The sequence below is a fragment of the Tenrec ecaudatus genome, chromosome 11 (assembly GCF_050624435.1).
Source record: "Tenrec ecaudatus isolate mTenEca1 chromosome 11, mTenEca1.hap1, whole genome shotgun sequence".
NCBI lineage: Eukaryota > Metazoa > Chordata > Mammalia > Afrosoricida > Tenrecidae > Tenrec > Tenrec ecaudatus.
This window is the reverse complement of record NC_134540.1, coordinates 76,700,242-76,844,420: the sequence shown is the minus strand read 5'-3', so window position 1 is coordinate 76,844,420 and position 144,179 is coordinate 76,700,242. Positions and strand designations below refer to the sequence as shown.

Here is a 144,179-nt window from a genome sequence, read left to right as displayed (position 1 = left end):
GAGGCTCACAAAAGGAAAAGACAAGGCTAAAATACTGATTTGGAATATAAGTCTCTAGAACCATTAAAATTATGATATTTGAGTTATATAAAATTTAAATGCTTGTAGCTTGTGTTGTACCCTTTTTTAGACACCATTGTTCCCAACTTGACAAATCCTGATGTTTTTATTCCTAGTGCAAATCTCCACAAAGCGTATGATCTGTCTCTTTCGATGATTCTTTCGTGTGTTCTTTAGATTGGCCATGATGCTGTTCTTTGTTCTTGCAGGACAGAAACAAAGCCCACAGATTATAGTCCTCATGATTTCACTGAGCTGCTTAGCATCCTCCATGTGCGCAAATGAAATTGAACCAGGCCATCCACTTTGGTCACTTTCAGTCCTAACTACCGATGCCTTTGACCACATTTGGAAAAGAGCAAATCTGCATTACACAAAGTCCTGTTCACGTTTTACAGGAAAACTCTCCTCCTTGGCTCTCCAATAAATTATCCTGGATTAAAAAAAATAGTGACGTGGTGTGTGAACTAGTATTATCCACTAGATAGCGATTAAGGAATATAAAGAAATGTCTTCATAAGGACAAGCGTCAGCAATTATTCCTCAGCAAGTGATCAAGCTCAATGGACACCCTTAATCTCTAGTCAGCCTGCCCGTCTGGTTTCACGTCAGTGGGTCTTCCCAGCAGCACAAATGATGCTCTCTTTGGAGAAACAAATGAACGGATGGATCTGCATCCAATAACAGGAAAGAATGGGATAAATCCAGAATACTGGATTCCTGTAGAACATCCATGTCTTCAGTACATCAAAGAATACAGAGTGTGCTTGGGGTATAGCTCTAGATTAGGCAATAGTTCATAAAGCAATATAAACAAAGCTAGTACAATGGCTGTTGAGAACAATGATGAACTTTGAGTAGTGACTATGTAATAGATGGGTGATTTTACATTAAAGATATTCAAGGGGGTGACTTGGTCACGTAGGAAAATCATGATGCATTGCAATGATTTGTCATTTTGTCAGCTTGCTACTTTAGGCTGGTTTGGTAAATGGGAAGGAAAAGGGAAGCAAAAGGGAATAGAGATACCAGAAGGTGGTGAAATGCTAACAGTGGGTGAATCTAGTTAAGGAAAAAGGTGTTTATTATACTATTTCAATTTTTCTATGTGCTTAAATATTGATAAGATTAGAAGTCAATAAATCAAGAAAGAATGACTATAGACCAAGTTAATAAAGCAAAGAACTCTATAGAACTAATACATATTATGTTGACTTATCATCAAATGTTATATGTATTAACTGGTTATTTTTAAAAGCAGACTTTCTTCAGTTACATTGTATCCTGTCTGGTCATTTTTTACTTAAGTCTTGGGTAGACTCACTCTGGAAATATCTACATGGACCAGTTCATTTGAGAACCAATTAGGGATTGTTTTTGTATCACTTTATCCTATTCAAATCAAAGTAGGCGATTCTTAATCTTGTATCTTTTAAAATATAGACCTTTCTTCTCACACAGATTTGCAAAATTGGTCTTCAGAAATTTGTCAAACAAGGGAACATTTCCTCACAGAAGGGTCACAAAGAAGGGTTGAGTCAACCAGGGCATAGTAAAAGCACCAATGAAACACACACTATTCTTCTGCTTCCTTGTGGCTTCCTCATCCCCCAATCTCATGACCCCAGTGATACCCCTCACTTCAGACTAGACTGGAGCATGTTCACAGGTATAGATAAGAGTTCATGACACACGCAATCCAAGAGCAAGAATGGGAATAGCGATAGCAGAAGGATAGTGAAAAGGGAAAAGAGGGGAGGGAAGGGGGAACTGATCATAATGATGAACACACAACTTCACACCCCCCTCCAAGGGGAAGAGCAACAGAAACCATGGGGGGAGGGCGACAGCTGTTGGTGTGAGATATGAAAATAATAATAATTTATAATCTATCAAGGAGTCATGGGGGGGGTGGGGAGAAGAGGAGCCGACAGCTGATACAAAGAGATCAATAGAAAGTAATTGTCTAGAAAAGAATGATGGCTTTGTTGTTTCTCAGTTAGATGGCCCCTTGTTTATCTTCCAGCCTATGGGACCCCAGATTCTACATATTTTGACAACTGGGCACCATCAGCTTTCTTCACCGCATTTGCCTATGCACCTTCTTTGTCTTCAGCGTTTGTGTCCAGGTAGGCTGGTGTGCTTCTTCCTCGTGGGCTTTGTTGTTTCTTAGCTAGATGGCCACCTGATTGTCTTCAATCCTTTAGACCCCAGATGCTATATCATTTGATAGCCAGGCACCATCAGCTTTCTTCACCACTTTTGCTTATACATCCACTTTGTCCTCAGCGATCCAGTCAGGACAGGCCGGTGTGCTTCTTCCATGTGGGTTTTGTTGTCTCTCAGCTAGATGGCTGCTTGTTTATCTTCAGGTCTTTAAGACTTCAGGTGCTATATCTTTAGGTAGCTGGGCACTATCAACTTTCTTCACCACATTTGCTTGTGCACCCATTGTCTTCAGCGACTTCAGAGAACTCCTCAAGAAGAAGGACCAAGTTGGAGGGCTTGCTTTACCCGACTTTAGCACCTACTACACACACACAGTGGTCAAAAGAGCATGCTACTGGTATAACGATAGTTTTCCAGACCAATGGAAAAGGATTGAAAACCCAGAAATAAAATCATCAGCATACAGACAACTGATCTTTGATAAGGGGCCCAAAAATAACAAATGGGAAGCAGATGCCCCCTTCAATTCATGGTACTGGAAAAAATGGATATGTAGCTGCAGAAAAATGAAGCAAGAATAAACTCAAGAATAAAATGAAGCAGAAGAATAAACTCAAGGTGGATCACAGACCTTGAGGTAAAACCCCAAACTATTAGGGCCATCAATGAGGGAATTGGGACAAACCTGAGAACCTTGGCACAAGGATTACATAGGCTATCAGAAATCGGAAAGGACAACACAGAGGAGGCACAAATTGACCAATGGGACATACTAAAAATAAAACACTTATGTACATCGGAAGAATTCACCAAGGGAGTAATAAGAGAGACTACAGAATGGGAAAACATCTTTAGCAATTATACATTAGACAACGGCCTGATTACTAAAATCTACAATACACTGCTAAGCTGCAACAAGAGAAAAACCAATTGTCCACTCAGGAGGTGGGCAAAGGACCTGAGCAGGAGTTTCTCAAGGGCAGAAATTCAAATGGCGAATAAATATATGAGAAAATGTTTCAGATCTCTAGCGATAAGAGAAATGATATATGAATTTTAATACGCGTTGTAAGAGTCCCAATAAAATCACCTTAAATTTTTTTTCAAATACTTCCTACAGAAGTTCATTTAGCACAATGTTTTTTTCTGTCTATTTACTATTAATCCCTAGCTGTCTTTTTCAAATTTTTGAATCAATATCTTTGATTCAGTTATCCTTGTATTAGCTGAGCTATATGATCATGGCTGTGTTTGCCTTATCTTATCAATTATTGAGCAAACAGCATGGTCGGTGCCACAGTTGCACAGTCTGCTGCTAAGCACAAGACTGATGGTTCGAATTCCCCCAGCAGCTCCATGGTCAGGAGACTGGGCCTGACTCTGATAGAAACCACAGCTCAGCAAACCCTGCGGTGCACTTCTCCTCTGCTACGCAGCGTCATTAGTATTGCATCATCTACTCAAATGCACCCAGTACAACATTGCTTATTTGATAGTCAATGCCCCTCAACAAGTACACAAATCAAGTACTGAGCTAATCCCTCTGTGTCACTAATAACGTGACCATCAAGGCCATTTTGATTTTGACAGGGTGCCTGTAGGTGAGTGTCAGTGAGCCTGCCACAGCACCCAGAAGATGAATCAGATCAATATTGAGCCATACTTAAAAGTTATAGGGAAATAATTAATATCTAAAATACAGAAGCACGTTTGTTTAAAGCATTCCTCTGGGAATTAATTTCTAACAATTTCACCTGCTTTCTGATAAAGCTCCAAAAACTAACTATCATCTGCCCTTCTAGCATTATCTCCCCTTTTCCTCCTTACACAAAATGCTTTCCCTGCAGATCCACATGCTTTTGCCTAAATGTCTGACATTTACCATCCTCGGTACTCTGCTCACACCAATTTCTCCTCTTCAAATGCTGGTCTGCTGGTCTCCTTGTCCCCTGCAACAATTCCTCGTCCTGTGTAGAAGACACATTCTCTGTGAACTTGCCTGTTCTTTGAAACACACTGTTCAATTTACCACCTCAATATTTCTTCCTGCTCATCTAGCTCTGTTTTATTTATTTGTTACTGTTTTCTTTTGAATAATCATCCATTCTGCTTTGTTTTCAGAAGTGTGATTTTCCCAGCATGCCTTCATCTGTCCTAACCCTGCATAACACATTTTCCATCATGGTGGCCTATGAAATATTTGCATTGGAAAGTATAAAAATAGTTATTCTCTCATTTATCCTCTTCCAACATAAATTAAAACTTAAACACAAAACACTAATCCAGGCTTCCAAGAAGTTCCAACAGGAGAGCTAGTTAATCATATTGAGAAACCTTGAAGTTAGTTCACATTTGTTTGAGTGGCCTCTAAGCTGAGGTTCATGACTTTCTGGGAGTTCACTTCAATGCCTGGAAACCAACTACTCTGAAGGACTGCCTTTTCTCTTGAGACTGCCATCATATGAGCACTCTGGTCCCCCTGGCTTTCCCACCTCCTCTCTCAGGATTACATCTCTAAATAGAATCTGCATTGCCATCTGGAAGGTTGAGTTCCACATTGACTGAGGTTGACTGAGGTTGAGTTCCAGATTGATCAGGTTGACTGAGCAGAGCGGCAGTCTCCTCCTCTAAGAAATCAGCTAGGACCTAGGAGATAAGCTCTGACTTCGCACTAGTACATTGTCTACGCCGGGCCGCGAGACTGGTTTATTTGGGTTGGAGAGCCTGCTGAGATTTTGCTTTTCCACTCCAGATATATGGAACCAGAACCCACATTTTGACAAGGTCTTCAGATGATTCTTATTAGGGCCTAGGTGATTAAAATGTAGACTATGGTTTCCTATATCTGGGATGGATGGAAATGCAAATTCTTAACAAGGGAGTCAAACCAGGAGGAAGTGGTTCGAAGCCCTGGCCTGGGAGCTGTGAAAGCAGACAAGTTGTAATCAGATAAATGCAAATTCTTAACAAGGGAGTCAAACCAGGAGGAAGTGGTTCGAAGCCCTGGCCTGGGAGCTGTGAAAGCAGACAAGTTGTAATCAGATATGCAAGAGATTTATTCGGGAGAAAGCCACCCAAACACATGAAAGGAGACCTCAGGGCCCTAACAGAGTTCTCAGATCGCAGTGCAAGTGTGACCCAGTTGAAGGAGGGGAAAGTTAGGGAGGAGGGGAAAGCGATAGAGAGGAAGACAAAAAGGTGGGGGTGGGAGGGGTGGGAAGAGGATGAGAGGATGGATTTAGACTGAAGTGCATTTCCATTACATTTAGTTAGGGAGATGGTAAGTCCTTGAGCCAACATTGCCCATTGGAGAAGTCTGCCAACTTTGGGTGGTGGACCTGTTTTTCGGTACTTTTGCCATTCCCACTTGGTGGGGAGCCGCTGATGGGAAGTGGACTATCATGCAATGGTGGATTGAGAGGGCAGATACTAGGCAAGTTCTCCCTGCAGCAGGTGATCCGAGTGGTGCCTTCTCAGGGAAGACATAACAGATGCCAGGTGTCCACCTTGAGGCTCAGCCTGAGGGGGTCCACCTGGAAAGTCGCCATCCTGAACCTCCACAGTGTAAACACCGCTCCTTAACGTGACCCAGGAAGACCAATACCCAGCTCATTCGCTACTGAGAACAGTGCCACGCCCTGCGGGATTCAGCTGCTTTGATCAGAGATATAGAGAATTCCCTGGAGTTTTCCACACTGTCCTACTGCTTGGTGATTTACGAAACGAAACAAAACATCTTACTTTGATGCAGTATAGTTCATAGCATTGTAAGGCCAAGGACCATGGTAATTCCAGATAAGGAGGGAACATTTCTCCTCTGTTGGTTGGTTGTTCTTTAGTCGAGCAAACATCTCTCAGAGGAGTCCACGCAGGAGTCCACTGAATTCCTGCTTCTCACGTACCTTTCAATGAAAAGGCACCTCAGGATCCCCAACCTGAAGTGACAAGGTGTGGTGGAAGAGGACTCCGGGAAGACCTGCAGGATCAGGTCTTCACATAATCATGAGTTTTAATCTTTTGACTTTATTTCAAACAGACAAGTTTGAAAATGTTTCCAAGAATGGAATCGCAGGTTTGACAACTGTATTAAGTGTAAGGGAGAGTACTTTGAAGGGGATATGGTTGTTTTGTTAAAAAAAAAATAAACCCATAGCTTTGAAAAACAAATTCCATTTTGGGGGCAGAGTTTGGTGTCTTCGGGATTCTGCAGCACAAACGGATAATGTATCTGAAATACTTCTGTGCCAAAGTAAGAATGTTCGTCTTTACACAACCCTTTCTCTTGTATGGCAGAACCCCGGCCCTGTATACCATCGGATTTTGACGCAAAAATTGTGCATCGGAGTTCAAAGAAAACACCGGAATCTGACCTGACGTGTGTGATTTTTGTAAACAAAAGCAGTTCGTGTTTCGGTCACCCTGTGTTAGTTGGCGTTGTTCAAACTTTTGGCGCTGGGTTCCAGGCATTTTGCTATAATTTCCATAGTTTCTGTGCCCTTTCGTAGCATTTTCAGATAAAAACATGGGTCCTAAGAAAGAGTTTTTTTTGCAAATAATCATCATGATAAGGAAATGGTTCACCGTGTTATTGATATTGTTGATGATCATTTAGTAAACCCTTTTAGAAAACAGTTAAGGAAAGGCCAACAGAAGACCACATTAGACAGATTTTTTTTTTAGAGAAAGCTAGCCAGGCCCTGCAAAAAAAGGCAAGGAAGGGGGAAAACTCCTGAAAAGCAGCTACCAGTTGATTTTAGGGAAGGGGATACAATGACTCTCTCTCCATACCTCCTCTCCACATCCTGTGTCCGCAGATAAAGATCCTCATCAATCTCAAGACTGATGTAGTTGGTAAAAAAAAATTAATGTTGATTACATTATGTAACTTTGAACTTCCTTACTTTAGAATATTTGTGTAAAAGGCAAGGTTAGGGTAAAAACTTGGTGGTGAGACCAGATTAATCCATTTTCAGTTATTTCTTATGGGAAAAATTGATTTGGCATTGAACTGCATCACATCCTGACGCTCCTTCTAAAATGAATTAGCGTCAAGGTTCAGGGTTCTTCTGTATTAAAAACAACAACAACAACAAAATGCTAACAAACAAACAAACGGCACCTATTAATACTGACTTGACTTTTGTGTGACATGAATTACAATCAAGCGTATTAAACCATGGGAGGAAGACATGGTAAGTGTGCCGAGGATGGGTGCACTTCTTAGCATGTAGTAAGGCTGTGTTTGAGTGTATCCATTGTCACATGATCTTTCAGTGCCATAATGCTCTTTTCTTGCAATTTTATATACAAGTGTAACCAAGCAAAGGAAGAAGTTTCCACATCCCCTTGTACTCTAAGGTGTACTTAAGAGGATGTGAGTCATGTGGGTAGGGGGGTGATATTCCTCGGCTTTAATGAGAAGAAGGGAAAAACAGAACAAAACAATAAAACACTATTATGATGTCATTTCTGATGACTTGCAGCCCTACAGAGTGGGATTTGAGCCACCAACCGTGTGTGGCATCAGACAAGGTTGTGGCTAGCAATCAGACGCTTACTTCTCAGGCTACGAACAGCCACGTTGGCAGTTCAAACCGACCAGCTACTCCTCAGGAGAAGGATGAAGCATTTTGCTCTCATAGAGATTCACAGCTTCGGACCAATTCTCAAAGGACCAATTATGCTTTGTCCTATAGGATGGTTACAAGTTGGCATAGATTTTATGTCAGTTTATTTGTTTTTCATTTGTTTTATAATAACCAGAGGAGAGTAAATAGTGACTCTGCTTTTACCACTTCCTTCTCCAACCCTGTCCCACTCAACAAGGTTACAAGTTTTAATGATATCCAAGAAACAAAGTTTACTAGCTTCCTAAATAATGAATTCTAAAAGATATAATTAAAATATATCCTTGCACACTAGAAATAATGTTTGCTTGATATCACAGAATTTTCTACCATGTTCACGATTCAGTTAACAAGACAGTAACAATAAATATGAAGAGGCTTAAAAAAAAGTTTGTGGAAAAGTGTCACTTTCTTCTCATTCCATTTTTCCACATTCTCTTTGAAGCACCCTTGTGTGTTTACACGCAAAACAATTAAAGATCTGTATATGTGGGACTCAGATATTTGTACTGAAAATTCCTGCTATTAAAATTTGATTAAAAAAAGAGGTTCTCCCCTCTTTCAAAACCAGCTTCAAAAAATTCTTGATAGGATCAGCTCATTAATTCTTGGCTTCTCTAATACCACATTTGAAGTCACATGTTACAAATCAGTTTCAGTTGAAATATTAAAATCAGATTATAAGAGAAACGCTTTGTAAATATTTGCTTCCAAATGAGTTTAAGAATAAATATATATTCAGTAATTCATCCATATTTAGCAGATATTAATAAGACAAAGCATAACTTTAAATTCATTCATCATTTACAGCAGAGGAGGAAATAGAGAAAACTGGGCCTGATTAGCTTATTTATTCTTATGTTTGATAATACCTTATTAAAATTTGAACTTTACAATTGATATGATCAATTAAATGTCTGAAGAAATATTTATTCTGTCAATGAAACTTTAGTTAATAGAACTTTAATTTGAAATATTCTGCATTTTCTTCCTCTCCGTAAGGAGAATGGGAACGAGGGTCCGTGGAAAGCTTTGTCGGAATGTAAAATGAGCATGAAATTGTGAATTTTCTGTCTCAGTCTGTGCCGACACTAGAGGTCAGCAACTTTACAGAAATGATATGCCACTTCTTTTACTCACAATCATTTATGGTTTTTCTGAAAAAACAGGACCACAGAATTGTAAGGCAGAGAAAGAGCTCGCTGATGAACTAGTGTATTAGAGACAAAGCCATTGAAGTCTAGTGAGATCCTTGGGCTTGACCAGTCTCACAGTGAAACTATGGCTTGACTATGCTCAGTACACTCTGTGCTGATCCAGAACATTTGGATTGGTCGCTAGGATTCAGATAAAGGATGTGCCTCTTCTGGATCAGTTATATTGCAGGGGACAGGGGATGGAGATAGGAGAAGCGGGACATTTGGAAAATCTATGGCTTCCAAAGAGGAGACAGGTTTGAAAGCTAAGAAATGTGCAGACAGCTTAGGCGTGCCGTTGTCAACAGTGTAACTGCTTCTTCTTTCTCGCCTTCCTTTCTATGAGGCCCAGTTCTCTCACAAACCAGTGAAAGAAAGTTGTTCTAATGTCTAACTAGCTAACAATAGCCAGTGGGCGTCCCTGCAGACTGAAAGTTTGGAGTTTCAAATCTATTTGGATATACCTCTGAAGAGGCCTGGTGACCTACTTCCAGAGAAACCAGCCGTTGAAAACCAACGGTACGTAGTTCACACAGCAACTAGTACTGTGTTACTAGGTTCAGGACACTTAAAACCTATCAGGATCCACCTTGGCTGAAGGACCAGCCCTTATCAGTCCCATTCCACCCTCTGTGTGATAGGATTCTTTCTGATTATAGCCTGAGGCTCCCACTCCTTGACGCTGAAGCATATCAGAAATTTCCATCCGCGGGAGGATTTGTGGGGAAGCGACAGAACATTTGGGCTTTGGGAGGCCAGACAGCAGTTTTGAATGCTCTATCCAAAGGTCTGTGACCTCTGGCAAGTCACCTCTAAACCGAAACTCACTGCCATCACGTCACTTCAGAATTACAGTGACCCAATAGCACAGAGTAGAACTGCCCCAGCGGGTTTCAGAAATCTGCTCGATGAGGAACTAGAAAGCCGTTCGCCTGAGCAAGAGCTGATGGTTTGGGCCCTACTGACTGTGTAGTTCACACCTCAGCCCCCCACCTTATGGTCCCAGTTTTCTCATCTCTAAATTGGGAATGATAGTAATACTGGTCTCAACATTTTTTTATGTGGATCCAATAAAATGTGTGCATATATAGGAAGGTCTCTGAGTGATGCAAATGTTCGACCAGCTTGACTTGGGCACTGCACAAGAAGTTGGAAGGCCAGTGCCCTTCGGGGCACCCTAGATGAGAGGTCTGGGCAGAGTACTTCCACAAAAAGGAGCCATGGAGAGCCCTGTGGCACACGCTTTCACTCTGACACACGGAGAGTCACGATTAGGCAGAATTGACTCACTGGCAGCTGGTTGGATTTGGGATGGGCTCGGAGGGTACTGCATAAGGTCACGGAGAAACCCGAATTGGGTGGTAATGGCATTTTCCCAAGGCCTTGTGGAAACCCCTTAGTTTCTATCAGGAGTTGTCTGTAAGTCAGAGAAACTGAAAACAAGCTCTTATTTGTAAGGGGAGACCTCTCACTTTGCTAGTTAAGCTGGGGACTGCTAACCTCAAGGCCAGTGGTTCTAATGTACCAACTGCTTGGGGGAGAGGGATGCGGCAGTCTGCTTCCCTGAGAACTCAACAGAGCAGTCGTGCCTATCAGTCTTGTCCATCTCTGTGTGATAGGCCTCCTTCTCATCGAGGCCTTCAGCAAAGCATGGAGGCTCCCTCTGTCCAATGCTACACATTAGTGTTGACTACAGGAGAACTAGTTGTGGGAATTGATGCCATGGCAGCGAGTTTGGGGTTATTAGGGGTTTTTGTTTTGTTCTTTTTGGGGGGGTGGAGGTTGACTTATTTTTAAAAAGATAGGAGTAAGTTAAAGGAAATATGTGTCATAGAACTGGGGAGTCCAGAAGCTATAAGGCCTGCCCTTACCACAACTACCCGTCGGAAACACAGTCTCATGCCTGCTAAGTGCAAGAACAAATAGTTTCGGTACCAGATAAAGTGCTGACATTTCCTCTGGTCCGCCCTTCTTACTGCAGCCCCCATGCCCTCAATCAATTATGAGAGGAAGAGATGGAAAGTATTGATCAGTCTAGATCTGTGTTTGGCACATGGTAAAGGCTCAGTACATACCATCCTGCCTACTTATCATGAGATGTATTCATCTCTCTGGGAGGTGTTATTTCCTCTGGTTGTAATGATGTAGTCATAGAGGTTCCCAGAAGTTAACACATTTGCCTGAGGATTCAGATGGTGGATTCCTCCTGATGCCCCTCAATCCTCTCATCCATACCCCACACCCCCTCCCGGCCGACACACCCACCCAGCCCTGGCTTTGGACTGCCCCTGATGCAGAAGAGAGGGGTATAAAGAGCAGCTCTCTGTGTCGAGTGCCAGTGTCGCAGGAGAAATTGAAATCAGCTAATCCTTGAAATCATGTGGGGTGGGCAGGATAACAAATAACTGTTCATAATTTGTTTTAGAATGGAAATAGCCATTTTATTCAAATGATTAGGCTGTCTACCAGATATCAACCAAGCCAGTTTCACCATTTTCTTGTTGATAAAACTGATTCAATTCCAGTGTTTTCAATACTTTGTGGGGATGACCTTAGCACAGTAATTTTGAGGAAAGAATAACCTCCAAAATTACTCCAGCTCAAGTGTGTAAAATTATGTCACTTATTTTCATAAGGAAATGCTCCATATTAGCCTTAGGGTGCATCCAAGGCCTCCTACCACACCGGACTCAGCAGACATATGATCTTAAGGAGACAAAGATGGCATTTTTTCTCAAGTGGGAGCGACTCGGGTAGCAAGCTTCCTTCCTTCCCCACTCTCTTCTCTTAACACGGTACCTTTTAAAATTACAGAAGAAAAACCTTTATTTATATCTGTCTCCTAAAGAGGCCAAGTAGAAAACCAATGGAAGTGAATATGTGGAGCAAACTAAATACTTTAATGCCCAAATTAAATATTTGGTGGTGATGATACTTAAAAGAAAATAATTGAACATGATCATAAATAAATAAATAAATTTAAATGAGGTACCATAAATAAAAAATACTTCTCAAATTAGAAAGCAGATGAACTACACGCCATCCATAATGATCCATGCGTAACCCATATTTCTCATGCATAAAAATGGACTACAACCCTTTTTGCAGAGTCATGTATTAGACCACAAAGAGATGTCCATGTTAAAATGAGAGTTGATGTGTTTTTTCTTCTGCCCAAGAATGTACATGATTGCCAACCTGTGGCAAATTTGCATCAATTAGCCAAAGGAGAGAGCATTATCAGAATAAGATCCTTGAGATACATTTTGTATGTCATAACGTGATGAACATTTATTCCTTCCAAGTTTCAACATCTCCTGTACTTAAATAACACTGCCATTTTCACTTTCTCAAACAGAGAGGAAATTGTGTTTCTATAAAAACAAATTTTCTTTGCCTTTATATTGTTATACTGACATTAATACCAATTATTAGGAATCTAAGTGACACTGCCACATGGGCTTTTTAAATTCATAGAATTACCTAGCATATTGCTTATCTTAAGGAGCCCTGCTGGCACTATCAAGTAAGCATTGGATTAGTAAATACATGGTTGGTAGCTCAAACCCACCAGTCAATGCAAGGGGGAGCGACAAGGCAAGTTACTCCTGTAAGTCAAATGAAGAAAGAGGTGTGCCCAAGGAAGAGGTCAGCCAGTCAGGGTGCATACAGTAGAGCACCGATGAAACATACAAATTTCCTCCAGTTCTTTAATGCTTCCTCCCCTCCACTATCATGACCCCAATTCTACCTTACAAATCCAGCTAGAAAAGCGCATGTACACTGGTACAGATAAGAGCTGGAAACACAGGGAACCCAGGACAGATAAAACCCTCAGGACCAATAATGAGAGTAGAGATACCAGGAGGTGAAGGGGAAGGTGGGAGGAGACAGGCAGAACTGATCACAATGATCTACAAATAACCCCCTCCCTGGGGGATGGACAACAGAAAAATGGGTGAAGGGAGACATCGGCCACTGTAAGATATGAAAAATGATAATAATTTATAAATTGTCAAGGGTTCATGAAGGAGGAAAGGTGGGGAAGGGGAAGATGAGCTGATACCAAAGAGAAAGAAATGTTTTGAAACTAATGATGGCAACAAATGGACAAAGGTGCTTGACATAATGGATGGAGGGATTGTGATAAGAGCTGTACAAGCACCCAATAAAATGATTTTTAACAAAAAGGCGTGGCCAGGTTGTATCTTTTCTCCATATTTACTCAATCTTTACACTAATAAAATAACCAGAGAAGCTGCATTATACAAAGAAGAACCCAGCATCCAACCTGGTGGAAGGCTGATTAACAATCTTGGATACACAGATGACACAGCCTTGCTTGCTGAATGTGAGAAGGACTTGAAGCACTTGCTGATGAAGATCAAGGGTTGTAGCCTTCACGGTGGATTACAGCTCAATGTAACGGAAAAAAATATCCTTACAACTGGACCAGCAGGTGACATCATGCTGAATAAACAAAAGATTGAAGTTGCCAAGGATTTTGTCTTGCTTGGATCCACAATCAATGCTCATGGAAACAGTAGTCAAGCGATCAAATGATGCACGGCATTTGGGTATATCTGCGGATCAAGACCTTTTTAAAGTGTTGAAAACTAAGGATGTTACTTTGCAGACGAAGTTGAGCCTGCTCTCAGACATGGCGTTTTCAATGGTCTCATATGCATTTGAAAGTTGCGTATTGTGAAAGGAAAACCAGAGGAGAATTTGTGGATTTGAATTATGACATTGGAAATGAATATTGAAAGTCCCATAGATTGCTAAAAGAGCCATTTTTTATTAATCTAGGAAGTATAGCCAAAATGTTTTTTAGAAACAAAGATGTCAATACTCTGTCTTCTGTATTTTAGACACGTGATTGGGTAAGACTAGTCCTGAGACATCATGTTTGATAAAATAAGGAACAGAGAAAGAGGGGAAGACCCCTGACAAGATAGATTGATACAGCGGCTATGAAGATAGGCTCACAAATGACCCCATTGTGAAAATAGTACAGGACTGGGCGGTGTTCTGTTCTATTGCTATGAGCTGGAACCGATTCAACTACACTTAACTATAGCAACAGAACAGTTTAGATCCCCGGAAACCCTATATAGCATTGTGATTAGTCAGAATCCACTAGATGGTATTGAATGGTTACAGAACCATTTCATAAATTACTCTCATACATGAAGAATTAATCAGAATTAACACTTCATGATTTAATCAGCCTTCCCTCAATTACCTCTATACCACATAGGAAGAAAGAAGACTTAAAAAACTTGTATGCATAGGAATATGTAGGTGTTTTTCCTAGGATTTAGCAATATTTTTGGTACTTCCAAGTTACATCATTAAAGACAACCTAAATTATGACAGATACTATGCATCATTTCCCATTGCATGATTTTCTCCTCCCAGTATAATTGCATTGGTAGATACAAGATTGCTTAGTGTGAACATGAGATTTCCCGAATTTTATAGCTCAGCACCTACATTCTCATGATGAGATGGAAAATACAGTATCATGAGACACTTTCTGGGAAACTTCTTCAAGAGTCCTCCCTTTGCTACCTCTTCTTCATCTTTCCCTCCATCTTATTGCCTGGAACTATGGAGACAAGGGGCACACCATGTGGTGGCTGTAAAGATTCTAGTTCCCTGAGGACATTCTGGAGCTAAGCTGTTAAGACTTGTCCTGAGTGTGAAAAATAATATGTAATTTGATTTTTTCACAATTTTTGAAGCTTTCCTTTTACTTGCAGCCAAATATATCCTAAACAATACACCAACTTCACACCGGTAGAGTGAAGTGAAGCCACCATGCAATTATCAAATGTCTTGAAGAATGATTGAATGCATGCTTTAAAGTGGCAAGAAATGTTACAGTGTGTGTTTGTGTTTAATATAAGCATTTATAAGATAGGTGTGTGTTTTCTTAGATCAGCATAGTGTTAAAATGATATTTTTTAATGTTATTATTTTAATGAAGCTTACATTTCTCCTATTTGCCTTAGGGTAAAATACCCCCTAACATTTACATTGGTCCTGCTTAATGCATTTCATCACTTCACTGGCTTCTTAGGTATTTTGAATGACAATGATTGAGCCATTCTAATCCAAAACCTTTCTCTCACAGATAAAGAAAAGGAGACCTCAAAATGTTAAGTGTCTACACTCAAGGTGAGATCATGGCAAACGGAGTATAATGTATGTGTCTACCAACTTCCAGTTTAGGCAACTTTCCATTGTTCAAGCACAAATAACCCTATATGAATTACCTTGGGATAGATTGTCCACTGGGTGGACTAGTTGACCCTGCATCTTTGCAGTTCCCCTATCATCCTAGCCCTCTCCTACCATAGCTCTCCAGCAAGTGGGTCAGGGACAAAGAGCCTCATCCTGCAGATGAGTTCAAGTCTAATAGCTGAAGGCATCTCTGTGCTCTTCTGCTTAAGTCTTCCCTTGATATGCAGGGACCTGGAGAGGCTGCATGTCTATCTTTTGGCAGTTCCTATCAGCACTCATTTTTTTATCACATAGATGGAGGGAGCAGTGTATTACTTCTCAACTCGGCGTCATCTCCTATCACATTAATGTGATGTCCTTTTCGTCTGTGAGAGCACCATGACAAAAAGAGAGGTGTTAGAGCATGACAGCACCTGTCAGGGGCTTGCACATTTTTATTTGAAATATTGGATTAAACCAGTTTCATGTGACATTAGTGGTGGCAACGTGTCCCTGTGGAGTAAGTTCATTTATTTGCACTATGTAAATGAAAGTGGCGGGTTCAGGCTATCATTATAGAAAACGTCCCCTCAGAACATTTATGGAATCAAAAATAAAAAAAGAAAAGAAAATCTGCCATTGACAGGAGCTTAGAGACCATTAACTACCATGCTACGGCATTTCTATATTGAAGGACTTGCTAGCTCCTAATCTTAAATGTTGAGTCTATCAGCCACCTTTTCTATAGCGTTTGCTAAACTTTTCCATCCAGTATGTGAAAAGAGATGGTACTCTGCTTATGCTTACATGTGGCATAAAACTAGCATGGCCTATGCTATGATCGAACTACAATTGTATTTGGTTTGTCCCCTTGCCTAGATTCTTTGAAATTAAGAAAACAAAACAAAACAAAACAAAAAACAACAACACTGAAATCCCATTGCCATTGAGTCAATCCTGATTGATAGTGACTCTAGAGGACAGAGTCAAACTTCCGTAAGGGATGTCCTCGGATGTCATATTTATGGAATCATACTGCCACATCTCTGTTCTACAGAGTAACTTGCAGGTTTGAACCCTTGACCTTTCAATAAGCAGCCAAATGCTTGATCATTGTAACAGCAGAGTTTCTTGGTTCTGTGAAGGAGAACAGAGTACTGTGCACTCTTCTTTTGTACTACAATCTCTGGTGTAATGCAATGCTTTATACACACCAAGAGCCTGTGCTTACTGACTGATTAACCTAATGCAATTACATTCATCTAATGCCCCCCAGCACCCCTTAATAAATAGGTGAACACATCAATTTAAATAGCTACTCAGTGGGGGCAAATGATTTAGTCATATTCTTTAAGGCACACACTTCTTTAAAAAAATGTTTTAAGGGTGATGTTTTGTTTTTTGTAGTTTTTTAAAATTCTAGCAGAGAATGATCTCACTTGTTATTTAGAAGGACAGGCTCATGCACACAAATTAAAAATTCATATTTAAGGAGAAATCTTTAAATTTTAAAATGTGGCTTTAGAAATATGGAGTTATCCATCTGAAATTTGAAGATCCAAATTTCCAATTACATAAACATTACTGGGTGCCTGAACACAAAATATTTACTTCTTTACATCCCAAGTGTTCTTTAAAGAGGCAGTGAAATTTTAGGGAGAACCTGCTGTTTTGTGTAACCGACTATTTAGAGAGTGATGCTATTAATCGGTATGATGGTAGTGATGAACATGAGGCAACATTAACCTTAGGAAAATTCAGAGGCCTGCGTTAAAATCAACATGGTATTAGCGCTGCCATGTTGGATCAGCCTCCTTGTTATCTGGCTTGCATTTCCCTATTGTGAGCTATGGACTTTTTAGAAAGAGGAATTATGAAGTCTACCCTTTGCTCTGTGGCTTAATCAACTCAAAATGAGCAGAAAATAAAATCTTACAGCAGGAAATGACCTAACCAAGAAAGAGAACCCTGTAGTCTCTGAAGTTCCCTCCTCCTCCTTCCAAATGACTACCTACCCCTTCCCCCATTACAGATGACATGTTCTTAACTGCCATGGTAGTCACGCCCTTGGATTTCTTACTTGTGCCACATAAGTATGCATGCACATACACAAACACGCTGTCTTGGTTTGGTCAATTTAGGAAACTTCTTTGGCATGTTATGTTTTAAGGTTCTTCTTATGTTTTTGCCTCAACTATAAATTTATTCACCTACAGTGCTGCAAATTATGCCACTTCTCAATCTATCGACTTATTCTCTTGATGATGGCTATTTGTTTGCTTACTTCCTGTTAGTGATGATAATAATAATCAATAAATAAACCATTCTTATATATGGAGGGAGTCCACACACACACACAAAAACAACAACAACAAAGAACTCATCGGAAAAAAGCTTCACTGGATGGAGCTTTGGTAATACACATTCTTTGCTCTAGGTGAGCATCAAGCAACTCACTCTGAGTTAGTGCACACAGTGACGTCACCTGGAAAGGTTCTCTCTGGCCACAGTGAATTTTTTAATAAAAGCAGTTTTGCCTTGTTATGAAATTCTTTAGAAGTCTACACCTATGTTCTTTAAGAATGACCTATAATTTTCCTTCCCAATCATGTCCATATTGAATTTTAATATCAAGATTATACTGGCTTCTTCAAACTAGTTCTGTGATATTCCTCCCATTTTTCTCTGTTTCTTGACATAGCTAGTAAACACTTGATGACATTTATTGTTTAGGCACCTGAACCTGGAATGTTTTGGTAGGAAGGTTTATAATAATGACTCATTTTTAAAGTTATAGAACTATTGTGGTTTATATTTTTGTTTTAATCACTGTGGTAATGCGTACTTCTATACAAATTTGACTGTTTCATAAAAATGTACTGACATGAATTTATTTATGATATTATGATGTGTATATACTCTTTTGGGACTGGATAATTACCTATTTATTTAACTGTCACTAGGATTCTATTTCATGGCTGGATATTTTTCTTTTTAATCATCTTATTGGGGCTCATACAACTCTTATCATAATCCACACATACATCAATTCTGTAAAACACACTTATACATTTGTTGCCCTCATCATTCTAAAAACACTTGCTTTCTGATTGGGCTCCTAGAATTAGCTCCTCATTTTTCTTTCTTTTTATCCCCTCCCCCCTCCCCACTGCCTGCTCCCTTATGAACCCTTGACAATTTATAAATTATTATTTTATCGTATCTTACATTGCCGACGGCACCCTTCTTCACCCACTCGTCTGTTGTCCATCCCCCCAGGGAGGAGGTTATGTGTAGATCCTTGTGATCTGTTGCCCCACCCTCTTTTTTAGTCTTTCCACAGAGGATTTATTTGCCCGACAGAAATTTCTAAAAAGATCAATCAACTCATTGTGGTAGTTATATAGTCTGCTGTCAGGGTTTGTTAGTGTGCTATTGTCCTACACATTTCTTTTTTATCTTATTTTTTTAATTAGGGGCTCACAACTCTTATCACAGTCCATACATACATCAACTGTGTAAAGCACATTTGTACATTTAATGTCCTCACTGCCGCTGAGTCCCTTTTGACTCTAGTGACCCAGTAGACAGGATAGAGCTGCTCCGATGGGATGCCAAGTCTCTTTACGGGAAAAGAAAACCTCACCACTCTGTTGAGTGAGTGGCTGGTGCTTTCAACCGCAGACCTTGTGGTTAGTAGCCCAACGTATAATTCCTGCACCATAACTATAGGTAGGATAAACAAAATGTTAATGACCTCACTGCCACGCAGTCATTGCTACTAGGAGCTGTGATTGTTTCCAGGAGTAGAAAGCCCAGTCTTTTCCCCCTCAGAGCTGCTGGTGGTGTTGAACTGCTGACCATGAGGATCACAGGCCAATGGGTAACCACTACACCACCTGGACTCCTCAAACTTGGGTAGCTCTCAATCACCTCTATCTCCTGGCATTCCTACCTTAGTGAAATTCCTCTCCTAGCAAATTTAGTGGCTTTGTTTGTTTGCTTGTTTCTTTGTTTTCAACTGAATGCTAATAAAGCAATAAAAAAGAAGTGTAAAGAAATGTAATTTCTCAGATGTGTCAACAGAAAGACTATCGTACCCATTGTGGCTCCTTTTTCTTAATCTCTGTGTTCTCTTGTGCCTTTCCCTCTTCTGCCCCCTGCTCTTTCTTTCTCTTATTGATCTCAGCAGCCAATCATATCATTAGGAAATCCAGGAAGTCTGTGCAGAGATCCTCAATGAGAAGCACGAAGTAAGACCAGTTAGCAACTTCCTATGTGCCCTGGAAAGGGGATTCTCCAAGCCCAGTGGAACCTTATGGTGATTTCAACCTCAATAAGTACCTTGACTGCAGACAATTGTTAGAGAGGACCCAAAATCTACCTAGACTCAGGTGAATAATCTTGAAATTACACACACACACACACACACACACACACACACACACACGAACACACCTTCAAGTCTTGCCAAAACTGCAACTCTGGTCCTATTTTGAGGGCTGCCTTATGAAAGAGTCTGAGGCAGAGATAATACTCAAGTAACCTCAGTCAAGATTCTCGACTCACACAAGCTGTGACATAATAAATATTTGGGATTTTCAGTCACTAAACTTCAGGATAGTTTGTAACAGAGTAATCTAGTACACCCAGCCTAGACTAACTATATCAATACTCTGTACTATGGAATATATATATATATATATATATACACACACACACACACAAATGTTGACTGTGTGCTCAAAAAGCACATACACATTCTTCACATTTTGATTGATGTTTGAAACTATAATAAAAAACCTACCCATTATCTTTTCAAGTGTTGCTTCTGTCCTATTCCTTCTTTCTTTTCTCTAGGGATTCTAATTAAACATATTCTAATTTTGGCCTTTCCTTGATGAAACCTAGATGATTTTTTGTATCTCATCATTTAATGCAATACTTTTCTATTTTGCTGTCTAATTTGTTCTTAAACCCATCCACTAAATTTTAAATGTCAATTAGTTTCAGAATTTCCATGTCACTGATCATTACAATATATCTCAAACCCATGATAATATATTTTTTTCAAATGTTCTCTATTCAACCCATCTTATATATGCATGTCTTAATAAAAAATGTTGCGGTCTCGACACTGTGACTGCAAAGTGGCCTTTAGAAATAAGAGTTTGCTCCTTCCAGGTATCTGAGGGCACTAAGAAGAAGAACCTAGTGATCACTGAGCTGAGTCCAAGCCATGAGCACTCCCTCTGTGTCAGAACAGCACTGTGTTCCAAAGGGTTTCCAATGACTGTTTTCTCAGAAATAGGTTAGTAGGAATTTCTTTCAAGACAGCTCTGGGTGGACTTCAATCTCCAAGATTTATACTTAGCGCCCAACCACACTAGCCATTGCATTATTCAGGGACTGTCTTTGAGACACTAGCATTCTGGGAATTAATCCAATGTCAGTAATGGAGGGGCAGTATTTACAAAGGAATGTATCCTCATCTGTAGCCTGCAGGGACCCAACACAAAGCCAAGGTGTTTTCTAAACTACCCATTTTTATAGCATGTCCTAGACACCAACCTTTGTTTTATCCCCCAAGCAAAACTTGGCTTCTCGCCTTTTCAGACTCTCTCTGATGAATCAGCATTTGTTCTTTGAATAAAAAATGGCCAGTAGCCAATGTTAATTTTTCAAACTCTCTTATTTTCTTAATCTATATCCCTGAGATATTCACTATCTTTCTGGAAACCTCGTACCTCCAGAAATATCTTATTTCCAGCATTTCCACTTCTTTATAATGGGAAGTCCTTTGCATGGCATGTCATCTTGAAAATTGAAGGTCAAAGTCTACTTTCATCACCAGCATAGTCCTTATAATTACACTTGGACAACTGCCTCATTGTATTGTGCTGTCATCAAGTGAAATTAGTTTATGTAAGCATATTCTGTACATTGGAAGATCCCATAATATATATACTATGATTAATAATTACAGGCATAATATAAATAAAGTATACTAACATTTGGGAGATTGCGAGTACATTATTGTGTCCTGAAGACAGGGTAAACTGTCAACAGATGCTTGTTAAAAATTGCTTGCATGAAGTATCATTTTATACAATGAGAAAATATAAAATCATATTGATACTATACATGTGCTTTAAATTAAGTTTTTGAAACAAAAAAACTATTGTATCAAGATCTTTGGCTATAGGAAAAAAATAACAACTCTGAATTAGTGAGCAAGAGGGGTATTTTACAGGAAGGATTATGGGAAATTCACCAAATTGAAGGAGCAAAACAACATTAGCCATGAAGTATGCCGGAAACACGGCAGAGTTGCCATCTCAGCAGCAAGGACACTGGACTGTGTTTTTGGAAGATGCGCATTAGCCGACCCAGCTCCAACCACTTCATGCTCCCTTGTGACTTGCCTCAAGAGTCAAATGCTCTAAATTGAGAGCATTTAGTTACCTTGGCTATATCTTAATGGAAAAAGAGCTGGTTGAAAAATCAGGATTCGGGCTCTGTGGTTTAACTAGCCAGGCGTGGGTAGGCAAGTTAGTTCACCTCTCTGGGCTTCAAATGACTTCTCTGTAACTTTTGACCCATTTTGGTATGTGTCCTATTTGCTGTGTCTTAGATGCCATTGAGCAGATTGTAACTCATATTCACATTGTAGACAGAGCATAACTTCCCTAGAGAGGTTTCTGCACTGAAAACAGTACAGGAGTCAACTCTCAGGTCTTTTCTCTCTCCTCTTGTGCATGGATTCAGATTGGCAACCTTTTGTATTTCCTTAAAGCATGTGTTTGCCAGTGTTAAATCTTGGAGCTAGAAATAATATGAATGTTTCAACACGCAAAATACATTGCAAAGAGGTCATTGAATATAAAGTTGTTAACAAGTAACTGAAATAGAAGGTGTCCTGAAAGTATGACAGAGCTAGTCACTGCAGGAAACAGCTACAACCATTAGGACTGAGGCAAGAAGAAGAGACTCGAATTGGTAAACCTTAAATGTTTGGATAAGGGACCCCAAGAAGATTCCCCTCAGACCTCTGAGAAGAGCGAGTCGCTCCAGTGGTATCAGTGTTTCCGAGCTCTGAGGAGTTCTTTGGGGCTAGTGTCCAGATGTCTGAAGACAAGGTACTGTAGGCTAATGTTGGTACCTCGGAGACAGGGCATAAGGAAACTGGTCCTGAAAACTAGACCCTGCTGCTTATCTGGAAAGGAATGGTCACTATCAGGGTGAGGAAGCATTGCTGGGGTGATTCTTACAGGAATCACAATGCCAGGGAGGAGCTAGTCCTCTACCACACCATTGGCAGAGTTGCAAACCAGCCAGTAAAACAGAAATGTACTTTGCAAGGTTCAGACAAGATGAGCTTATAGCTGAGAGACAACAACCTCGGTGATTAGCACATTGTGTTACCTGATATCATTTCTACCTACCTACCTACCTACCTATATAGGTCCCTGTGTAGCACAGATGGTCTTTGCTTAATGACAAACCTAAAGGCTAACAATTGGTACTGAGTAAGAAAGGTCTGGTGATAGGCTTCTGTAAATAATACACCCAAGAAAATGCTATGCAGCCATTCTACTCTGGAACACATGGGGTAACCGTTAGTTGGAACTGAATTCACAGCAAGATTATATGATTAGAAAGATAAATGAACACACGATTTGTATTTATGTATTCGGTGCTCAAGCAAGCAGCAGTCAAGAAAGCTAACAATGTATTGCATTTGGCAAATGTACAGCCCCAAACCTCTTTGAAGTATTGAAGATCAAGAAGGTCAAGTTGAGTACTATGATACACCTGGCCCAAGGCATAGTATTTCTAATTGCTTCTTATACATGTGAATGTTGGACAATGAGTAAGGAAGAAAAGAAAACAATGGATGTGTTTGAATTATGAATTATGATTTAAAGCACCTTGGACTGCAGGAAGAACAAACAAATTGATCTTGGAAGAAGTCCAAACTATTCCTTAGAATCAAGGATGGCGACGCTTTGTCTCACCTACTTTGGACATGTTGTCAAGATTGACGAGTCCCTGAAAAATGAAATCATAATAAAGTAGAAGGTCAGAGCAAAGAGAAAAAGCGAGCGATCTGAATTAACACAGTGACTACGATAATGGTGCAAACGTAACGGAATGGTGAGCAGAGGGCAGTGTACTGTGTCCTTCCTGTGTACGTCAGGTTCTCTGAGCCGGAGCTGACTCAGTGACACCCAACAAGGACAGGAGCCTTGGATCTGTCATGGTAAAGTCCGGGACCCATGCAATACATGAAAAACACGGACTTATGTAACACACACACACACACACACACATAAAGGGGATCCAAAACTTTGTAAAAAATGGAAATAAAAATAAAAATAAGATAAAAATAAGAGAGATAAACTTTACTTCAACCAAAGCTCCATAAAACTCAAGAAACCTTTACAAGTGATGACACTAGTCTCTCAGTCCATCCTGAAAGAACTGGAAGTCTGAAGGACCTGGGAATTTAACCAAGTCAATACAACCTTTTTACATTATTAACTGAAGAAAAACAAATATAGGTGGAGGTTAAAGTTTTTGTTTGTTTGTTTTTTGCGGGGGAGTGTTTTTAGATTTTGAAGTAAAGAAGTCAAATTTGGCTTATCCAATAGATATTAATGATTTTCCATCTGTCATGAAATTGCTTTTGCTTTATAAGACTGGGATATTTTTATGATTGTGAAGGATCATCTGATGAAGCTTTACAGAGCATATTTTAGTAAAGCTTTGGCTAACTTTCTCAAACTACTTAAAATAAGCAAATTTTAATGTTCACTGGCACTTCGGGAAGTCAAAAAACAAAATTTATTGAGGATCCTAAAAATGGCATACATCAGATAAATGCAAATTATAACAACCATGATATACACTCTAACACCCTAGATATCCCAAATCAGAAAAGCAGAGAGCAACAACTGTTGGAGGGGATGTAGCGAGATAGGAACTCTCCTCCACTGCTGGTGGTCAGGAAGATATGTATAGCCCCTTTGGGAAGTGACCTGGCAGTATTTAAAGCAAATGGAAATTGAGCTACCTTAGGACCCAGTTATCCTTTTACTGGGCATATACCAAGAAGAGGTAAGAAATAAACCAAGACCAATCATCTGTGCTCCAATGTTTATTGTGGCACAATCCATGATCGCAAAGAATTGGAAACAACCTAAATTTCCATTGATAGATAAAAGAGTGAATTAGGAAAGTCTGGCATATGCACACAATGGAGTACTACACATCACTGAAAAACACTGATGATCACATGAAGCACATCCTTTCATGGCAAGAGTTGGAGGAAATTATGTTAAGCAAAGTCAGCCAATCACAAAGGGACAAGTACAACATGAGTCCCCTGAGGTAAGAATAATCAGCACAGTAGGTATAGAAGAAAAGACAATTATCTCACACTATACAGGGAATGTATCTCGTCTGCACACCCCACAGTGGGGGTGAACCAAGAAGGGAACAGAAGCAATGGGAGCAAAGCCAAGCCACAAAGGCCCTAAGGAGCCCCCCAAATAAACTTCAGGCTAGCAGGGGTAGTCTCTGGCTACCCCCAGGACCAGGGGGATATAGTCGTAAAGGTCAGTGGACAGACCTCACATTATGTAGGCTTTTTTTTTCCTTTTATGATAGCTCTTATTATCTTTTTTTCCATTTCTATTTTTATTGCCTTTTGTCTGTTATTGTTTGCTTGACTATTATATAAGATGGGCATGGGAAGCAAGTACGAGGAGATAGCAATGGGACAGATGGTTCCTGAGGGACTTGAGGGGAGAAGGAGGTGGGGGGAGGGAGTAGTGAGCAAACAATGCCTTAAACAGTGGAACTAAATAAATCAACAATGAGGACCTAGAGACCCTGGGGGTGTTGGAGCAAAAGCAATCTACCTGAGAGGAATTACTAAAAGGTGGAAGAAGGGTGAGCATGATAGTGGGTCAGGAGGAAGGTAAAAGGAAACAGAGGAAACATCTAGGAAGCTAAGCTATGGATAGAGGTATAAACATAGGTGTGTACTTAAGTAAATACATTAATTCATAATAATGGAGGTATTGGCCTATGCACATATATTTATATGGAAATACTCTGAGGGAGTAGATAGACTTCAGGCCTCTGCTCATGCTATCCCTCAATGCAAGAACATTTTATTCTAACAATCTGGAATTCTGTGACGCTCACCCTCCCAGCACAATCACTGAAGACAAAATGGGTGCATATGCAAATGTGGTGAAGAAAGCAGATGGTGCTCAGCTATTAAAATATATAGTGTCTGAGGTATTAAAGGCTTGAAGTTAAACAAGCCGCCATCTAGCTGAGAAGCAACAAGCCCACATGGAAGAAGCACAGCAGCCTGTACTATCATGAGGTGTTGGCGGATTGTGTAACAGACATTAGAAGAGCCAAAATGAACAAATAAACAAACTTAAAAAAACATATTGTTGAGAATGAGGAGGTTTTGGAGCAGAAACCAAAAACTCATTTGTAGACAATGGGACATACCCTCACAGATGGGTCACAGGGAAGGGATGAGTCAACCAGGGCGCAGTATAGCACTGATGAAACACACAATATTCCTCTGGTTCCTTGAGGCTTCCTTACCCCCCACTATCATGACCCCCATCCTGCGTCTCACGATGGGCTAGGCCAGAGGATGTGCACCCGAACAGATAAGAGATAAAAACTCACAACGCATGGAATCCAGGAACAGGAATGGGAGTAATGATACCGGGAGGGCAGGGGGAAGGTGGGGAGAGAAAGGGAGGAAAAGGGAAGCAATCTCAATGATCGACACATAACCACCCCCCACAAACACCCTCAGGGGATGAACAACTGAAACTATGGGGGAAGGGAGACAGCTGTTGGCGTAAGATATGGAAATAATAATTATTTATAATTTATCAAGAGGTCACAAGGGAGTGGGAGGCAGGAGGGAGGGAGAAAAGAGAAGCTGATACCAAGGGCTCAATAGAAGGTAAATGTTTAGAAAACTATGATGGCAACATATGTATAAATGTGCTTGCTGCAATTGATATGTGGATTGTTATAAGAGCTGTAAGAGCCCCCAATAAAATGATCTTTTAATTAAAAGAGAAAATGCTGGCATAGCTTTTATTTTGCCAACCACTTCCACTCTGAGTTGCAATGCTTGGACTGTGCTTTGTCTTTAAGGTGATGCTGCTAAAGTGGTGTCCGATGACCTACGACGAATGTCTGAAGACACGCATCAGGATCTGGATCCCAGTTGGAAAACGTTTCCATTGAAAGATTTCCTCTTGTTGGCAGCTGGTCTGAGGGCAACCATTTTGATATCCTCCATGGAGAGAATTTGCTCCACCTGAATTCTTCTGTGGTTGTCGGAATTGAGTAGATTAGCTCTCTGCAATGTCTAACAGCAGCATCTGTTTCTGTTGTTCATTTTGGTCCTGAAAAGATGAAGGTTTTCCTCAAAATGGAGCTGGATGGTCTGAAGCGGTGGCTTCTTCGTCTGCACTGCCTCGTCCCTTCTGCAATGCATGACTCCTTTGCAAACTGCTGATGGCATAAGCGCACTGCCCCCAGACGCATTCCTTAAACACCCACAGTGTCATCATGCAGCCATCGAAGCTTCATCATGAATTGGTTATTCTTGATTCAATTTTAGAAGACATATTGCTCTGAATCCATTATAAACAAATTTATATGTTATATATGAATATATATATAATTGTCAGACTGGTTTGAATTGTTGAACTTGCTTTTTATTTAAGTGATGGTCAAGTACTCCACTAATGGGTTACTGAAAATTATATTTGTTACTTATTCTTAACTTTTTATTCTTAAGTAGGTGAGAATTTATATATCAGATCATCATTTCTGCATTCAGCATTTAGCTTACCAAACCCCCTAGTAGCTTGCCCAGACTCTCTCCTTTTTCCCCATCCCCATCTTGTAGATTGCTATCTTAAGTTCACGGCTATCTATCCTCCTGACTATTACTTCCCCTTCCCACCCTTTCTCTCCCACTCCTGGCAACTGTCAACGTCTGTGTCTTTTGCTATGAAAACCTTGATCGTTATTTTATAAAATGGCCGCAAACAATATTTATTCCTTTGTGATTGACTAACTTCACTACTTCACTCTGCACAGTATCCTGCAGATCTACCCATGTCATGAGGCGTTTCCCAGTTTCATCACGATTCATTCACAAAGCGTGTGAGTCCATTGCATCTGTACATATCAATGTTTACTTGCCCTTTCTCCCACTGATGGGCATCTAGCTTGTTTCTATCTCCTTGCTAATGTGAACGATGTAGCAATGGACATGCATGTGCAACCATCTGCTCATGCTGCACTCTCTATTTCTTGAGGGCCTGTAACCAAGTAGAGGGGTTGCTGGGTCACATGGTATTTCTGTACCCAATTGTTGGAGGAAGCACCAGGCATCTTTCCTCCATGGCTGGACTCTTGCACTGTCCCACCAGCAGGGGAGGAGGGTTCTCATCTCTCCATCCTCTCTGCAGCATCTGTTCTTTTCTGTGACCTTGACTCAGTGCTAGGGTGAGCTGGTATTTACGTATTATTTTGATTTGTATTTCTTGAATAGCTAGTGATCAAGGTGGCTCTGAATTGTTATGTCTTGACTTTCTTAGTATATCAAATTAGATCCTGTTCAGACATATATCATAACAAGTTAGTATGAATGTATTTTGATGCAAGAGAATTTTGAAACCCACGCATAATGTTTTTAATAATACGCATTTTCCAAGAACATTTGAAGTGCACATGCACACACACAACACACACACACACACACACACAGAGAGAGAGAGAGAGAGAGAGAGAGAGAGAGAGAGAGAGAGAGAGAGAGAGAGAGAGAGAGAGAGAGAGAGATAGTTGGGTAATATCCAACCGATATTAGTCCGTGCTTCCAAAACCCCAGAAGAAGCAACAGCAGAGTTCTAGGGAATATTCCTGCCTGGCTGCCCCTCCTCCTTCCCTTTCTCCCAGCCTCATTCTTGCACTCAGCAGCTCTTTCACTTCTGCGACAACTGAGGATCAACGTTGGTTTCTCCAGTCCTGCCAGGGGGGCTGACGGTGCCTGCCTAGTTCGCTGGACTCCAGGTGGTGGTGCGAGGAAGCACAAGCAGACTTGTACCTGCAGCCTTACTCTCCCAGGAGCACTCACAGAGTCCTCAAAGTCACCTGTTCACATGTACCAACGCCCTCTCCCTCGAACCCTATGCACCCACACATGCTCAAACCCCATCTACACACCTGGAATGGCTGGCCTTCTGTATCCAATGGATACCCCGGTCAGGCTGTATCCTCAGGACTCCCCTGCAGTTTGAATACAATAGGCTTTACAGGAATTCAACTACAGATGTACAGGAATGCCCTGGATATAATATTGGGTTTGCACAATGTTCAATAATGCCCCATTTCACAGTGTGCCTCATGGACATTCAGTGACATATGCCTGCATATATGTTACACACACTTTAGATGCATGTATGTGGAGTGTTTACTCACATCAGCAGGAATCCCAGAAACACACTAATTTGAAAAGAGGTGATTCTCAACAGAAGGTTGGGAGAAGAATTGGTCGAAACTAAACCAAAATAACAATTATTTGAATTGTAACCTACCAACAGTAGGCTCATTCAGGTCATACAGAGGCGCAAAGAAAGGGCTAACATTTATGAGCAATTATGAACAACTAGCATTTATGAGATTCCAAATGTTTACTATAGGACATCTCATCTGTGAATCCCTTCAAATAAAATCCATCTGCAAGGAGGTTATTTTATCTATGTACGTGAACAGATGAAAAACCTGAGGTTCATAGTGATTTATAACTTGCTCCGGATTCCAGTTAGTAAATGACAAGGACGGAACTTAATCTCATGGGTCTAACTTCTAAGCTCCACCTTCTACTGCCTTCTACTTACTGACCTTTCATTAGGGTGCTGGTAGAGAGAGAGGAGAAACCCCGTTAACATTTCGCATGCAAAGAGCACGGTAATGATGACTTTCACGGCTAGAGTGTGCACTAATAACTTCCTAGAATCGCCAACCTTAAAATCCATTCATTTAAAAGCTTTATAATATATTGCCTATGGATTTGGCTGAGTTTCTGATAAACTTATATTTCTGCTTGTTCTGACAGATGGCATCTCTACTAAGAGACACAGTCATCACCTTGGATTTGGGTCACAAAGAGTCTGTACTCACGCTACTCCAGGATTGGTTTACACACTGGGCTGGGCTGGTAGTCCTTACGAGCTCCGTGGAAGAAAAGTTCAGAGATTGTGAGGAAACATTCAGGAACTTCACAATAGGCAACACTGACAAGATACCAAGTGTGTAACTGGAGGGCTCTTCTCTCGGAGCAGCTTTCCCTTGACTTGGATGTTGCTGAGCTCCAGCACTGCGCCACATATGAGCCACTGCCGGGCCCTCAGAGCCACTGAGGCAGCACTCGGGAGGATATGGACCCAGGACCTGTTGGGAATTTTAAAGGTATATCTTTCACAGGAAATCATTTATTATTTTTATCATTTTATTGGGGGCTCTTACAACTCTTATCACATTCTTTACATCCATCCATTGTGTCAAGCCCATTTGTACATAGGTTGCCATCAACATTTTACAAACATTTTCTTTCTACTTGAGCCCTTGGAATCAGCTCCTCTTCTTTTTTGAGAAGCAAGATCTCTATGCTGCTACTCTCCTTTCCTGTGCTACCCTGGTTTGGTGCACGTGCTTTCCTTTTCTGGCTGAAATCACCTGACTCCTATCGCCTGGTGCGTTGCTGAACCTTAGACCCAGACCACGCCTGCTGCTGAGTCTACAGATATCCCTGCACAAGGCACCAACTTCCGTGACTGCCCTCCTATGGAGTATCGACATGAAGGTTAGATTTCCCCATAACTAACAAGAAACAAAGACAACACATCTCAGAAGTGTATGCAAGATAATATATCCTAGGAAAAACATCTTCCTCCAACCCTGATGCCACGTGCCTCTTGAAATCTAGCTTCCTTGATGATTTGCTCGGCATATAGAATGAACAAGTATGGTGAGACGGTACAACCCTGAGATACCATTCCTGATTTTAAATGATGCAATAGACCTTTGTTCTGTGCAAACAACTGACTCTTAATCCATGTATGAGCTCTGGATGAGCACAATAAAATGTTCTGAAATTTCCGTTCTTCTCAGGTTTATCCATAGTTTATTATGATCCACAAAGTCTAATGCCTTTGCATAGTCAATGAAACCCAAGTAAACATCTGTTTGATATTCTCTGCCTTGAGCCCAAATCCATCTGACATCAGCAATGATGTCCCTTGTTCTACATCCTCTTCTGAATCCAACCTGAACTTCTGAAAGTTCCCTGTCAATGTGCTGTTACAACCATTGATGGATGAATTAAATTAAACTTTTCTTCTGCGTGATATCAATGACATCGTTCAATAGTTTGAACATTCTGTTAGGTCACCTTTCTTTGGGATGGGCACAAATATGGATCTCTTCCCAACAGTTATCCAGGTAACTGCCTTCCATATTTCCTGGCATAGATGAGGGAGTGTTTCCAGTGTTTCCTCTGCTTTCTAAAGCATACATCAGTTGCTGGAGCCTTGCTTTGGCTAATTCATTCTGTGAAGCTTTAATGTCTTCCTTCAACACCATTGGCTCTTCCTCGTATGCTACCATCTGAAATGATGAACTGCCGACTAGCTATTTCTGATACAATGACTCCATGTAATCTTTCCATCTTCTCCTTCATCATTCATTATTTAGCCTATAAAATCTCTCAAAATTGTAATTTGAGGCTTGGGTTTTTTCTTGAGTTCTTCCAGTTTCAGATATGCTGAGCATGTTCTTACCTTTTGATTTTCTAATTCTAGACCCTTGTGTATTTCATTATAATACTTGGCTTTGTTTTCTTGAGGTGTTTGAAGTCAGTTGCCTTTGCTACTATATGATTAAAAGCAAGTTTTAGAGTCTCTTCTGATATCCACTTTGCTCAGAATTGGAAGAAGGTTTGTTAACCACCTGCAGTATACAGATGACACAACCGTGCTTGCTAAAAGTGAGCAAGAATTAAAGCACTTGCTGTTGAACATCAAGGATTGTAGCCTTTATTATGGATTACAACTCAGTGTAAAGAAAACCCAAATCCTCACAACTGGATCAATAGGTAACATTATGATAAATGGAGAAGAGTTTGAAGTCAAAGAATTTGTCTTACTTGGACATACTACCAAGGCTCCTGGAAGCAGCAGCTGAGAGATCAAAAGACTTACTGCTTTTGGTAAATCTGCTCCAGAAGACTTTTTTAGAGTACTGAAGAGCAAGGATGGTTCCTTGAGGACTATGGTGCCCCTGACCCAAGCCATGGTGTTTTCCATTGCATCACATGCTTGTGAAAGTTGGACGTTGAATAAGGAAGACTGTAGACCAATCAATGCATTTGAATTGCATTGCTGGAGAAGGCTATAAAAAGTGCCATGGACTGCTAAAAGCACAAAGTGATCTGTATTGGAAGAAGTCAGGGCAGTGTGCTCCTTAGAAGCAAAGATGGCGAGACTTCATCTTATATACCTTGGACACATTTTCAGGAGACCAGTCTCTGGAGAAGGACATCATGTCTGGAAAAGTGGAGGGGTGGCAAAAAGAGAAAAAGGTCCTCAAAGAGATGGATTGACACCCTTGTGGCATCAGTGGGCTCAGGCCTAGGAGCAATTGTGAGGATGGCACAGGAATGTGCAGTGTTCCGCTCTGTTGTGCACAGGGTCACTATGGGCCAGAGCTGACTCAATGGCACCTGACAACAATAGGACACGTGTTAATAAATTGAAGATGAAAGACTAAACAGAGCTGGTAGATAACTGCTTTTGCCTTTATCTATGTCCGCCCCATTCACTGAACAACAGACAGTGGGGAATTAAAAGCTATGTTTGTTACAAAGTCATAACCAGCCAGCAGCGAAGTACTGCCCTCACTCATGTCCGCTTGTCCTTCTTCCTTGTTTCATGATCTTCCTGCACTCTAGCTATCTCAAGACTAGAATCACCAACAAAGTCTACACAACCAATCAAGGAAAACCATTCTTGCTTCCAACTCTGTTCCTATAGAACCTTGGCCACGATATAGGCTACACTGTGCTACGTGAAATCACGAGATGCTGCTCTAATGCTTTTGGCCAGCAGTTCTCAAAGCGCCGCCCTTCTCCATAAAGCTGTTGCAAAATTGTTGGAAAACCCAATGAAAAGATGTGTAATACAACAATCAAATAAACAGAAATGGTTCTACGTGCGGTGAATCCTAACTGGGGTGCGTTCTTCAGAAGCCAGGGGACTCACAAGGAGACATTGAAAACCCAATGCTGACACAGATGGGATCTCCATGGGTTGGAAATGACTCTATGCCAACTGTTTTGGAGTTTTGTTGGTGTTTTTCTGTTGTGCACTTTATTTATCTTCCCTCTCATTGCATCTTTCCTGGTTGTGCCCTTCAGGATAGCAATCTAAAATAATTATCTCGTTTCCTATAAAACATACCAAAACTCATTTTTGAACTTTTGCAACACATCTGGAAATACCTTAAACTCCCCTGGGCTGGCAACACTTTCCAAAGTTTAGAACAGTTCATTGTTCTGATCAGCCACCCTGGCTTCACGTGAAAGTGAAGCATAACTCTTCTTGGGCCCCAGACCAAGAAACCTACTTTAGCTCATCCAAGGGTGGGCCCAGGATAGTGTCTGCTTCGGAAGCTCTCTTGGTAGTTTAATGTGTAGCAAGGGTTGGAAAACTCTTGGCGTCTAGCTCCGGACAATAGTGCTTTCTTTCTCTGGGATCCCATAACCCCTTGAGCAAGCACACTCGTTCAGACATGGCTACCTTCTAAAGGCAATTATAAAGGGGAGCCACAACGACTTGCACCTCACAACAATGCAAAGGAGCGCTAGCAAAATCGTAGTCTGCAGGTTGAAGCTGAAGGACAAATGAAAGACCAAGGATGCTTACTCTCAAACTGTGTTTGACAGAGGTCAAGGCCTTCAGTGGTTTCTTTACAATGGTTCCTATGAGATTTTCCTCGACTGCCTTTTCCCTCTTCCAAGCTGCAGTGAGAGCAAACTTGGTCTTCACTAATGCCTATCCCAAGGTTACGGCCCTGGGTCATCCGGCGGAGGTGGCAGTGTTTGAACATGTGCACAGAATAGGAAATGTCCCACCGCACACCTGGGCCCACGGCATCGTCAGAGTCCAGAGGGACTTCCCAGGGTGGGGACGAAGAAATCGAAAATGCAAGCACCTTTGAGTCAGTACCCCAGGTTCTGCACCCCAGTGTTCAATCTTATCTTTTGGGTGCCTTGTGCTGAAATTTTACATTTCCTTCTTTCCTTTTATCCCTTTAGTGAAAATCCCATTATCTCTAGCAGCTGTGCTGCGTCGAGAAAAGACATGGATTTTGTGTAACAACCAAAGGCTCTGACACTTGTTTTTGCAGGTAGCCTCAGGCAAGACCGTGTGCTCTCACTTCCTTCATTTATAATATAAAGGCAATGTCTTGTGGAAAGAGGGACAAGAAACCTCCGATTGAAAAGATGAAATCTCTACGGAACAAAAGGAACATTATAATTATATAATTTTAGAACACACCCCCTCCTCCCCTCCTGCAACAACAAAAAAAAGCAAATTCATCAGTCAGGAGTCAATTCCAACTCATCTCCTGGTGGCACCTTCATTAAAGTATATGACTGCTAACTGAAAGGTTTGGAGACAGAGACAGAGAGAGAGAGAGAGAGAGAGAGAGAGAGAGAGAGAGAGAGAGAGAGAGAGAGAGAGAGAGAGAGAAGAGACAGGTGTCAGTCTCCTTCCATAAAGATTTCCATCCTTGGAAGACCTATGGCACAGCTCTACTCTGCCACATGTGCTCAGTATGAGTATGTTTTTTCAAACCCAGCCTGCACAAATACACACGCACACACAAATAGTACATACGTGCCACTTAAATATTGTTTTAAATGTATCATTTTAGCTCAATTCATAAAGATAGAGAAAACCAGGAAGATGGTAGAAACTGCTTCTGTAAGCCTTGAAATTGATTTCCGAAGCCTCAGAGCTCACTACAAAATAACTTCACAGTTTAATTAGGATGGCTCCAGTCCAGCATCTATATTTAGGAAAAGCTGGAAATTACAGTGTAGAAATGTGACTCATCCAGCAAGAGGCTACACTGGGGGTGGGGGTGGGGTGAATACATGGACAAAACATGATAGCTCTCTTCAGCTAATCATAAAAATTCTCAACTTTCTTTCGTTGGCCATAAACTGAAAAATCTCTAGGGATTTTATCTGTTCAATTGAGGAATTTGTTTTACAAAAATTCTCTGGGTAAAAACTTTTAAATCTGCCTTCCCACATATTATCCAAATTCTTCTTAATACCTATAAGTTGCACTTAAGTGCAGATACATTTGGCATTTAGCAGATACCATATCAAAATCTCATTAAAATTCTGGATGTATGTAAACATATTTTTTACGATTAATATTTTGGCTCCCTGTTTTTTAAAGCAGTTGGCACAGTGCTCATGGCACAATATCATTAATTTCTTAAATATTCCTGTTTCCTTCTCATCATTGGTGTATCATCAAATAAATAAATTTAAACCCAAAATGTCACAGAAAGAGCCATATGATTGATTTTTTTTAATCTTCAGCAAATGTATGTTGTACAAGCTCTATTGGCTTAATATACAGTACATTATTAGAGAAGCATGTGATTATTTATGAACACAATTATAGTTTTTGGATGTCAAACAGGGGTGTTTTTCTTCTTCCTCTTCCCTCCCCCACTTTTATTTGCAGTGACCTGGGTCTGGGTTTAAATATGCTTGTCAGTAATTTCCCTAAAAGCAGTTCAAATGCTCTAAATAATATGCTCAAAATTGTTAAGAAAATACATTGCTGAGGGAGGCTGACCTCATCAGCGAAGATGCTCTAATGCACAATGGTTATAAAAGCCAGCCAGACTCAGAGAGAAATTATAATTGCTAGAGTAAAGTCTGAGATTCATTCAAATTAAAGTTACTTGCTTTGGCTGAAGGTTTAATTTTAAATTACGAGGAAGGAAATACTCCAGGTAAAACAGTCCTTATCCAATTTTAACTCACAAATACATCGCAGATATCCAACTTAGAGCCCACAGATGGCACTAGTCACATTTACTCAGCTACTTTCTTTTAGCCCCCACGCCCTCTCCATCCTTCTTATGTGAGACCCTTCTTTTAATAATTCACATTTTAAAATGGCCTGAAATCCACTAAATTCCAACGTTGTGGAGTCAGCCTAGTTGAGTTCCTTTGCCCATGTTTGTTCATCGTCACATCAGGTAGTGTAGTGGTTACGCTTTGGGCAGTTCACAGCCACCAGGTGCTCTATGAGAGGAGATGAGACATTCTCCTGTAAAGAGTTACAGTCTCGTGAAAGCCATGGGGGCAATTCTAGCCTGTCCTATATAAGTTGGTGTAGACTCAATGGCAATGAGATTGGTTTGGGTTTGGGTTTAGGGATGTATAACAAGCATTTTAGGGATTCCTGTTCACTTTCTACAGATGGATAAACCGAGGTTAAACATGATTCAGTAAGTGGCCAATGGAGTCAACATAGAACCCACTTCCAAATCGGCATTGTTATTCTCCCTGCTGTGCCTGTCACTGATCTAAGTCTCTGATGAAGCCATTTTGGACAGATGTAGTTGACTGATCCAAAAGCTGCCTGTTCTTTGGATAAAAATATTAGCCTTTCCTGGTTCCCAGAAACCAACTTAACAGCTAAAGGGGAAATGAAGAGAGTTACTCGCTAGTTTTTAAGCACACTGCAATAACGCCCCATACCTGTTAGGACAGATACTCTGTGGGCCTATTGGTCTGTCTGGACAAATCCACTCTAACAAGCTTTTGTCTCCAGGACCCCAAAGCAGGTCTGGTACTACCACTGGACTTACTGTAGGACATCATACAATTGGTGCTTCAGGGATAAACGATTAGATTCTCTCCCAACCTCTTGTGCTTCAGCAATGAAAGAAGAATCAGAAAACACAGATGGATACAACCATATATTTATTCCTTTCTAATACACAATTCTACGTGTATTCCTCAGGTGTCTGCGTGACCATCTTGGAAAGCAGTTCTTTCGGAGTATAGTGCCCTTCTTCCTGCTCACCATTTTGAACTCGCTTTTGGACCTTCAATCTAGAGAAAGATCTAGAAGTAATAAGGAATGGTTAAGGTATTTCCTTTAAGGCATCTATCTCAGGCAAGGCTTCACCTACAGACCATGACATCACTTCCCCATACAGTTTAGCTAATCTCAGGGAGAGGGGACAATGTTTTTTTTAACTGATAATAGAAAAATTGCTTCAGATGGTAGGGGTGGTATTGTTGACTGAAGTGATTCAATAGACTCTTGGGGTTCAGTGTTCCTATTTTCCCAATTATCTGACCATACATCCTCATCCCAAGTTTCAGAGTCTCATTTATGCCTTCAGTTTACCATCAGACCCTATTTTAAATTGGAAATTCAGTTGGTTTTGTAATTCAGCATTCTTCTAATAAGAGTCTGGGCTTGGTTTACAGCAAATCAGCTTTGTGGCTTTAAGAATCAAGACTTGCCTTCTTGACACATGTGGAAATGTTGAGGCTGTTCTATGGCACGTGACCTATGTCTCCCAAGACCTGCGCTCATTTCTTTCCTTTACCACTTTTTCTATTTTAAGTAGTACAAACCAGTCAGCTTCCCTATACTTCTCATCCTGCTGAAATTATTGAAAAATGTCAACACATGATTTCACAAATCCTTACATCTCACCTATACATCATCTACTAGGGGTGATATTTGGGGTATGAACATTGCTAGCACATGCCGTGGGTTAATAGCACCCTCTATACCCACAGTGGTAGACTTATTCATACAAACAGAAGCAGAATCAGTGGAGGGAATTTTATAAGTACCATGAAGACTCATCTGACTTGAGAACAAATTCAGAAAACTCATCTTTTTTTTTTCTCTAAAGCCACTCTAGGTACCAAGTGTGTTTGAATGGTTCTCTATAGAAACAAAACCAGTGGGGGGTTCATACAGCTATAGTAGTTCAAAGTGTGTTTGTTTTTTTTTTTTTGCCAGATGTTAAGCCTAAGGCTTTCCCCAACTCTCCTAACTTCTGGGGCCGGTGGACAAAGAAGCAGGGAGATGAAGTAGAAGATCAGGCCTGGTGGATGCAAAGGCAGACAGGCTCTGATGGCAGCATAGCAGGTCACGGGCTTAGTCCCAGGAATTGGATAGCCATGAGCGAGATGCAGAATCGAGACCAACAGGAAGCAAAGACATTTTCCACAGCACCTACATGTATAGGAGTAAGGAATTTCCTCCAATTGAACACCATCCTAATCTTCTTTCAACTTGTTGGCTGCTCACAGCAAATACCACCATGCAGTTGAGCACACTGTGCAAGGTTATGTCGTGGGGGTTTAGTAGGCCGGAACATCCAGACCAACAGGAATCTTGGCTGAGCCAAATTGACAGAGAACCTAACTATCATTGTTACTATTAAAAAAATAAATAAGTCCATCAGTGGATAAATAGATAAACAACAATGATGCATTCATACAATAGAATACGATGCAAAGTTAAAGAATAAAAAAGAATTTGAAAAGCACCTCATAACCTAGAGGAAACTGAAGGACATTTTTCTGAATGATGAATAAATTCATCACACTTTTCTATCAACTCACCTACTGTCATAAGCATCCTGCATGTCTTATTTCTTACTTGAATCCAAATAGAAAAGCCTCCGCTTCAAACCAAGAAGCCTTCTCATAGTTTTCAATCAATTCATTGGGAAGAGAGTCGATGATTTCTTAAGAAAGAATGCACACAAGTTGGTCACTTGTTTGACCAAAAATATTGGCAATCTTTGTTACTACCACCATGCTCTGTGTCAAAATGCATCAATTGGGATGGGTGGGGGAGGGGATTGCCAGTGGACAAGATGAGTGACTGGCTTGCATGTGTAGGCATGTATTTTGCATGTATAGGCATGTGTGGGGACTTGAAGATCCTGAGAAAAGGTAAATAATTCATGGTCAAGAAGCATCACAATCAATTGCTATGTTAAGGTTGATCCAAGCAAAGAAAGGTTTGGCCTAACAGTGCTACCAGGTAGTTTTAAGTAGTTTTCCCCTGAAAGTTGGAAAGGAATTTATTTGGGGAAAAAAAATTCCTTTGAGGTTTTTTTTGCTAAATGCTGAGGTTATCAGCCTTTATACATTTGTATGCTAAATGACACACCAAAAACCAAACTCGCTGCCATTGAGTTAATTTTGATTCCTAGCAACTTTACAAAACAAAAGATAACTGCCACTGGGAGTTTCCAAGCCTGTAGGTCTATTTGGGAGTAGAAAGCTTTGTCTTTCTCCCCAAGTGGTAGGTGGTTTTGAACTGCTAACCTTGAAGTGAGCAGTCCAAAGCATACCCACTATGCCAACAGAGCTCCTCACTTGAAAGCTTCAATCTATAATGTTCAGAATATGAGAATCTTCCGGACAAAAACAAAAACAAACCCTTGTTTTCTTCCACACATTAAAGGTAGAAAGTGGAAAAGAAAGTAGGAAAGGAGGGGAGGTGACACAACTTTAAAACAGATAGACACCTGGAATGCAAACACTGTGGATATATTACACGGATTCTGATTCAAACAAGCCAACTGCTCTCCTAGCCCCCCTCCTGTACCGCTCAAACCAATACTGGCAAATATCCGTGACTACAGATGCATGTCCATCTAGATAGAGGAAAACATTGTGTGTCTGCTCTTTAATATAATAAAGAAAAGCTTCTAGACTATAATCACTTGTAGTTTTATTATTATTTATTTGTTTGGGGTGTTTCTTTTAGCCCTACAAATTGAGCTAGATAGTAATAACGTCACCCACTGCCATTGAGTCTTTTCTGACACCCAGTAATCCTGTAGGGCATGGTGGAACCACCCCGGTGGGCTTCGGGGATTGTAATTCTTTCTTCTTCGGAGACTCTGGCTGTTTCAAAGAACTAATGTTGTGATTAGCACCATGTTACCACTACACTGCCAGAATCTCCGGAGATATTAACAGAGGAGCAATAAACATTATTGACAGAAAAGTGTCAACCAAATATGCTACTAACTTACTTCCTGAAAATAACCACAAGATTTATATAATTAAAACAAAACAAATAAAAAACTCACTGCCACTGAGTCATTCTGATTCATATCCATTCTAGTAGTAATTATTCTTTTATACAATTACTACCTGGAAAAAACTGAACAGGTAATCAATGAATCACAGTAAGGAGAGCGACCATTCTATACTGATTAAGTCTCACAAGAACTGGGTGATATTTGACAAGCTATCTTCTCTGAGCCCCATTTTCTGTCTCTGTTAAATGGCGGTAATAAGAATACCGACCTCACAGGGTCGTTGGAGAGCTGAGTGAGACAATACGCTGAACATACGCACTTAAAAAAAGTGCGTCCAAGGACCCAGGGCAGAGTTTGGAAGGATGAAACAGAAACAGTACAAAGCATCTCTTTTGACTTCTCTACCGGGACTGTTCTTGGGATGTTACTTCTCAAAGCCATCCTTCCTCTGCTCTTAACTCCTCAGTACTCAACCTGAAAAACAAACAAACAAACAAACAAAGTCCCCAAACCTTGAGCTAAGTCAACCCAATGACAGCCAAAACCTCAGTTCTATTTCCTATAAATGCCCATCATTCCCAGGAGCTGAAATCCCAATCCATCGATTGACCCTCCCAGAAAAAGAAACATAAGTTAGCCAATCACGATTCAATTGATGAGTTAAAAAATGGCTCCTTAACCCCAAATAAGGAAAGAAAATGCTGGTTAGTCAACCCCCAAAGTTCCCAATGTGTCTTCCTTGTTCTTGTGTGTCTTCTTCTACTACCCTGGGAAACTCCTGCCTGGCTTTTAGAACAGATACGCCCAAGATGATAAATGCAAAATCAGCTCATGAGCTCATAGAGACATTTACTACTGGGAAGATTTTCTTTGTCATGGTACCCTTCCACGCCCATGGTCACCCTTTGCCCTGGCAGGCCAGGGCCAGAATCTCAGCCTGAGATGTCCGCAGAGAGCAAGAGGAGCCACACGGCACACAGCCACAAAGAAGAAAACAGGTTTGGCCCAAGGCATTGGCCGCCTGCAGCCTGGAGGGGCCCCCTCCTCTCCTAGGTAAGCAAAGGGGGGTTCCCGCCTGGAGGGAATCAGCTATCTACAAGCTCCGGGAATCTGTATGGAAATGCACCGATAATGCACCCGCCATTCTTTTCCAAAGTCGTATTTTTGTTTTTACACTTCATTCAGCAATAGAAATATCTGAAGCAATGTGACCTCCGCTGACCACTAGGTCGCCATAACGGTTCCTGGTAATAAAACACTACCCATTAATCACCTTGACAGGAGCAATTACAAAGCAGACATTCTGCAAAAGAATGTCCCATGCTACGTCTGAACTAATGAGGGGATGGATAATTGGAAGCATTTTTGGGAAAACAAATATTATATCCCCCATTCTCTTTCATTATAAATATAAGCAGGATTTCATGTCCTTTATTCATTAAATAAATATTTATAATGTCTGCCACGATCGGAGAAAACACCCAAAGAATGGGCATGCAGGAAGAAGAAGAGAGAAGGTGAGCAAGAGTAAGAGACACATTCAAGACCTGGCCTCCACGTCCAATTGGCTTGGGAAAACTACAATCATTAAGTAAAACTACAAACGTCAATGGCAACAAAAGCCTAAACATGATAAGCAAGTGTTCAGTGAATGATTGACACCCCCGGTGGTCTAGGAACTTGGTGAAAGAAGACCCCACTGACATGTCAGAAAGGAGCTTCCACATGGCAACCTTGAAACACGTGAGTCACAGTGAGGAGAGGCTATCGCACGTGGAAAAGATGAGGCTCGGTATGAGAGCTTTCTGGCTGTAGAAACAAAATTAAAGCAAAAAAGATGGCAGAAAATCGCATGCATTAGGTAGAATGAGACCATCCTATGAATGAACTAAGTCCTCAGAAATGTCAAAGACTAAGCTCTATCGTTTCCTAACAACAGAGGCTGACTTTGAAGAGGGTGAATACAATGGAGGGTTCAGAGAGAGGCAGATTACTGGGAGGTAGCATGTTTCTTATGTTGGGGTAGACACCCACAGTTTGGGAGGTGCAGAAAGCAGGGTCTGCCTCACGGTCTCGGGGTCTCAGTTGCAAGAGTTATCACATACATTGTTGTGACTCTGTTTCCACGACGCCTGGTTCCAAGTCATTCTCATCAGTTTTGATACTCTCTGGGAACAGCGTCTGTCTCCAGGTTGGATTAGAAGTCTGAACTCTGGGTCCACATCTATGACCAAGTGGTAGTGCCGGTGGCACTTATTGGTATGATGAATTTTGGAGAAAAGGAAATGGTTGTAATCTTAGTGATTACCAAGCAGCAGGAATTGTAAATACCTTCCCCATGCCAGACATAAGGGCTGATTAGAGTCGCCATTCTCCCTGCCCTGTGGAATCTGGAACCTAGTGGTGCAGTGTGACTATGAAACGGAGGCGTCAGCCTGCAGGAAACGTGAAGTAATGAAGATGTGCGGAAGGTCGGAGTGAAGTGGAAATAGTATGAGTCAGAGTTGAGTCAGTAGCAATGACTGTGCATGCTGTTGTTGTTAAGGACCATTCTTAGTGAACTATAGTGTGCTTCGAAGACTACACTGAGGGTCAGAGATGTACATGACGGACGTGCCAGCAAACTCTGGAGCACAGTGGAAAGCGATGCCACCAGGGTTTGCTCCTTCGAAATTCTCATGCCATAGATCTGAGGTGGTAGTTGGTAGATGCCATTGAATCTTTCCTGGTGCATGGCGACCTCAAGCACAATGGGATAAAATACTGCCTGGTGTGATGCTCTCCCTAAAAGATATGGCTGTGAGCATCCTGGGGTTTGCATTGGCTTATTTGTGTTTCCCTGACTGATGTTTTTTCAAATGGATTGTCATGCCTTTCTTCTTAAGTCATCTTGATGAAGACATTGTGCCGAGAATGTTGACAAGGGCTGTGTAAATGTACTTACATACATATCTATAGAGCATGTTTCTTAAAATGAAAAAATCCCTCCAAATTCCTTATGTCTTAAAACCTAAATAGTGGTCTCAGTGGCTTTAAAAAACAAAGAGTAAAATGAATGAATGAATAAATAAATAAATAAATAAATAAATAAATAAATAAATAAAAAGAGGAGGGAAAGTAATATTGAAATACACTTGGAGCCTAGGATAACAAACAAGTTCACCCCAAACAAGCAAATGAAAATGCGTCGCGCCTCATAGCAATGAATAGGCCTTCCCCGGCAGATGATGCTAGCCGTGCCCGAGGTGTATTGGCCAAGAATTAAATCCAAGATGATCCTCCAGAAAGAGAGACTTTCTTCTCCCATGGAGCCACCAGTGACCCAGATCTGGGATCACATAGAAATCGTTTGTGGTAAACCCCCCATGATGCTCAGGTCGGCTACCAAGACACTAGACTAGGAACCCTGCCTATGGGCTATATGGAGACCGCAGAGAGAGGAAGAATACACATTTTAAAATAAATTTGCCAGTTTAGGCCTCTGTTCAGATTTGGAATGTAGTAAAAAAGAAGAAGTCAAAGTAATCTTCTCAATTCAGGGCTCAGGGAAAAGCAGGTCCTGCACCATTGGACTTGGTCATGGGGATCTAAGGAGCAAGTAAGAGAATATTGCTGCAAAATCATAGGGACCTTGATTAGACAAAAATATCAAAATGTGATGTGATTGCATCTCAACGTAGCCTCTGTCCTCTACACTGCTGAAGAGGGTGTTGCAAGCTCTTCAACCCTCCACTGTGTGATTCTGTGTTCTTCAGTGTACATCCACGAATTACTCAAATCATAACTCTTTCAGATATTCTCTGAGTTCAAGGAGCAAAAAAAGAAGTCTGTACGGGCAATGATCTGGGCTTACAGCAGATTGGGAAGTCTGCCAACAAAAATGTCCACAGGATGGTCTTTATGACTGGGGCACAGTAAATTATTCCTCGTCTCCCGTCATATGACTTGCGCATTTGGCAAGTGGGGTGTAAGGCATCCTACCGTGAGGACAGGTCAGTTTTTCCATCCCTCTAAGTAGTAAATGATCCATCTCAGAAACAGGGGATCTCACAAACATCAAGAAAGAATATCCAGGGCAGAGTAAGTCCTTCGGACCTTTGAAATTCCTGCACTTAACCTGTCACTCCAGGTGACAGAGGGCTGGGAACCATCGATGTGACAGAGAATCAGCAACAACAGAGGCAGTAATGACAGAGGCAACAGCCAAGAGCAGGAGACTGAGCAGAGCTATGGACTCCCTGGCCCACAGAGTGACTAAAACGGACTGCCTTTGGGCAAGAGGGCTACTGGCAGAGTGGGGCGCCTGCAGGCACCTAATTCTGAACAGCTAGGTTCGCCCACACATGGGGCTAGGCTGACCACCTTTGAATTGAGGCTCATAGTGAAGTTGTGTGCTCTCTGGGCAGTTGTCAGCATCACTAAAAGAACTTTGTAAGGCTTGCCAGAGCAGGGTAGACGATAAGGGAGCACATGGCTGAGAGGCTAAGGACCAGAGAAAGGCCTGCCTGCAGGCATCGCAGAAGAGAGGTGCTCCAGATGAGAACCCCAGAGTGTTTCTGACTTCGAATTGTAACCAGTTAACTTCCCTAATAAATGACACCACGGCCACTAGCCTTTTGTATGAGTGTTGTTGGACCATTGCAATGAAGTATTGTGTCCAGCAGAGAAGTGGGGGCACCTTGGGTGGAAATGCTTGTGTCCAGATTGCTCAAAGAGGAAGAAGGTGGAGGCAGGGTGGACATTGACTTCACAGGGATTGGCCAATAGCTGAGACTGATGGTGGAGATTCTGCCCCATGCCATCTTTACCTGCTCTTCTTTGAAGAAGGAATAGGTGTACTTTTACGAGGAGATGGGGGTGGGGTAGGGGGGCCTTCCTTAGGGCAACTTTCCTGGCCTATGGTCACTAGGGAAGTTTTCAGTTTTCTCCCAACTTCTTCCTAAGAATCCTCCATGCTTGCCCTTGGTCCTTTGAGAAGATCTCTTAATCATCCTTTAGAAACGCCCCAGTAGTGACCATAAGACGACCACTCTGTCTTGACTTCAACTGTCCACGGAGATCTCCTTAGCAAACTCTATTTGTATTAGACTTCTTGTGGGAAAGCACAGTACTAAGACGCATGCCTTTATATTACTGAGAGAATGTGTCCGCAGCCCCTGACTGAGAGCAGAGACATGTCCAAATATATATATGTGATTTTACATTTGAATCTCAGTAGAATATATGAATGGAGAATGTCAGTAGCACCAGGGAATACAATCCTTCTAGAAGCTATATTTTACATGTAGGTAGTATTATATGAAAAGAATATACTCAAAATGATATTAGAGTCTTATGGCTGGAGTGAAATCTAACAGTCAATGACGCAACCTAGATTCAGATTTAACTAAGCATACTAGGTACAATCATGAACATTATATTATTTAACCTTCACCATTACCTGGTCATGGAACTGAGCCTCGGCACTCTAGATTATGCCAATTATCCAAAGTAACAGACCCAGAAGGATGGGAAAGCCGACTTTTGAGATCTGAAGGCCAGGCTTTTGCCCATGGGGTCAAGTTGTCTCCCTTGAGTATAAAGCAAAGTGACACAAAACACTTGTCTATGCAACCAGCAAATTGAACAAACTTTGTTATTGCTATCTTAAAGCACAAATAACTATCTTTTTCACGCCAATAGAGAGAGCAAGTCCGATTCTTGTTTATTTCACACATAAGTAATTCCAGGCAAAATCAAAGGTACAAAGACAACAGTCGTGACACATCAGAGCCAGAGGAAAGAGTTTGAACATACATGGATGGCGTTGCTACATAGTCTCTGTGCGGGATTGGTTCAAGGTTACTTATTTTGAGACTCACAGGGAGCATACAGTTTCTTTTCTTCCCACTATTTGAATAATTCCACAGTGACACCTGCTGGTCAAAAGAAGCGCCGGGCCTTCGACTCTACCCTTCACTGCCCCCAGCTCCGCTGGGCTATGGAAAGAGGTGTGGAAAATCTATGGCAATCGGGCCAGAAAGATCCTCCCGCTGTCCTTCCAGAATGTGCTTGCCCTTGTACCACGGAGATCTGATCTCTGCCGGGGGATGATGAATTTACAGGCCCTGGCTTCCAGTCCAAGGCTGGGCTAGAGTTCCAGCGAAGCTTTCAGAGCAGCAAAGTCTGGAAGAGGCGGTCGGATAAAGAGAGTGGGGGTTGGGGGCGTGGGCAATCCTAATGCTTTTCTACTTTGTTTCTTTCTGTCCCCTCTCCATTTTCTGTCTTTGCTGATACAGTTATTAGTTGTCTCTGCAACATCATTCTCCACATCACTGTTGGTTTCCTGGCGTCTCTCTGTGATCTTGTGCTTAATAATAAAGCTCAATTAGGGAAGAAGAAAAAAGTCTGGTGGCATAACTGAAAAGAAGACTTCCGCAGAAAGTGCCAAAATGTTTTAGAAATCAACGGCAGATAACAGAGTCGTTGCCTGTTTCACTAGGCAGGAGAGTAATTTATGTAATGTATTTTTAACTGTGAGATGTGATCGGGAAACCACTTAAATATAATGTGAATTGAAGATTTGTCAGTTAGGCAGTTCATGCAGTGGCAGATGTAGAAAAAAATTAAATCATGGGATTATCAATAGAAGATTGAGTTCTGACTTCTTCTGTCGCTAGGAATTTTCTACTTTCTGGAAATACTTTGTGTTCTGTGAAAGGCTATGAAGGGACACACTGACTTCCACAAGATATTTTATAACTTAGTAAGCCTTCTTCATTTTTGTTTTTCTCCTTCAATACTTTATTTCAGCCTCTTGGGGAGATGAGCTGACAGTAACTCACTGCTCCTTGTAACCCCTGCATTTGAGGATGATGTATTTACCCAAAAAGGACCTGTACCTTGGCGCGGGCCTTATTTTCGGTGAAGGGTTCTTTGGAGTGCAGTGAATTTACTGCTCAGCAAGTTTTGATAATAATCCACCAAAGGATGCCGCAAGATCAAATAGTCCTGACCTTCCTTTAGAATATGTGCTGTAAGTATTGAGGCTGCAGCAGGAAGACACCGCATCCATAAGCCATGGAGACTTTAGACGGAAGCTCTTACTTTTCCCGCAAAGTTACCAAAGGTTATGAACTGGCTCCCATCCCCGCACCCAGTTACCTCACATTCACCCTAATTCCAGTCTCCTGCTCTCCTTCCAATGCTCTCCAAGGGCCTTCAGAGAGTTCCTGCGTTTTCCATGGAAAGCTTTCTTTATAGATGACATGAGCCCTCTAGTGGCAGTTCAAAAAGTTACAGCCTCTACTTGGCGAGTACGCTGGCACCGCAGAACTAATTATCACCATCGATCCAGGTAAATCATATTCCCTATTACTGCTTCTTCCCTAGTGTTATCTTCCCTAGTATCCTCTGGCGTTCTTCTTCTGTTTAATATAACTGGGGGTACTGTGGAAGAAGCTCTCAGCACCTCATTGCAAGGCCAGCGGTTCAAACACCAGAAGCTCCATGGAAGACGGATGAGACTGTCTGCCCTGTGAAGATATACAGACTCAGAAACCCTCCCGGGTCTATGTGAGTCGGAATGGACTGGATGACACGCATCCGCTTTGTTTGTTCACGCAACCCATTCCCCACGGGTTCAGAGACTCAAGGTGGGCATTTGCCCAACGAGTGTGTGTCTGGTGTGCTGCTGCATTCACTTGCTGATGGTAATAAAAGGCACTTCTTTCTGAGCCGAGAGATACCATACATAAGGTTCTTCGGGGCAGAAGACTGGTTTCACCGTTTGGCCTGGTCCTGGCGCTACATTACATCTGAGTCTCACGGAGTCAATGTTGACCCAACGAATCAGAACCTCTGCCATGTCAGTCATGTCTCCAACCTAGATTTTAATTTTTCTACTACTCCAACAAAACTGAAAATGGACATTTAAAATTTATAAACGCATACTGGGAAGTGCTGTCCATAAAAATACCCTCACAAGGGGTAGGAGAGAAGAATTCGGAACTTGATGCTGTCTCCAAGATGCACTTCGGCAGCTGCAAATTGCTCTCCTTCGATTTCAAGCATTTGAATCACTAGGAAAACCAAGTGTCTTTGAAACAGCTGTGGGATCCTCTTTGGAATCCGACATGCTCTGCAGAGGGCATGTAATTCATACCAATCATTGATGCTTAAAGGAGTCCCAGGCAGTGGGGCGGGGGGCACTGGCTAACCCGGGGGTACCCTCAGCTGCTAACCAAAAGAGCACCAGTTCGAATTCCCAGTCTTTCAGGAGAAAGCTGTGAGTCTGCTTTTGTAAAGATTTGAAGAAGGGTTTCTCTGTTTCACGGTTTCTCTGGTAGTCGGAATCAACGCCCTAGCAGCATTGGGTAGGTGTGGGTTCAACCCTGGCGGGGTGGTAGTTTGAAAGCCAGGAGCCCCATCATCATAAACCCCCTAGGGACAGCTTCTGTAAAGACTATTGTTTGGTGTTAGGGGCCGGGGCTGGGACAGGTCCCACCCATACATAGCAACCTTATGCGCAACAGAATGAAACACTGCCCCGCCTACCTGACAGCTGCTGCCAGGCTGAAGCTCATGGTTGCAGCCACGGTGCCAGTCCCTCTCGTTGAAGGCCTTCCTCTTCTATGCTCCCCTCCCTCCAAGTTAGCAAGCATGGTGTCCTCCTCCAGGGGCTGTAAAGACTGCAGCCCGGGAAATCTCGTGGAGCTCAGTTCTACTCTGGGAGACACAAGATCCCCACAAGTTGGCATCGACTGGCAGGCAACAAGTATCAGGTATCGAAGCCATGGGGTCTCTAGGCAGTGTAAGGGTTAAACCTCACGGCTTTGCGACCCGTGTGGTCACCATGAGTTAGGGTTGATGGCAACTGATGTGGGCGGTGCACCCCAAGAGAAACAAATACATAATCACAAAGCTGCGAGGCCACCGAAGCACTCATGGTTAAATGAAAGAGTAAAACAAACAGATTAAAATCAATTGTGAACTGATGTGTCAGCAACAATAAAAACAACAAGCACAATGACGATTAATGACTCGATTATATATGAGGTTTTCCTAATAACGAAAGGCTGTTTTTCACACGGATAAAAGATGGGACCTGGTTCAGACTACGCTGGTGAAGATGGCATCCCTTAGTCATCGTGGACTTCTCACATCCACCCCTGTCTCAAATTCATTCTCTCCTCACTCTTGTTGGCCATTGACTTGGTGGCGTAGCTGTCTTAGGCTCAAATCTCCTATCATCATTCCCATAGCCGAGACCCTTCCACTCTTCCCACAGAGAGTCTTTTCAACTGTCTTCCTAACCCTGTACCCGATTCGGTGCCCTAAGAAAGCTCGGTGACTCCCTGGTGCCCCTGTAACAGCTTCCAAAGAGTTTGCAGGATTGTGATTGCTCAGGATGTTGACAAACAGCAAGAGGTTGTATGCCTGGGAAAGGAAAACGCGCACTGTGAATGATCAAGGGAGGAAGAGGAGCCAGATAATGTTTGAAGAGCCTTCCTTGGCACCTGCAGCCCCGTCGTCTGGGTGGCCTTAGCATTGTGTGCGCACTGCCCACGTTGTGTAACACTGATCTCATTATGAGCTTTACACTCTGGGAGAATATGAGCCTCTTGGGAGGAGTAGCTATTTCTAATCATGTTTTTAGTCCACGACACCAGGCAATGAAACTAAAAATAACTGACAAACAAACAAAAAATAGCCCCACAGCTATCTTGAGCCAAACAAGTTAAACCAAAAGTCATGAACTGAGTTCCTATCTTTTCTGGGTTGAACTATAAGCTCTGAAAATGGTAAATTGCAGACATACAAAACAATGTTATTTATGGAGGCAGCGTTGCATAATTAGGTCGGTGGTGTAAAAATGAATACGATTTCATGAGTTTATAAGTGGTCATTCAAAACTATTGGTTACTATTTGAGTCAGTTTATTGTGCCAACCAGGCCCATAAGCACATGTGGGATTAATTGAAGGGGGGAGGGATAAATGTCCAGGTGAGCCTCGCCTTTGGAGTTCTGAGGTCTCCTGTTTTGTGATGGTCACAGCAGGGTGAAGCTGCCTTAGCAGTTCCCTGCTTCAGCTTACAAGACTGACTTCCTACAAGACATCCCCAAGGAGAAGCCACATGGACCTACCCCGATGCAGCCCTGGGTGCTGGAGCAGCTGTATGTAGACCCTTGCCAGCACTGAGATGTTTACACATTCACTGACTCAGCTTTCCTCTTGCAGTCGGCGTCGTTGTGTCTGTTTTGTGAGATGGAGGAGGACTTTGTGGACTGGTGTTGGACATATGGGGTAATGGATTAATGTTGGACTTGTGGGCTTGGGCAGCATTGGGTTGGGATGTTTTCATGGTGTGCACTTAACCATCATGTAAAACTCTCTCTTATAATGAGTTGCTGTGGATTTTTTTCTCCAAAGTACCCAGACTAATACATTATTTATCATGAGTACTGAATTTGAGTTGCCTCATGTGCATGTGTAAATTGGACGATGAATAAGGAAGAACACAGGAGAACTGACCCATTTGGGTTACAATGTCAGCAAAGAATACGGAATGGACACTGGACTGCCAGAAGAGACACACTTGTCTTGGAAGCGTTGTGGCAAGAATGCTCTAAAAAAGCAAGGATGTTAAGCTTTTGTCCCACTCACCTTGGACAGGGTATCAGGAGAGACAGGTTCCAGGAAAAGCAGAGAGCCAAGGAAACATAGAAAGGCCTTCAATCAGACAGGTTAACACCATGACCGCTATATTGGGCTGAGTCCTGACAGTCATCATGCGGCCCAGGCAAGACTGGGCAGTCCTTTGTTCTGTCATACATTGGATCCATATGAGTGGTACGTGATGTGAGGACACCACACCACCCGAGTGCGGTTCCTTTCAATGTAAAGGGCATTGAGTTCATGAAGGAGTCATGGGTATACAGTGTTTCAGCTAAATGCTTTGTTGCTCAGGGTAAAAGGTGGTAAAAATCCTCTGAGAGCTGATAGATGGAAGCAATGATGTGGAAGTCAACTATGCTTTGGAAACCCCATGGTACAGTCCTTCTCTGTCCTGGGGGGTCGCTATGAGAGTCAGACTCTGCCTCATGGCAAGAGGCTGGGTATTTGGCTGTAGTCCCTGGTTGCAGTTCCACTAGGTATTTCTTTCTGCTGAAATATCAGAACTGGAAATAGTATGCTTAATACCTTTAATTTAATCTTTTATGATGAAAGTTGAGTTAAGATCCAAGGCTTCTATTTCTGCTTCTATTTTTATCAGGCACAGATCAGGGATAAGACCAGAAAAGGCGCTGACACTGGACAGGGCCAACAGATACAAAATCCAGCAAGTAGAACAACCCTTAGTACTCGGTTTAGTACTTGGCTTTTGATCAAGGGCCTTTTGACTTCACACCGGGATCCACAAATAACATAGCCACGCCTACATCAGAAACTCACAGAAGCTTCTTCTGCCTCCCTAAACAAGCAGTAACCTGTCATTGGTGATCTCAAGAGATCACGTGGGCTTAGCCAGAAGCAAGTTCACTTGAGGCACAGGCTACAGCCCAACAGTCCCTATTCTGCTAGTGGATTGAGTCAGTCAGAATCTCACCAAACTGCTCACTGGCAACTCTCTGTGTCTCTTTCACTCCAGCGTCCACCGTTACTCTATCACTGCATGTCACTAGTGGGCACTGGAGGTCCATCTCAGGGGGTATCCCAATCACTCCGGCATGTGACAGAGCCCCCTCACAGCTTTGCTACCAACAGAAATGCTTTGAGACCTGCCCTGGTCTTTGCCTGCCTTAGCTCTGACGTCAATGTTCAGAGCGCTCATATTTTGAAGAACGGAACCCCTCTAACCATTCCAAATCATTTGATGTGATAGCTGTAGACTTCAGTCCACACGTTATTAGCTGCTATCAAGTCGATTCCAAACTCGATGACCCTGTGCACAGACGTAAGCTGCTCGGGAGGGTTTGGAAAGACTGACCTTTCCAAAGAAGATCGTCCGGACTTCTTCCCGGGCAGCTCTGGGCTCTAACCACCAGCCTCTAGGCAATGCTTCCTAATTCAAGTGAAAAACAAGCCTCTTTCTTTTTCCTTATTTTTCTTAATGAGCAACTTTATAATCCCAGACAGTTTAGGAATTACATTTCATTGAAAAAAAAATCCACCAACTTCACCTTCTTGTGCCTTTCATTTGTTTTTAAAACTGAATTGGGTTGGAACTAATGTTCTAAGAATTCTCTAGTACATATGAAAAAAAAATTAGAAACACCACAGGGTATCACAGAACTGGAAATGGAAACTACCTAAGCAGGCAATTAACATGGGAGGGAGGTCCCATCATCACAGAGAGGGCTCATCTGCGACTGGTGCTCACGCACAGGGCAGGCCACGTATTTCAACTAGATAGCACGGCGATAAGTTTATGCGCTGCATTCGAGAGGCCTTCTGTGTCTAATCCTAGCATTCAATCAAACTCATTGAAAAGAAAGCTCTGGACAGGAGACGTTTGGAATAACCATCGCACGTCACACACGCCAGGTCTTCTCCAGCATAAAGCCGGTCGACCACCTGTCTGCCTTGCACGGAATGCCCCTCTCGACAGAATGCACAGCTGAAAAGTCTTGAGATCAGAGGTGGAGAGGACAGAGCTGGAGGGAGAAGACTCAGTTCTTGTTCTACATCTTTTGTCAAAAGAGTTGTCGGATATCCGGGGAGTCGTTTAAGAATCAATGTTGTCCTCTGTCAAATGACGGGGAGAAGGAGCTGTGACAAGAACAGGGCCTGTTTCCAATTTGAAAAAAACGCCACTGAACACTCTGCTTGGTGTTGCTATGTATGGGACTTGGAGCAAGTTCAGTGGCTGCTCCAAACTCCCACTGACCGATGCGTGTTCTTTGCGTAGTTACACGAGGCTCTCCGATGACAAGGGCCCCATGCTTAGTTTAAGGCTCTGCAGTCCCTGTCTTGAAATTCTTGACACTTTTAGATCCTCTGTTTCCATTTCGCTCTGAGCCCTGAAAACATGAGCCGGCCTGGCTCTAGAAGCTCTCCGAAACTCCTTCGGCCTCCCTGGTGCGGCAACTTCCAGAACTCGGGCCTCTCTGGCTGGCATAGGGGGAGCGGCCGCGTGGCAGTGCAAAGATTACATACAACAGAACACCAAGGGTCAGCCTCACCTCGTGGGAATTGGGTGAGAATCAAATGTCATCATTGTTCAAAGAACGCAGTCTAGAATCTGGCGCTTGCTACGGACACCAAATAAAATTTAGCCACGGTTATTGTCATTTCAACTTCTTGCCAGCTTAAGAGTCTGATGCTGCAGGTCGTCAGTGTAGATGTCTGTGGCATAAAATTAGCATTTGCCAAGCATTTGTGCTATCCTGGCCTCTGGTGGTGCGTTGGCAGCGATGTCATCATTTTTGCCACTGCATTTACAATTTCCATAGCACGTTCACTGAATTTGGGTTTTTCTCTGAGGTGTTCCAATTATCAAGCCCTCTCTTCCATTGCTTTGTGTGCAGCTGATTACTATTATTATCCTTAATTCCCAAAGGATGGAACATGCACAATATGCCTCCGTCTATGGGTTGTTATGTGTGCATAAATACACCTGAGGTGAAACAGGTGAGGTACAATTTCCATCTTGGTATGGAATTAGAAATAGACTTCAGTCATATTTTATTCATGGAATAGCAGCCACAGAGTGGTAAAACCAAAGTGATTAACGAACACTGCTTGACTTTCATAACAGCAGTGTAGAAAAGACAGAATTTGGACTGAATTCATATTGGACAGTATGGGACTTTTCAGGACCTTGACCAGAGCTCTCTGGATGGCATGAATTGCGTGGCAAAGTAGTTCCGGAGTAAGGATCAGACAACTTTGATCCTAAAACTGCTTCTGCACTGTCTCAGTGTATGGCTATGGTGCATCTTTGCATCTCCCCAGGTCTCAGTTGTGTGTGTTTTAACTCTGTGAAGAGAGGCTAGCACTCGGCTTTTCTCATCTCCTTCCTTAGTCTTCTGGTTCCGATTCACAGCACCACGTGTGTCTGAGCAGAGCTGTGCTTTATAGGGTTTTCAGTGGCTGGTTTTTGCAAAGGAGAGTGCCAGGCATCTCTTCTCCATGAACTTAAACCTCCTGTCATCTTGTTAGTAGCTGAGCATGTTCACTCAGGGACTCCTTGTCCCCAGGGTGGGGGAAAGATTGGTGGGAATGGGTAGGTATTCAGATATCCTGTTTCTCTTCTTCCATTCCCCCATCTCTCTCTCTCTCTCTCTCTCTCTCTCTCTCTCTCTCTCTCTCTCTCTCTCTCTCTCGTTTCCGCATTCTCTTGAGCCTCAGTGATCCTGTATTAGTGGGTCCTAGTTCATCTGAAAAGAAAGCAGGATAAATGTGGCACCCACAGATAAAAACAGGAAACTCCTATGATGGTCACTCAGTTAGTATTCTTTCCTTTGAAACACCAGTGACGCCGCAGGACAAAGATGAGGCTTTCGGATTCTCTAAAGATTACAGCTTCACACCCCTATGTAAGGTCCATCGGTGTTGGACTCATCTTGCAAACAGTGCATGGGATTGCACATGAATGTCGCCAATGGAGAGCGTCAGGGTTAGAGGTAAGATCATGGAAAAGTAAATCCAGGGCCTGACTCGTTGAGATCTGTATGCAGCCATGCTATTACCAAGGGTGTGTTCATATCTGTGTGCATCTGAATACTCACAAACTCCAGAGCCAGAAAGTTAAAAATGTAAGCACAATAATGTAGATTATAGTTGATTCAAAGAGCTGATTATACACGTCTGCTGTCTAACTTTAATAACCACCAAACTAATAGATAACAAAGGTTAGCTAGATTTCTTTGTAACCCTCAATATGGATGGCAACTCAATGTGAAGAAAACAAAAATCTTCTCAACTGGACAGAGAGATAACATCATTTTCAATGGAGAAAAGATTGACATTTTTAAGGATTCACCTTGCTTTCAAGCATTACTCAATGTGCATGGAAGCAGCAGTAAAGAAACCAGGTGACCCAGGGCACTGGGTAAACCTGCCGGATAAGAGTTTTTTAAAGTGTCGAAGGGCCAGGATGTCACATTAAGGACAATGTTAGCAACCCAGTCCTTAAAGTGAGCTTGCCCTAAACCATGGCTTTTTCCATCGTCTCATAAGCATGTGGAAGTTGGCCATCGAATAGGGGTAATTGCTGCATTTGACTTATGCTGCTGACAAAGGACATTGAAAATCCCAAGCACCGCCTGAAGAAGAAACACATCTGTCTCGGGAGCCTGACAGCCTAAATGGGACGGTGCGATTTCATCTCACAGTCTTTGGAGAGACTGGTCCCTGGGAAAGGGAAATGCGGGGTCAAAGAGGCAGACCCTCCAGGAGACGCATTGACCCTGCAATGGACTGCAACAAAAGGCTCCCTCCTAACAGCCACTGTGAGAGTGGCGCGGGACCAGGCAGTGCTTCATTCTGCTTCCCAACGGGGTGCTGGAAGTGGGCGCTGACTCAACAGCACCTAGAAAACAACAATAGACATGTCTTGGCTGACTCAAACCCCACGGACAGACATGTAACCTTGTGTAAGGCACAGACAGCACACAGCCCTATAATCAAGGGGTTGAGGGGAACAGTCATTTGTGAGATAAGTCAGTGGGGTGTGCCTTCTGATAAGATGTACTTTAGACACATCCTCTCTGGTACGCCTTCCCTAAGTCCATGGCTGCGATCTATGAAAATATCAAAGGTTTTACAAAGAACTTGACCTGCAGGCTTCAGAAAGACAAGGGCAGGCTGAGCAGTCATAAGCTGAAGGAGACTGCAAGGGCAGGACACCTACGTACATGCAATGGGGAAACCCTAGCGTCCACCGATCTCATCCTCAAGCAGAGAAAGGATGGGCATGGCATTACCAGAAAGGCCAGTCGAATCTAAAGAAAGGCTCTATATTAGTGAGTGATATCGTCCCAAGGTTCATCCCTTGGTTTTCAAAGTTGTATTGTAAGCTCATGAGATGCTCATAAAGCATGGGGTGCGGGATGAGGGTGGGGGGTGGGGTGGAAGGACGGCTCTCTGTTCTATCTTGGCAACTTCTCTGTAATTATAAATTTATTCAACAATAAAAAGTTAAATTGTAAGCACTATGCTTGATCTGAGAGTGTCTCATGTTTCGTTCTATTGTGCCTAAGGTCACTCATAATGGGTTGGAGCTGGCTAGACAGCCCCTAACAACTCCAGAGGCATAGACAATTCTTCTGAGGATGAGTTTGAACCAGCCTTGGACACTGTGGGAGTGGTGGTCATGCAGAACTGGTGGATCTGAAGAAAGATGAAGAGATATACAAACAACCAGACACCAAGACCTAAAGTTAACATCATTGTTCTTTATCAAAGTATCTCCATGCCGTTCATACTTTTATGCCAGACTGTGACTGAGTGACTGGCAATCCATGTGAGAAGCACCTGACAGCCGTCCTGTTATACTTAGCCCACCCCCTCCACCCTTCTACCTTCCTGAAAGAGCGAGTGCTTCTGTGAAATCGTGGCATGTTCCAATTTTGTGTGTGTGCAACCGCTGCAAAGCCACCGCTCTTTTCTTTTTGCATTGTTCGCGCGAAGTATGCCGTTAGGAGCTCGGAATAATAAAGACTGCTGTCATAATTAAGCTCCGGGATGTATTTCAAAGACTCACAGACATTAGAGATGAAAAAGACCCAGCAGGTCATCCAAACCCGTCTCCCTGCCAGTGCAGGATGGCTGTGTGCAATTTGCCAGATCTGTTATCAGGCTATAAAAATTCTAAACTATTCAAAAAATTACCACATTGTATAAATTATGATAAAAAGTTTACCTTATTCCTAGGCAATTCTTGAGGGTAAGGGAAAAAAAAGAAAAAGAAAAAGTAAGTCATTGAATAGCTTTCTAAAAACAATTACTGTCCTATTTAGAATATATTTTCCAAGGTGAAAATGTGGTTATTTTCTACTCAATATGACAGCCAAGGCTTATTGTTATGCAAGCGTTGCTTCCCTGCATCTGATAATTTAAAAGTTACCACTGACCCCAGCTGTCCCTCAAATGATATTATCAATGCGGCTGGCAATAGTTCCAACTTCTTCTGGCTTATATTGAAGTGTGGGACTTGAACACATTTGTATAGGATTCTTCCTTTGGCTCAGATTTCCTAGGCCCAGTAAATGTGTGTGTGTGTGTGTGTGTGTGTTCTTTGAGAGTGAAGGCTATAACCAAACTATGGAAAGGCCTTCAGCAACTGAGAGGTGAGTAACTGTATCCTGCAGAGTTGGATGAGCCCCTTTCCAATCAGAAATGTGAAATGGCAGCGCTGTACCAACTGCTAAGAAACCTGGGTGGAAAATGGCAGCACCAGCTACATCAACACCACAGGGAATGTTTCCACAGACAGAAAATGGGTGAGGACAGATGAAAATCACTGAGATCTAAGAGTTGATTCATAGCCCGGAAATATATCTCTGGAATATGTGCTATTATGTGCAAAAGTGGAAATTTGGCAGAGTGAAGAACAGAGGCAAATAAAGTCCAGTGGAATATGAGGCCACTGTGTCCATCCAGAGAAGGAGCCCTGGTGCTATCGTGGTCATGCTCCAGACTGTGATGCGCATGTACATTGCCCTTCTTTAGAAGCACTGGATTGAGTCCACCATGTTTGTATGAAGTCATGATAGAAACCCACATTAAGAAGCATATCACAACAATCCCAAATCCTGTATCTGACATCCTTCATTAGTTTTCTTTTAAAGTGTTTTCCTGAAACATGTGTGCATGCAGGGCCCTACATGTAAATGGTTTGTATTCAAAAATGCCCTTTGTCAGTTGGATAAAACTTAGATTGTATTTTTCCAACGTCCCAGTGTTATACAAAATAATTGAGTGCCCCCTTAGTGCTACCACTGAAGCTCCTCCCCCGGGCTACACTCACCCCCAAAAGTTCTTCTGTCATCTCTCTTAAATGCCGAACTAGGAATCCCACCCTCCGCGTTGTTTTAATAAAGTGCTGAAGGTGAGTAACCTCAGGAGACATTTCTGTACTTAGATCTGAAGCATATAGATATGACCAAAGTCACTGCAGTTAATTAAAACTCATAGCAACCTTATGGAAGAGCGAGCACACCTGTACTTTTGTGCTTATAAACCTTTGGAAGAGAAGACACTTCCATCTTTCTGCAGGACAAGGCAGCTGGTGAGTTTGAATCTCTGGCCTTGCAGTTGGCGACCCAGCACTCCATCCACATCAACCCTGGAGGTCCTGGAGACAACAGTAACCCCCCAACCCAAACCCACTGCTCAGGAGCTTCTGCTGACTCAGAGTGACTCTGTGGAGGGACTCCAAGACCATACGCTTTCACAGATTCAGATGTTGTCAGTGTTAGGTGCTTGTTAGGTGTTGCTAGGCAGGGTTGAGTGAGTTCCAACCCATAATGAACCTATGCACACAAGACTTATGCACTACCCCAACCCTGCGCCATCCTCATCATTGACCTGTGCCTCAGCCCATTGTTTGCAGACACTGTGTCCATCCATCTCATGGAGGGTCCACCTCTTCTTCACTGCTCCTCTACCTACCTAACATGATGTCCTTGTTTTGGGACAAGCCTCTGCTGACAACATGACCAAAGTATGCAACATAACGTCCCCCATCCTTACTTCTAAGGAGCGCTCTGGCTGTATTTCTTCCAAGACAGATGTGTTTGTCCTTTAGCAGTCCCTGGTACTGTCAGCCTTCTTCTCTGGCACCACAATTTAAGTGACTCCTTTCTTCTCCGGTCTTCCTTATTCAAGCAGACTGCCTCATCCTTCCCGCTCCAAAGGCTGCTGGGTTTGAACCACCACCCTCGTGGTAAACAGTCTCAAGCTTTCCCAGCAACACCACCACAATTGCAGCTTTAAGAGGAGTTCAAGGTCTTGGGGGAGTCAATTGTTCCGATGGTGACTATTGATGCATCTTTATGACTTGTCCCTGTGTTTCTCTTTAATAGCATTTGATATTCCTCCAATTCAGATGCTGGGAGGGCAGAGGGAAGTAAGAAAAGAGAAAGAAAAAGGGAAGGAAGAGTGGAAGAGACTCCACTGCAGGCAACTCATCGTCTGCCTTGGGTTAGGCGTCCTGTTGGCATAGTGGGTGAAATGTCCAGATACAAATCTCTAACTATGAGAGCAGAGGCCTTGTTGTTCTTCTAGGGCAGTGGTTTTCAACCCGTGGGTCGCGACCCCTTTGGGGGGTTGAACGACTCTTTCACAGGGGTTGCCTCAGACCCAGCAGAAAACACATATTTCCAAGGATCTTCGGAACTGATACATGCCCCTCTGTCTGTCTCCAGGTGGGTCGCACACATGCAGACATGCCCACATACGAGTACCTGGTGTGGAGACTGTTACCCAGGCTACACCATGCTTCAAGACAAAATTTCACTTATTTGTAATTAGAAATAAATATTTCCCGATATACAATTACACAGTTTTTTTGTGATTAATCGCTATGCTTTAATTATGTTCAATTTGTAACAATGGAAATACATCCTCCATATCAGGTATTCATATTATGACTCATAACAGTAGCACAATGGCAGTTATGAAGCAGCAATGGGAATGATGTCATGGTTGGGGGTCACCACCACCAGAAGAACTGTGTGAAAGGGCCGTGGCATGAGGAAGGTGGAGAGCACAGCTCTACAGAGTCGCTATCCAGCAGAAAAAGGTGGCCTTCTGCTCCCATAAATATTTACAGGCTTGGAAACCCAAAGGAGCGGTTCTGCCCAGCAGGGTGGGCTAGGAGTCCTGTCTGATTCCATTGCAGTGGTTGGTTCATTGGCCATGAGTCATCAATCGTTGATAAGTCTGAGAGCAGCCTTCTTGAATTAAGGGGTTCCACCCTGGTTATATGACCAGCTGTAGACCTGCTTCCCAGAGAGTGTAAGTGAAGCCCACTTTGTGACACTACTCGTACATTTCATTACATAGTATTGCATAAAAGTGATCTAGGTAAATAACAAGATATTAATCCCATCATGTTCGGTGTACATGAAGAAATTAGAAATATCGGACTGCAGACACCAGCTACTCTACTGACCTTCACCTTGCATATAATTTCCACATCCTAGGAATTAAAGACATAACTTGCTTATCAGTGTATCTTAAGAGAGAATGACAAAGGGAGAATATTTGCTAAATTCTGCTGTGCTCCAACTCTTCTTAAAAAACAACTTTTCCTTTCCTAAATGACTATGAAGAGGGCACAACACATTTGCATTTACAGATAGTGACATGTTGCTCTGCCTCTCCTTTATCCCAGGCAATCAGGTCTCTGGCAATTTATGGCTAAAAATGGAGCATTAGAATCTTTTCAGATGTCACCCCTCATTTTTCACTCCCTGAATTCTCCAGAATCATCCATATAAGGAATGCTCCGGGACAAAACATGGCATTAGCTTGACCCATTCACCTCATCCTGTCATTAGTATGGCCAACTTGACATTGAGGACCTGCTGTGGAGGCACCATCAAGAAGGGGCCACAGTAAAAATGAGTGGAAGAATATCCCCCCACATTCTCCTGCCCCCCCAAAAAAACATAAAGGGGGAAGCAACTTGCCCTTGAAGTTAATTTCAGCTCATAATGACTCCATGTTTGACAGAGTTAAACTCTGCTCCACAGGATTTTATTTGGTTGATTTTTCAAAAAGAAAAAGTCCAAGCCTTTCTTCCAAGGAGTCTTGGGCTGCATTTGAACAGACAACCTTTAGGTGAGCAGATAAACCTTAGTTGTTTATACACGCTAGCAGAGTTATGCTCTAGGCCGCTATCTGAATGGTCAGCAGTTCAAAACTACCAGCAGCGCCATGGGCTTTCTACTCCCATAATCAGTCACAGCCTCTGAAAAGCAGAGTGGGTCACTGTGAGTCAGCATTAACTCTGTGGCAGTGAAATACAGAAACTGTGAACAGACCACCGAGTCACTATCCTCAAGGTCCACAGTACAAACCAAGCTGCCACTTAGAGAAAGATGAAGCTGCGTGTTCCCACAGGGACTTGCAGTCTCAGAAATCCCGTAGGACCACTATGAGGCAGAGACATCTCCGCGGCACTGAGCTTGGTTTGGGATTTGGTTGAACTATAGGGAATGTTGGATGGCACAAATGGCCAAGGATTCAACTATTAACTGAAAATAAATAAATAAATAGCCAGGCCTGGTGACCTGTTCCAGAAGACCACAGTTCTCTGCAATGTGATGGGGCTGATTTGAGTCAGAATCCATGCGAAGCACCTGATTTGTTGTTGCTGTTGAACTTCTGTTTTTTTTAATTGTGTGTGTTTGTGTGTGTGTGTGATCATTTACAGGGTCGAAACTAGATTTCCCTTCTCTGATTAATATCTGTACAGTCAAACCTCCTATTCGAGCTATATTTTAAAAAGTTATTTCTTTAAATTTTAAAACCCCAAGTGACTGTTATTGAGCATATGTCATAGCTGAATCGTTTGGAAGCTATTCTGATTTTCTGCAATCTTCAGGAACACCCCAGCCTTGCTCATGATAAGGACTGTTAGCCTTAAATCCAACACTCAACCATACTTCCAAATCCTAAATCCAAACCAAACTCATGGCCTTTGATAAGGCAGGGGCAAACTTGTTTCTTTCTTAACAAATGATCTTCCAAGATCAATGTTGGTTAGAAAAGAAGGTGAGAAGGGGAACAAAGGAAAAGAAGCAAGGCTTCCAGAGAAGAAACTCCATCCAGCTGGAAGGCCTTGACAATGGAGACTGTTGAAGTCATTCACAAATGCTGCCTTTGCCCCTGAAAGGTCGTTTAAGTACATTTAGCTCATGTGTTCTCTGTGGCTCATAAGCATTTAAGCCCATGAAGAAGCGGGGGAGGGGGGGTTAGCTAATGCATGTGATAACACTGTACATCAGATGGGCAACTCAACTCAAAAATCCCTCATGCAAAAAGGAAACAAAAACGGTGCATAGAGATCATGCTTCCCCATCTAATTCCAGAGCAAAGAACCTGAAGTGGATTTCTGGTGAAGTCAGTTGTATACCAGTTGGAACATGGGCGCCTAGCACCGCCACTCAGCAATATGATCTGTGTTTAAATAGCTGCCAAACAACCATGTGGTGGCTGGCAGCACGCTGCGTGTTGCAATGAGAACGATCTGTTTCCAAATAAAGCCACATAACAAGAGGGCAAGGGAGGCTGATGTGAAGAACCATTTTTCACTATCTCTCTGTGTGTACACACACACACACACACACAAACACATACATATAGATACAGTGAGAGATGAGGTTCCCATTTTCAAGGGCTCTAAATCAATTTCGATTTAAAAAAAAAATGTTGGCCAACCATAGTTGGAAACAGACCCCTGTTCTTTTTAACATGGATTTCTTTTTGGTGTTCTGTTTTCAGCGGTCCTTTTCCTCCACAGAGGAGCACCCTCCTCTCGTCTCTCCAGTGAGGCTGACATAGCCATCCAGTGGACGGAAAGCTCTTTGGCATATGGTGGCTTCGTTGTTGTTTGTACTAGCTGTCACGTCGGCTCTGACACATGATGGCTAGCAAATCCTCAAAAAAACAGTTGACAGAATCACAAATCATGTCTTGACTTTCTTTCCACAGAACTCGTACAGAGCACCTTTTAGTTTTCTAGTACGATTTCTACTCATCCACAATGATCTAACTTACAATAATTTTGGGGTTTTGTATCAAAGATGCACTATAATTTTTTATATCCTAAGTTGACAAATCTTAGTTCTGCAGGATCCTATCAGCTACCTATCAAATGATCCTTTCAGTTACTTATCAGAAGGAGGCTCTGTGGTGGTGGTGTTATAGGTGACTTGTATTTACTTGTGTGCTATTTGCATTTTACAAATTGGATAATTAATCTGTGTTAATTTTGTTTAAAACAAGAGTAGAAAATTAAAAATTTTCTTTAGCATCGTTTTCTTCTGTCCTAATTTTTCTATGATTAGATAGCAACAGCCTTTACCAATAAACAAAATAGAAAAGTCTAAACCCATTGCCCTTGAGTTTAGTTCTGATTCATAGTAACTCAATAGAATGAAGTAGAGCGTACCCGTGGGGTCCAAAGCTTTAATCTTTATAGAAACAGAATGGCACATCCCCCATGCCCACCCCCTGATAGAACAGCTGCTAGATCTGAATTGTAACCTTTTGGTTAGCATCTGAGTGTTTCATCACTGTGCCATGAGGGTTATCGGCAGAACATTTTAGAGACTAGGTATTTTCACACCGTCTTGATAAATCCACTGTCATCAACTTGATCTTGACTCAAAACATCACTATAGGACACAGTAGAACTGCCCTGAGGGTTCCTGAGGCCTTCAATCTTTCCTGGGGCAGAATACCTCATCTTTCTGCAGCAAAACAGCTGGTGGTTTCAAACTGCTGACCTTGCAATTAGCTGATCAATTCATGACCCCAGGCTCCAAAAGCTTGGTAGGTCATAAAATGTTAGACTTTGCAGTTTATCACTCTATGAATAAAACAACAGCATTATGAAACTAATCAGATTGATTTAGAATATCTTGTTGTCAATGAACACCTCTTACAGATTGGAAATACTAGAAATATTAAACTTCATTGAAGAGATTGTCAATTAATCAAAAACTACATTATTTGCAAGTAAAAGATGTAGCCCCTCTCCCGAGATGAGGATTTTCATCGACAGTACTAGTAATCAATTATATGTAGAGTGGTAAAGATATGCTTTATCTTCCTAATTATGAGTAAACTCCTTTCATTTCACTACTAATGAGAGATAAAATTTTCATGAGATCCACATTAACCAGTTTTCAAAAGGTTATCTTTTTCATTGTTTTTTATCTTTCTTTCATAAATTAAATTTTTATTTTACAGTAATTCTCTGGATTCTAAAATGGATAAGCTTACATAAAAAATCAAAACCTATGTCCAAGGTTCTGGTTTAGTATCACTCTAAGTCTTGATTATCAGGCAACATGATTCTTCTACATAGAAATATAATTAATGCTCTCAGAAATAAGTAAAAATTCCCTTCTTAAATACTTATCAAGAGAAGCAAGTGAGAGAGTATTTACACTTCACTAGCAAGATGGAAACTTCCAGTCAGTAACATACTGACTTACTAAGGTAGCTTTCATTTTCCATTGCTATTGAAAATGTAAGACCTCTCCTTAACTGAGGAATTCTGGCAGTAGAGAGGGTTTCCAGTTGGTTGTGACCTGAAAGGTCAGCAGGTCGAAACCCCAGAAGCTCCCTGGGAGAAAGATGAGACTTGCTATTCCCTTAAAGGCTTACAGTCCTGGAAACCCACATGGACAGTTCAACTTTGACCTATGGGGGCCATTATGAGTCAGAATTAGCTTGATGGCAATGAGTTATATCCTTCAATTTGACTGATTCCCTTGCACCTTATCTATAAGCTTAGCTGATTAACAAGCAAGAGTATTCCTTGATCTGGGTAAGGCGATCCACCAAACTTTCTGTAACCCCAGCATCTAATACTAGAACATTGTTGTTATTAGACACTGTCCAACCAGTTTGGCTCCCAATGACCCTGGGTAGAACAGAAACAAACGCCGCCCAGCCCTGTGCCATTCTCACACATTGTCTTACATTTGAGCTCATTGTTGCAGTCACAGTGTCAATCCATCTTATCTCATCATGGACCTTCCTCTTTTTCGCCGCCCCTGTACTTTACCAAGCATGATGTCCTTCCTCCGGAACTGGTGCTTCAGACAATGTGTCCACAGCACCTGAGATGAAGTCTCACCATCCTTACTTCTAAGGAGTATTCTGTCTAGACTTCTTCCAAGACAATTTTTGGGGTTGTTTTGGCAAATATTCTTCAACAACACAACAATTTAAATGCCTTACATTTTCTTTGGTCTTCTTAATTCAATATCCAACTTCACATGCATATGAGGCAATTAAAAATATGGCTTCAGTCAGGGGTTAGTTCTCAAAGTAATACCCTTGCTTTTTCAACACTTTAAAGAGGTCTTGTGCAGCAGATTTACCTAATGCAGTATGTTGTTTGATCTCTTGCCTGCTGCTTCCATGAGCATTGATTGTGTATCCAAGCAAGAAAAAAAATCCTTCATGACGTCAAGCTTTCCTCCATTTATCATGTTCTTACCTTTTGAGCCACTTGTGAAAATGTTGGCTTCTTTACATTGAGTTGTAATCCCTATTGAAGGTGGTAATCATTGATCTTCATCAGTAAGTACTTTAATTCTTCCTCACCTCCAACAAAAAAGGTTGTTCATAAGCCTTCCTCCAATCCCGATGGCACGTTTCTCCTCATATGAGAAGACTAAAAATATTGTGGAAAAATACCATTTTCTTTCTATTCCATTTTCCATGATCTTTTTTGAAGCCCCCTCATAAATATATGTGTAATTTGTACATATATACTAACATATATAAAATAAGTATATATGTGCATACGTGTTTATATACAGTTTTATTCAAATACATGCAAACACACACAGGGAACTCCAGCTTCCCACTTGAAATCTCTCTTGAGAGTTACGTACACCAATTACATTTTTATGTTCTTTTGGGAGTGGAGTCAGGGAGAGGGGGGCAGATTTATGTCAAAATTCCCTTTTCACTAATCTCTATATCAACAAATATTGTTTTAAATATCACTCATTTTAAGCTGTGTGGACTAAGTACCTGGGTGGGTAGAAGGTTTTCCATGCTAATACTGTGGGTTGGCTTTTCTTTTAACAGTAGCAATTCTCTTTTAGAATTATTGGGAAAAGAGTTGCTGGAAAAAAAGAAATTGTCACAAAATAGGAGGGCTGTCCTACACTCTCAGTGAATTATGTCACAATCGCTCCTAGGCTCGCGGTAGAACAAGGATGTTAACAGTTTTGCTGCATGACACGTACTTTCACTCAGGTGTCCTTTTCCCTAAATCACCTTCATGATCCTCCTTGTTAATGCAGGATGCCCATCACCTCAACCACATGTATTCAATAAAGACAATTAGACTGCCCTCGTCACTTGTGTGAACCAGAAAAACTGTCCTTACTCAAATAACTCAAGATCATTCTAATGTATGTATGTAAATATACATATATACACATGTATATAAACATATACATATGTATATACATGCATACATATGCATATACAACACAAACACACATGAAAATACCAAAAACAAGTGATATCAAATCTATTCTGACTCATAACCACTCTATGTATGATTTCTGAGATTATGAAACAGAGAGTTCCATATTTCTCTTGCATAGCAGCTGGGGGGGGGTGGCGTTTGAACCACTGAACTTGTGTTTAGTAGTTCAACACTTAACTGACAGTTATTTTTAAGATCATATTTTAGAAAATTAGATACAATTTACTAATGGCTCTGTATATTCAGAAGAGTATTGCTGCACAAAGCTTAGCCTACTAACTACCCGTCTGGTTTTTCACTGTGAGAGCTAGATCCTAGTCTGGGGAAATAACCAATCAAAAGCTTGAGCAGGCCTTGATTTGTTCCAACACTTCCCACCTTTACAGTGTGGTCCAGACTGATGCTAAGTATTCCTCTGATAAGAGTTCCTAACACTTGCCTAGGTAAGAGAGTTTAAAATCTCTATGCTCTAACTAAATATTGTACTTTCTTTTCTCCTTCCTGTTAACCAGATGAAATTTTTCTTTGCCTACATCATTTGTATTATAATACACGAGGAAGCTTCAAAAAGCTCACAGGAAAAGTATCAAAGCCCCTGCATATAAGATGTTCAATAGCTCCCACTGACCTCTGTTTTTTAAGTATTTAAGATCATATCATCAAAAATTTATGCCGGGATTTTTCCATAAGCAATCATCACTGAGGAAATGTCCCCCTACATTAAACAACAACAAAATGTTTTCTGTACTCTTTCTCTCTCTCTGCTTGTTTTAAAATATTCAAGTCCCACTCCTGGTGGGGTCTCACTAACATCAGATCAAACACATCCTCTTCTTTACGTGTGTCTTTCCCCCACAGAACTATTTAGACTCAAACTCCGAGACAGAGTCAAACCATCTGCAGATCGATATCTTAACTTCTTTAACTAAGTGTCTAATTCCTCTGAAGCATCTCTGTGTGGGTGATTCGGTTACCACCATAGAGGTCTAAGTAAAATAGATATGTGTTGGTCTGATGGTTTTTAATACAGTCAAACATTTAAAATGTCTCAGGTAAACCAAACTGTATCACTTTTCTACAGAGGAAAATTATATTTTAAATATTTGTTTAAAATATATTGATTTCCACCACTTAGCACTTTACTTTTTTGTACCTGAAGTGGTAAATGGTGGAAATCAACACATTTTAATTGATAGAATCTAATATCAAGACAACTCTATCATATACCTTTACAAGTAGATTTGATCTTCAAATTCAGTACATATAGTTCATCAATTAATGTTAGCAGCGACTAGTAAAAATGCAACGATACTGTTTTATCCTTTTTTTAATGTTCTACTTCAACTCCAAATTGAACACTTTCATTCAACCCTCTCTGTGTCTCTCCCAGTCCATCTTTAATCAGCTAAGCGAATAAGATGACAGGGCCAGGCATGAGTCACTGCCTGCTTTAGGCAATCATTTTGAAAGTGTCATTAAAAGGGTCTCTTGTTTACTAAAGCTTGCAACTCAAAATCAACACTCAAAATTTAAGATTTTAGCGCTTTGCTCGGAGACTGCTAAAGAGTAATCAATTCACTGAAGAAGAAATAAAAGGAAACATACTATCTCAAATTACATAAAAGGTGATCACAACAATAGACAGTAGACCTCTGCTATTCTGAAGCATGTTTTATTGATTGATATAGCAAGTACGACTCACCTTCACTCCTTGTGAGGATTACAAGTCAGTAGATCCAGAGATGAGTTTGAAAGTCATATGACGGAGGCATTGTAACTAAAATACATCCCAAGTGTGGATCTGTGTAAAAGTGCCATACCCATCTGAGATTCAGCCAACTGCCTTTTGATGGATAAGTATGGTAGATGGATAACTATGTAGCTGCTTAAGTATTTTAGAAAGTGAGGATAACCATCTGAAATTTATGAATATTCAAATCTTTACTAAAAGCAGCTTGTATGTGAAATTTAAATGACATAGAGCACACCAGAAAAAGGCTCCTTTCCAAAGTTCTACAAAAAGAATCGTATTTACTGATGACACGAGCTAATCAAAGACATGTAGCGTCATCTGGAAAACTTAATGGCATGCCATAACTTCAGATCACAGTCGATATGCATAACAGAACCCATAATTATTTTTTCTAATCATCAAGCCAAAAGCAAAGAAGTAAATGAAGCGATATGAAAATGAAACAGAAAAGACAAAGGAAAATCCCACAGAAAACATTTACTATATAATTGAAATGGCTTACGAAACCAGCTAAACCCTTGAAGCCTTTTTGGTGTGTGTGTGTGTGTGTGTGTGTGTGAGTGTGCGCGCGCGCACGCGCGTGCTTTGTTTTACAGGCACATCCTATCACTAAAATATATTCAGGATTCTGGAGATACCACAAACATTTGCTATTTCTCCAGCACCTCCTCCGATTTAAAAAATGCTTAGTTACAAAATACAAGAGTTACAGCAAAGGCTCGGGCAATCTCTGCATCCTGGAAACAACTGGACTGGAAGCAACAGTAACTCATCCCACAGCATCTTCTAGGTGGTCACACTTTGCCTCTAAGCCATGCCCTGTGTATTTGCAACAGCTGTGGAATGGAATGCCGTACATGGAACAAGCTTGGAGGCCATTTCCCACTTCCTTCCACAACACAAACGCCTAGATGGAGGTTTCCAAAATGTAAATACTGCCTCGGCTTCTCAGATGGATTTGATTTCCAGTAAAATGAGTGCCAAAATTATAACTTTGATATGCAAAATGTCTACACTAGTTAGTAATAATCACTTTCCCTCACACACACACAAAATGCTTTCCCTCTCTGATGAGGTTAAAGGACACAGCAAATCGGTAAATGTTTGTCTACCTATTGCAATGGTGAAGAATTGAGGGATCATCATTAAGAGGATCAAATGATCAGAGACACTGAAACCCATGAAATCGTGGAAAAGGCTATGGAACTCCTCATATGGAAGTATTTGGAAAGTGTAGAGCTCATAGATATGAAAAGCACATTTCATCAATAAATTTTCACAGGCTGTGTCTTAGCAATATATCCTTTATACACAAATTTTAAAATAACAAATAGAATGCTATACTCAGCTAATGTGATTGGTTTTTTTATATCTTTAAATCATATTATACATACATATATATCATATATATAAATTCATCCATTGCCAATGCCTAAAAATCTAAACTATATTGTAGATAATGTCATTGTATAGATTTTTTACTTATAAATATAGTTTAAGGCTCATGTACACATGCACAATAATTAAGTGAATATTAGTATTCAAAACACTGCTGATAGAAAAGAAAAATCATAAAAGAGCATATTCTTTCTGAGCTTCATCTGTTGTGGCCCATGTTAACTGACGAATTTTCACAGCAGTCTATTTCTCAACATTAAATTTATTTGCTCACAGAATTCAGTCAACGTGGCTGTAGATGTGTATGGTGTGGAGAAGAAATGAATTAAATCACACTGACAACATTTGCTTTCCATTCTTAATTATTCCCCAAAGATGTTTTTATCAATACACAGAGTAGCAGAAGTAAATTCAATGAAGGTAGCTATGCACACAATCAAAGTTTTCCCTCATGTGATTGTATTACACTAATTATCTGGCCCTGACAACCTCTAATTTCAGGGAGGTCCCTGTTACTTGCTTCTTAAAAAAATCTAAATCTTTGATGGCACTTATGCATAATGGAAACCTACTGGTAGCTGGAGAGACTCTAGGGTCTTCTTCTTGAAATCATAAATAAAATGATGAGTTCAAGTAGCAACCCCCAAATTGTAGCAATGTACTCTATCCTGGGATCAGGAAACACACACACACACACACACACACACACACACACACACGAAGAAGGAAGAAAACGCATGTTCTGTTTTAAACTTTCTCAAGAAAATGCTGTTGGCGATGATCCTTTGATTAGTGGTGAGTGTGAATATGGTGACCAACAACAAGAAATAGCAACCCGGCTAGCAACGAGAAAAATATCCCAGCTGGGGCCAAAAAAAAAGACCAGCCATACAGAACGGAAGGGGTAAACTCCAAGCAGTTCTTCAGCTTCATGTTTGTGTAGCTTTCCATGTCTGCCACAGCCTGGACCCAGATGACATAGAGAACCACAACCAGGGAGAACAGGATGCCTGGAAAGGACGGAACAAAGAACCTTTAGCCTTTCAGAAGATTTAGTTTCCCAAGAAGTCTCCAATAGACCAATAATGTGCTTCGTACTACACATCTGCAATGTGATTCCAGTTGAATCAGCTCTGTGGCGACAAGCCCCTTATTGTGTGTCTCATATGCACATTCTAATTTATCTTTAAATGGCAAAGGGAGGGCTAGAACAACTCGACAACTTACCATATGCTGAGTCTCTAAGTGGCACAACCATCGTGCTCCACTACAAATATAAAAGTCAGCAGATCGAACTCAAGCAGCCCCGTTACAGAAGAAAACTCCGGGGATATGCTTCTATTAAAATGGCCGCCAAGAAAACCCAAGGAGGAGTTGTGCTCTCTAACACACTGTGCTTCCAGTTACTGGAACTGCCTTGACTTCAGTTGCTTATTTTCGATTTACTATGTACCAAGGAATCTATGATCCCAGTCACTGGGAAGCTTACATTCCAATACCATTTGGTTTGGGGAGCGAAGTATGCTTGGTCTATGATGAATCCCTAAATATTATTTCTTTAATAGGTAAAATAACTCAATGAAATAGTACGCTATTTTTCCTATATTATTCTACTATATAATTATATAGCAAAGCTAGCGGGCTGTGGGCATAATGATTTATGCGTCAGGCTGCTAACTGGAAGGACAGTAGTTCGAAAGCACCAGTTGCTCTGTAGGGGAAAGATGAGGCTGTCGACTGTTAGGAAGAAAAATGCTCAGGGACAATTCTACCGTTCCCTAAAGGGTCGCTGTGAGTCAGAATTGACTCCCTGGCAGTGAGTTTGAATTCTGGTTTGATTGTCAATGATAAAAAAGATTTGGAGGAATATAAAGCCCCAGATTTCAGATCGATAAACCTATTAAACCATAAACCAAACAAGAAAATGTTTAATCACTAACTATGAGACAATGTTACGAAGTATCAGCATTTTCATGTGGCTAGAACCCGCCAACTCAAACACACTTCTGAAAGTATAAAAATTGGAGAAGGCATTACAATGTTGGACCCTTGACTCTAAAAAAAACAATATGGTAAACGACAGATGACTAGAATGCTGACATTTGAGAATACCATTCATGTCTATGTTTCCATTGGACTCCCGCTGACATCAGCAGGGGAGTACCGAGTGGCAGCAAGCTGAAAGCAGCACATTCCCCAGTTGTCAGGCTTCCACCACAAACCGCACAACTCGCGAGCTTCGCCGGTACCCCTCAGTCAAATCCACTTGAGGTCACTTACGATTTGTCTAGAAGTTCAATTTACGCATGCCCAAGATCTATTATACCATTTTAATTAATGAGCTCAATTGTTGAGTCTAAACAGCTCCATCCTCTAATGGCCAACCTGTCTGGAAGGTAAACATGTTGCTGTAAGTTGGGGTATGAATGCAACATATTGGTAGAAGAAAAGAGTTTTCCAAAGCCTTGTAATCAATCATGCTTCTTGAGTTAATTGTGCTCCTACAGCATGTGAGATAACCTCTATTTCCAGCCATCAATTTCACACAAAAAAATTTTCAGATTAAATACGAAAGGAGAAGGGATCATAAATATGTCTAGGCATGTCAATATCAGAACGTGAGACTTCTCATAACCAAGAAACACGCTACAGAACAAGGAAGACTCTTTGAAAAAGTATTCTTCCTTCTTCCCTAGCGTGTATCATGATTATGAGAAATGTTAAGCGTTTCACTAATAAGAAACATCCTTCCCTCTGTGGTCTGTAATGTAAATGCAAATACCGGAGCTCAGATTAGAGACATGTCACCACTGAACAACTACTATATCATGGAGAAATAGTAAAGCCATAGCCGCAGAGCAAACTCTTAACAAAACCATACCTCAGATTTTGACAACAATATGGCAATGCCATGTGTTGTCTAGCAACGCTGTGCATTTCAATACATGTTTTTCAGCAAATATGTAGACAACGTTGCTTGTTAATGTAGAGGGTTGGCTTATTCATTTACATAAAACCGTTTGCCTTTCTGAAAGCACCTTGCAAACCTTTGTTCTTATTTGTTGATATGATTTTTATCTGCCTTGAAACATGCAAATCTCTTTTGCTTTCAAATGGTGTTATGAAAAAAGAAAATTGCCTTTGGGAAAATCCAATAGCTTTCCACACTTTTTTCCCCCAGAAGTTGCAAAACCCACTACTGAATTTAGATAACTTCTAAAAATGTAGCATAGATACAAGTGATATTATGTAAAAATTAAGTAAATATAAGCAATATTTCAAAACAAACAATATTTAAAAATAAAACATTTGATTATAAGTTAATTCTTCACAATTGCTATTATTATACTCTGAATGCAGTGAAAAATAGTTATTTCTATCACTACAATTCTTAATTGTTCACTAATTGAAGACACAGTCCATTAAATATCTATTAGATCAGTTTATGATTATATCTCACCCATAGGGTAAAATAGCCAGTGCTCCCCTATCCATTAAATTGCCTGTGTTTTATGTGTGTGTGTGTTTGTGTGTAGAATAAGATAAAATAAAATACAACGAATAGGGTTTATATTCAGACCATACATTGTGGCCGTGTGTATTTCGAATGTGCTATGATTCCCAGATGTTCATTTGCAAAGGCCTAATTTTATAATTTACTATTTAAAACAAAACTACACATTGTTTCATTCTCTTGCACATGTGGTTGCTATGAGTCAGAATCAACTTGATGGTACCTAACAACAATAACAGCATTCAATCCATTTCCATATAGCAGTAGGTTATGGTCTGGTCTATATAAAGTCAGTGTCCAGAGTCATTATGTACAGAAAACGGAGTTGTCAATTTTAACCCAAGTTAAGTTTCTCTAACATCTGCTGCTTACGTCCCCAACAATAAGTCTAGCAAAAGAATGCCACTGAAATTCTAACAAAGCCATGTTAGTTTCATTACAAAAAAAGACTGTGAAGAAGACTCTAGACATTGATATACTAATGAAGATTACTGAGTTATGTAATAACGGAGAGAAAACTTGCAAAAGAAGAAGTGTCTCATTCAATCATAAGGACAAGCATTAAGGACAAGTATAAGATGTTAAAGAAGTGGCTGGTGAACAAAGAAGAGCCAAGTGTCTACCCATGAGACGGAGAAGCTGGTGATGGTTTGGTGGGATCCAATCCAAAAGGGATTCCTGTAAGTTTACGAATGAGTCAAATGAAAGCGCACAGCCTTTTTGAAACCTCAAGGAAAGGCAAGCTGAAGACCACCACTAGTACTTTTGTACCAGACAGGGTGTTTTCCCGAGTTTCAAATGCGTCCTTGACTTGTGTAAGATGAGTGTGACTCGAGAGACGTCGATCTTGGAGCTGCTGTAAAACTCCAAAGATGAAGTGGACGTGGTGATGCTGAATGAAGAATGTCCACTAGAAAGAAGATTAAGGAGCCACACAGCCAACTCTCACTAAATTTCTGACCACAGCTGTCATCACCATTCCCAGTTTCTCCAAAACCTTCCACAAATGTATTCATTATAGCAATGGACAACTTGCCCACACCATTCTTCTTCACTGTCACAATATAGTGTTTGACTTCTGTAGTTTTTAATTCTAAGTCTATATATACTGTTTCCAAGTCTACAAAGACCAATCAAGATTGAGTGATAATAAGAGGAAGTAGTATGAAAACTAAAACTAAAAAAAATTAAGTGTTTATCTTACAAATTTACATCAGAACAGACTTGGGGTGGGCAATGAACTGGAGATGCATGAATAGAATATTATATTGTTCATTGTTACAATCAACTGTTTTGTCTTTAAATGACCCCCAGAGTAGATACAAGGAAAAAAAAGTTGAAGAAAGAGTCAAACAGTGTGGCATTTAAACCCACATCATTGTGCCTCTTAATATCTAAACCCATATCTCAACACCAGAGAATACCAGAAATATGTTTACTTTTGTTTTATTGAACATACAAAGGCATTTGACTGTGTCAATCATCACAAGTATTAGACAATATTGCAAAGAAGGGGGACTCCAGAGCACTTAATTGTGCTCATTTGGAACCTGTAAATCAACCAAATCAAGGGGATGTGTGTGTGTGTAAAATTAGGAAAGGTGTACATGAGAACTGTATCATTTCACCAGACGTCGGAAATTTGCATGTTGAGAAAATGGGTAATGTGAAGAATGTGACATCAGAATTAGAAGAAAAGTCATTAATAAACTATGATATGCAAAACACACAACTTTGCTTGCTGAAAGCAAAGAGGGACTTTAAATGCTTACTGGATGAACACCAAAGACTTCAGTGTGCATTGCACCTCAATGTAAAGGAAACAAAATCCTCACAATGGACTGATAAACAACCTTAGAATCAATGGAAAAAGGATTGACTTTATTACAGATTGTATTTTACTTGTATTTTGTACTTTACAATCAATGTCCATCAAAGCAGCAGTCAATAAATCAAATGACATATTATATTGGAAAAATCTGCAAGCTATAGAGCAAAATCGTCACTTTGAGTACTAAAGTGTGTGTGGGAATTATATAATCTGTTGTCAATTTGAAAGGATTAAGAATGTAGGGGTGGAGTTTAGCCTGTTAATCAGATCGCAACTTGATGACCTCATTTGGAGGCACTAAGGAGATAAATAGCTCACTGGAGTCAGAAGACAGACTGACTCCATGTGAGACATCCCTGTGGAGAAGAAACATGGAGAGAGGCTGATGGATCCAGAGCTCTGAATCTGGAGAAGCCACGTGGAGACCCCTGCCAGCTCTAAGATGCTTACAAGCCACTGGATCCACAAGACTTCCTACCCACTCACCCCTGATCTTCCTGCATTCAGCATCATTGCAAGTGTTTGGTGAGTCTGAAGAGGACTTTATAGATTGGCGTCGGACATACGGACTTGATCTGGACTGGGTTGGGATGCTTTCTTAATGTACAATTACTCTATATCAAGATCTTCCTTAGACACATATGAGTATCTAGGAATTTGTTTCTCTAGTCAACCCAGACTAACACACCGTGCCTGATCCAAGTCATGTTATTTTCAATAGCCTACTGGGCATATGAAAGAAAGAACTTAAGAAGAACAGATGCCTTTGAATGACGATATCTGTACAGATTATTGAAAATGTTCGAGGAATATCGGACTGCCAAGAGAATAAACCCGTCTTGGGAGCAGTGTAGTCAGAATGTCCCTTAGAAGTGGTCGTAGTGAGAATTTCTCTCTCAAACTTTGGGCATATTATCAAGAGGGACCATCCTTGGACAAGGACATCCGGCTTTGTAATGTGGAGGCTTGGGAAAAGCAGAAGAGCCTCAGTGGCCAGTGCAGTGGCCACCACAATGGGCTCAAATACAGAAAAAAAATGTGAGGATTGTGCAAGGTCGTTGCACACAGGTCTCTATGTGTCAAAACCAACTTGAGAGCATCTAACAAGATCAACAGCATTGCCTATCCTGACTACCTAGAAATGAAGTGATTAAATTATTGGGATTGCCAGGGGAAACATGGGGGAGAGAAGAAGAAAGTGGAGCGGTTGCTTTAGGCCCAGTGCTGCTTTAACAGAATCACCACAAGTGGATGGAGTTCACAAGCAGAAATTATTGTCTCACTGTCTAGGAGGCTAGAAGACCAAAGGTAGGACGCCAACCCCCAGGCAAAGGCTTGCTCTCTCTGCAGGCTCTGGATAACAGTCCTTGGACCCTTTCAGCATCTGTGAGTCCAATGTTCCTTGGAGATCACCATGTGTCTTACCATCAATCTTCCCTGAGTCTATACATTTCTGAATGCAGGGACCCCCTATGCTTTCTCTGTTTGCTTCCCTTTCCTTTGATCTCTTGTATGGTCAGAAAGTGGGACTCAGGCGTGGAAAAGACCTTACTAAGTGTGAGCACTTGAGTCTTCAGTAAGGTGGGGATTAGGGTGGGATACTCATCATGTGACCGGACTTAGGCTGTGACTTGCAAGACTCTGAATCAAGGGTCAATCCACCCTAGTCCCATTTCATTAACATATAAAGATTAAATTTACATCACTGCGCAAGATGGGGAAAACGTACACCAGCTCACAAAAGAGGGGAAATCATGCAATTCTAAGAATCATGGTCTAACGAAGCTGACACATATTTGGGGGAAACACAATGTCTTCCTAGTTTCTTCCTAGAACTAGGACAGCTCTAGAGAGAAACGAAGCACCACGGCATTGCTAGAGGAAGAAACTGAGACATGATGTCGCTGCTTGGAAGCTGTGCTGACAACTATCCTAGGAGACTGGTAATAAAGGCACCCGCTCACCACCACCACCCCCCACACACACATACAAAACTCACTGCCATCCATCATTCCTGACTCCTAGCAACCTGTCAAGCAAATGAAAAAAGAGCACATGAGTCTGTGGAAAAATGAAAGTATAGTCTGGCAGGATTGATCAAGGAGATTTTAGAATCTGGTACGTTCCCCACACTTAATGGATATTCCCTTTTTATGAACATCACCTTAGCCTACCACCTGGCATCAATTGTGTAATAGGCAAAATATGCACTCCCCACCCCCTAAAAGTCCACATTTTAACCTCTGGAACCTCATAGGATTATGTGTAACCATGACAGGAGGGACTTTACAGATCAATTAAAATAATTTGATTGTCTTATAGAATCTATGTCAGCCTAATCTTATCATCTGAAGTTATGAATGCAGAGAATGTTCTCAGGAAACAGTTAGAGAGATGTGGAAGAAGGAAAAGTAGGAGAGATTTGAAGACCGAGAGAAACTTAATTCAACATCACTGGGTGTAGAGGAGTTTGGGGAGACCAAGCACACAGAAAGCATCAGGAGTGAGTGCAGGCATCCTCTATGAAGAAGGGTAGCTATGAAGTGGTGGGCTATCTAGGAAATGGGCATCTCAGTCTTACAAATGCAAAGAAATTTAGCTTGGCAAAACACAGAAATGATTTCAGAAAATGTCTCCGAGAAGGAATGTAGCACCAGCAATGCCTTGGTTGTTGAGAGGCTTGAGAAAGCGATCGAATTTCTCATGGACTTCTCACCTACAGAACCATGAAGACAATCAACTTTGTGCGACTTTAAGCCATTAACACACATTTGTATTCATGTGCCATGGCAGCAATGGAAAACGGAAACACTGGAGTTTAAATATTGGTGGTTGTTATGGATTGAATTGTGCTACCCTAAATGTTCTCAATGTTTGGAAGTCATAACCCCTGTACTTATAAATCAGTCCTTGCTTGTAAATATGAGCTTTCTTTTGCTATATTAAGACATAGTAGAGGAAGCCCAAATCTAATCATTTCTGAGTTGCATCATATTAATGAAACAAAACAGATGCAGATACATACACAGGGGAAAGACATTTGCTACGGGAAGACATGTGAAAACAGAGGCACACCAAAGACTCACCAGGAAACCCCAGAAACCAGGAAAGTGGCCTACAGCAGGATCAACAGGGTCCCGAACCTACTTTGGATTTGTAGCCCCCAAAATCTGTGAGAAAATTCATTTCTGTACTTTAAAGTCCCCTACTTTGTGACATTTCTATTTCATTGACACTGGGTCACCCTGGTGGTCTATTGGTTACACTCCTGAAAACTTCAGGGGCAATTCTACTTTCTACAGGTTCACGGTGAATCAGCATTTACTCGATGGAAGTGAGTTTTTATGAGGTAGCTAAGAATGAAGTTGTCATTTTCCTGGGATCTATAATCAAAGCTCATGTAAGCAGCTGTCAAGAAATCAAATCACCTATTGCACTGGGCAAATCTGCTGCACAAGGACCCTTTAAAATGTCAAAGAGCAACGAGCTCATAATCAAAGATGTTGCTATGACACTTAAAGTCCCTGATCCAAGCCGTGGTATTTTTAATTCCCTCACATACATGTGACAGTTGGACAATGAGTAAGGAGAACTGCAGAAGAATGGAAGGCTTTGCATTATTTTGTGGAGAATATTGCAAGCACCATGCATTGCCCAGAGGAACAGCACATTTTTCCTGAAAGGACAGCCAGAATGCTCCTTAGAAGAAAAGCTATCAAGACTTCATCTCGTGTACTTTGGCCATGTGATCATGAAGAACCCCATCCCTGGGAAAAGCCATCAGTCATCATAATGTAGAGGATCAGCAAGCAAACGAGGAAGACTCCTGATGAAATGGTCGGCACAGTGCCTGCAACAATGCACTCAAACATAACAAAAATTTTAAGAATGACACGAGCCTGGGCAGGGTTTCCCACTGTGCAAACAGGCTCACTCTGAGTTTGAAATTTACCTAATGGCACCTGACAATAACATGGTAGTTAAGGGCTCACATGCTAACCCAAAGGTCAAAGGTTTGGAATACACTACTGATGCCATGGGATATAGATGTGGTATAGATGTGGTAATCTGCACCCCAAAAGATTACGACTTGTGGAAACCCTCTAGGGCAATACTATGAGATAAAATCAAAAGTAGTGGGTTGTATGGTTTAGGGAACTAAAACAGTAGTTTCTGTTTAAGCTACATATTTTGTTTGGTATATTTCATTTCAATGACATATCATTTTATCTCCTGATAGTGCATCAAGATCTTCAATATTCCCCAGTGAGTTGGGTGGGAGTAAATGAAAGCGACAGATAAATCCTTGCCACCGGAAATAAGTTGTTCTTTCATAGCACGGGGTCAGTCTTCAGATCCCTTTGCATCCAACCGGCTTCAGAGTCCGACCCCTCCTTTCACATGGGAAAATCCACATCAACTCGGGACACAATGGAAGAGAAACTCTTAGTTTTCTGGGCCAAACTTCAGTTGCAAAGTCAAAGCAGATTAAAGTTGCTAAACATAGAAAAACTACACCTACAGTACCATGAACCTACGTATCAGTATCCCGCTTATGACTCAATGCTTAGTGTCCTATTTTTCCTTTTCTTTAATTATTATTCAATATTCTCTTCTAGTGCTGCCCAAGCTCAGATATGGAAACAGAAAAGTTCAGGTTGAACTCCGTCATGGAGAGAGCAATTTCATGGACTCACATGACAGTAGAGCCCGTGATCAGTTAGAGATGTATCGGGGAGGGTAAAGCAGAGGTATGTTGTCCAGCCATGCCTCCACACCACAAGCTGTTGTCCAATGTCAAACTTGAAGGCTCTGTGTCTTCTCTTACGCCCAAGCAGTCTCTCTAAGGCCAATACTGACCATTGGCCACTTTGTGTGTTTCAGAGTAGATTTATGCTCCGAAGAGTTTTCATGTCTATAATCTTTTGGAAGCAGGCAGACAGCCAGTTCTTTTTACAAGGTGCCTGTCAGGAGACTTGAACAAACAATTTCTCAGTTAACAGCTGAATGTGTTGCTTATTTTCACTACCCAGCGACTCCTATTAAATCACAAGTTGATCACAATAGATTTCTTTCACCCAATGATTAAGTGGTCATTAAAATATTCAGATAGGGTGATATATTGTGGGATTCCCTGTTACTTTAAATAACAGGGAATATGCAAGATTACATACTTCTTGGTGGGAATATGCAAGATTACAAAGCTGAATCGAAAGATGAAAACATGCAGAAAATACAGAAGGAAGGAAGAAATAGAAATGAAGCCTACATTGGAACTACGCCATGTGTTTATCGCTCAATAGTATATTTTCATGAAACAGCATCTTTCCCCCAACTTCCTCTTGGGATTCTTATATTTTCATGTGATAACATAATTTAGGTATGATAACCATTGGGGTACAAAGGGCTTATTAGGCTTTAAAATTTTATTACCCTCTTAAGCTAGAGAGCAGATGATGGCAGAAGTATTCTGAACTTAAAATTTAAGAGATAATTACTTTCCCCACAATAGTGCTAAATTGTAAAAGCAGACAAGCACTTACATTTCTGTGTTTCTGGCTTTGAATATTTCCCACCTTTATTTTCAGGAATGAGAATGCGTTATTTTATTAAGAGGATTGTCTTCATGAGCAAGAATATCAACTTCTGCTGATTGAAAGCTACCCCATTACTGAAGAGACATTTAGGGAGAGCAGCTGATCTCACCTGCCACATAGGAGCAAATCAAGAGGGGAACGCACCAGACCAGTGATGGGAGGGAAGCCACTAAGTCTCTGAGGAATCTGGATGGTAGACATCTGACTCGACCCCAGGGCAGCCCTTGGCACTCCATTTGGTTGGTAGTTCTTCATGGGAGGGGGGGGCAGAGTTTAACTGGTGATGAGACACTAGAACACTCCATCCCTGACTGCAGGACTAGCAAAGAGGACGTTTAGGATGCTTGCTTTTCAGACACAAAGAATGAAGACTCAACGGGGGTATGTACTGTTAGGTTAAGCATGACCCTGGGTATGTCGCCCTGAGAGAAATGAGGACCAGGCTGGTGGTTTATAACATTTCCTTCTCTCTGTTTAGCATCTGCACTAGGGCACGGTTTCTGTTAGACTGGTGACACTCTGTACATTCTGTGTGTGTGTGTGTGTTTATATAAGACAGGCAGGATAGACAATCTTATGAAGACAACAGCTGGACTGACAGACGATCCGTGGGGGCATGGGAAGGGAGAAGGTTGGAGGAGGTGAGCAGAGAGCCCATACTGACAGGTGCAGGGGAATAGTAAGGGTTCTAAAACTGATGGCAAGAACTGGGTCGCTTTTCTGGGCATATTTGTGCCATTCAATTGTATCTGGGGAGAATTATAGAGAGGTGAATGGTAATAAACATGATAGTGGGCAGGAGGAAATAGAGGAAAGAAGAAAAAAAAATATATATATATAAGTGAACCCCCCCCCAAAAAAACCCTGAATTTTTTCAAGCTATATATTTAATTTTTTTTTTACAAAACAACTTTATCACATTCAAATTCAAATTACTCTCCACCACACTTAATTCATTTGTCAAAATCTGCCATTCCATTCTTGGAAACATTTTTCAAACTCATCTGTATGGGTGAGAGCATGTTTTTCTTCACCTCTTCTATGTCATTTAACTGCTGTCCTTTCATGTCCCTTGTGCTAGTCCGGGTAGACTAGGGAAATAAATCCATAGAAACACATATGTGTATGTTTTTGATACCGCTTTTTTTTTTGCTTTGTGAAAACGATAAAATTTCAGATAATAAAATATCAGTGTTGAATTAAAAAAAAGACTAGTGCTTATGCAGAGACATTGAAAGAGTGTATAAGCAAGAGTTTTATATAAAGGGTCATTGTACATTAAGAAAGCATCCTACCCCAGCCCTGTCCAAGCCCATAAGTCCAATATTAGTCCACATGTCTGGCACCAATCTATAAATTCTTTTCAGACTCAAGAAAAGCATGCAATGATGCCGAATGCAGGAAGATGGTGGGCCCAGTGTGGGTAGAGGTATCTCAGCACTGGCAGGGTTCTTCACATGGTTCCCTCAGCTCAGAGACTCTGACTGCCACTAACCTGTCTCCCTGGGGTCTTCACGTGGTTCTTCCAGCTCAGGGCAGTAGTATAGTTCCATGTGTCTTGTTAACTGCAATGTCTCTCAAGGAGTGAGCAGAGAGAGTCTTCTGACTCTGGGAGGAATACAGGAGTTCCCAGAATCCTCGGGAGAAGGCCATGCCCACACAGAGGCCTCATTGGCTATGACTTGATTGACAGGCTAGACTCCACCCCTTCACTCTTAATCTTCAAATTGACAAACGATTATATAACTACACCACTTATGAATTATAATTGCCTGATTTCATCTTTCAGATTTCAAAATATCCTTTGTTGCTATTTTCAAATACATTAGTCACTTCCCTTTTTATTTTCTGGCCTTCCGTTTGTAGTGAGCTCATCGCGTAGAATGGCCTTCAGATTTCTCAATCATCGATGACTCTCTTGAATATCTAAACAGCACTACGGCAGAGGAATTTACCATCTCTACACAGAATTAGAGATTTTATCTGAGAAGTTATATTTCATTTTGTACTAAGGAAATTTTTACTCACGTTAATAGTTTCAGGATATAGCACGTAGTTTAAGGAGACAAGGCATGGATTCTGCTTACACTGGTCCAAATCCTACTTCGAATGTTTGGTAGCTAGAACAGTGTGACAGTTGACGAGGTGAGAAACCTTGAGCAGAGGAGCCCTCAGAGCGTGGCCCTTAACTGAATGAAAGGTAGGACGTGGGGAGACACAGTGGCTCTTGGGCTCTCAGTGGCTCCTCTAATGAAGAAAGCCTATGAAACCCAGGGGAAGTCCGGCCCTGTCACATGGGGTCACTGGTGGCAAACAGCCTGGACAGCACCTAGCAATGAGCATAACACCTGGAGCAAGTGTCTTCCTTCTCGCTGTCTCCATGTCCTCACTGGTAAAATAGAAGCAATGACTACACTACTGTAGCAAGCGGCCCTAAGAGACGAATGGCTGCGACTTGTGGTTGAGCCCTCAGCACAGAAGCTCACAAGAAAGTCTCCCCGCATGACTGGGCTGCATTGACACAGTGGCCGCAGTCAGAGGCTCCAACATAAGAAGGACTGGGAGGCTGGCCCAGCACCGGGCAGTGCTCTGTTCCGTTGTACGTGGGTTTGCTGCGTGCTGGAACTGCCACTATTTTTAACGTGGATAGCAGTAACCCTTAGAACGAGCCCTTGCTTATAGTTAGAAAATACTATTCTAAGACATCTTTTAAAATATTGAAAACCCCTCTTCAACTGCACTATTTCATGAATGAACAAGTAGCAAGGGAATACTTTTTGCCCTGCTTTCTCCTAGTTCTAAGATTTCCAGAGAGAAACACTGTCTTTAGCTCAGAGCCTCAGAGATGCATACTAGGTCTTGATAAGCATTCTCCACAAGGTGGCATCAGTAATCACGTAGCCTCATTACGAAACTTCTTCAAAGGCGAAACTGAAGTGAATCCAAACTTTTAAGGATTTAACCTTTTTTTCAAGTGTTAAATCAAGCAAATCGCCCATCTTCTCCCCATTAGCCCATTAGTTATAAGGAAAAAAAATTATCTTTAGGACAGAATTTCAGCAAATTTGGAATGAATTTGCACATGAGGTGCTTCTCTTTCTTCTTTAAAAAAAAATAAAAAGAAGTGTAAAGAGAGAAAGAAAAATAATTTTAAAGGCCTCAGAAACTTTATAGCAAAATATAGAAGAAACAAATATTTCTTAGTCACTAGCTATTTGTGAAAACGTGTCGAAGCCCTGCATGAGGTAGGGCGTTGAGTAAGAAAGATCCTAGAAGAGTTGGTACATTTGAATTGTGCTGCTGGAGTATATGGTGAGCGCCACGGACTGCTGAAAGGACACCCTTACTTGGAAGAAGTAAGGCCAGACTGGTCCTTCATCTCACATGCTTTAGAAATATTGTCAGGAGAGACCAGTCCCTGGAGGAGAAGCTCCCTTTGGTAAAGTGAGTCACGGTGGAAAGAGGAAGGCCCTGGAGAGAAGGGTGGGCACAGTGGCTGCAGCAATGGGCTCCGGCACAGGGACAATTGTAAAGACCGTGCAGGACAGAGCAGAGTTGAGTTCCGTTGGGTGTAGCATCACAAGGGGTCGGAGTTGACTCAGTGGCACTTAACGACAGCAACAAGCTATTGCTGAGCAAAATGGTTGGGGAGGTCTATGAAATGAAACAGCTTTTTCTAAAGAAATTAAAATCCCTTTCATTCTGAGTACCAGATGCCCAATGAAACATGCTTTGAAAAAAAGAGATTGAAGCAACAGAAAGGCAGGGTGTTCACCAAGTCTTTTCTAAATGACAAAACTGAATCACAAGCTACATCGGCCTGAAGGAAGCAAGTCATCGTTCATCTTTGAAACGTCCATTTCAGAGTGAAAGCAATTATGCCTTGTAAGCATGCGCCACGTGAGTAAAAGCATTAATTTTCCAGAATCATAAATTCTATTATTTAGAAATATAGAATCTTTAAAAATGATTTTAAAAAAGAAAAACCGGTTAAGGAGCCACTACTCAGGTTTGATGTTAAAGAATTTCCAGAAGAATTCTCCTAAATCAATTATGGACTTGGTCTCTCCTCTCGATTTTTCTGGTCAGGAGTTTGACCGTAATCTAGAATGCCTACTGCAAGGAAACACAGCAGCAGACCCGGTGGGATCGCTAAGTCCCCAGGGAGCCTGTGGTGTGCGTCCTGTCTTCTGTCAGCACGCCTCAGCATGGCCGTGACCTGGTTGAGGTACCAAGACTTCACTGTCAAATGTCCCTTCTAAAATGTTCCTCTGGTTCTGGAATCTGTCCTCACTCAATTTAAAGTCCAATATTGATCGCATCTTTGTCTCACTGTAAACTGCACCTGGGCAAGTTTGATCCTAGCATCCCCTTAAGGGCATTTCAATGAAGAAGCAGTGTGTAAAAAACCTTCAAAGAAGAATCTGAGAACGTAATGTAATAAAGTTAAAAAATATGTTGCTATGATCAAGTTTTCCAGAACTTTTCTCTGTAACATTAAACAAGTAGGTCTTGTTTAATATTCAATAAAATATTTAGATAAAATTTTCAGGTCCGGAGCATTAAAAATATTCCTCACAAAAGTCTGAAGGAAGGCCTTCCCATTCATAATCATGTCAGTCCCCAAAGCAGCAATTTCTCTTGACAAACTCCCAAGTATTACAACTGAAACCCAAAGTGGGGATACAGAGTAGGCGATACTTAGAAACATAAGATTGACTTAAATTCTCTACTCTTACTTAAAAGAACATTTTCTATCCTTAAACCATTCAATGTTAGTAAAAGGAAACATCCAAACCACCTTTTTATAGTGTATAAAAATCAATTCTAGAGAAATCAATTCTATTACCTGGAGTACATCTGGCTACAGGGTCAGTGAAATGGTTTTATGAGCCCCCGTTTCCTTCTCAGCTCTCACTGTCAACAACCCATCGAGCCTAGAGCTCTTCAGGTGACCTTGAGGAGGTATTCTCCTTCCTATAGGAAAGCTGGGCTCTTGACTTTGTCCTGAATGCGTCTCCCTTGAACCATAGAAATTCCATGGTAGGCAAGTATCTGCTAGCTGTCCAGGCCTGTCCTCCTGACACAGAGTCCCTTTGCTTGTCCACAGTAAGTGGCTGTGCCTAGCTCTGGTCTCTATATGGACATGGAGACAACAGGTGCAGACCAGGAAAATGAGCGTGCCTGTTTAGAATGCCTGTCAGCAGCGGGCTGTCAGCAATTCCCCCCTAAGTCCTTCCTCCCGTTGCTCTTCTGCTCCTCTATGATGCTTTTCCTGCCCCAATGGCCACCATACGCTGCTTTCTCTGGAGGAAGACATGCCGAGCAAAGAATGACACCGAGCCTCTATGTGAGGCCTGTGCTCCACCTCTGCCAAAGAAAGCTAGTGCCTTCCGTGAGCATCCCCACCCCGCCTGGATGAGAGGGAAAAAAATTCCCTCAGATTACATATCTATGATTTCCATATTATACTACATAGAATTAAATACGATGTGCTCATGGACTCCGAGGAAGATCCTTGATCTCTTTAGAGAAAAGGGGAAAGAGAGCAGCGGAGGTTTGACTTTAGGCCCTCTTGATGGGATCTGCGTGGAGGTCGGGATGGAGTTGCGCCTGTCCAGCGGGCAGGAGCTGGTCTCCAAGAGAATCAGTGAGGGCTTCTCTCTCTCTTGCCCTTTGCTTGCCTGTTTGCTGGGATTCTGTGTCTGCTCTCAGGGGTGGGTTTGCATGGGTCACAACCGTAGGAGCTGTCAGGGCCCTGCCATGTTCCCCCCCAATCATGGATCCGTGTGACTCTGCAGCCCCTGGCTTGGGATCTCCCCTTTATAGGCCTACAGTGAGCCAAGTCTGAAGAAGGTTCTAGATAGCATCAACCCCACGGACCGGGATGCCTTCTTGATATTAAATTACGTCTTTGTATAAAGTGCTTTCTAATGCATATATGAGTGTCATTAGTTTTGTTTACCTAGACAACCCAGCGTAACATAAACGTACAAATCTCATTTGCTCCTAAGGCACTATTACCTGCTAGCTGTAAGGAATGGAGCGTTCCCTTGATGCCCTTGCCTTTCCTAAACCGGTTCTTGGAGGGAGATCACATCTCTGCTTTTGTAGTGCGCACGATCCTCCAGATCAGAAAATAAAGTATGAGTCACCCAGGGATGTGCTTCAAGTTGTTTGTCCCACACGGTCAGAGGATTTACAGGAATTTATCCAAGCCTGCTCTGCTTATGTCCCTGGTGACCACCGACAGCTTGCGAAACAGCTTCTGGAGCCAAGAGTACAGCCCGGAGTCATGGACTAGGACAAAGCAAGCAAGTACATTCAGGAACTGAAAGCAGAACTTTGCCTCTGCCGTGTGCCAAAGGACTAAACGATGCTAGGAAGGTACCCTTGGCTTCCATTGATACACCCCGGGCCCCAAATTCACTGCCCATCTGTCAGTTTGCCAACTGTGCTAGCTTACATGCTGCGACGTTGGTGAAAATTGTGCTTCTGACATTTCAAACGCCAGAGCTTCCAGACTAGAATGATCTCAGAAGGGAGGCCGAGTGCTCTAGTTCGAAAAGTTAAGCAACGAAACCCGACTAGTGAGGCAACGAGCGTCTGGGCGGAAAGGAACAGGGTCAGGATCAAGTCACAAGTCTGAGTCAACGCAACAGCAATTAATAACGACAGACAACCGATTCTTAGATCGAGGTGGTGGATTTCCCAGGTGTTTGCGTACTCCCATCACCCGGGTGTTTAATAAGAGATCTAGATGCTAACAGGATCCTTTCAATTTCCTCTATTGCAGTGAGATTCTGTCTGTCTCTCCACTCGGTGTGGGGCGTGGGGAGAAGGGGAATAATTAGAGCTTGTCGTTCAGAAGAAGGAGATTTAACGTGTAGAATACAAGTGTTTCTGCCCTAACAATGTGATAAAACACTCAATGTTAGTTTTGATGCTTGTGTCCAAATACAAACAAGACCAGGCCATGAGTCTTTGACATCTCAGACTGGATAGTTGTGGCCAGCGGTTATTGTATTGGTGCCATTTTACCCAGGGATTAGGGATATTCAGCAGTCTAATTATATCTATCTATCTATCATCTATCTATCTATCTATCTATCTATCTATCTATCTATCTATCTATCTATCTCTCTATCTATCTATCTATGCAGTTGCTTATACATTGCAGTTGTGTAGCAAGGCTCCCTGAACCATAAACTCAGTGTCATAACACACTGACAGTTATTGCACATTTTGTCTAGAGCTGCATCTCATTGGGAAATAGACCCCTGGTGTCCCAGGAGAGGTTATCTGACCAACTGCAAGGGGTGGCAACACAAGCCTTACAGGGGGTTTCTGGGCCTGTGGAAAGTTCACCCTACAGCCGTGGCACCAGCCTGCATCTGTCACGAGCGGAATGTCCAAACAATCTCTTGCTGATGCCAGACATTTTCTATGTGCACACACCCAGCAATGGCCATCTGGAATTCTGGTCTAAATAAGGAGACAGTACAAGCCCTTTGTATTGTATTGCTAATGCAGCCCAAGTAACTGTGGGTCCAACCAGTATCTGTCCCTAATTTTCCGAGCAGAACACATATGTTGGCCTAGGATAGCCCTGAGAGGCTACATTAGGCAGCGGATACTGTCCAAGGGCTGAAACGTAAGACTTCAGAACACTTCACATTGAAATCTCTTCATTTTGAAAATAGAAAAAGCTCACCAAGAAAGTATCCTACACTCAATTCCACTGACTCTCATCCCCTCTTAACTGTACAACAGAAAGATGACTGACTGGCTACCTTAGAGTTTGATGATTACTCAGTTTAGCATCGCTCCATATTTTCCTTGTTCTTGCATAACAGAATATGTACGACTCCATCTTCAACACTGAAAGAATAATTGCGTATCAACATTTCGTAGGAGTGTTCATAATAAAGCATTGTACATTTTTGAAAGCCTTCCGACAGGTAGTCGTCAAGAGCAAGGATGATCCACTGACTTCACAACTGCTACAGCCGACTGTTTCACTGTGGACATTACGACTCACAGTGAACTGTACTTTTCCTCGAGAACACTATTCTTGTTGTTGGAACAGAAAGCACACAGTGATGTCTTATCTCCCTCCATATCATATTTCTCTGTTCTTGGGAGGCTACAAGTTTTCCACCAACACAGAACTGGGCCATACAGGACACAACTGTCCCATTTGAATAGAAGCCGCCTCACACTGCTCTAGTTAGTGACATTCAGACTGGACTCGCCAGGTGCCTAAGAGTCCTCTTAAAACCCTGAGGGCTTGCGAGTAAAGGCTTGTTCAAGAAAACCTTCAGCCCAGAACTGCTGTGCTGCACATGAGTCGTCTGAAAAAAGAAGAGCCACCCACGCGCCTCATAGGTATGAATACTTATTACATGCTTTATCTTCATACACACTTTTCAGCCCCAAATGACTTTGATATGCTATTTTTACACACAAACTGTAAAATGAAAACAAAGGCCAAGGATCTTTAAAGTACAAAACCCACACACACATATTCACATACACCCACATATAGCCTGTACACTTCTCTTGTAAAATAAAAACTACAATGCAAACCTTTCTGCAAACAGGTCTTTATAGATTTTCTTGAAAGACATAGGAAAATCATAGGGACTTATTATGAAGAAGTCTAAAGAAAATGAAAAATGCTAAGGAAAAGACCAGAAAAGTTTCACTGAGGAATCATTTTTTTTCCTTCCCAGCACGACAATACCTCTGTTCATCTTTGCGAGGAGCAAGAGCTGTCCTATGAAAATTTCTTTAGCAAACCTTATCCCACCCATGCTGTAGCCCTTCTTTTGGCTCCCCAAACTCAAAGGTTATGTAAAGTGAACACTAATTTTAAAATGTCAAAACTGTCGTTATGACAAGTTATAAATCAACGAGAACTGAATTCTTTGGGGAAGGATAAAAACCCAGTATCAAGTTGATTCACTGTGGCCCAATGGAACACAGTAGGGCTTCTGATAGCTCCATGGGGCTTCTAAGGCTACAGGTCTTTACGGAGGCAGACAGCCTCATGTTTCTCCAGCGTAGAGAGATGGAAACACCACCTTCAAGTGTATAATCCAAGATGGGAATAAATAAGAAATAGCTTCATGTTTTGACATTTTTGTGAAATAAAACTTTCCATGATTTTATAGCAATCATTTTTTCACCTACTCTTATATATTTATCATCTCTGGAAAGATCTTTATCACCTTAACTAGAACTTTAAATGAAACAAGAATTGGATGTGATTTGGGGGAGGCGAAGAATGCATTTGGAAATGGGTATGCTTATTTCTAAGAGATTTGGTTTTATGGATTATTTAAAATATCCCAAATAGGCAAGTCCATAAAGATGATTGTTTCCAGGGGCTGGAAGAGGGAAAATGAATGCTAATAATACAGGCTTCTTTGTAGGGGGATAAAATATTATGGAATTACAGAGAGATGATGTTTGCACAACTCTGAGTGAATACTAAAAAAGGATGAATTTTACACTTCCAAAAGTTGTTTTATGAAATGTAAGATAGACATCAATTTAAAAAATTTAATATATGAGATCTAATGGACAAAGTCAGGTCCTTAATAAAAATCCTTTAATAAATCAGTGAAGGAAAGAGTCGAATAAATAGATGTGTTTCACGGGCCTCCTCTTCTCAGAGTGGACTTCTGAGACGGTCTTTGAGCCAAAGTTGTTTATCTGGTGCTCTCGCTGTCCTCCTTCAGAATTAAGCACAATATTATGTGCAAACAGTACAGAAGAGAATTATTTGCTTACTGGCCACTGATGACAGGATAATTGGGTATGTCATCAGCTGTGTTTGTGTTGGCTATAAAGACAATGAAACCATGTAGAAAATGATTTGTGGCAAAACATCAAATGTTCTTATATCTTACTTAAAATGACTTTTTAAAAGAAGTTTCCTAAATTCCAGCTACTGGAAACTCCCTGCAGTACAGAGTTCAACGCTTCCACTCGGTTGACCTGGGCTGTCACCTTTCCATAGGCAGATTAGCAGGCTTTTTTTATGGACACATCTGGGATAACTGGACCACCAATGTGTAGGGGTTGTGGTTAAGCGTAAACTGTTGGTAAAACCCAAAGTCCACTGGAAAAAAATAAAGAGATATGATTGAAACATCAGAAGGAAATAAGCAACCATTTGTAATAAGGTATTAAAAATAAGTTATGCCTTTTTGTATTTGTCTTTTAAAATATTTTTCACTGTATTTATAATCTGATATAATATTTGTAAAGTGAAAAAAATGTCTTAGTCAGCATTTTGGAAAGATTATCCAGCAGGAGAGGGAAAGAGAATTTTGTCACAGGGCGCCAGGGTAGCCTGGAATTGGGAGAGACATAGAGGAACAGGGTCATGTGCGAATACTGGATTTAGGGAGAACACATGTCAAACACTTGTTAAAAGTTACTCAATTGTGAATAACAAATGATAACTACAATAATTTTAAAATGTAAACAAAACAAGGTTGGGTGACTAATGAATGGGAACTACTCTCAAAGAGAAAGTATTCCTGGCTAAGAACAAGGGAGTGGGCCTTGAGACCCAGATTCTCAATGGCACCTCTAACGTGGCATCATTGCAAGCTGCTGTATCCAGTCACACTGCCAAAGGGAGAGGGACCTGGGCTATACCGGGAATGAAAGAAGTCTGTTCACTTTAATTCATGATGAAAACAATTCCACAACGTTCCTTTCCTTGAACTGTCACCACAATAAAAAATAAAGACATTTTGTCCTCCTGGTTTGTGGCAAAGCATGCATAGTCATATGCAGCTTGGTCCCATGGAAGTGTGGACAATTTAATATTTCCAAATCAGCATCTGCACTTATCTTTTCAGGCTAGCGTTGTTCTGTTTATTATTTATTAATTAAATTAAAAGGCTTAAAATTCACATAACTCTTTTGTCCAGTCATTTTTTCCAAAAGACTGTCATCATTTCAATAAGAATTCACCTAGTTAGGAAGCTAAAACAAGCACAGTTTTGAAAAATGTCGAAAATGTATTTAAGTAATTCATGCAAGCCACAGTAAATAAAATTGAATGGTGATGGTGTAGACCCTCTATTTTTACTACCGATAAACTAGTCATGAGAATACCTTTATCAAAACTATTATCATAGGGTTAACATTTTAAGACAACAAGCATTCACCTGATGTCGTACAAGGACTTATGTTAGGCCTTCATTTTACAGACAGCAAATTAACAGGGTAAAAAGACGTGTGCATCACAGAATGACTCAAGGATGTCAGAGGTCTTCCGAGTCCCTTTGTCTTCCTGTGCATAATAGGGATATTGTTGTTAGGTGCCAATAAAGTCCATTCAACTTCAGAGCAACTCTATGTACAACAAAACAAGATGCTACGTGTGAATATTTTTATGTTTATTTTGGCTCTCATGCCAATCCATCTCATTTAAATTCTTCCTGTTTGCCAAACATGATGTCCTTCCCAGAGACTTGTCCCTCTTGATAGCATGCTCAAAGATGATATCTCCCTTTTAAAGAACATTCTGGCTATACTTCTTCCAAGTAATATTTGCCCATTTTCCAGGCTGTACATGGTATATGCAATATTCTTTGTCAAGCACATAATTTAAATGCATCAATTTTCCTCATCCTTCCTTATTCATAATCCTTTTTTAATTTTAAATGTATATGAGGATAGATAGTTAAAGTTTATTGTACCAACCTGACCGATGAATACATGTGGGGTTAATTGAAGGGACAAAGAGATAAATGGCTTGGTGAGCTGCAGTTCTAGTTCTCAGGCTTCTTGATCTCTGAGGGTCGGACCAGGGGGCAGCTGCCTTAGCCAGTTAACTGCTTCAGCTAGCAAGGCTCACTTCCTGCAAGACCTCCCTGAGAAGAAGCTACATAGACTACCCTGATACAGTCCTGGGTGCTGCAGCAGCCATGTGGAGACCCCTGCCTGCGCTGAGATACTTACACGCTCAATGATTTGGCTTTCCTCCTGTAGTTGGCGTCATTGCATGTGTTTTGTGAGATGGAGGAGGATTTTTTAGATTGGTGTAGGATATATGGGCTAATGTTGGACTTATGGGCTTGGGAAGCACTTGGTTGGGATACTTTCTTAATGCACACTTACACTTTATATAAAACTCTCTCTTATACAAATTAGTTTCTGTGGATTTCTGTGCACACTCTAGACCTCAGCGCGACATCTTTGCTTTTAAAGCATTAAAGAGGGCTTTTCCCTAACAGTTATCTATAAGCAGATGCATAGATGGTTTTAACATGTATGGGAAAGAGAATGAGTATAAGCAAACAAATATGTACAGATTTCACACTGAATATTTGTACAGGGATATTTACTTTTGCTGCTTATATATCTGTGAATGTTGTGGAGAACAGAGGTGGGAAACTTATGAAACCTTCTCAGACAGAACCAAACACCTTGAGAAAATGAGTTACTGGGCCTTGGGTGGGTGTGTGTGCCTCAGGACGATGGTCTCAAGGGGACATCAAGGTGATTTGGTAAAACACAGTCTACAAAGAGATTGTTCTCCATCCTTCTTCGGTGAGTAGCAACTGGGGTCATAAAAGTTCTTGTAGAATCATCAAAGTTGCAACAGTTGATGAGTTACCGTAACCTTGGGGAAAATAATCAACTACTTGAGATGAAAAGGACAGAATTTACTCAAGTATCAAGTTCAGAAAAGTGAGGTAAGAAGGAATAGAAACTGGAAGCACAGTGAGAAAGTGGGATACCTGATGTCACACTGAAGAAATTGCAAAGAATGAGGTGGAAAAAATGTGTAATAATTATTGGTACAACTCAGGGAGAGGGCATATCTGAACAAAGTACATGGGAATAAATGAAGAGGGAGGAAGAGAGAGTGGAGCACAACCTGGCCCACCAAGCCCTAAGGACAGTATTCCTGCTCAGAACAGCCAGTGCATAGAGAGGACCATAGGGCCAGCCCCACTATGAGACATGGCATCCCTCACTGACCCATAGCACTATGGGGGACAACACTGGAGACACAATGCAGGAGTTGCACCCAATCTGACCCCACCACCCCAAGGCGAAACACTAAGGACATGCAAAAGAACAGCAAGGGGAACAGAGCAACGAAATCCCCGGGGAATACCAAAAATAGACTTTGAGAGCAGAGCGTGGCACCCCATCAGACTGGACCAAAAAGCATTCCTAAAGGTCAACAAACAGACCTTGAAATATTTACAGGCTTTTCCATTATTTTTCATTGTTTTTTTGTTGTTTTATTTTCTTTTGTTGCTCTGTCTTGGTTTTTATGCATATTATTACTTCTGTAGGTCTATCTAGATAAGATAGGAAGGATAAACAATCTGGAGGAGAAAACAACAGGACTGACAGTTCCAGAGGGACATGGGAGAGGAGGCGGTTGGGGAAAGGAAGTGGGTGTTAACAAACCCAGGGACAAGGGAATAACAAGTGAACCTAAATCTATGGCAAGGAGGGTGTAGGAGGCCTGGTAGGGCTTGATCAAGGGCAATGTAAATGAAAGGAATTCTGAAACCCAAATGTAGGCTGAACATGGTAATGGGACAAGAGGAAATTAAAAGGAAATAGAGGAAAGTACTAGAAGGCAAAGGACATTTATAGAGGTCTAATTACAGGCATATATATGTAAATATATTTATATATGACAATGGGGAACTACATCTAGTACATGAATTTATAGGTTTAGTATTAAGGGACACTGGGCCTCTCACTCAAGTACGCCCTCAACACAAGAACGCTTTGTTCTATTAACCTGACATTCCATAATGCTCACCTTCCTGAAAAGATCGCTGAAGACAAAGCAGGTGCATAAGCAAATGTAGTGAAGAAAGCTGATGGTGTCCAGCTAAAAAGATATAGTATCTTGGGTCTTAAAGGCTTGAAGATTAACAAGCAGCCATCTAGCTGAGAAGCAACAAAGCCCACATGGAAGAAGCACACCAGCCTGTGGGTTTATGAGGTGTCGATGGGATCAGGTATCAGGCATCACAGAATAAAAAATCATACATTGTGAATGAGAGGGATTGTGGAGTGGAGACCCAAAGCCCATCTGTAGACAATTGTACATTCCCTTACAGAAGGATCACAAGGAAAAAATGAGCCAGTCAGGGTGAAGTATATCACTGATGAAACATACAACTTTCCTCTAGTTCTTTAATGCTCTGCCCCCACCGCCCATCATGACCCTAATTCTACCTTACAAATCTGACTAGACTGGAGGATGTACACTGGTACAAATAAGAGCTGGAAACACAGGAAATCCAGGACAGATAAAACCCTCAGGACCAATAATGAGAATAGCAATACCAGGAGGGTAAGGAAAGGTGGCGGGGGGGGGGAGGGGAAGGGGGCATTGGGAACTGGTCACAATGATGTACATATAACCTTCTCTCTGGGGTATAGACAACAGAAAAGTGGATGAAGGGAGAGATCAGTCAGTGTAAGACATGAAAAAAATTATGTATTATCAAGGGTTCATGAGGGAGGGAATGTGGAGAAGAGAATGGATAAAATGAGGAGCTGATACCAAGGGCTCACATAGAAAGAAAATTAATTTTAAAATGATGATAGCAACAAATGTACAAATGGATGGATGGATGGGTGGATGGATGGGTGGATTGTGGTAAGAGTTGTATGAGCCCCCAATAAAATGATTTTTTTAAAGGAATTATTGGATGTAAAACCGGTGATTTAATGGGTAAACCTTTATTCAATTCATAATAAAAATTTTTTAAAGAGAATATTTACAAATAATTTTTGCAATGCAACACATAATTTGATTTCTTTACTGCTTTTTCTGTGAGCCTTGATCATATATCCAAGTAAAATTAAACCCTCAGCAAAGTCAGTATTTCCATTTTATTGCTTTTTGATCCATTTGTAAGAATTTTTGCTTTCTTTATGGTGGGGCTTAATGCATATCGAAGGCTATCGTCTTTGACCTTCATCAGTTACTGCTGCAAGTCTTCTTTGTTTTCAAAAAGCAATATTGTCTCATCTGCATATCACAGGATGTTGATGAGCCTTCCTCTAATCTTAATGTCACTTTCTTCATGTCATCTAACTTCTTTGATGATTTATTCAACATACAAATTGAAGAAGTATGGTGAAAGATATAACCCATATTCACACCTTTCCTGATTTTTAAAGCATGTATTCACACCGTTCCTGATTTTAAACTCTCTTGTTCTGTTTGAATAGCTATGTGATGTCTTCATTAATGCCAGCTGTTTCACCTCTCTATTTCCTGTTATCCACTACAGAGCTACATACAACACACATACAAAATTCATAATTAAAGGACTTATTAAAGAAGTTTTGATACCTGTGAGAATGTTCACAATTGGGTTGTGTATCAGGACATGTTGCAAAGCTCTATCAACTCTGCTAATAAGTGTCCAAAGGGCGTACCACTCTGTTATCAGCCTTAACTCAAAGGCATTCAGCCATAAACTCTGGGTCAACACACCCAGCATCTGGGATTCCGTGCCTAAAGGCACCAGTCAACCGCTCCCTGTAACCTCACACTGAAGGCACTCAGCTCCACTGTCATTAGTCAGGCAGGGGGTTCAACTTTCCCAATGAAGTGCCCAGAGGTACCCCACTCCACGAACCAGTCTCCTGCACAAAAGCACTCAGCTTTATTTGCTCCACGAACGGACAACTCCATCTCTCCCTTCCAGGCTCTGGTTCCTAGTCTTGCTGCTGCTGCTGCTCCTCTGATGTTATAGCTGTCTTCTGGATCTGGGAGGTTCACTGCACAGCACAGTGATCTTGAGTCCAGAGGATGCGCTCTACTACTGGATCCTCTGGTAATCAAATCCTTCCTCCAGCTTCTCATATGGCTCATTTTATATGCACAGCAGAATGACACCCAAGAGAATCCTATTTGCAATTATTTGCAGGTGAATCCTATCAGTATCTGCCCTGAGATCCATGCAGGGAAAAGTTGTTTGATGGGAATTGGAGACTTTGGCTAGAAGAGCAACTTTAAATTATCCACGGCCCCTGCAGCTGTCTCATGTATTGTATATTGGTTGCACATGAGCAAAATTAAATGCTCTGGAATTTCTACTATTCACATAATGCGATATGATGCACACCATCTATTGTCCATGGTCAATAAAACACAAGGGAGCTCCCCCTACCCCGACCCTCCAGTGTTCTCTGGTTTCAACCAAGATTCCTAAGACACCAGGAAGCATATCGCTCATTCCGCCACCTCTCCCAAACCCAGCCTGATTTTCAGGCAGTTCCTTTTGAGATATCCCGGGAATGATTTTTTATTAATATTTAGCACCTTCACTTGCATGTGGTATTCATGATACTGTCCAACAATTTCTACATTCTGACAGGATCACCTTTCTTTAAAATGGGCACAGATGGAAATGTCTTTCAATCGGTTCATCATGTCACTGCCTTCCCAGTTGCCTGGCATAAACGGGTGAAGATTACTAGCCATGCATGTAGTGTGGAAACAGTAAAGCTAACATTCCATCAAATCATACAACGGGCAAAAGTCGCCATGATAATTAAGAGTGTTAGCACTTGAAAATGCCCTGAAGAGTTCCTCCCAAATAGTTCGTTCAATGTTGTAAAATAAAATGCAATGTTACCAGGACATGAAGCCTGAAAACTTGAACTTAGAACTAGAAAATTTAAAAAAATAAGTGAAAACCTTTTGGGGGAACACACAGTATCGTCTGCACAGAACATACCTGCAGCAATGTAGGAGCCTCCTCCGGCTTTATAGAGGAAGTGGCTGGCGAAAGGGGCCGCGCAGATGATCAGAAAGCTGGCGGTCACGACGGTCACCACGCCCAGAAGCATCAGCACTGCCCAGAACCCACGGTAAACTGGAGATCCCAGAAGAAAGGGGAAAGAAAAGCACACTGAGGAGGTGGACAAAGAGAGCTATGACACTATACGTTTCATGACCAGTTCCTCTCCCGTTGCCCAATGTCAGCCATGCCACCCGAGATAGACTCCTGGGTCCTAAAGCAATTTAAACAGACTTCTGATCAGACAGCCTTGGTCGTGACGATAGTGACTTCCAGCACCCCTTCCTGCTCAATATTTGCCCCCCGATGTACTTTGGAAGCTCTTTTTTTTTCTGACCAGATTTCCCCTTTTAGAAATAGGAACACCCAAAGGTCTAGAAAGAAATATCTTGAATAAAGACCCAGTGATCATATATATTTCTTTCACACCAGCTGTAGAAAGACGTGAAAAGACTTTAAAATTATTTGTGAATATGGCTTCTTATATCCCATTCAGATAATGCTTACACCAGAGTGCCATCTTGCAAACTGATAATAATCACCCTAAATATATATTGAAAAAGTACAATTCTATTTAAATTTTTGTTCTGTTGAAAATAGTGAATGACAATAAGAGTGACAAGTGAAAAAATACACTTAAATATAAGATTTTATATCAACGATGTTCTTGGCATAATATTTTTATTAATATCTGCGTTTGGAATTATTCAATATGAGAAGCTTTAAGTCAAGGACGAATAAGGCCAGTGAAAGCATGCTGCCATTGATAAATGGATGTTACGTTTGGTGCTATATTGTAATTAAGTAAAAAGAAATTCTAATGATCATTTTGGGGCTGAATAATTACCCATCTATTAAACAAATTCATCATTTCCCAAAGACTAATACATTAAAATAAATTATTCTTGTTGGTATAAATGGAGACAAGTTAAAGAAAACATATGAGTCATATTAATATTTTTATGAATATACAAGAGCTTTGTAGGAAAGTAAAAGACATTATTTCCCAACAAATATGCCTGGCAAAGACAAAATGTACCTATCAGTTGGAATCATAGGTAGAGGGAAAAATAAGGGAAAATGAAATTTTGAGGAGAAGCATCACATATTAAATGAAGGGGAAAAGCTGGCATTCATGAGTGAGTAAGGAACTATGTGGGAAAATGTGAGGCTTCCAGGCACCCAAATGAGGTTAAAGCAAAATCTTAGACAGCTTAAAAATGTCATGGATAAATTGTAATTAAAAAATAATGAAATCATTCCAGGACCTTATTGAAGCCCCTGACATTACTGAAAGAGCTTGTCTCCAACCATGCACTGATAAGAGAGACTTCTCAAAGCACATGTTGTTGGAAGCAAACACATGCATGTATAACCTGGAAACCTAGTAACAGTACTTCTAGGTACACCCTCATATTAGGCCTCCCAAGTGCCCAGCCAAACTAAGGGGCCCAGGCCCCAGGTGGACTCAAGTAGCACAGGCTTTGAAAAAAAACACAATGATAACACTAAAACCAGCACACATAGAGGAATGCTGATGGCATTGTGAGCTACTTGCTGACTGGCGAACCACATGGTCTGCGGTTCAAACCCACCAGACACTGGGCAGCAGAAAGATAAAACCAGCACACACAGATGACAAGGCAGAATTTACACATTGATCACTTGCTAAGCCAACAACAGCAAAACGTGTCATCAAGCGAATACTAATAGGATGCAGAGTTTGGTCACAAAATGTCCAGAATAGTTGATAATTCCAAATTCCAAATGTACTTGGTATACAGACAACCAGAAGAATCTCACCAATTCTAAAAGGAGCAAACAGTCATAAATTCCAAACTAAACATGATCCAGATGTGGAAATGACCAGATAAACTTTAAAGCAATTATGAAGGGTTTTTTCGAAGTTCAGAGAAGTTTTCTATTATCTGTTCATTCCATTTTCCATGAGTGCTTTGCAACCCTCTCATCTTATAGCCTTCTCTAAAAAGTGAGATGAACAACCTTGAACAGAAAATTGAAATGCTCAGAAGAAGGAAACCACGAAAAGAAGGTCCCCTCCTGTGGTGTGGATTCCAATCATAGAAACCCCACAGGACCAGGTTTTCTGAGGCTATACATTTTTATGGAAACAGCCTGCCTCATCTTTCACCCATGGGATGGCTGGTGGGTTTGAACCACTGGCCTATCAGTTAGCACTCCAAAGCTAAACCCCCTTGACCAGATGAGAACTCTACAGAAGACAAATAGGATCTATAAAAATGAACTAAAGTGAAAATTTACAATTAAAAATATAATGCCTGAAATAACATTTTAAAAAATATTAATTGATTAATGTCAGTTGATGGATTCAATGTAAAGCAAATATTAAGAGATATTTGAAAATAAAATTAATGAATTTGAAGGGCAAGCCATATTAATGCAGAAAAATACCAAAGTAATGCCTAAAATTTTACCAAATTTGGTTAATAATAAATTAATAGATATAAGACCCTGTGTTAACTGCAAACAGGATATATTCAAAGAAAAATGCTCAGACACATAATAAACTACTGAAAACCCACACCAAATGAAAGTAGCCAAAAGAAAAGTGACATATTACATCAAGGGAAGCAACCATTTGAAAGACTGTTCATGAATTTTCCATGAAATGATGAAGACCCAAACCCAGTGAAACAAAATCTTTAAAGTAACAAAAGGAGGCTTATTAACTTAAAATTCTGTGAAATATCCTTCTGGCAAAAATACTGTTCAGGAATAAAGGTGAAATAAAATCAGCTGTAAAGGAAGCAAAACAGAGATTCTGTCACATTCAGACCTACTCTGCAAGAAATGCAAAAGGAGGTTTCCAGGCTAATGAGAAATGACATCTTCAGTTCTCAATGTCCAGCTTTCACATAGATGCGAGGCAACTGAAAAATCCCAGGGCTTGGGTTGGGCGCATCTTAGTCCTCCAAATCATCTCCTTGCTTTTCAACACTTTTAAAAAGTCTTCCGTAGAAAATGGATCCAATGTAATGTGTCCCGTGATCACTTGACTGGTGTTTCCATTGTTATTGATTGTGGATTGAAGGAAAATGAAACCCTTGACAACTTTAATCCTTTCTTCATTTACCAAGATGGTACCTACTGGTGTACTAGTGAGGATTTTTGTTTCCCGGACTTTGAGTTGTAATCGATATCGAAGGTGGAAATCCTTGATCATCATCAGCAGATGCTCTAAGTGCGCTTAACTTTCAGTAAGCAAGGGTGTATAATCTGCATATCAAAATTTAGTGATAAGCCTGCTTGTAATCCTGATGCCTGTTCTTCAGACAGTCCCGCTTCTCTGATTATTTGCTCAGCAGACAGAATAAATAAGCATTGTGATAGGATACCATGTTGGTACATGCCTTTCCTGATTGTAACCCTTTATTTTATTCCCTTGTTTCATTTGCACAACTGCCTCTTGACCTGTGTACAGGTTTTGTATAAGCGTAATTAAGTGTTGTGGAATTCCCATTCTTCCCAGGAGTATTCACCTTGTGCTACGATCCACAAAGCTGAGCGCCTTTGCCTAGTCAATAAAATACAAGTGAACATCTTTCTATTAGTCTCTGCTTTCACCCAAGACCCGTCCAATGTCAGCAGGATCTTTCAAATATTCTGTTCAGCTCTTGTACTTCATTGTTTCTTCCATTTGCCTTAGCTACGAGATGATCAAGATTAAGTTTTGGTGTACTTCCATCTGAACAGGACATCAGAATTGCAAGAAAACGTATCAGCAACCTTCCATATGCAGATGGCATAACCTTATTTATTGAAAGTGCAGAGCCCTTGACGTGCCGCTTATGCAGGTCCAGGATTGCCCCCTTCAATGTGAAGGACAGCTCAATGTGAAGAACACAAAAGCCCTCACAGCTGATTGATGACGTTCGTTATTCCACGTCCTCTTTGGAATCCAGCCTAAACCTCTGGCAGCTCCCTGTCAATGATTGCAGCCAACTTTTTTTGAATGATCTTCAGCAAAAGTCCTGACGGATGGGCTGCCATCTGCTAGGTCAGAAGTTTAAAACCACCAGCTGCTCCTCAGGAAAAAGACAAGACATTCTACTTCCACAAAGAGTTACTGTCCCTGAAACTCACACAGGACACACTACTCTGTCTAATGAGGTCATTATGCACTGTCACCAGCTTGATGACATTGAGTTTTATTTACTTATTTATTTTGAGTCAGCAAAATTTCACTTGCGTGTGATATCTATAATATCATGCTCTAATTTGTGCATTCTATAGGGTCACCTCTCTTTGGACTGGGTAAAAACATGCATCTCTTCCAGTCATCTAGGAAAGTAGCTTTTTCAAAATTTCTTAGCATCTATGAATGAGTGCTTCCAGTGCTTCATCAACTTTTTGAAATATTTTGAATGGTATTCCATTAATTCCTGGACTTGGACTTCTTTCAGTACCATTGGGTCCTGATTATATGCTTCCTTTGGGAATGGTTGAATGTTGACTTGTTCTTCATGTTACCACGACTCTATTTTTTCATCTTCTTTTCATGCTTCCTGTATCATTCATTACTGTGGCCATTGAAGCTTTATATAATGAAAGTCAGGACCTGAGTTTTACTTCAAATTATTGGCAATTAGAATGCAAAGATGGGAAACAAAGAGGACAGAATAATATCTGGTGATAGTAATAAAGTTGGGATCACATTTTGCATGAGCAATGACTTTTTCATAGCACATCTCTTTTTTCAATAACACAAACAGCGAGTATACACATGGACTTCCCCAGATCGAAAACACAGAAATCAACTGACTTCCACTTTGGGAGGAGATAATAATGAAGCTCAATATCAGCAACTAAAATGAGGCCGGGGTAGACTGTGGAATAGACTATCAATTGCTCATATGTAAGCTCATAGTATAGCTGAAAAAAATAAAATAAGCTCTGGAGAGCCAAAGTATGGCCTTGAGTAGATCTCATTTTGATTTTAATAATCTGAAGAACAGAGGTAGTGCATTAAACATGAGTGACAGAAGACTTGATGAGTTGTGGAATGATGTCAAGCACATCATACCTGAAGAAAGCAAAAGATATTTACAATACAAGAAAGAAATAGAAGATCAAAGTGGATGCCAAATGAAACTGAAACTTGCTCTCAATCATAGAGTAGCTGAGACAAATGGAAGAAATAGAGCTGAACATAAACTTTCAAATAAAAGTTTGAGAAAACAAAGTAACTATTAAAATGAAAAAACGCAAAGACCTAGAGTTTGAAAATAAAAAAGAAAGAAACACTCAGTATATCTTAAATTGAAAGAACAACAAATACAGTTCAAGACTCAAGATGAAATATTTCAAGATTTTTGGGCAAAATATTATAGATTTTTAGTTTGCTTATTGTTATTGTTATGGAAATAACATGATCATTTATAAAACATAGATAAATGAATGGTTTGGGGGCTCACACATAACTCTAACCCCAATCTGAGAACAATTCATTCTTATGAGATGGACCCAGTTGATGCTCACCCTTCTGAAGAGATCACTGAAGATATGATGCTATAGCAAAGTGTGGTAAAGAAACTGGATGGTGCCCAGCTGACAGAAAGAATAGTGTCTGGGGACTTAAGAGCTTGCTTCAAACAGCCGTCTAAGTGAGGTGTCAATTACGTTTTCATGGAAGAAGCGCACCAACCTAGGTGATCCATGGATTATAAATAACATAATCCAAACTCAAAGGAGGGAATGGTACCAGCTTAAATTGTGAACATCTGGCTTGCAGAAGGCTATGGATAACAGTGAAAGCCCAAAATTCATTTTCAGGGATCACACCTAGATTAAACCTCCAATGCATACCCTCCGACCACAGACCAGGCATGTGAATAGCCTTGTTACCAGGCAAAGGGCACTGTAAAGCACTGGTATATAGTTAGGTTAAAATGTAATATTTATCATTTTATCTCCCTTTTATCCATTTAAGGATTGTATCCGTGTTTTATTTTTTTCATGCAGAGTGCATTGGAAAGTGGATCATTGCTGATATATTCAGGTTAAGATGTAACACCTTATCATTTAATCTCTCCTTTGACCCATTTTAAATTTGTTCTAGTTTTCAATGTTTCTACTTTCTTTATTATTGCCATTTTCTCTGTTTTACTTCGTTATTGTTAGTACGTTTGTTTTTGTAAGTTTTTCTTTACATGAAATGCAGGAAAAGTGAATCTACAAAGACAGTAACTGGATTAATGGCTTTTTAGGAGTGTAGCAGGGAAGGTTGGGCGGAAATAGTGACCCAATAAGAATAAGAAAGAAGAAAATGTTCTAAAATTGATTATGGTTATGATTTACAATGCTTCTTAATATGATTGAACTATTAAACTGTATGGTATGTGGATTCTGTTTCAATAAAACAGTTTAAAAATAAAATTAAAAGTTATGTAAAATGTGAAAAAATAAAAGAAATCTCATTCAGTTCCAAATTGATTCCGATGTAAGTTGAATGCCTCATTTTTCAGTATTGTTTTTATTTTTACAATAATATCTTGATAAATCTGCTGTTTATTTGTCTTTAGGGGTTGGAGATATTATAGATAAACATATATGTATATATTTTAATACATGTATGCCTACATAAAGTTTACATGAATCATAAAAATTTAATGATCTTGAAATTGGAAATTTTTCAGTTGCAGTAATGACTCTATTTGTGAAACGTTCTTGATTAGCTGGTATATTCTAGGGACTGGGGTAGGATTACTAGTTAAACAATAAAATAGAGTTATCTATTTGGCTCTTTTCTTGTTTGCATATTTCATGGTAACATCCCACTGCTTCCCCAATCCACCTATGAACTTCAACTGATAAAATAACTTCCCAAATCCGCTGCAGGTATTTTCCAGATACACTGAAGAATACTATGGTTCTTCCATAAATTGCATTATCTTAGGTACTTTAATATTATATGTAGTACATATTATTTACAATAATAGATTTCAAAAGATTGGTCATAATGCTTTTGTCAGAACTCATACAAGGAGGTACCAAAAACACTGGCATTGTGTTGAGTGGAGCTTTCATAATACACATTTTTCCCCACTGCACAAGCTTTGAGCAACTCGCTCTGAGTAAAGTGCATATGGTGGAATTACCTTGGAAAGCTCTCCCTGGTCACTAGGAATTTTTTCATTTAAGAGCTGTTTCTATCGAACATCACTTTTTTGTGCGATGGCCAATTTAAGATGACAGCATGTGCCTGTGAAATTTTGTTTCCTGCTTGGGAAAAATGACCCAGAAACTATTGTGATGTTGAACACAGCTTACCAGGACAGCACTATGGGAACAACTCAAGTGTGCGAGTGGTAGTCTCTTTCCTAAAAAGGTGAAATGTTGATTCATGACAAACCTCATTCTGGATGTCCGTCAACTTCCCGAATGGATGAATGTGTGGCCTCATAGTGCATTTGGAGTTCTTTATACCAGGTTAGATTGTTAATCCAGCATTCTATTTAGAGGTTCTGAAAAGATTGTGCCACAGTGTGTGACAAAAGGGCCTGATTTGTGGTATATAGGGGACTGGCTTTGCCACCATGACATTGCACCTGCTCACGAGTCATCTCAGTGTGCCAGTTTGTGGCAAAAAAAAGCAGCATGGCTCTCTTGCTCCACACACTTTACTCACCTGACTTTGCTTCATGTAACTTCTTTTTGTTCCCCCCCCAAATGAAGAGGGACATGAAAGACAACAATTTGATGATGTCAAAGAAGTGAAGAAAAAATGAGGAAGCTTTTATCAGCCATCCAAACAGATGAGTTTGAAAAATATTTCCAAGAATGGACTCACAGATTTGACAAATGTATAAATTGTAATGGAGAGTACTTTGAAGGTGATAATGGGTGTTTTTTAAAAAGAAGTTTAAATATATAGCCTTGAAAATAATTCCAGGTTTTTTTAGGGGGAAGCCCTCATATATGTTGTAAATTAAAGATTATCTGTTACTATGTTCAGTGAATAGTAAAGTAGATTAGTTACATCACAGAGCCTTATTTTTAATGTATCACTAAAGTTCAGAAATGCCATTGGATTATTACCTACAGGCCAGTAAAATATTGGCAAAGACAACTGCCAATGTGGAAACTTGAAGAAAATCCTATATTGTCTTTCACAGATAATTGATTTATCAATTAACTTTCTAAAAGTGCCCCAGCTGTGTTCTCTAACATGTGACTTCACTCTTAAAATAGGCAAACACCTGGAGCAACTGGGGCAAACACCTGCCACAAAAACAGCCTGCAGTAGCTCTGATGACCTCTGACCCAGGCCTTAAGACCTACAGTTTGAAAGAAGTAGTTGGACTACTTAGCGTTGAGCAGTGAAGTTGACTCTGAAAGGGAGCACTAGTCCAGAGGGTCATTTGTCAGTCGAAGCCATGTCCAAGGCAAGAGCACGAAGGTGGTGAGGCAGGAGCACATCAAGAACAGAGAAGGTAAGACGATTCTCAGCTCAGAGGGAAGAAAGGAACTGGAGAAGAGAGAGAAATTTTGGGAATGGACAGGAAGAAAGCAGAACACTAACGCAATAAATCGTCTCCATCATGGCTTATATTGGCGACCCGAGTTTCTGCCCTGAATGAGGAGTGAATAAATTCCTTTTGGTTTGCTTTAGAAGAGCAGGTTTGGGATTCTGAATTTGTGTAAAAGGCAGGCACAATAGCTTGGATAGCTTGGTATTTGAGTGCAGTAGATGTTCATGAAAGTGGCTGCTTAGTTGTGACCGTGCAGAAACATCCTCCAAAGTGAAATTCTCTTATACTTGGCTTTTCTGTACTTTATTTTGCTGCCTAGGCTTTTTATTGTCAAAAGGGCATATTTTTTTCAACTTCTTGTTTCTTAGCTGGTTACATAATCTATTTTTTTTTCTATATGCACTACACTTTGATTCCAGAGCTGAAATGGAGAGTAGGGGTGAAGAAATGGTAAGAATTAAGGTAATGTTTTTGTTTTTGTTTTTCTCCCTGCAGAATGCAAAACTAAAGCAATAGGGAGTCTTCCGCAGCATGTGTTTGGGAAGTCACGCCTGGTATTCAGGCTTCTCTGATTACTAATTATGAGACTTTATTAGCATCTCTTTTTCAGTATGGAAAACAATATCCTTCACGTAGATTTATTGTAAGGATTCATTCAGGTAAAGTAGGAACCATGCCAGCATTCCATAAGAGCCCCATTATATCTGTTATAACTATTGACTATTATTACACCTTGTACTAAAAGTTCTTCTCAATTGACAATGACATTGACACTTTAAAGGTAGCTTCTAGTTTTAGGATGGGAGCAGGTGTCAGCAATATTAATTATTATTACTTGTGAGGGGTCTTTAAAAAGTATGAATTTTTCAAAGCTGCCTCTTACATACTAGGGTAAGTAAAAAATCATTGCTAGAATGGGTTCAGTTTATGCATGTACACAGTTTACCCAAAGAAAACATGTGTAACCCACATCTTCACACTCAGGGAATGGTTGAAGTTCTAAGGAACTTAAATATTCCCTTTCACTTAAAACTGATATTCCCTGGTGGGGGAAGAAGCAGATGATCGCTACCCCCAAGGGCAGAGAATGAGGGGTCGCTGGACTTTGGTTTGCTTCAGACCTATTGCTTTGAGCGTGCCCAATGAATGACAACCTAGGACCAACATGGATTTGCTGTTTTCATGCTCTCTCTTCTTTTTTTGCGATATGCATGAACCTACCAGGCATGATCCTTCTACCTCTGTACATGAATGTTACTGCAAGTATTGCTACATCTCCTGGTTTGCATAAGTCGTGTACAGTCACTTGTGTTTCAAAATTGTGGAAGTTAACAGATTACAAATTGTAGTCTAAAAGGATTTCCTAGAAAAGTCTAAATTATTTTTCTCAACAATAATTTAAATTCTATAACACTGAATCAAAAATGATACTCTCCAGAAAATTGTCCTATTCTTCAATGGGGATGATTTTTGCTATACTCCAATAAAAAGATAATGAAGTGTCTAAATCAAATTAGGGACATAGATAAACCAGAGATGTATGAATGGATTTGAACTCTCACTTGATCATGCACGGCAATATAAAAACAATTAGTTATTGTGACATGGACCCGCCCAGTGCATGCCCTGATGAGATCACTCAAAATTGGGGTGCTTTAACTGTGTGTGCCGATGAAATCAGATGGTACCTGGCTATTAGAGAAAATAATATCTAGAGTCTGAACGTCTCACAAAGCAAGCCGCCATCTACGTGAGGAGTCAGCAAAGTCCACATGGAAGAAGCACACCAGCCTGTGTGATTCAAAGACTGTAAAGACTAAAGTCCAAATCCAGATGAGAGTGCCTAAATTCTAAGCACGCAGTTTGGGGAACATTGTGGTGATAGTGGATGGCCCAGATCCACTAACAGGGTCCTTGTGTGGATTGACGCACTGGTGCATCCCCACTGAGCTCAAGAGCGGGCAAAATGTGCTGCCAAGAGGATTGTAGAAGCTGTCAGAAGGCTGCAATATAACGCCTTGCCATAGATCTCCCCGTTGACCCATTTAGCATTTATTCTGGTTACTATTATTATTATTATTATTAAGGTTTTTCTTTGTTTTCTTTAGTCACTGGATCACTGTTGCTGGGCCTTTTTGGTTCTTCATCTTTGTTTTTATGTTTTTTCTCATAGGAAAGTTAGGCTGAGTGGATGTACAAAGACAACAATAGGACTGATAATTACCTGGGGGCATAGAAGGGGAGGTGGGTGAGTGGGGGCTGAAGAGTCCACAGCAGTAGTTACAAGAAGAAATAAATGTTCCAAAGTTGATGGTGGTGATGAATGTAGACATCTTAATATGGTTGAAATGTTGTGGGAAAAGGTAATTAATAAATACACAGATAGATAGATAGGTAGATAGATAGATAGATAGATAGATAGATAGGAAAAAGAGTTATAAATAAAACCCTATGTGAATATTTGTGAATATTTACCCCATGTATGTGTGTATAAATGTATTTGTGCGGTGTGTGGGGTGTGTGTGTGTGTGTAATTTGGGAAGCAGTATAATTTTGTTGGTTTACTGATCTATGTTACCTGTGATGCTTAGAATGCACCTTATAGAAGAGTTGCCTTATTTTTTTATAGGAGAGTCCAAAACTTTGCATTTTCAGACAGGAAATGTTCTTAATAAAAACAGGTCTAAAAGTAGACTTGGCTTGTTAAATATAATTCAATATTTAACTTGAAATTGAATTCCAATTAATTCTTATTAGGGCATGAAACGAAATTCACAGCATAAAGAGATTTACATGTAATCTATATCATCATTATTTGGATTAATTAAAGGAAAGCTTCATCTGAATTGCTGAAAGGTCACAATTAAAGACTATTTTCAGAGAAATTAAGTTGTGTTAATTTTAAGTAAATCAGTGAATTGACCTGACAAAGTGTTTCTGGGCCAGGTGTTGTAATGGGAAGTGATGACTAATAATTAGTGTTACAACAGATGTTATTTAAATGTTCTTCTAAGGCACTCTGTTTATTTTCATAAATAGACTTATCCTTTACCCTTATAGTATTACTTTCACTACCAATTAGCAAACTTTATTCCGTAGGCTTTAGAACAGAAATAGTCTACCTAAGATGTACTGAAATATTATCCCAATGCATTTGGCATATAATTTTATGTTTTCATACGATTTAAATTTATCTCAGCATTTCCCATTTTTTCATTTGAGGAGTAACCTGCTGTTCACAGACAAAAGATTCCCTACGTCATGAGAGGTTAGGGGGTGGGGGAGGGGTTAAAAAGACACTGTGTCTGTGTGTCTGTAGGGCACCTCGAGTCACATAGCAGCCGCGACACACACACTGAGCATGTGCTCTGCAGCTAGCATGTGGGAGCAGGCAAAGTAGAGACCCGGAGCTTTCAGGAAACGGTGCCTGACTGAGCTGAGGGGGAACAAGGGAGTGAACTCACGTGTGGACATTGACTAGACCAGCAAAGTCTCCACTGTCCATTGAGGAGCTGAGCTGCTCAGCCCAAGAGCCAGGAACTCTTCAGAGCCCAACAACCAGAAACGGGAACAAGAGATTCTCTGCTGGCCAACTACAAGCCTAACAGCTTCTCCCACAATGCAGAGTGTGCTCTATCACAGGACAACAAAAGGTGGGCTCCCACAAGACTCTCCACACCCCTCTGGGTGAATGGAGGCATGAACAGCACCCAACCAAAGCAACCGGCTAATTGTACTTTGATCCCGACATACCTGGAGCTGGGAGTGCTCTGAAACAGAAGTAGATAAGGCAGGAATGCCTCAAAGCATGGGAAGCTAACAAAGGTGATGGAAACATTTGCATCTCCTATGATTTCCTGGTTCCCAGAGGGAACACTGGCCCACACATTGCTGGCTCAGAGGTGTTGGAGGTGGGATCAATCCCAACCTTCCCAAGCAGCTCTGGTTGAGGCACTTCCAAGATCTCCTGGGTGCTTTTGGATTAAGGCAGCATGGAGGTCTGGTTGAGACATCTGTTTGTTTCACCTTGCTTTCTTTTGTTTGGTCAGCCACCAGAAAAGCCCCAACAGTATTACAACAACCCTAGAACTCAAACCTCCTCAGGTCCTCAGATGCCAGCCACAGGACAGAAGCAGTGTCCAGTCCAGGCTTTGGTCTTTCTTATTGTGATCCCATCAATTTGATGTCTTGATTGACCACTAGTGGAGAGAGGAAGACGCAAGAAGGAGAATAATCTCTAATTCCCCAGATTTCCCTGTTTACCAGAAAAGGCACTCCCCCTTGACTCTCACTGACCTGTGGCTACAATTCTACTGTGTGCACCCTGGGCAGAACATAGCACACATAGGCGACTCAGATAGAGAAAAGAGCTGCTTTTTTCTAGGTTGGGTGTTTGCATGTAGGTGGTGAGTCAGGAGAAGTTTCTGTTCATTTCACTTTTGGCTCCATTGATATTTTTGTTTGTTGTGCTTGATTTTTTGTTGTTATTGTTTAAAAACAAGACTAACCTTATAGAATATATATATATATGTATATGTAGATATATATGTATATATGTACATATGTATATGTAGATATATATGTATATATGTACATATATGTATATATATGTATATATATATGTAGATATATATATATCTATATATATATATAGAGTTCTTTGAACAGAGAATCGGCAGCAACAACCATCAATTGGAAATCAACATACAAAACATCACCACTCAAATGTTAGCTCATTTGAAGCAATATTCAAAGTAAAACTAATTTACAAAACTGAAAACAGGGAGCCAGAGATAATATTCCACAATGAAGACAACTACAAAGTAAATAGAAAGAATAGTGTACATAAGAAAGAATTCACATGGACAGGAAATCAAGTAGGTGTCCAGAGGGAACAGACTCTCCTAAAGTTGGGAAGAAAAGAAATAAGTAATAAAGCAACCTCAAAGAAAATGAGAAACCATATTCAAAATAAAAAAGCAACAAGTAAAATGAACTCAGCACAAATAAGAGGAAAAATAAAACCAACAGCTCATTGCTATTGAGTCAACACACACACACAATAAAATGACAGCAGTAAAGTCATAAATTTCAATAACAATACTGAACCTAAAAGGATTAAATGCACTACAGAGAGAGAATAGCAGAACAGACAATAAAACAGCTTCCATCAATATGCTACTTACAAATAACACACTTTAGAGACAAAGACAAATGTACACTAAAAGTCAAAAGACCAAAAAAAAACTATATCAAGTTAAAAGCAATAAAAAAGTATTAGAAATATTAATCTGTGATAAAAGAGGCTTCAAGGTAAAACCTGCTATGAGAGACAAAGAGCATAACATAAAGATTAAAGGTAAAATTGAACAAGAAGATAATCATAAAAAAATATCTATGCATTTAATGGAAGACCTTCAAGAGACGCTTTCCAAACTCATAGAGCTGAGGAGTGAAATAGGGAATAACACCATGATAATGGGAAAGTTCAACACACCCCTTTTCAAGAAGGGCAGAACAATTAGAAAGAAACTCCATAAAGACACAAAACTAAATACCACAACCAATTCGACTCCTTAGACACATAGAAAACACTCCACCCAACAACAGGGCAATGTTCACTTTTTCCCAGGAGACATGCAACATTCTCTAGTACAAATTACACCTAATGAAACAAAGCAATCCTTAATACATTTAAAAACAATGAGATGCTAAACATATTTTCTCAGATAACAATGTTATAAAATTAGAAATCCACACTACAATGACTAAGAAAATAAATATGGATATTGAAAAGCATTCTTCTTAAGAAACAACTGGATAATTGAAGAGTTAAGAGAATTTTTTTTAACTCCTGAGAGAAAATGAGAACTAAAACCCAACATTCAAAAACCTTAGGGACAGAAAAAAGGCAATATTCAGAGGGCAATTTATATCAAAAACATAAACATCAGAAAAGAAGTAAGAACTAAAATCAACACATTAACCTAACACCTTAAAAATGTGAACAAGAGTAGCAAAATAAGCTCACATTCACCACAAGAAAAGCAATAAAATTAAAGAAGACATAAGTGAATTGGGGTGGGGGGACATAGAAGGAAACAAGAAGAGAAGAAATTGATTCTTTGAAAAGTTTAACAAAGTTGACAAACCATTGGCAGACTTAACAAAGGAAAAGAAGATGAACCTGCAAATGCCATGGCTAAGAAATGAAATGGACATCAAAACAGAAGCAACTGAAATAAAAGTGAAAAAGATAACACATTACTCTAAAGGACTATATTCCAACAAATTGGAAAAACTTGACAAATTTCTAACAACACACTACCCACCCAAACTGACACAGACTGATGTACAAACCTCAACAGTCTCATAATAAAAGAAAAAATACATGAAATATTTTAAAAATTCCCAACAACAAAAGTTCAGCATCAGACACTTTCACTGGGGAATTCTCCCATACATTAAGGGAAGAATAGAAATCAATTCTGCTCAAGCGATAGTATGTCAAACTCCAGCACTCATTGTGTTAAATGAGTATAACCTTGAGAGACAAAGGTAAGACAAAGGCATTATCAGACTAGAAAATAATTGAAAAATAATCTTTTATGAATATAAATACAAAAATTCTCAACAGAATCCAAACCAACTGAATCCTACCACAATACATATTTAATTGCTGAAATCGATCTATATGTACATTATAAGCAAATGAATTCATACTAGGTATGCAAGGATTGTTCAACATTAGAAAAGCAGCCAATGTAATCCACCATATAACTAGAACCAAGGAAAAGAATGGCGTGATCATATCATTTGATGCAGTAAAGGCATTTCACAAAACCTAGAATCTATTTCTGTTAGAAGCACTCAAAGAAATAAAAATAGATATGAAATTTTTCAAAGTAAAAATTCCCTATTAATAAAACAAATATCCAAACCTAACTTAGTAGGTTGTAATTGAAAGCATTCTCGTAAGAATGGGAATCAAATAAGGATGACCTTTAAAATAATTTCTAAGTAATATTGTTCTGACTTCCTTATCCAAATTAAACAACAAAAAGAAATCCATATTGGCAAAGAAGATGAAAATATATTATTCTATACTTAGAAATTCCCAAATAGTACAAAAGAAAATTGTTGGAAATAAGTGAAACACTAGACAACATGTAGGATATAAGATCGCCATACAAAAAGACAAACAAAGAGAGCTCTTAAAAGGAAACCAAGAAAACAATAGCATTTACAAAATCCACCAAAAACATGAAATGCTTAAGAACAATCTAAACAGAGATACAAAAATATTTCACACATAAAAAAAATAACTATAGAACACCACTACAAGTAACCAAAAGAGACCTACATAATGGAAAAATGTTCCTTGTTCATGGATAGGAAGACTTAACATTGTGAAAATGTCAACACTGCCCAAAGCAACCTTTCCATATAATGAAATTCTGAATCAGAGAAAAAACTGGTCACCAACTCTATAAGGAAAATAGAGTCTTAGGATAGCAAAGCACTACCAAAAAGAGTATTTCCAACCATCAGAACCTACTATATAGCCTGAACAGTCAAAACATCCTGGTACTGGTACAATAATAACTAGGTAGACTAATGACACAGAATAGAGAACCTAGAAATTAATCTATCCAACTGCTTTTTGACAAAGGGCTGAAATGCATTGAATGGAGAAGAGACTGTTTCTTCAACAAATGGTGCTGGCAAAACGGATTTCTATTTGCATAATAATGACACCACCCCTCATTCCATATACAAAATAAACTCAGGCTGAATTAAAGTTATTCATATAAGTCCTAGAAATATAATGATCATCAATGAAAACTAAGGACAAACTTAGTGGCCCTAACACATAACATAAACAAACTATTAAATACAATGGAAAACACACACAGGACAGAAGACAAAATAAATGACTGGGACTTCCTTAAAAAGCAAAAAAGAGAACTTACATGAATCGAAAAAGTAAAATGATAGCCCACAGACTAATAAATATATTTTTCAATGATGTATCAGAAAAGGGAATGATTTCTAATAGCTACATAAAAATGTCAAGGCCCCAACAAGAAGAAAATCAATAATTGAATTAAAAATGTGCAGAGACATCCAAGTGGCCAACTAACTTATGAAGAAATGCTTATGGAGGAATGCTTGAGATCACTTGCCATTTAAGAGCATAAATCAAAACAACGAGATAACCCCTCAAACCAGTGTTCATAACAAAGTGTAAAAAAAGCAAACAATCAGAGAATAACAAATGCTGGAGAGAATGTGCAGAGGTTAGAACCTTCGGATAAAACTGTAAAACAGTACAACCACTGGGGAAAATGAGACTAGAAATACCATAGGACTCAGCAATACCTCTACTTAGTAGATTCCCTAAAAGAAATAAGTAGCACAACATGGGCAGATAAATGCACATCCATATCCATCACAGCACTATTGACAAAAGCAGGAAGATTGAAACAGCCTAAATGCCTATTGGTGAAAAAATGGATAAACTTTGGTTCATACATCATGGAATGCCATACACCAGAATAGAATAATGAAACTGAAACACCACATGACATGGATGAATGTGAGGGATAATGATTATGCTGAGTGACATTAGTCAATCACCAGAGGACAACTATCATATGAGACAACTTTATAAAATACAAAATCAACATAGAAGTTTTTATACCCCCAAACTAAAACAAACAAACAAACAAAAACCCAGACTTTGGTGGCTGCCACAGGGGAAAGGAGGGATGGTAAAGTAACAGGCTACAGGGTAGACAGATGTGACCTTGATAAAGGGAAGGATCATATTTTTCAAGATGGAAATAGTACATACACAAACACACACACACACACAAATGTGAGGGTGGGCGAGGTGGAGACAGAGTAAGCACTGAAAGGTTTGATAAGTTGTGAAATGCAAAAATTATGATCTGAAATGTAAACACCAATATAATTCACAATAAAAAACCAAAAAAAGACTGTCGTGCAAAAATATTTTCATGAAATCTCAGCCTTATTCATAAAACCAAACCAAACCCATGGTCACTGAGTGAATTTAAACTCATAGTGACCCTCTATAGGATTTCTGAGTCTATACGTCTTCACCAGAACAGAAACTCTCATCTTTCTCTCCTGGAGCACCCAGTGGGTTGAATGGCCAGCCAAGTAGATAGCAACCCAATGTTTACTTATGTAATAGAACCATGAAGACTCCTGTGTTGGACAGGGTTCTCTAGAGAGACAAGACCAGATTGCTAGTAATTATATATAAATAGATTTATAAAGATAGGTATGTAATATGAGAAATGAACCATTAAATTATATACAGATAGATAATAAAAGAAATTAACAGTTAAATTATAAAGCAGTGAGACACTAGCAGTCTTTTAAGGCTTGAGAGCTGCCAGTTGCGAGTCCCCTCCTGTAGAGAGAGCTGGGCTATATATATCCAGGCAGCAAACAGCAAGGCAGGTCACCAACTGTCGGTCCCCAGCTCCAGAGATGAACATTCCAATCCTGTGGAATTAAAGGGACCTCAACTCACAGCGACACAGTCCACAGGCTAGGCATCCCACAGGTAGTGTACCCCTTTACATTGAGGCACAGAGCAAGCAAGGCGAGGCTCACCGAGCCATTTATCCCTCCGCCCTTCAATTAATCCTACTTGTGTTTATCGGCCCGGCTGGCACAATAAACTATCGCAACTCCTTTGTTCATAGAAAGCACATAAAATACTAATCTCATCAATTTCAATGAGATTCAGATTTCAGATATAAGTATCGATCAGAGGAACTCATCTTGGGTAATGCCTAATTGGTCAAAATTCCATGTGAAAGAAATAGGGAGTATAAGGAGACATGTATCAAGAAAGACCACTGTAGGAATAAAATATAACCCCCCAAACCTCCCAAACAAGGAAGGCCATCAAATAAAGAACACTTAATTATGCAGGAAGCCCTGGTAGAGTAGTGGCTACATTTGGGACTGCTAACTACAAGGTCTACAATTCGAAACCACGAGCCGCTTCACTAGAGAAAGATGGGCTCTCTACGCCCATTAAAGAGTGACCGTCTTGGTAACTCACAGGGGCAGCTCTATCCTGTCCTATAGGGCTGCTATGTTGGCACCAACGTGATGCAGTGCATTGGTTTTAGTCATTAATTATGCGTATCTGCATTTGTGTCTGCAGGAGGGTGTGCGCGTCGGGGGTGAGGGGTGACTGCAAGCTAGTCCAGAGGCTATATCTGAGGGCATAACTGGCACCTGTTCTGAGTTCCAGGTAAAGGATGAGACAGATAAAACCCTACACGAAGTCTCTTCCGTATAGAAAATACAACCAAACCTCATGAGTTTATAAGCGAAACAGCCTGAAATTTTGACGATGAATTATTTTCTAATAAATTCCATTTGAAGTCTGCCGCACTCATTTAATCACTTGATGTTTCAAAAGGACTTCTAAAAGCCGTCCTTCCAGGCTTGCTTGGGAAACGGACATTGCTGTTAACCAGAAGACACTCAATGCAACGCACAGGGACTCCCTACAGTGGAGGCACCCAGAGTTATGTAAGAAGAGTTAATCCAATGTGGAAAGAATTTTAAGCAAATAAGTTCAATAATGTGCAATAAGTACTCTGATGAAGATATGAAGCAGCAGGTAACAGAAAAAATATACTGTTGGTTCTCTTTGAGGGTTGAGAAACGGTAAGAGCAACGTTCCTGGGCGGGTTCATATTTGCACTGGGTCTTTCTGTTTGTTACGGCAGATGGAAAAGGAAGGTGATCCCAGTGAGCGTAACCAAGGCTGGAAGTACAGGAAGGAGCTCTCTGTCCCTGCTCCCCTGGTCGATGGGAAAATTAAAAAATTATGAAACCTATTTGAGGACCCATATGTCATTCCAAAGGAGCCCTGGTGGCATAGTAATTAGGAGTGGTGCTGCCAACCCCAAGGTCAGCCGTTTGACACCACCAGCTACTACCAAGGGAGTAAGTGAGGCTCTCTACTCCAGTAAATAGCAGTCTCAGAAAGTCACCGGGGAAGTTCTACTCTGTCCTCTAGGGTCACCGAGTTGGCATAGACTGAATGGCAGGGAGTCATCGTATGGCACTCTAGGAGTCCCTAGATGGTCTAGTGAATGTGCTTAGAGCCAAAAGGAGAGGTTCACCAGGGGCATCTCAGAAGAAAGAAGTCCAGACTGAACAATCAGCCATCCAAACCTCTAAGAACAGTTCCGCTCTAACACACCTGGAGTCAGAATCACTTGTCAGAATCCATCAATAGCAACTGGCCCTGCCTTGTCATTCCGAAAGGCTAGGCCTTCATCTCACTAGGGCTAGGGAGCCCGGAGCTCCATTGATCAGAGATGATAGATTTGCATCAGTCTTGTGCTCCTAACTGCCTACAGATTGCTCTGGCTGGGAGAAGAGTCGATGCATGACTCAGACTGGACCCTACCTGCCCCTGTAGATTTGCCCCATAGGGTTTTCTACACCGCAACCCTCCCGGGAGCACATCCCCAGAGTCTCCACTCCTTGAGGTGCTGGGTGGATTCAGACCACCGGCCCTTTGGTGAGCAGCGAAAGACTTTGTCCCTGTGTCTGCCCTAGGAAAACTACCGAGCTAACTATTTCAACAACCTAAGTGCACGCTGCTGAAGACCTCCGCTAAAGCTAAGGTGAATAGACTCCAGTAAGTGGGAGGACTGCCATTGTTTTGATGGTGAGAAACCAGCAAAAGTAAAATATATTTTAAGGTGTTTCCACTCAAAGGCAATAACACTTCATTCTCCTACAATATTAACAAGTCTCTGGATTTCATGTAAAATTAATTTATGCAATAACTGTAGAGTATAAAATGGAATCGTCAACTCAAATGATGACAATTCCAAATCAGTAGACTTCTTTGATGAATTATTCTTTCAGATACATACAAATGTAAATATTGTAATTGCAGTTTAGTTTAAGGATAAACTTAAGTGTTATTCACTTCTCAAAACTTGCTATATTGCTTCAGACACCTCCAGGAATGAGTTCATAAAGCTGATCCTCTGTTTCCACACATCCCCAAACACACACATGGGAAGTGCTACAAATGTTCTAACTGAAGCCAAAACAAAACGCGCCATTCCCCTCCACCACCCTCACCAGCAAATGAGCGCCTCCGGCATATGGTGCCTTTGCTTTAGGCAAGCCGTTTCTGCTACACAGGCCAGCAAGACTGTCCTATATCACTACTTACTACTCGCCTTGGCAGTGTCAGGCAGGGCTAAAAATACAGTAATCGCTGCCCCCAGACAGAAGGACAAGCTGTACAGTATGTCAGTGTCTGGCATCCATAACAGTTGGCATATCAAGCCACGGTGAGAAGCCAGCATGGTCCGTTGCCTTTTTACGGTCCAAAGAACACGGAGGGACCTGTTCAGGTTGCTTTACCCACCCCCCCACCCCCGGCGTCACCTCCCAAGATAAAAGCTAAGCAGCGATGGCACCGCTGAGAAGAGAAGAGCCTGGGGCAGGCCGGGTCATGTCAGGGACCTTGCCCTTCCACTCTGGAATTGGGATTATCCCTGACACATTAGAACCATGGGCTTCATCAGAGCAGGCAGACTACTTCTAAGGTTGGAGAGCACATTCATGGTCCTTATCACCTTGGCTCCCCCCAACAATGTTCTCAGGCAAGGAGGAGAAGGAGAAGGAGGAGGAGCTTCCTTCGCGTGGGCAAGAGTGTCTTCTCAGGACTTGCAGACGCGGTGGCGGTAGCTGCAATGTTCGGAGGAAGAACAGAATTCCAACGAGTAGCAGTAGCAGCTAAAGTCTTCAAGGTCATGGTAGGGAGGAGACATGGACTCTCAGAAGTTAGGTAATGCATACAGAGACATTTATTGCCAAATCGAGGGGCCTGGTGAACATCCATGGTCTATGCTTCACCTCCAAAGACATTCTCTGTCTGACTTGGTGACGCTTATCCTTGCTCTGCATTAGAAACACGTACAAGGCTTTAACACAATCCCCATGGCCAAATTCCACACTAGCACAATTGGATGAGAACCTTGGGGAAGTTGTGGGGACAAGCACCAGTGTTTTCCTAAGCTTCCAAGGAGATCGTGATGCGCAGTTCATTTGAGCACCACTGGACTCCGGGGTACTTCCTACTACTGGGCTTCCTGCGCATGTACTGCACCCACAGAACCGCGAAGCCTTTCCAAGGATTTGTTTTTCCTTTTGTTGGCACACCAACCTTATGTTACTTTCACAGATGAGAAAACTGAGGCTTGGAGAGTTTAAGACATATTTTAAAAATTAAATTGACAATGAATGGCAAGGTCAAGATTTGAACTCGGGTCTGTATATTTGCTGCAAATAAATTGGCAGTGCTTTATTCAGCTCGACCTTGCTGGAATGCCGATATTATAGCATACGTTTCCCCTGGGGATAGACTGAGGGTAAACATCCCTCAGTGAGTAGGACTGATGCAGCCGCCACCACAATGGAGTCTAACATAAGAACATTTGTGAGGCTGTCTACAGCCTGGGACTGTATTGTTGCAATGCACACAGGGTTGCTAGGGGTCAGAACCAGCTGAATGGCGCCTGAAATCCACAGCTGGCGAGTGCAGAATCCTTCGAAGTAGAGATACACTCTGCAATCAGACTACCTCTGACTAGTTGTGTGCGACTGTGGCAAGTAATTTAGCAAGTTACTCTGTGATTCCCTTTCCATCTCTAAAATGCTGGGGCAATTGAAAAGGTTAGGGCAGGCAAGCTCAAAGCTTCTCACATTTCAGTCATTGCATTTATCTACCTGTGTTGTCGGATGTATTTACATATTCCTCTTCATTTCTTAACTGTGAATGTCTCAGGATAAAGGTTCAGTCTGCTTCCTGCATGTGGGCTTTGTTGCTTCTCAGCTAGATGGCCGCTTGTTTATCTTCAAGCCTTTAAGATCTCAAACGCTGTATCTTTTGATAGCCAGGCACCTTCAGTTTTCTTCACTACATTTACTTTTGCAACCTTTTTGTCTTCAACAATCATGTTGGGAAGGTGAACATTACAGAATGCCAGGTTATTAATACAAAGTGTTCTTGCATTGAGGAAGTACTTGAGTAGAGGCCCAATGTCCGACTGCTACCTTAATATTAACATACCAGCCTGTGTGATCATGAGGTGTTGATGGGATCGGGTATCAGGCATCAGAAGACCCAGGACAATCATATTAATGTGAATGAGGGAAAGGGTGGAGTGGAGAACCAAAGCCCATCTGTAGACAATTGGACACCTCTTCACAGAACGGTCACAAGGAAGGGACGAGCTAGTCAGGGTGAAGTATAGCACCAATGAAACACGCAACTTTGCTGTATTCTTTAATGCTTCCCTCCACCCCACTATTATGACCCCAATTCTACCTTACAAATCAGCTAGACCAGAGCATGTACACTGGTACAGATTAGAGCTTTCAACACAGGGAAGCCATGTCAGATAAACTCCTCAGGACCAATAATGAGAGTAATGGTACTATAAGGGTAGGGGAAAGGTAGGAGGAAAGGGGGGGAACGAATCACAATGACTGATATATAAACCACACCCCCAAGGGGACAAACAACAGAATAGTGGGTAAAGGGAGACAGTGGTCAGTGTATGATATGAAAATAATAACTTATAAATTATGAAGGGTTCATGAGGGAGGGAAGTGGGGAGAAGGGAAAGATGAAGAGGCGACACCAAGGGCTCAAGTAAAAATGTTCTGAAAAGGATTATGGCAACATATGTACAAGAGTGCATGATGCAACGAATGTGGGGATTTTTATAAGAGCTGTAAGAGCCCTCAAGAAAATGTTTGAAAAATAAAAAGACTTAATCAAAAGCACCTTTTTAACTGTTGTTGGTATTACTGTTGAGTTGGTGCTCGGCTCATGGTGACGCCATACACAGCCAGGAGGAAAGGCCCATCCTGCACTATCCTGATCTGATTAATTGAAGTTCAGGCCATTGTGATTCTTTCAGGTGATTTGCCTCTACAAATAGCTGTACCATTAGGGATGCTTACTAATCCCTAGCATATTCTCAATATCACCTTTCTCCAGGGAATGTATTGGTCTTTTATTTTATTGCTGTTGTAGACTCAGGAATCCCCTTCTTAGAATGACTCAAAAGTAGTTTCTATCATTTCCACATCATAAAAGTTAGTCTAGGAATTCCTAGTATGAAATTCTTGACAATACACCCTCTAATGTTATCATGTCTGAACCTTAATGGTGTAGTGGTAATGCATTGAGGTTTGATCCATAAGGTCCTGAGTTCAAAACCACCAGCCCCTCTGCAGGGGAATTGCAGCCCTGGTGGCAGAGTGTGTTGGATTGTTGGATTGCCAAGTACAAAGTAAGTAGGTGGAAGCCACCAGCTACTTTGAGGGAGAAACAAGGTGGTCAGCGCTTGTAGAAATGTACAGGAGCCGTGCTACTCTGTTCTATGAGGTCCCTGTGAATCAGAATCCACTTGATGGCAGTGGGACTCATTTTTGGTTTATTTTCATCATAAGACATGCAAAAAAAGAAGTGATCAATGCCCCAATTTCATTCTACCCATACACTTATGCACACCCAAACAGTGATTAAAAATAATCTTGTATTCAGCATTGTGCTACGTAAGCAATTACTGGTGATACAACATAACACAGGGAAAATCTGTGCCAAAAAGTAATCAAATAGGGAGAAAATCACTTTGCTTTGCACCCTGCCAAGTGCACAGAGAAAGCTATCCATGTCTATTCTGCAAGAATAAAGGAGGGTACGCGACTCAATCTCAGCAGATTGCTGAAGGCTTTTTGAAGCATGTGATTCATAAGGGGGAGAGAAGTGATTATCAGCAGTGGACACAGCAGAACAGACAGCATGAATGTGGGAATTAGTAGAGGTGTGTGCAGCTGCAGGTGAGGGACATGGAGGAGTGAAAAGATTCGGTGTTATGACAAAGACAGGAGGAAGAAGGCAGGTGTCAGATGGCTCTTGTAGGAAGGACATGGTGGTTTTCCAGTGTGGTATTTTGACCCAACTCAAGTCACATTCCCTACAAGTAATTTGAAAATATAATCAAAACTCAAACCGAACATGCTGCCATAGAGCCAAGTTCTAAAGGACAGAGTAGAACCACTCCCTGGGTTTCCAAAATTGTTAATCTTGACAGGAGTCGAAAGTCCCTTCATTCTTCCACAGAGTAGCTGGTGGGTTTGAACTGCTGGCCTTCTGTTAGCATTCCAACTTGTAACACATTATACAACCAAGAATCCTTTAATTGTTTTAAAATTAACTTGATCCACCGGAATCTTCCAGGTATTGATCATGAAAATGATTGAGGGGAGGTTTGTACATATTTCAAATGAAGAAAACAACAAAAAAGGAAGACAGACATATACTTGTTTTTCTTCCTCACCAGACTTTATATGTTTGTGGGTTTTTTTAATCTTAAAGAATAAAACTCGATGAACTGAAAATGGCTGGTAGTCCTGCACAGAAACCAGCTTGTGCAGTACTGCACAGATAAGATGAAATAAAAGATGACTTCTCAGAGGATTTAAATATATAAGATAGGGTGTAAAGATGAAAGAGCCACTAGATGCTGAAGTGAGGGGGGGGAGGGAAGGCGTGCAGGCAAATGGGGCCCCGTCCTTGCTAGTAAATGTTTTGGAAAGATACTTGGCAAATTCAGACTCGGAATCTGCGTCGTGTGGGATGTGAACCATGCATACAGAGCGCTGGCGCAGCCAGGGTAAAATGAGTACCCCTTAGGGCCAGGGCAAGAGAACTGGGACACAGCTGGCATTTCTTGGCAGAGCACACATTCCACATTTACTTGAGAACAGAGTTTTGTACTTTGCTTCTTCACACACACACACACACACACACACACACACACACACACACAGCCACACTGAGAATCCCACTTTCTTCAGTGAGCAAAAAGCTTGATCATTGGTATTCAAAATTGTTGATTCTCTAGCCTCAGTGGGTGAAGCATCTTTCATTAACTGGGGTGTTTCTCGTAGGATTAAAACTGAAGCAAGTTGGTGAAAATGCCTCTTGGGTAACCTAGGTTCGCCCTAACTGCAACTAAATGGCAGCTGACTTTTCGTTTTGTTTGTTTGTGTTTTTTAGAAGCAAATCACTTAAGCAGTCTCTGTTGCTTTCTGCTTGATTCTCTGTAAAAAGGATGAAGCAACACCCTCAGAAGTCACTTTGAACTCTATTTCAACTTCCAGCTATCGGACTGTCAATAGTTACCTTTGATAACAAATCCCATAAATTGAATTTCCAAGTCTCCACTTGAAAGAACTAGCCTTCTACAATTGCCCATTTTAAGCATAAAATCATTGCAAAGATCCAACAGCGTCCTTGTAGCTACATGAGCATGGTTTAGCGGCAGGGAGAGAAGAGGCGGTGCTTCTTTATTCAGTATTTGCAATGATAGGATACATCTGTGGAAGATTTCCTTGACAAACTCTTCAATAAATCCATAAACTAGTCCACTTGCTTTGTTGTTGATGTTATTGCTGCTGCCCTGGAGAATTGTCTTAATTATTGTCATGGCCTCAGCAGAGCACCATCTACTACTGGTATGAAACCAATGATCTGTTACCGTAAATAATAGCCTTGGCCACACACAGACTAGAAGCCAGGGATTAAGGTATTAGTGGAAATAGCTGATAAAAAAATCAATCACATTAAAAAGAAATTAAGTCATTTTCATTGTATTCCTGTTGTTGTTAGATGCCCTCAAGGCGATTCTGACCCATGGCAACCCGATGTCAATAGAACAAAATACTGCCCGGCCCTGCCCTATCATCACAGTTGTTATGCTTGAGCCCCCTGTAGTTTGATACTTCTAGATTTTTTTGAAGAGCAAACAATAGTTTTAAAAAACCTGATATGGACTTACTATACCAAATTTAATTTTAAAATACTACAACATGCCACCTTTTCCTTAACTGAAAAATAGGTTTTATTTCTGAAATGTATATTGCTTGTTAGAAAAATGAAACAATTTCCTCTACAGCTTTATAAGATAGTACCAAGTCATGGAAATAGAGGCAGCTTATGTTAGAATAAGGCCTAAGCTCTTACACTTGCCTTGTCTGTGGAATGGCAGCAGTAGAACCGACCTCTTAGGGCCATCAACAGGATGCAAGGAAGTAATTGCATAGATAACCTGCACCCACAGAGTAGGTGGGTCAGCACGATGACTGCGTAGAGCAGAAATTGGCACTGTGAGTAAGACATTGGGTTGTGAAGACGTTAGTTTACTGTGCCAACCTGGCTGATAAACACACGTGGGGTTAATTGTAGGGTGGAGGGATAAATGGCTCGGTGAGCCTCACCTTTCTAGTTCTTGGGTCTCTTGCTTTCTGATCGTCGGACCAGGGTGCAGCTGTCTCAGCCAGTTCCCTGCTTCCGCTGGCAAGGCTCACTTCCTGTGAGACATCCCCGAGGAGAAGCTGTATGGACCTAGCCTGATGCAGCCCTAGGTGATGGAGGAGCCATGTGGAGACCCCTGCCATCGCTGAGATGCTTACATGTTCACTGACTTGGCTTTCCCCCTGCAGTCAGCATCATTATGTCAGTTTTGTGAGATGGAGGAGGACTTTGTGGATTGGTGTTGGACATATGGGTTAGTGTTGGACTTGTGGGCTTGAGCAGCACTGGATTGGGATGTTTTCTTGATGTGTACTTACCCTTTATGTAAAACTCTCTCTTATACATATGAGTTTCTGTGGCTTTGTTTCTCTATAGTACCCAGAGAAACACAGGTTGCTAACCGCAAGCCAGCAGTCCAAACTCAGAGAAACTCTATGAGAGTAAAATGAGATGATATGCTTCTGTAAAGATTTACAACTTCAAAAGCATCATGTAGGGTTTCTATGAATCTCAAGACTCTAAATGATAACAGGCTTCTTTGCATGTGTCCTTTATTCTTTGCTTGATTTAATTTTGGTTCATTCCATTAAATTTGTAATAAGAAATGAAATAAAATCATGTTTGCAATATTAGTGATTTTTATAAAATAGCAAATAAAATCATTTCATGTATTGATAAATTTCTATTTGCAGATGCAATCAGTGATAATATAAGTGAATCGTTTTAAATAAATTGTGATAGTATCACTAAGCATTTTATGACTACATTTGTTTATAACTTCAGAGTCTAATTCATCATTCCAGCGCTGGGGATTATAAAGTAACACTTATGTTTATTGTTTCTCTACCACAGTTCATGGATAAAAGAAACAAAAAGAGAAAATATAGAATATGACCTGTCAAATAGGAAAGCATAGGACTGAGCCTGAGACGGCCTATCTCTAGGAGGCACAACCTTGAGTCTCATGGTTTTCTATAATGCTATGAACAACTTGCTAAACCCAAGTGTCAGATTTCAGCCCATGCCTTGCTCCCCTTCGAAGCAGCACTTGACATAGCCTATCACTCTGTTCCCAGCGGAACACTTACTTCATTTGCTTCCAGAACAGAACATTCCCTTGGTCTTCTTCCTGCCTCCATAGCTGCTTATCCACAGCCTCCTTTACTGGTCTTTCTTGTTCTTCCTGAACTTCTAATGTTGGAGCATCCTAAGGCGTGGGATCCCTGTTTTGTCTATACTCACTCCCCAAAGGGTCTCATCTTGTCTTAAAACTTTACATACCACCTCTATCCATGGGCTCCCCAAAGGGCAGTTCTTGCCCAGATCCTCACCTTTACACCCAGATTCCATAATTCAGAAGCCGACATATCAGATCCACTAGGTATCTTAAGCTCAATATGGTCCAACCTGTTCTCTTCATCTTCCTTTTCAAAGTCAGCTTTATCTCAGCTTCCCCATCTCTTCTAATAATATCTTCATCTTTCTAGTTGGTAAGGACAAAAAAACCCTCCTCGATGACTTGTCCCTCTTACTCCACAACTTATTCATCAGAAAATCTGCTCAGCATTGCTTCAGAATGTAATAAGATAAATTGGACTTCTAGAGATGTGGGGTTAGAGTACTTTGCTCTATTTATTCTGCAAAGTGCGATTTAACCCTAGATATTATATGCTTGCACAAATCAAACATAAAAAGATCCTGAAATGTGGACACACCCTCAGCCTAAGGGATCAGGACTGCAGTTTCACAAGATATCATGGCCAACTGGCCTAACACTGTCCACAAAGATAGCGGTCTATATCCTATAGGGGTGAATAGCAACTGGGTTTGTAAAAGTGCCTGGAAAGCCATCTACAGTGCAATTTTTGGTCTCCCCTGTTTGGAAGCAAGAACAATGCTTAAAATTGAAATATATGGAAACATTTACTTTAATTAAAATTGAAGTAAATGTTTCCATATACTTCACACAGAAATTTCAGTCTCTGCAATCCTGGGAGTAGAACTAGATAGTGTATGGCTATGAATACTAACTTGTCTGGTAATGTTTGCATTCAAAACATTGCCTGGCTAGAGTAGGAGAAAAGGTGGATCAAAAACCCAAATAATAAAAGTGAACAAACATACTCACTGGAGAGAGCCATCTCAGTGAGGAATGGAGGAGCCTGGGAGCAGAGTGAGTTACACACTGGCCTGCTAACTGTGGGGTCAGTAGTTGAAACCGACCAGCCAATCTACATAGAAGGATGAAGTTGCCTATTCCTCTAAAGATTCATAAGTCTCTGAAACCCAAAGGGACACTTTTATTCTGTTCTACAGGATTTCTGTGAATTGTAGTCACTGGAAAACAGTGTGTTTGCCTTGCTGTGTGGTGTTATAAGAAAACTGCTGCGGAGCATAGACCTTAACACCACCACCCTGTAGGAATGAACCAACTCATTGTGCTCGCACATCACCTGAGGCAATGGTACGAGCTGGTAGGGGGCGTACGTGCCCCCTCTCATAAACTTGGTATCAGAGGATGCATAGTGGGTGGTCAGAAATCTTACTGTCACCCAGTAGTAGCAAGAAGTGCTTTCCCCAAACATGCCAGAAGAGACTAAATGGAGAACCCGGAATACCATCCCTGCCTGGGATTAGCAAACAATCCTCATCCCTTCCTCTGCTGGAGGGTGTCAAAATAAGTCAGCTCAGGTTTCAATTTTAAAATGACTAGCAGTACCAAGAATGAGGAAAATCCCAGATCCGAGGAAAGGAGAATGCCAGCAGACGATGAATCAATCAATACCACTGGGAAGGCAGGGGGTTCGGATTTCCTGCCATGGATTTTGATCCACTTATGATAAGATTACTTCATAAGCAAATATATTTATGGTTGGCACAGTAAAGACTCAGTAAATAAATTGAAAAGATAAAAATATGGAATTTCTCAAACTTAAAAATACAACCACCAAAATAAAAATGAAACCACAGTGCTTGAGCTTAACAGACAAATAGAAGCACTGAGGTGCGGGGGGGGGGTGGATCAATGAAATTCAAGGTAGAATCATAGAAATAATCCAAACTTGATAATAGATAAGATTATGACAAATGGAGAAAAGGTGGAAATTGTCAAAGATGTTGTCCTGCTTGGATCCAGACTCAGTGCTCATGGAAGCAGCAATTGTGGGAGCAAAAGACCCATTGCATCAGGTAAATGTGCTGCATAAGTCCTCTTTAGAGTATTCAAAAGCAAGGAAGTGACGTTGAGGGTCAAGGTGGGCCTGAACCAAGCCAAGATACTCTCGTCTCTATCGTCGCATGTGAAAGTTGGACATTGAATAAATGAGACCAAAGAAGAATGATGTATTTGAAGAGTGCTGCTGGAGAAGACTATGGAAAATGGCATGGACTGCTCAAAGGGAAACTGATCTCTCTTTGAAGAAATAGGGCAGGAGTGCTCCTTAGAGACTTGGTCTCACATATTTCGGCCCGTTGTCAGGAGCGAGCCATCCCTGGAGAAGGACATCGTGCTAGGTTGGGTAGAAGGGCAGGGAAGGAGAGGAAGGTCGTCCGCTAGATGCACAGACACAGTGACTGCAGAATGGGTTCAAGCACAGGAATTCATGTGAGGCTGGCACAGGACCTGCCAGTGTCTCATTGTGTTGTGGATAAGGTTGCTACGATTTCAGTGACTTGATAGCACCTAACAACAGCATTAAGAGAGAGAAAAAAGACAAAAAATAAAATGAAAATTCAAAAAACACTGCCATGAAGTCCATTTTGATGCATGGAACCTTCTAGGGCACAGTAGAGATGTCCCTGTGGGTCTCCAACACTGTAACGCCATACAGGCACAGAAAGCCTCACCTTTCTCTTATGGACCAACGGGTGTTTCAAACTCCTATGTTGTGGTAAGCAGTCTGATATGCAACTGTCCGTGCCACCAACCTAACCCAAACCAAACCAAACACACTGTCTTGAGTCCATGCTGACTCATAGTGGTCCTGCAGGAGTGGGCAGAACGGCCCCTGTGAGTTCCCGAGACAATAAGTATCTACGGGAGTGGAAAGCCTCCTCTTTTTCTCGAGGAGCAGCTAGTGATTTCACACTGCTAACCTTTCAGATCACAGACCAATGCGTAACCACTAATCCACCAGGGCTCCTCCCTATGCGACCACCAAGGCTCCTAAAACAATGTGAACAGGGTCTAAAAGATTTCTGGTACTATTTTTTCCCTGCATCTTCGGAGTCTCAGAAGGAGGGAATAAAACAACAGGACAGGCCTAAAAATTTAGTCAAGAAAATAATCTACAAACATTTTTTCTAAGTTATCATGAAATATATCATTAAAGATTCAAGGAGATGAATCAACCCTAACAGGAAGAAAACAATGAAATCCACATCTAAAGACAGTAAACCTTTTGAACATTAAGACAAAGAAACTGTCCTGAAAGCAGTGCTAGAACAAGAAAGCAACCATGTACCATGAGGATTGCTTATCAGAAATCCTGGGGACTGAAGGAAGTGGCACAATCGTTTTCAAAGACTAGAAGAGGATTACTGAAAACTCTGACTTCTATACCCACCAAAGTTGCCCAGAGGCCTAAAAGGGACATCATGACATTCTTAAATGAAGAAAATATAAAAAGATATTTTGTAAATAGAAATTACCTTAAAAGAGTAGATAAAAGGCTTTCTCTAAAGAGAGGGCAAAATAGGACAAGGTATGGTAGAACATCAGCAAGAAAGATCAATGTAAAGAATAAAAAAAGATGGTTAAACATATATACCTATTCCTTTTCTTTCCTGCATTTTGAAATTATTGGTGATGGTTGCAGGCAGATGTATAACATGCTAGATAAGGTTCCAAAGCTATGTCAAAGAAATATTTGAAACAATTATGAATAGGAAAGATTAATCATACATAAAAGAAGGTAAGATTTGTACAATTCACTTAAACTTGTAAAACGTCATCACCAATAGATTGAGATAATGAATGTATCCCGGCACTTATGACGTCACACCTAGACCAGCAGTGAGAGCTTTCCAAAGAGAAAATCTCAAAAATACTATAGCTAAATTTCATTGAATTCTAGAAAATTCTAAGAAGCCCACAGGAATACAGAAAACAAAGAAAAAACACTTGAACAAAACAAAACAAAAAAGCAAAAATTGGAATAGTGGAGGTAAACCTAAAATATCAATAATAATTAAACAGAAATTATCTAAATAAGCCAATTAAAATTTTCAGTATAGTTTTAAAAAAATATTCCAACATATGCTGTGCACAAGACTCTCACTTCATATGACACCAAATTAAAAGTCTAGAATGAAAAAGCATGCATAACATAAAAAAATAATTAAATAGTGTAGATATGGCTACATTAATATCAGATCAGAAATTACTACAAAAGAAAAATTACTAGGGACAAGGTACATTACATATTGATAAAAATATAGCAATTCTAAATGTGTACATATCATAACAACCAAAAGAGCCACAAAATTGGTGAGGTAAAAACTGATAGAACTGGAAAGAATAAAGAGAAAATCACATTTATAGTTGAAGACTTCCAATTGGTAGATCAGCTTGAGAACTTCAGAAGCAAAGCAGGTATCTACAAGGATTAAACACCACCTTCAACAATCAGGACATAATCTTCATTTATAGAACCATCAATAAGAGCAGAAGCATTCTCTTCAAATATTTGAAAACATGTCCATATAAATCATATCCTGGGAAATTTAACAAATCTCAGCAAAGCTTTAAAAGTAAGAATTACGTAGTTAGACCACAACTAGAAATTAACAACATAAGCAATACTGGATTACTACTCCATGCAATTAAGAAATAATAAAATAAAATGGAAGGTAAACAAATAAAATAGAAGGAAAGAAAAAATATGTATGTTAAAGATGGCACAATTGCTCATGTAGAAAATCTCAAGAAATCCCTAAAGCTAGAATTAATAAGTAAATTCAATAAAGTTTTATGATAGAAGATAAATATTTGAAAAAGAAATTGCATATATAAATAAATAATGAATCCATAAAATGGAAATTAAAAAATACAGTATCAAATACGATCACTGAAGAAAATGAAATTGGTAGATGAAAATAGAATAAAACACATGCAATATTTGTATGTTAAAATTACAAAACATAGATAAAAAATAAAGATAAAAAATGTAGAGCTACATAAGACAGAGGTCACAGAACGGCAAACTCGGGATCTATATAAAATTTCCTCCTAATTGCCAAGCAAGTAGAGCGTAATTCCTACTAGTGCCTCAGCAAGGCTAGTTTTGGTTTTGTTTTTTTATTAAAAATCATTTTGGTGGGGACTCTTACAGCTCCTATAACAATCCATACATCAATTGTATCAAGCATATTTGTACATGTGGTGCCTTCATTATTTTCTCAGCAAAGTTTTTTGGTGTGTTTGTTTGAGCTGTCAATATTTAAAAGATTACTCGAAAATGTATCTGGAAAGGCAAAAAGTGTGGGTTAACAAACACAATTTTGAAAAATAAAAAGAATAAAGTGTGAGGGATTATTCTATCCAATTTCAGGACACTATATAGTTCAAACAATTAAAACTGCATGGCATTGATAAATATAAATGAATTAGTGTTAAGTCAAAAGTATTGCCACAAATCAGAGAAATCTCTACTAAGCAAAAATATAAGAATTTGAAGTTATTGTTTCTTGATATATCTTCAATCAAGATGTATATCCTTCTAAATGTAGTGTCTCCATCTCTAACTGGTCCCTAAAGAAGTCTTCATGCTTTCATTTGTACCATGTCAAAACAAGAGTTTGGGGGATCCTCAAGGTACACAAAGTATGTTCCTTTTAAATGTTCTTTGGTAATTGGGCACAAAATTTCAACAAGTCTGAAGGAGAAGGACCACGGCTGTAGGGTGAATGGGTTGAAGTTTCCCAAAATGATTCTCATAGACTAACCCTTGCTACCTTCCAAGAATGAGCATTTGGTTACTGTGATGGCGAGGGAAAAAACTCCTTGTCATACTTTTATGACTTTTCAATGAAGCTTCCCTTTTTCTTAAAAAATTCTTCATTATAACCCCTATGATCTTCCCATCAGTGTCAAAATTCATGAAGAAAGCAAAAGGTCTCACACACGCACACACACAAAAAAACAAAACCCCAAAAACAAGGAAGACATACAAGATAAAAGTGGAAGTCAAAAGAGACTCTGAACTTGCTCTGAATTCTAGAATAGCTAAGACAAATGGAAGAAATGATGATGTCAATTTGAATAGAAAGCGTCTAAGGACAGCTCAAGAACAAAAAGTAAAATGTTATAATGAGATGTGCAATGTCATAGAGTTAGAAGACCCAAAAAGAACTCCCTGAGCGGATTTTAAACTGAAAGAACTTATAAAAAATCCAAGCCTCAAATTTCAATTCTACATTCAAAACACTAAGTATGGAATGATGCAGGAAGCCTCAGAAGAGAAGGGGAGATTACACAGTCACTGCACCAAAAAGAACTAGTCGGCATTCCACCATTTCAGGAAGTAGCATAGAAGCAAACACCAATGGTATTGAAAGAAAAACTTCAAACTATACTGAAAGCATTAGCCAAAAGCTCACTTTCAGGAATTGACAAAATACCAATGGAAATGACTCAACAAGCACTCAGTCATGTATGCCAAGAAATTTGAAAGACAGCTACTTGCCTAAGTGACTGGAAGAGATCCATCTCTGTCCCCATTGCAAAGAACGGTGACCCGACAGAATGATCAAAGTATTGATCAATATCATTTACATAACATGCAAATAAAATTTTACCAAAGTTCGTGCTACCAGAGGGTCAGTCCAGATTCAGAGGACATGTAACAAGGGCTGTTGTCATTGTTGACGTCAGTTGAATCTTCCTTCACTAAACAGAGAATACCAGAAAGACGTTTACTGGCATTAGAATTTAATGGTATGACGTATGAGGGTTTCAGGAATATGCCAGGACAGCTCAATTGGATGAAGGAGGCCACACTCAATTTGACACAAAACATATGTCATCATCTTTGACGCAATATGACACAAAACATATGTCATCGTCTTTGTGAGATCTTCCCCTAGACAAAAGCTAATATTGGCCTCCCTGTGATAGAATTTATGTCAACTTGGGTGGGCTAGAATTTTCCCATGATATGATCTAACATAGTGTGGTCAACTCCATGATGGGATCTTCTGGGAAGCAGCCAAATAGTGGTGGGATAAACAGACCTTCTTTTTCTAGTCACAGCTTTGATATGACTGAGAGAGGTGTCACTCAGGGTGTGGCCTTCGCTTAGAGTAAAATGACAGTGTATGGAAACCACCTGACTTCTGCTAGATTTGGCTCCGACAACGGGATCATCAAGCACCTGTTACATTGCCTGCCCATTCCAAGAGCTGTCTGTGAATTGCTAACCTAGGATTCATTCACCCGATCTACGATTCATAAAGTACCAGTTCATCTATAGATTATAATGGTCATCTTCTCAACTGGTCAAGAATTGAATTTTTTGATACTGTTTCCTAAGGAAAGAACTAAATCTTGGGGCAGAAGTGATGTCGGTTAACGTTAAAAGAGGCCTAGATAAACTCCTTGATTCTTTTTTGTTTGAATCTTCTGCTTGATGCAAGACAAGGGAGAAGGAAACTAAGGGTTTTAAAGGGTTGGAAGACCAGAGCTGGCTCTGGACACACAGGAGAGGCAATAGGAGTATAATTCAGAAGAAGATCTTGAGCTCTCGGTCAGAAGTGTTGGAATGGATGTCTCTCCCAGTGGTTCTCAACCATCAGCCATGTTGCCTCACTTTCCAGGGGGCCCTTGACAATGTCTAGGGAGATGTTGGACAGTTATGACTGAAGCTTCACCTGGCATCTGGTAGGTAGAGGTTAGTGATACTCTTAAATGTCCTCTGAAGTGTGGCACAGCTGCTACAACAAATAATTAGCCAACCCCAAATATCAAGCGAAGCACTTAAGAGAAGCAGAGGACCACTCACAATCAAAGGAGCTCTTTATTTCTGAGTGTGGCAGAGGTTGTTACCTCCATTTCCATTTCTACTCATAGCAACCCTGTGTGCCATGAAAAGAAAGACCATCAGGTCCCGTGGCATCCTCCCCACGGCCATTATGTCGGAGCCCATTGTTGCAGCCACTATGCCAGTCTATCTTGTAGAGCATATCTCGCTCACTGCCCCTCCATTCTACCAAGCACGAGGTCCTTCTCCAGGACGTGCTCTCTGGCTGACTGGTGTACTGGCAAAGGCCGTCATAAATAATCACGAGGAGCCATGGAGCCATCATGGTTGGAGCCTACCCTCTGCAGGGAGAAGCCAAGTCACACTGTTGTGAATAAACACAGTCTTGTTGTCAGTAAGCACTTACCTCCCATTATTGGAGGGTTGTTCTATAAACTGCCTACCAACCCCTGGAAGCACAGGAAAAAAGACTGAGAAACAAAAAATGACATGCTCTTAAAAAATGATTCTCGACCGGGGACTGGAAAGAGAACTTTGTCCCCTTGAGCAATGATCTGTAAAACCCCAGCAGGCCACCCTGCCAGTAACCCTCCTAGTCCAATGCCACGGAGTCTGGGCTCGGTGTCTGATGAAAGCAAGCAGGAATCACAGTAGCCAATGTAAGTTGTGTAGACTTCAACATTTAAATGAAAAAGAGCAGTATATTAAAATGATGCTTCTTCATTTTTCAATAGAAATTCTCTTTTCCATTCAAGTTTGTAGTGTATGGTTTTTCTTTAAAACCACTTGGGAATTTAAGACAATGTCCAGGCAGACCACATATGAACATTCACACTAAAATGCATGGGGAATTCCATGAACCGTAAACCAGAGTTACACCCTAAGGTCAAAGTTATTTAAATACCAGATTGGCTCCTAAATATCACTCATGAGTAACTGCACCTCCTTGAAAATTACTCAGAAGCCACAGCTCTCAACCTGTGGGTCGCGACTCCTTCGGGGGTCAAATGACCCTTTCACAGGGGTCACCTGATTCATAGCAGTAACAAAATTACAGTTATGAAGGAGCAACAAAAGTAATTTTATAGTTGGCGGGGGTGGGGTAGGGGGGTCAGCACCACATGAGGAACTGTATGAAAGGGTCGCGGCATTAGGAAGGTTGAGAACCACTACTCTAAAGCAAAGACAAAGTTAAGGGTACAAGGAAGCCAGTTTACTTGGAACAAAACATCTAGGAGGAAGTTCACGTGACAGTTGACACATTATGAAAAATGTTACCAATGTCACAGAACAGTCGGTGAATACTTGTTAAGTGGAAGGCTCCTTTGCTATGTAAAACTTTCACCGAACACATAGCACAATGTTATTTATAAAAGAAAGAGATGGTAAATAAGACCCAACTGCATGGCAGTCGCTTGAGTCGGAATCTACTCACTAGGAGAGAACTTTGGTGTTTTTTAAATGCCGCAGATAAGGATCCCTGGCAGCGGTCTCTGGTTGACTGGTGTACTGGCAAAGGTCGTCATAAACAATCACGAGGCGCCAGGGAGCCATCATGGTTGTTACGCTATGGAGCCATCGTGATTGGTTAAGCATTGGATTGCTAATCACAAGGTTGACCATTCAAAACCAAACTGTCAGCTGCTAGCTGAGGGAATAGGAAGGCTGCCTGCTCCCACAAACTCTGAGTTCTGCTCTCGCCTATAAATCATTACGTGTTCTCAGAATCCAGTAAACAGCAGTCGGTTTGGTTTGCAGTTTACACCATGGGTGGTGCACAGAGTTTACATCTCTGCTGCTAACTTCAAGTCTGGAGGCTCAAGTCTACCTATCTCAGAAGAAAAGGCTGGGGGAGCTGCTTCTGAAATATCAGCCACAAAAACCCTAGAGTACAGTTCTGCTCCAACATGCGTGGGGTTGCCATGGATTGGGATTGATATGACAACAGTCTCTGTTTGTGGCTATTGTTGCTGCTTTGCTTTCCACCATAGCAAACTCTTTCCAAACATGGGAGAAGTCCAGAGACAAGCCAAGTTTAAAGTGCTGATAAATCAAACTGAACTCACAGCCGTCCGGTGAATGCCAACTCATAGCGACCCTTGAGAACGGGGTAGAACTGCCCCAGTGGGTTTCTGAGACTGTGATTGCTGACAGGTCTCCTACATTTAAGAGTTTATTTTTATAATAATTCTATGTTCTCATCTTAATTCCTTTTACACTTGAAACTGTCAAACAAACAAACAAACAAACAAAAAAGCATTTCATTTTATATTTGGTTTTCCCTTTTCTAGTAAAGCGAGCTTTGGGCAAGACTGTTTTTCTGAGGAACTGTGTACTGTGTGATGTCAGACTCATTGAAGCTAATCCAAGACCAATAACTAATTGCAAAGGCTTCCACCTCCTCACTGCCCACGCCTCTAAACACCCGGGTGTGAGGTTTCACATTCCCATCATCCTCTTTCGCTGCCCATTTATGAACATTACCATTCTCTGACCTTTCCTCTGAGGTTAAAGAGAGGAGAGGGGGAGGCCTGGAGGAAGGTTTGACTCTCAGGAGGGTTATGAGGAGAGGGAATGTGCAAGACAGTGAGATTGCTTTGGGCAGGGCTGGGGTGGGGGTCGCCATGGACAGAAGGAAGGCACCTGTTACGAGCTGAATTTGTTGTTGTCAAGTCCATCCCAATCCATAGTGGCCTCTGGACCACCAAAGGAAACGTGACCCGGGGGGGGGGGGTGTTAAGTTTGAATTCTTTATTGCAGCCACAATTTCAGTGAATTGAATTGGGCCCCTTCAAACTTGATTTTGGAATCCTGCCCCTTATAGCTGTGAAAATAATCTCATTTGGGAATAGAGTTCTCTTTGTGACATTGCTTGAACCAAATCACCAGAGAGTGTGTTTTAATCAGTTTTGAAAGGTGAAAATGCCATCAAAGTGCATCTTACATTCCTACTTGCTTCTACCCTAGAGGGCAGGGTAGAACTTCCCCTACTGGTTTTTGAGGCTGTAACTCTTAATGGGAGTAGAAAGCCTCATCTTTCTCCAGAATGCCTGCTAGTTTCGAACTGCTGACCTTGCAGTTAGCAGTCTAACTCATAACCACTACACCATCAGGACTCCTCTGAAAGATCAGATTGGGCACACAATTAAAGGGGACAGATACCAAGATGTTAGGACTGCCAAGAAACAAGAGAGTCTGCATCCAGGATTTTCTTCCAGGGTAGACAAAACACCCTCCTGTTCATTATAGCCACCCACTGGTGGGATTTCAGTCAGAGCAATTTTGTTCCTAGATTTCAATCCAGTGGAATCATCAGTTAATAGAAAGAAGATCCAGGGAAAATTGTACATAAATACAAGGTTAAACCAGCAGGGCATGTGGGTTTAGATTTAGAAGAAGGAGCAAAGATTCTTTTTGGCATCTGTACATGGCCCCATGAGGGAGAGGGAAATATATGGGGCATCAACCCCACATGATCTACTCTCTACTTGCTTTCTTCTCATTTGTCCCTGAGAACCACAGCCGGCTTCCTTCCTCTCCTCCATTGGCTCCTCTGAGGACGACTCCATTGTCTGCTCATCAAAAGCTTCTCAAGATTTCGACCACGTTCTCCTGTGCCTTTTGTGTGTTTTTTCTTTCTCCTAAATATATGTGAAATGGTACTGTCTTCTTTCCAATACACACCCCCCTTAAATTTGCATCAGATACCAAAAACAAGCAAGCAAGCAGAAACTTCCCTCTGCATTTCTCAATAGTGATCTCCTATGCTAATCGGCATCCTTTTGAAGATGGGAAAGCCCTTTGGTGTACAGGTAATCAGCATGAAAGTGGCTGCCCAAGGGAATTAGAAAAAGGATTCCATGTACCACCCACGTCGGCCCCCTGATAAGGTCATCATGATGACTTTTACTGACCTTCGTGTTGTGGAAAAAAGGAATCCCGTATTACTATCTTTAGCTATGGTTTGTTTTCTGTTACTCACAGCCTAATTCACTGTTTATTAATACTTCACCCAGCTGCCTTCCTGTGTCTAGTCACACTTCATTCACTAAAAACCCTTTGCCGTCCAGGTGATTACAACTCAATTCCACTTTTTCTATAAGGCAGTAGAAAGGAGAGGCTGGAAAAATAGATTAGATCAAAAATCATTGACAATAGACATAACAGGCTATCCTGAAAATATCAATATTACAAAAATCTTACAAAAGAAATATCTAGGACCATTTAGTAAAAATATGCATGTAAGTATGTATGTTTGTGAGTGCACACACCCCTATTGCTAATTAGTGCATCCATAAAAATGCCACAATATGAACCAGCAGTATTCACTCACTGCCATCGAATTGATGCCACCCCAGTGTCACCTTGTAGAGCAACATGGGACTGCCTGTGAATTCCGGAGACTAATTGTCTGTGGAAGTAGAAGCCCCATCTTTATCCTGAGGAGCTGCTAGTGGTTTGGAACTGTGGATGTCTCAGATCGAAGAGGAACTCATAAACACTATGCCATCAGGCCTGTAAATTATAGTAGTATATCTAAAATAACCCCACCATTTCACATTCAGGCTAATTTGGATACAATGGTGAGGCAAGCATTCAAGACCCTCGGACTCTCATAAAGCTTAGAATTGGAATGAGAATAAGTTGCATTAACAAAGGAATGACTTAAATAAATAAATAATTTTAAATTTGCTATGAGGGATGCCATTGAAAATTAGCTTCCAGGATAATCCTGCATTACTAAGGGGATGAAGGCAGGAGGGAGTCGACAGAAAGCAAAGCTTTGGAGGTGGGTGGATGGTACACAGAAGGTCCAAGAAAAGAAAATAGTGAACCTCCAGAAGACGTTCATGGGACATGGGTATTTGTCTCAGTTCATCCAGAAAGGGTGAGATGCACACTCCTGTTTATAGCATTGTTTTTCAAAATATCAAAAAACTGGAAACACCTAAATGCCTGTCAACAGATCTTGGTTAAGCAAACCTTGGACCTTACGCACAAAGGAAGGTTACATCACATCCAAGCAGTCATAAAACCATTTACAGCATGGATGAACCTGGAGAGCATTACATGAGTGAAATCAGTCTATCGCAAAGGGAACATATTATAATGAGATCCTTATAGTAACAAGCAAAGGAAAGGCTTGCAAACAGAAAGAAACAGCATTTGATGGTTATCGGAGACAGTCACTAACTGGATACATCATGTTCAGTAAAGTGGAGCGGCTGAGAAAAATCAGAAGGCGCTCGATAAGAGGGATTGACACAGTGGCTGCATCGATGGGTTCGGGATGGGCACAATTGTGAGGTGGCGCAGGAGCATGCAGTGGCTGTTCTGTTGTGCATAGGGTGCCTATGGGCCCGAACCTTCTCAATGGCACCCAACAACAGACAGGAGGTACGCCTTAAAATGGGTGATGGGAAGTCAGTACAACATGAGTGAGAAGTCTGTACAACATAGCCAAGGCAATGAAAGACCCTGAGATGGAAGCAAGAGGAAAGCTATTTACTGCTAAGACTACACAGGTAGTTGATCGTGCTACACATATAGCCAAGCATCTAGTAAAGCCTCCTGGCAATGTGACTCAAGCCTCTTAGCCATAAACAAACACCTTGAAGGACTGAGTGACTGGGTTTGAGGACTTAGGACAGTTAGATTGATTACCAGAACAATTCGGTTACTTAGGCTGGTGGACTTTTAGGTCAATTAGCATAACATAATTCATCAACACAATGGTTCCACATTCTACTTTGATTATTAGGGAAAGGGTTTTTTTTTTCAATGTATGATAGACCAGCAAAAGTACAATTATTGGTCCTTCCCATCTGAAGCTGAGAATAGTGAAGAAAATTAAAGTCTCAAAGAAGAAATTAATCCAAAGGATTAATGGACCATATGGCCACCACTAGCCTGAGACCAGAAGAGCTAGATGATGCCCAGTTAGCACGACTGACCACTCTGTTCAGAAACACAGAATTCAAAAGAATTACAAAAGGACTACATTTACTAGTCTGGTGGAGACTGGTGGCACACCTGAGACTCTGATCCTTACAAACCTCGAGCGGAACCTAATTCCAGAAATCATCTTTCAACCAAGTAAGCAGACCTATAAATTGAATAATACAACCCACACTGAACATGCTTCTGAGAATAATCAGTCATAAGAAACTGGACAACGGTATTCTCCAAAAAATAGTTCAGGCAGGCGGGGACAGGAGAGATGGAGAAGTAAAAATGGGAAACTAGGAGTGGAAATGACAAACAAATTGCTGTTGGATTGAGGGAATTGCACTCAGTGGTTGTATTACATTAAAAACTAATTTATGTCCAGTACATCATTACCAAATTATATAAAAATGGAAATATGACTGAATTTAAGCATGTAACAAACCATAAAGCTCTAAACTCTGACAGGTCTCAAAAGGTCATGGAATTGTTCAGTGGACTTTGCAGTGCACAGCCTACCTCAAAACTATACTGAGAATCAGACCACCCTTGTCAGACCTGAGCCAGCATTCATATCGCTAGATTTGAGAAGAATTTCATTTCAGAATCTAGACTTGAGACCAAAAGAAGATTACAGAAAACACTGAATGAGACCTGACTGTATACATAGGTCCAATTTAAAATGAAAAGTAGCAAAGACCACTGTCATTTTAATTTGTTCTTTGGTTGCTATCCAATTTCAAAACTTCTGTTGGAAACTATTTAATGGTAAGCACTAAAATGGGTCTTTTAGCTACTATAGTGTATAAGACTCTCAACAAGATCTTATTTGAGAACCTTATAAACTATAGTAGAGACACTCAGGTATTTGCATTCATTCTGCCAACTATAAGTTGTATAGATGGAGTCATGATTTTTCTGAGCCTCAGTCTCCTTATTCTGAAAAAAGATAATTTCATCGGTAGCATTCCAATTCAAAAATAATCATACATCACAATATTATTTTTGCTGACTTCAATATTGGCTAAAGGTAATTACAAAAATTCAGAACAAAATGAGTCTTTTTTGTCAATAATCTGCCGAGTCAGGATGCATATATCAGATCTTGCAAACAGTATTTTCCATGTACCAATGATAATTTGGCACATATATAGGTCTTGATAATTATAAAGCTAAATCAATCCAAAATGTGGGTCTAGAATCTCGCAAAGATCACATGGTCTCATTATCTAGGAAGCACACACTTGCCATCAGACTTTTAACGAAATCTTTACCTTCCTCTTAGAAAAAGGGAAACCATAGACACTTAAATCACCAAGGTATAATGCTAACTATCACGGCACATTATTATGAGCATAAAAGAGGCTTTGAGGTACCTAAAGTTAGTAAGGCGTTATAATACTCATATGTGTGTGAGAGAGTTTGATTACTGAAAAAAAAAGTGGAATATCGTTTTGTCACTAGATCCAAGAAATGACACAGTAATTATATGCTGTGCTACATAATAATCCTAAGTGTAATTGCAGTATAATTTTTCTGACATGTATTTACTATCCATCTACACCATAATTATTATGCATGGATTATGTTACCTTGTTTTTCAAGTTCTCCACTCTGTCCATGAAATGCAGACATTTCAAATATGTAGACTCATTTTAAACTATATGAACCTACAAAATCTATTTGATCACAGGGACTCAACATATGAATAACGACATTCTCAAGAGTAATATTTACACAACCATCTAAAGTTCAGCAACATCAGCTTTATATTACTTCTTAATTCATTTTATAAATTTATAAAGGTCTGGAACTAAGGACCTTGCTTGTAACTTTTCTGTAGCACAAAGAAAAACCCAGCTTCATCCGTCTGCGGGGAGAACCAGTGACAGAAGGTGAACTTTGAATCTAACTGATCTCAGCCTTCTTTTCTGTGTTGTCCCTTCTCTTATCTGTGAGAAGATCGACACCAAACGTGCTGCAGGGAGTCTTGGTAAAGGTAACTAAGGATGCCACGAGCCATTTGAAATGAGATGGAGCATTCACACTACACATATCTCGGAACTCAACAGCCAAAGACCCTGTGAAACCAATACCAAATAAACACACTTGCCACCATCAAAGATGTTCCTGGAGGACAGAGGAGAGCGTAGAAAGCCTATTGTCTCTCCCTTTGAAAGCAAGGCCCCTCAATAAAGAAGAGCAGGTGTAAGCCCGCTCCCTTTTTTCCCTTCAAGAAGCCACTACCCCCGGCTGCCATCTTCATGGTGTGGTATAACACCCGGTAACAGATGGATGTGTATAAATAAGTATTTAACAAAAACATGGGAAAACAGATGCATGATGTGAAGATACATTCCATTTATTCCGAACATTAAGTACATAGATATTCTCTGTGAAAAACAGATGCTTCTTGCCTATACCGATGACATTGGTAAGTCCTGTGCCTTAGCTCTAACGTTCCATGGCCACTCTTGATTGAAAAACTTAATGGAAGCACTTCACAATAAAGCCGGTGTGCTTTCTAGTGAAAATAAGTTTACAGACATGCTAGATAACAAATATTAGTCTGAAGACAGTTAAGAGACTATGAAATCATGACTGCCAGTAAGTGGTATCTATCATTCTGCTATGGAATATTGCATGGGCATCAACAGTAGATTTAATTTTGTCCCAATATGGTAGCATAATCATATTTCATATACAACAATTGCAAAAATTAATGTAGGATGTACAGTACAATAATATTTTCAATGCTGAGATGTTTCAGGCCACTTAAATCTTTAAGAAGAAATTCTTTCTAGTTAATAGCCATATTTTTATATTGGGAAACACATTTCTAAAATTATGCTTTTGAGTAGCAAACAAAACTCAACGACTTTACTTTTAAACTAAAGTTATGCTCTACTAGCACAAACACCATATTAAACCCATTTGCTTTTTATAAAATCAATTGGTGTTTTATTTTAAGGGTAAAATAATGATTCCTTTTAGCCTTTCAGGTGTTCAATTATTTTTTAATTGCTCCCCCCCCCCCAGCCCCAAAAAGAAAGCCTTGTGGCAGGCATCTTTTAGAACCTTGAGGCTCTGAGCAAAGGGGGTACTTACTCAGTGCGGAGTCATAGGAGGTTGAGTTGTGCTCGCCTCGCATGAAGGGGTATGGTGACAGGTAAGCATGTGTGCAGTTCTTGGATTGTGGCTGGTTGGCTAGGAAACACAGCGGAACAATGGGTTTTATTACTGAGAGTGTGGATTGCAAATTGTTCTTCACTGAACACAAAGCCAGAACCAGAAGTCCACCAGCCAATTAAAACCACAAGTCAGATGAACAAATCCAGAGACTTATAGGGCAAATGAACCACTCCAAAGAATATGTATTGGAAAACACAGGGAGCCTGGGAAGTGAATTAACTCACAGGATCTAGCCTCATGACACAACCCACAGGAATAGGTGCAGATACCCCCGATAGCGCCTTATAATTGAAAGCAACATACATGGTTTATGTTCACAAACATACTCTCCGTACTCTCACTGACATAACACAGATCACAGAAGTATTCAATAAGTGCTTGTTTAAAATCCTAATTTGGGTTAATTTGATTCATCCTAATCAATAGACAAAGACTTCTATATCCTATGATTGGGGAAAAGACACTAGTGATACATTTGATCATTCAAATACATTTTTTTAGCAATTGAAGAAACTTAAAATTTTTTATGTTCTCTGCAAAGAATTTCACTGTGCCTTCTAAGGGAGGGTCAGAACTCCTTGTGCAATGTAATTTCTAGGCCACTTTAGGCAGAAGATAGAGTACGTCTTTTTTTCTCTTTCTCAAAAACCTTACTTTCCCATAGACTGGCTGAATCCACTTTAACAAAGTCTAAATAATTTCCATTGCCAGTTGCATGTTTAACAAATGCTTACCCTCCTCTCCAAAAACACACTGTAAGATGGCCTATCAAAGACTCCTCTCAAATATGCTGGCTCATCCTTACCTTTGTCCCCGTATACAGATGCCAGCCTGCCGACAGCTGGCTCAAGTGGCCAGAAAACTCATACTTTCACTATAAATTCCATAATATTCTATATTCCATAAATACTTTTGCTAGATGTATTTAGGGTATACTTAATAAAGAGATAATTCCAAACCTCAATAATCTTTAGAGTAATAAATAATTCTTTGGTTGCTGGATCTAATAAGATGGTTACTAACTATTACCAGTGAATTTATTTTCAAAGATTAATACAACATAGGAAATACAGTTTTTAAAGTGCATCATTAAAAAAAAAAAACCTATTCTACTTCAAAAGAGAACTTGAAAGTTTCCATGACAGAATGTAAACATAAACAGCAATGATATTGCTGACAACCTTGGTTAAAGCCCAACTAAAACAAGCTTTCATCTGCCACTGCTAGTAATTAAGTTCCATTTTTTGAAGTTTGGGGACATGAATACAAAATAACACATGTCTATCATGGATTTTAATATTTGAGATTTCAAGAGCTTACAGCCAATAAAAAGAAGCAACATAGCGATAGTAAACACTCAAAAATACTAGCGATAATATCTGCTTTGTTAGTGTTTCTGTATTTTACTTTTGTGTGTGTGTTTATGTATTTTAAATGTGAGCAGATAAAGACTAGATAATCCAGTTTTGCCATAAGCAGTCAGATGTCTATTTGTTCTTGAACATAAAATAATTATTTCTATAGCCATTTCTAGTTGAAGAAAAAGATTCTCATCAAAAACTTGTGAAGGTATCGTACTGAAATTCAACAATTAAGAATTCAATCTTATTTCATTTGTTGTTCATCTTATCTCAAGACAAGGGAAAGATAAAGCAAACTTGCACTTACTGTACCAGAACTTCCAGACATGGGAATCATTCTCTTCCGCAATCCCATTAAACCAACATCTCCAGAAGAATCCTTCGTGGTGGAAAGTAACATTCTCTATCTGCACAAAATAAAATGAAATAATTGCCATCAGAACAAGGACTAGAAAAAAAATGAACTTTTCCAGGAATCATTTTTTTAAACTTTTTAATCCCAAGGAATGAAAATGTATAGCTTTCTGCATATCTCTTTTATGAAGAAATATGCACTTCTGCTATCCTTTAATTTCAAAGAATGATCATGCATACTCGACTCTGATCACTATCAAGTACATCAAGATATTGAAGAAGAAACTCACGTTGTGTTGCCCTGAGCATCGCCCCACTTCTGTTGCAAGAAGCCAATAATCTGATCCAAAGGCCACCAAAAAGAGCAGAACACCCAAAGCACCGAAGAGGGCCCCAAAGAAGATGGCAACATTCCGTTTCATTTTCGATTCGCACGTTCACTTAAAAAAAAAAAAAAGAAGAACACTAAATAAAATTGGGGGACGGAAAGATCTCAAAATCAGCAACCAAATTTTAAAAAGAAACAGAATAATGATTCTGAGAGACAGAAGCTTCCTGAGAAACCTCTCCTAGCTCATGTTTGGATGGCTTCTCACTTGCACCCAGCCTTGGCTTTGGATTGCCGTGTTCTCTGCTGGAGGGGCTCCAGCCCAGCAGCTGAGAATGGCGAGCTATTCTAGGATGCTGATTGAGGAGCTGCCTCTCTCCCTTGGGGATCAAAAAATAGCTGACCTTCCTCTGACTGTGCGAGGACTCTCGGGAGCTGTCGGGAATTAT

General features: G+C 40.7%; 1 protein-coding gene across 1 annotated transcript; it reads right to left on the bottom strand.

Annotated features, from left to right (window-relative positions):
- Positions 1–69,655: 69,655 nt before the first annotated feature.
- Positions 69,656–143,824, bottom strand: TMEM182 (transmembrane protein 182). Its single transcript, XM_075562573.1, has 5 exons — positions 143,693–143,824; positions 143,356–143,455; positions 141,604–141,702; positions 96,572–96,709; positions 69,656–69,876 (listed from the first exon to the last, which is right to left on the bottom strand). The coding sequence occupies exons 1-5, from the start codon at positions 143,822–143,824 to the stop codon at positions 69,656–69,658; spliced, it is 690 nt and encodes a 229-aa protein (XP_075418688.1).
- Between the last annotated feature and the right edge of the window lie 355 nt (positions 143,825–144,179).

Bases quoted from the DNA above. Each gene is read 5' to 3' on its own strand.
- TMEM182 (XM_075562573.1), bottom strand. From the start codon at position 143,824: ATGAAACGGAATGTTGCCATCTTCTTTGGGGCCCTCTTCGGTGCTTTG. The intron at 143,456-143,692 runs GTGAGTTTCTTC...TATTTTGTGCAG, and splicing joins GATGCTCAGGGCAACACAAC to ATAGAGAATGTTACTTTCCA. The intron at 69,877-96,571 runs GTATGTTCTGTG...CGTCCTTTCCAG, and splicing joins AGGCTCCTACATTGCTGCAG to GCATCCTGTTCTCCCTGGTT.